This window comes from Diceros bicornis, chromosome 5 (genome assembly GCF_020826845.1).
Source record: "Diceros bicornis minor isolate mBicDic1 chromosome 5, mDicBic1.mat.cur, whole genome shotgun sequence".
Classification (NCBI taxonomy): Eukaryota; Metazoa; Chordata; class Mammalia; order Perissodactyla; family Rhinocerotidae; genus Diceros; species Diceros bicornis.
Window position 1 is genome coordinate 1,513,722 of NC_080744.1, and position 101,325 is coordinate 1,615,046.

The 101,325-nt window shown below is 38.3% G+C and overlaps 2 protein-coding genes across 3 annotated transcripts; one reads left to right on the top strand and one right to left on the bottom strand.

Annotated features, from left to right (window-relative positions):
- The first annotated feature begins 395 nt into the window (after positions 1-395).
- SAV1 (salvador family WW domain containing protein 1) lies at positions 396-24,857 on the top strand. 2 transcript variants are annotated; one of them, XM_058540596.1, is made up of 5 exons: positions 396-690; positions 2,534-2,977; positions 13,961-14,231; positions 17,381-17,524; positions 23,463-24,857. In XM_058540596.1, exons 1-5 carry the CDS (start codon positions 597-599, stop codon positions 23,662-23,664), a joined length of 1,155 nt encoding a protein of 384 aa, XP_058396579.1. In that variant the 5' UTR covers positions 396-596; the 3' UTR covers positions 23,665-24,857. The 2 variants fall into 2 exon arrangements, with proteins under 2 accessions (XP_058396579.1, XP_058396580.1); XM_058540597.1 differs by lacking the exon at positions 396-690 and adding an exon at positions 1,396-1,458.
- Positions 24,858-25,697: 840 nt separating this feature from the next.
- On the bottom strand, positions 25,698-91,967 carry ATL1 (atlastin GTPase 1). Its single transcript, XM_058540599.1, has 14 exons — positions 91,919-91,967; positions 64,705-64,952; positions 63,098-63,232; positions 62,539-62,643; positions 60,333-60,383; positions 58,228-58,284; positions 39,831-39,923; positions 38,322-38,460; positions 33,441-33,568; positions 32,092-32,148; positions 30,936-31,007; positions 29,360-29,791; positions 28,120-28,134; positions 25,698-26,292 (listed from the first exon to the last, which is right to left on the bottom strand). Exons 1-14 carry the CDS (start codon positions 91,950-91,952, stop codon positions 26,182-26,184), a joined length of 1,677 nt encoding a protein of 558 aa, XP_058396582.1. The 5' UTR covers positions 91,953-91,967; the 3' UTR covers positions 25,698-26,181.
- Between the last annotated feature and the right edge of the window lie 9,358 nt (positions 91,968-101,325).

Consider the following 101,325-nt stretch of genomic DNA (forward strand, 5'->3'; position numbering starts at 1 on the left):
ACCCTGCGCGCACTCCGCGTCGTCGGCGCCGAGCGTCTCCGGGAGGGCCCCCCGAGTCCTGAGGGATCCCGTGGGCGCTGGGCTCCGCCTCCCGCGCTCGGTCCCTGGTCCTCCGCCGTCCGCGGGCCGCTTCTTGCTGAGGAGGCTGCGGGCGGCCGCCGCTGCTCCGGGGACTCGGTGGGCAGCCCGTTAGCTGAGGGCGCGGCCCGCGGCCCGGCGCTGGGGTGTGTGAGGGGAGGGTAAGGGGGCCGGGGAGGACAAGGGGGCGAGGGCACGGGCGTGAGCGGAGGGTAGCAGCGCCGGAGCGAGGGGAGGGCGGGGGGGCGGCGGCGCTCGCGCGGCGTCGAGGTTCCCAGAATTCCCGGCGGCGGCGGCGAGGCGGCCATGGGCCCGGCCGGGCGTGCCGGGGCTGCGGGCCCGGAGTCCTCGGGCCGCGTCGCGGGGCGGGCAGACTTCCGGGCAGGAACTGACAGGCGACGGAGCGGCGGCCGGCGCGCGTAGCGCCGCGACCATGCGGCAGGCCCTGCGGGGGCCCCGGGCGGCGAGGCGGCGGCGGCGCTCGGGCGGGCGGGGCCGGCCGGGCCTCGCGGGCGAGGATGCTGTCCCGAAAGAAGACCAAGGGCGAGGCGCGCAAGCCGGCCGAGGTGCAGGGGAAGTACGTGAAGAAGGAGACGTCGCCCCTGCTGCGGAGTGAGTGTGGGCGGGGAGGGCGCCCTCAGGGGTGCCGGCGCGGCGGCCGGGCGTGAACGCGGGGAACGACGGGAACTCAGGGGACCCCGGGGCCCCGAGGCCTGGGCGCCCCTCGGCTGCAGCTGTGCCGCCAGAGTGGCAGTGTGGACCGGGCCGGCGCGTGTTTGCGCACGCTGCGGGGGCGTGGGCGCGGTCCCGGGGGGGGTCTTTGGCTGTGCGGGGGCGACAGCCGCCCCCGGGGCCGTCCTCAGACCTCGGCGTGGACCGCCAGAATGCTGTGCGCGAGACTTCCTCACGCTCGACCCCCGGCGACCCCGAGAGGCCAGGTCCTCAGAGTCCCTGTGTCGTGTCGGCGGGAGACTCCCGGGAAGTTTTCCCGCACTTTCCCGGCCGTGCCTCGCTCCCCCGGCCCGCACCGCCCGGGGACGCTGCTCTTCCAGCCGAGCCTAGACTCGGGGCCTCTCGCCCGCGCGCCGGGCCTTTGTGTGCTTTTCTCCTGGGAGGCCGAAGGGGCCTGTGACTTCAGCATTACCTCATGCTGTCGCTGGAACGCTGCTCAGGCTCCTGGAGTGCGCCCAGCGCCACCCGGGCGGAGAGCGTGTCCGCGGTGCCCGCGGCGCCCGCCTTCCGCGGCGGTCCTTGTTCGCGGTGCTCTGCTGTAGAACGGCCGAGTAGGGCAGGTGGCCACGTCGGTAACCTCAAATCTGGCTTTTAAGCCTTTTTTTTGAAGAGTTTATGTTTCAGTTACACGTTCTCTTTGGTTTTTGGGTAAGTTTATGATAGCTTGCAGTTTGCTGCAAATAAAGTTCATTAAACATTGCTTGAAATCATGAAATATGTTTGCCACACCTTTGAGCAAGTAAGTTTGGTACAGTATTTAGTTTTTTAGTTTCACCAAGTCTTGAGCCTTGTTTATTCCGATATTAATTTCTGTCTAGGGTTAGCTTCTGAAGCTTATCGATGGGAGTGCTCTCTAACGTTGTTTACTTAATGAACTAATAAAACAGTCTCCAAATCCAGTTGTCCTCAATTTTTAAAGGTATTTGCTCTCTGACCAGGAATGTCTAAGCTGTTTAATTTTTCTATTCAGAAGCACTATATCTTGAAAGCCATTGTTCTGTTATCTTCTGTTTTGAATTATAATTACTTGTCCTTAGAGGAGCCATAGTTTCAGGCTTGGCGTTTTTGAACTGATTGAACATTTCTGTGCCTCTATGAAATGAGATCTTTTTATTTTTCAATTTTTGTAGCTAAATTTTTGGCTTTCCAGCTTTTGATGACTGTATTAGTGCTAGGTAATGCCAAGAGTAGGAAGACCAGGTTAATAACTTTAAAATCTTTTTAAAGGAATTCACCTTTACATCTGTGGCAGTAGCATTATGTTCTGTTTCATTTTTGAAATTGTGTTTGCTTGAAGAAGGATTTTTGGGAATTTTGAAAATAAAGTGAAATCAACAAAACAAACTATAATATTAAATTACGCTGATAACTGTGTATTCGTTTCCTCTTTTTACACATTTATTCGTATTTCATTAATATGTATTTCATAGTTAAGCTTATTGACATTTCATTGTATTATGTGTGGTAGTATGCAGAATACATTGCATTCTCGCTCAGCTTACACATAACACATTCATACAAATTATAAATTCAGTTGAGTGAGAAAATATTAATCAGCCTCAATTTTAAAATATCCGAATACTATCTTATATCAGAATTTTAAATTGTGTTTTCTTAAGTCCATTGAAATTTTGCATGTGGGGATGATACATGAAAATGAACAACTTTTGAAAGGTGTATTTATTACTTATTGAAATGGTCATTTTACTCTGTTTTCTTATAGATCTCATGCCTTCGTTCATCCGGCACGGTCCAACAATTCCAAGACGAACTGATATCTGTCTTCCAGATTCAAGCCCTAATGCCTTTTCAGCTTCTGGAGATGGAATGGTTTCAAGAAACCAGAGTTTCCTTAGAACTCCAATTCAAAGAACACCTCATGAAATAATGAGAAGAGAAAGCAATAGATTATCTGCACCTTCTTATCTTGCCAGGAGTCTAGCAGATGTCCCTAGGGAATATGGCTCTTCTCAGTCATTTTTAACAGAAGTTAATTTTGCTGTTGAAAATGGAGACTCTGGTTCCCGATATTATTATTCAGATAATTATTTTGATGGTCAGAGAAGGCGCCCACTTGGAGATCGTGCACAGGAAGACTACAGATATTATGAATACAACCACGATCTCTTCCAAAGAATGCCACAGAATCAAGGGAGGCACGCTTCAGGTAACTTAAAATTATGAATACTACATTAGTTTATATTTAGACTTATTAATGCTTAATTAAAAGGTGCTCTCTCTGGATTTTCTTGGGAAGCCAACAGATACTCCTAGAGAAATACTTCCCAATTTTGCCAGTCTTGCTAAGCCACTTTGTAAATAATTATTAACCTATGCTGAGTGAAAGAATTTTGTGTCCATTTATTTTGTTAACTCATGTTATAAAATGTTGGTACTTATCTGAGGACTATCTGGACTATTACTGCTCTGGACCTTGAAAACCTAGAGAATTTAATGTCTACAGCTGGATTGAATCTAAGACTTGGGAGAATGGCAAGGTGAGGGTTTCAGAGAAACTGGACTTAGACCTGGAAAGAAAAGTTAGGGAGACATGGGTATGGTGGGTGATAACCATGGGCAACTGCATCATTACTTAGCTAGAACCTGGACTGATTCTCTTAATAAAACTGTTTTCACAGTTCAATAATTATTTCTTCAGTTGGTCAAAAAGACTTATTATCAGACGGTTAGTAGTTTGTTAAGGATGTCTTTTGTTGTTGTTCTTTTTGGAATGGGCAAAAATATTAATCATATAATTTTTTAAAATCTGTTTTTCGTATTTGCTGACTTGTGGATACGGGGGCAAGGAGCAGAAGAGATAGGAGAAATGCATAGTTATACTTTATTCCTAAAGTACTGGACTGTGCTAGATAAACTGATGCAAGCTGCAAGTTAAACTTTCTCATCTGATTGTTTTTTCCCTATTTAGTTGTAGACTTTAAATTTTGGCAGGATAAAAACAAAAAATACAAGAGACATTTACTTTTTTAGCCCACAAAACTTCAAATAAAGTGACTTAAAAACGGTTTAGCACATGAGTATTTTGAGTGTAGAAAACATTCTATTCATTTAGTATTAATTATTTATGTGTCTAGCATTTTCCCTGACCTTCTTGATGTCTGCTCTCTGGTGCCTCATTGGGGGGAATAAAACCAGTAATCACGGAACAGTTAGTTATGCTTTGTGGTACTGACTGAGTGTGATAGGCAGTCAGGAGAGAGAGAGATCAGGGTAGGCTGGATACTAAGAGAGTGCTTCATGGAAGAGGTAGGACGTGATCTGTGCTTCGAGCTTGGATTTTAGATTAACAGTGACAGAGGAAAGGCATTTTAGGTGAAAAACTGGGAATAGCCCAGTGAAAACAGATGTAAATCCAAGGAACTGTAGTTATGCCTAGTTGGAAGAAATAAGATGGAGTGGAGATTTGTGGTTCAACAACAGGCTGTAGGATTTAAACTTGAGTCAAGCAGAAGACATTGCAGATTTCAAAAAGACAAGTAATTTTGTGAAAGCAGTGTTTAACAGTTAATTTACTAGTTGTACTCAGGATAGATTCATGGAGAAAAGGGGACTGCAGGTACCAGTGGTATTGGAGAGGAAGGGGCAAATCTATGATGCCTTTGAAGGAAAAATGAGACTTAATTATGGGTTTGGGAGAAAATAAATCACTAAAGTTTTGAAAATTGAGGAATAGTGTGGAATAGGTGGTAAGAGCAGCTTATTTTGTGAAAGCTGACGTTGGAGTCTCATTGGGACATTGAAGAGGAGAGGTTTTCTAGGCATGTAGAAATACTGTAATGAGCATGGGTGAGTGCCTTTTTGTTTTTAAAGAACTTCTAGCTTAAAGGATTAGACAGTTGCATACTTCAGTGTTTATTTTGGCTATTCCTAATGTGTGGTTTTAAACCTCAGAAATAATTTGTTATCCAACCAAAATAGTGAGTTTTTAAAATTAAGCTCATTTATATTTTCTTTTGGAGTACTATCTAGTTATAGGAAATTTGCACAATGCAGGAAAGTAAAGCATCACAGCAGAGATTGTTAGTATTTTAGTTATTTCCTTCATCTTTTTCCAGGACATCCTTTTTTACATTGATATGATTATACTCTGTACAGTTTCATCTCCCTGCCTTTTGCTTGAATGAATTTCTTAATGTTACACACTATGAGTAGTTTCAGTGACTTCATAATCTTCCATTTGGTGCATATTAGGTGGTTAATATTTTAAATGTTACTGAGGACCTGACCTAGGCTGGGGACATTTGGAAAGGGGAGAAGTGGGACACATCTGAGTTGATGGGACTTTTATGGGGCTTGAGGGATAAAGGAAAGAGAAGAGACAGATAGGATTAGCACAGCATCTGGCTACACAGCAGGTGAAACATTGCTCCAGAAATGAATGGTTGAAAAAGTGAATGAATCCAGAGATTTCAAGTCTGGAGTCTGAGGACAGTTTTGGTAACTGAAGGATAGCAAAATAATAGCTTATAACAGTCTGTTTGTCGTTAATACAGATTGTTGTTCTTTGCACTCACTTTTCCCATGTATATTTATATTGCAAACATCACTGATAGCTCAGAGCACTTTTCTGCTCGAATGTAAGTATGAAGAGTTAATAATACCAACTTAAAATCTTGTTTTAAAATTCTGATTTGCAAAATATCGTTGAGCAAATACTGTAAGAACTGAATTTCTACTGATCTTCTCTTAGAAGCAGTCTGGCACAGTTTTTGTAAGTTTTAAAGACAGACTTTAAAACAACTTGCCAATCATGATTTAGAAATAAATAAAATACAATTAATTGGATACTTTTTCAAATTAAAGAATGTCATTTTTAAAAAAGATTTGTGTTTATTACAGCAGTGATATATGCTTGAGAAATATTACTTAACATTATATCAGGGCAATACGATTTAATGTTTTACCTTTTAGGAAAAAACAGTACTTGTTTGAAGGAGTCTCTTAAGTGGCAGGGAAGGCTTAATAACCAATTATTAACCAAACAGAAAGGCCTAACAACTGTCTTTCCAGAAGGAAAAAATCTGAGTGTGAGACAATAGCTGGAAGTTTCTTGAATTCATCTTGAAAAGACTTGAAACTTATGTTTTCAAGATTTGTGCTGGAGACAGTTCAAGGAATTTGAATGAATGGAAAGGAGAAAGTAAGTTTGTGGGAGGGTAAGAATGTGCTATAGACAGATTTATTTTCACAAGCTTTAAATTTTTATTACTGTTAATAATGTAATAAGCATAAAAAAGGTCTGGAAGAAAATAGTTTTGACATGACTTGGTGACAGTGGTGATTCCTGCCAATTAGTTATTGCTTCAACCTTTAGGAAGCACCTTATCTCAAGGGTTAACTTCATCTTAATGTATTTAGCAGAAGCACAAAAACAAGTTGTATATTATCTTAAACAGTTTTAGGGCCTAGCAAGTTCTACATTTAACTGTGAAATTTGACCTTTAACATATTGGACAACGTACCAGTCAGGCACTTACTGTCTGTGCCAAAGGAAGCAATCCTGCTGTTAACAGGAAGTCTTTAGTTGGGATACTAAAGGCAGATCAAATTCCTTTGTTTTGCACTTAAATAATTTAGTTCTGTACAGTTTTAAATAACAATCTTTAAAAATTTTATTTTTAAAGATGACTAAAGAAATCAAGTTATAGAAATCAAACTGCAAAGTGTCAGGCTTTACAAAAAAATACTGAGTTGTGTTTACTCCAGGAAATGCATAAATATTTAGTTAACCAGAATCATCTTTTGAGGAGGGGTTAATATAATTTTAGGAACGCAGCTTTATTTGTAATCGTTTTGCAGAGGAGGAGAAAAGGCAGTTGACTTGGTTCAGTAATACTTAGATCTCTTTATCGGCATCTTGATTATAACATGGGCTATAATGTTTACTATCTGTTTACCCTGGAGCTTGTAGACCTTCTTTAGAGTTCCAGATTCCAATGTATACTCTGTAGCCACTACAATTAGAAAACTAGAATTTTTGAGCTTTGTCTGTAAGGGCAGATCTTAGATATCTCATCAATATGGTGTGTTTAGTTATTGACGTTTCAACTTTTGGTGGAGATCTGGTGTGTTAGAGCTTGATATAGCTTTTTTTTTTTGTCTGCTAGACCTATTTTATTACTAGTAATGTTTTATGTTTTAGATCAGTGGTTTCCAATCTTTTTGTATTGTACGTTCATCTCTCAATAGGTTTTATAAAATTATCCAAATATTAGTTTGAGAAAAGTTCAGTGCACATGGCACTTTCAGAAAGTACAGGTGGAGTGTGTCATGAAACTAATTAAACTATTTATAGATATCTCTAGAAAGGTTAGGAATCATGGTTTTATATGGCATTGGTAAAGCTGATGTGCCTTTTTGGAACTTTTTGGACTTCATGACTCCCTTATCAAATTGTCATGGTTTAGTTCTGAAAATGAGAGATTTTATAGAGAGGTCTTTGTGTTTCCTCTCAATATAAATTTCAAGTTTATGATGGTTTAAATCTGATGTTTGGTACTTAATATTGTTTAAACGTAAAAGTACATGTGTTTCTAGATTTAGGCAAGTTCAGTGTATGAAAATTTGGATTTTTCTAAGCAGGTGAATGAAATTGTCACAAACTTTAAACTCTCTAAGCCTGTGTAGTTTTTAATTACTATAATAGTTTTTGTTTTTAATAATGTTGTGTTTAGAAATCTATTTATATATTTCCAGGGTGACCTCTGTCAGGCCACAATGTTATGGTTCTTATAAATAACTCAATATGAGTACACTGAATTGACTGTAACTTCTTTTTTAATTGCTGTTCTTGGCTGTGGCTAGTAGTACAACATATTTAGTGATGAAAGTATGAGAAAGTGTGAAGGCCATTGCATGCCTACACAATGTGATTTTAAAGTTATTTGCTGTGTGCGTCTCATTAGTACATTGGGTTATTTCTTTTCTCTTTAAATATTTTCTCTTTACTGAAATTGCTTAAACTATGCTTATTAAATAAACCTTCACTTGCAGTTTTGGCAGAAGCCAAGGTCCGTTTCACCAAAAGCCTTGTTAGCTTTGTTTTGTTCTATAGTTACGTTCTGTTTTAGAAATATGTATCTTTTTTCCTAAAGGTACTGAGCAAGAGTGATTTTATGTGTTTTCTTTCTTGCATTTTCTTTTTTGCCAGAATACCTCATAGGCAGTGTTATGTACATTCTGTGCCTCAGTTCCGGAGACACATAATGATTGATTTCTCCTTTTGTGATGTTAGAATTGATTGTGGGATCAGATGTCAGCCCAGTTCATCCATCATGAAGTTCTCCATCAGCCTTTTCCTCTTGGTTTGGCAGCCACTCATGATCCTTGGCTAGATCCAGTATTTCATTAGGTGTTGCCAGTGGTGATATTTAATTCTGTCATTTTTTCTCTGTTTATTAGGTGGACTTCTATAATGAAGAACTTTCTCTTATCAATAATTTGGTTGCTGTTCATATAAGAAAGACAGGATAAATGCTAGATCTTTCCCTTTATTTACTATTTTTCAGAATAATGAATTGGTACCCTAGCCACCTCCAAAGGTAACCAATGAGTTTTTATTTTTAGTATCTTTATGAACTCACAGGTTTTTTTTTTTTTTTTAATTAAACTCCAAGCTCTATTTGGATTTCACCAGTTTTTTCATTAATGTCCATTTTCTGTTCCAGAATCCAATCCAGAGTAACGCATTGCATTTGGTTGTCATAACTCTTTAGTGTTCTTTGGTCTATGGCAATTTCTTAGTCTTTTTCTGTTTTTCATGACTTTGACAGTTTTGAAGAATACTTGTCAGATATTTTGTAGACCCTCCCTCAATTTGGATTTTGTCTAATGTTTTTCTCATGATTAGTCTGGGCTTACTGGTTTTTGGAAAGAATATCACAGAGGTGGAGTGTCCACATCATATCATGTATAGGGAGACACGTGATATCTGTATGACATTATTGGTGATGTCGACCTTCATCACTTAGTTGAGATTTGCCGGGTTTCTCCACCGTAGCCAGCACTGCGTGTTTGTTCTTCCAGGTTTTGTCTTCATCTTTCTTTCTTTCCTGAGTGCACCTGTTATCTCTATTGTCTTACCATCTTGATGTCTTTTGGATTCTTGGTTTTCTTCTTTGGGTCTTCCTTCAGAGAATTGATTGCTTCATTCTTTTTTCTCTTTTAATTTACGGTAGGCTATTTTGTTGCATTTTTTCTCGGCTTTGGGACAACATTTTTTTGAATGTTTTTTAAATAAATTTTGTACCTTTTTGCCTCTTTAATTTTTCTTATAGAATTGAGGTTGTGCTGTTCTTATTACACATTATTGAATAAATTAGTTTTCTTGTGCCAGTCATTTGAAATCATGTCTTGTGGTTGCCAGAGAGGTGGGGATTGTGGAGGAAAAAGGAAAAATTACTGGCATAGTGTTTGGACTAGCTAGTTTTTCACAGTGCTCTGTTCTTAATCTCCTCTTCTTTCTTTACTGTTCTAGCTCAGCTGCTTTGGGCTGTTCTTAAAAGCACATTGGGTCTAGAGATTATACCGCCTTCCTCTTTTTAATAGTAAGTTTTTATCGAGATAATTGTAGATTCATGTGCAGTTGTAAGAAATAATGCAGAGAGATTCCCTGGACACTTTACCCAGTTCCCTCCATTGGTAACACTTTGCAAAACTATAGTGTAACATCACAACCAGGATATTGACGTTGATACGGTGTTCTCCCAGTTTTACCTGAACTCATTTAGGTGTGTGTGTTTTTAGTTTTATACTTTATCACATGTAGGTTGTGAGTGCACCACCACAGTTAAGATACTGAGCAGTTCCATCACCGCAAGGATCCTTTCTGTTTGCCCTTTCAAGACCACACCCACCTCCTTTCCCAATCTTGGCAAACAACCGCTAATCTGTTCTCCATTTCTAAAACTGTGTCATTTCAAAAATGTATATAAATGGAATCATACAGGATGTAACCTTTTCACAGAGATTGGCCTTTTTTTTTTTTTAAATATCCATTTATTTTTTTTTTCCCCCCCCAAAGCCCCAGTAGATAGTTGTATGTCATAGCTGCACATCCTTCTAGTTGCTGTATGTGGGATGTGGCCTCATCATGGCCGGGATCCGAACCCAGGCCGCCAGCAGCGGAGCACGCGCTTAACCGCTAAGCCACGGGGCCAGCCCCTGAGATTGGCCTTTTTCACTCAGAGGAATTCCCTGGAGAGTCATACAAGTTGCTATATGTATTAGTAGTTCCTCTCTTTCTATTGCTGAGCAGTATTCCATGGTATGTATGTGCCACAGTTTGTTTAACCCATTCATTTGTTGAAGGATCTGGGCTGTTTCCAGTTTTGACTATTGTGAATAAAGCTGCTATGGACATTTGTGTGTGTACATGTTTTTGTGTGAACATGTTTTCATTTCTCTGGGAAAAATGCCTCAGAGTGCAGTTGCTGGGTTGTATGGTAATTGCGTGTTCACTTTTATAAGAAACTGCCAAACTGTTTTCCAGCATGATTGTCCCATTTTACTTTCCTAACAGCGGTGTATGAGTGATGCAGTTTCTCCACATCCTCACTAGCATTTGGTATCACCCCTGGTTTTTATTTTGGCCATTCTGTTATGTGTGTAGGGATATTTCATTGTGGTTTTCATTTGCTTTTTCCTGGTGGCGAGTGATGTTAAGTGTCTTTTCATATGCTTATTTGCCATCTCGTCTGTATATCCTCGTAGGTGAAATGTCTATGTCTTATACCCATTTTCTAATTGGCTTGTGTTTTCATTGTTGAGTTTTAAATGTTCTTATATATTTTAGATACTACTCCTTTGTTGGATATGTAGTTTGCAGATATTTTCTCCCAGTCTGTAGGTTTTCTTTTCATCCTCTTCACATGGACTTTCACAGAGCAAAAGTGTTTGATTTTGGTGAAATACAGTTGATAAATTTTTCCTTTTATGGATTGTGCTCTTGGTGTCAAGTTTAAGCACCTAGGCCCTAGATCCTGAAGATTTTCTCCTGTATATTTTTTCTAACAGTTTTTTAGTTTTATGTTTTATATCAAAGTGTGATCCATTTGAGTTAATTCTAGCATAAGGTGTGAAGTTTAGGTCAAGGTTTTCTTTTGCCTATGGATGTCCAGTTGCACCAGCAGCATTTGTTGAAAAGGCTATCTTTCCTCCACTGAATTACTTTTGTAACTTGGTCTAAGATCAGTTGGGCATATTTGTATGAGTCTGTTTCTGGGTTCTCTGTGCGTTCGTTGATCGCCACATCTCTCCTCCACTAATGCACACTGTCCTCATAGTGTCGCCTGTTTGTTGGACACTTAGTATGTGCTCTGTCCTGCAGACACTCTTCTAGAGGTCCATGAGCAAAACAAAGACTGCCCTGTGTGTATCTCCCATTCGTGTGGGATGAGAAAGATGCTAAGCAAACAAAAATTATGTTTGAAGCTTAAAATGACATCAGAAAAAGTAGAACGGGGGAGTGAAATCTGGGGAAAGGTAGACTGCAGTAGGTAGTGAGAGGAAGTTTCACTGAAAGATTTGAGAAGGGACTTGAAGAGGGCGAGGCAGTGAGCCAAGTAGATGTCTGAGAGAGGCATGTTCTAGGGAGAATGAACAGCCAGTGCCCACTGTGTTAGAGAACAACGAGGAGGCCAGCATAGCTGGAGCAGAGACGTCTAGGGGTAGAAAAGGAGCAGAATGGGTCAGAGCTGAATGGAGATTAATCATCATGGGGCCTCACATCAGTTATCTTGATACAGCAGCAAGGACAGCTCAGCCTGTATCATTAACCAAAGACTGTAAACTAAATGAATCTTGATTTAAGCTGTTGAGTTTTGGGGTGATTGGTTATACGCTGTTTCTCTTCTTGTGGGAGAATAAAACTACACAACCAGGTTATTCTTGTTTTATTTTCCAAATAACATACAGTCAACTTAATTTTTTTTTAAGGTACAGAGTTCTGTGAGTTTTAGTGTATGTATAGATGCACATAATGCCAGCACAATCAGTTTGTAGAATTTTTCCATCACCCCTCAAAATTCCCTCATTGCTGCCACTTCATAGTCGACTCCTAACCCCACCCCTGCTTTCTGGCAACCCCGGTTTTCTGTCCTAGTAGTTTTGCCTTTGCAATAATTTCATATTAATGGAATCATACAATTTATAGCCATTTGAGACTAGCTCCCTTCACTCAGGCGAATGCCTTTGAGATTCACCATGTTGTTGCACGTATCAATAATTAGTTCCTTTTTACTCCTGACCAGTATGGTTGCACTATAGTTTATCCATTCTCTTGAAGGACGTGTGGATTGTTTCCACTTTGGGGCAGTTAGGAATACAGCCGCTATAAACATCTACGTTACAGGTTTTTGTGTGAAGATGAATTTTCATTTCTCTAGGTTAAATATTTGGGAATAGAATTGCTGTGTCATATGGAGAGCATATGTTTAGCTTTATACAACATTGCTGAACTGTGTTCAGAGTGGTTGTAGCATTGGCATTCCTACCAGCAATGTATGAGAGTTCCAGTTGCTCCACATCCTCATCAGAACTTGTATTGTCAGGGTTTTTTGGCCATTCTCATAGATGTGTATTGATTGTCATCTCATTGTGGTTTTAATTTGCGTTTCCCTGAGGACTAATATGATACAGAGCATTTTTTCTGTGCTCATTTACCATCTGTCTTCTTTTGTGAAGTGCCTGTTCAAATCTTTTGCCCATTTTTTAAAAATCAGTTGTTTTCTTAATGTTGAGTTTTAAGAGTTCTTTGTGTATTCTAGATTGAAGTCCCTTGTCTAATATGTGATTTGCAAATATTTTCTTCCAGTCTCTAATTTGACTTTCTTTCTCTTAACCATGTCTGTCATGGAGTGAATGCTTTAACTCGGATGCAGTCCAGGTTATCAGGGTCATCTGTTACAGGTTGCACTTTCAGCATCGTGTGAAGACTCTTTGCCTAACGAAAGGTCGCAAAAGTTTATCCTACTTTTTCTTTTAAAAGTTTTATAGTTTTATGTTTTACATTTAGATATATGATCCATCTTGAATTTATTTTTGTATAAGTGGGAAGTATAAGTTGTGATTAATTTTTTTGCACGTGGATGTCTTGTTGTTCCAACACCATTTGTTGAAAAAACTATCCTTTCTCCATTCAATTGCCTTTTCACCTTAGTCAAAAATCAGTTGACCGTGTGTGTGGGTATAGTTCTAGATTCTCTGTTCCACGGATCTGTTTGTCCTTTTGATAATGCCACACTGTCTTGATTACTATATCTTTATAGTAAGTCTTAAAAATCAGGTAGCGTGAGTCCTCCAACTTTATTCTTCCTTTTTAAAATTATTTTGGCTTCTCTAGTTCTTGCCTTTCCATTGTACGTTTTAGAGTCTGCTTGTCTATATCTGTCTGTATCTACAAAAACTCCTGTGGGAATTTTGATTGGAATTACCTTAAACCTAGGTCATTTCAGGAAGAATTGACATCTTAACCATGTTGAGTCTTCAGTCCATTAACATGATAGGTCTTCTTTTATTTCTTTCATTAGTGTTTTGCAGTTTTCAGCATACAGATCCTGCACACATTTTGTTGGATTTAAATGTAAATATTTAGTTTTTGGAGCTATTATAAGTGGTATGATTTATGTTTCCAATTGTTATTAGTATATAGATGTTTAATTGATGTTTGTATGTTGACCTTATACCCTGCTACCTTGATAAATTTACTTAATAGTTCTAGGGTACAGCCAGATTATTTTTAAGAAATTATAAACTGGGAATAGCTTTACAAGTTCATTTTTGCTGTTTTAGATGAAATGTCAAATCTTAAATCTTGAATGAGGTGAAATTTTCTTTTCCTCTCTTTTCCTTTAGCAGTGTACATACTCAAGTAGCTTTGCTAGTAGTTAAATGTTTGTATGGTCTGCTGATGGAGGCATCAACCAAAAAAAACCTAATTTCAGAGAGGGAGTCTAGTTCCTCCCTTTTTTTGTAGTTAAATAATAGTAATACTGGCTTATTATCATGCATGCATTTAAAATTTTGTTAAAATCATGCATTTTAACAGGAGTTAATTTTGTAACTGTTTCTCAGATGGCATACTTTCTGGCTGTGAATACTTGTTCTATTTCTTCTTTCTTCTTTTCCTCAGGTATTGGGAGAGTTGCTGCTACATCTTTAGGAAATTTAACTAACCATGGTTCTGAAGACCTACCCCTTCCTCCCGGCTGGTCTGTGGACTGGACAATGAGAGGGAGAAAGTATTACATAGATCATAACACAAATACAACTCATTGGAGCCATCCTCTTGAGCGAGAAGGACTGCCCCCAGGATGGGAGCGAGTTGAGTCATCAGAGTTTGGAACCTATTATGTGGACCACACGAATAAGAAGGCTCAGTATAGGCATCCCTGTGCTCCCAGGTAGAGTACCCATTTCATTGTCACTTCTTGTTTTGAGATTGTCTCATGTTAGATTTAGAAACTCATATTTTCATCAAAGAGAAAGGCATCCTGAAGTTTAATATTTGAAAACTTTATTTTTCAGAGTTTATAACATTTTTCCCTGGACTTATATTTAGTAATGAATAACTTTAAAAAATAAAGGAAAGGTTTTCTCTTTAAACAAAACCTCAAAACAAGATCAGTAGTCTTATGATCAGATTCTGCCTTAATATGCCAGAATGTTTGGTTTTAGATACCCAGAATTTGAAATAAATAAATAAAACATCTGTCTCTTTACATATAAATTCCCATAAATAATACAGACTTGACTAATCTGTCAAAATATACTTTTGAATTATAACATCTTGCTGTTTTATTCCATTTCAGATATTTTATGTTCTGTTTCTTATGGTTGCCAGGCAAGAAGCAAAAATTGGAACTGCACAAAACATCCCAGATCTGTTTACTAAATGTAGCCTGTGATCCTTTGGGCTATTTTGATTGATGCTGGGCTTATTAGTAGATCTCCTTTATGGCCAGACTTCTAGCCCTGGGAATACTATAGCCAGTTGTCACATGTGGCTGTTGAAATGGGATTAATCCAAATTGAGGTGTGCTGTAAATGTGAAATACACATTGGATTTCAGAGTACACAAAAAGCTAGTATTAGTTTAGTAATGAAGTTGCACTATTTCCAATGAACTACATTTGAGCTTTCAGGATTAAAAATGGGTAGAATACCATGGGCATGTTGATAGATGTTGTTTCATACCCTCAAGCATAATACAGATCTTTGGTTATAGCAGACTTTTGCATTTTTTTAGAACCATTAAAATCATTATGAAAATACATTTTAATATTATTAACTAGAAAACTGAGCTTTTATCATTATTGTGTGGGTTTAATCATTTTACATCTTTGGATTTATTAATTCAACTTTGAAAAGCAGTTTTATCCTGTGATTCCATTTAGTGGCACTCAGTCAGTATTTACTGAACGACTGAGGTTGTGATCCCTTCAGAAGAACCAGAGCAATCCCCTGCCTGTGTCGGGCTCTGGCCCCTTCCCCTACTCTCTGAACCATCTCACACAAGCTGCTGCCCTCCCTGGCCTCCATTTTCAGGCCTGTGACATGGAGGGTAATTCGGAGCCCCCCTCCCACCTGATCGTGATCCCCACCCAAGGGCAAGGGTGAGTCCCACTGATTCCTGCTGTGTCCCCAACACCCAACACAGAGATGGGCACATAGTGGGAGCCCAGCTGCCTCCTGTGAATGAGTAAATGATGGGGGGAAAAAGAGAATCAAACACGTGGTTATAGTTTGCTGTCACCAGGCAGCAGAGGACTTTGTGGTCCAGACAGCCAGATTGAGAGTATATTGAGCTTACTTTTCTGTCCATCATTGATTAACCTTACATTATTACAGAATTTTATAGTTTACAAAGCATTTTCACAATTAGTTAATTTGCTTCTCTCAGCAGCTTTGTAGACATTAAATAGGAGAGAATGAACACCTTCCTTAAACTCACATAGGTAGTATTAATAACTATTTGATTGTCCATATTATGCTAATCCTTATACAGAACTGTTATACAGTTGGCCCTCTGTATCCTTGGGTTCAACCAACCGTGAATCGAAAGGCCTACAATGGTTGCATGTGTACTGAATGTGTAGACTTTTTTTCCTTATCATTATTTCCTAAACAATATAGTGGAACAACTATTTATATAGTGTTTACACTGTATTAGGTATTATAAGTAATCTAGAGATGATTTAAAGTATACGGGAGGACGTGCATAGGTTATATACAAATACTGCGCCATTTTATATAAGGGACTTGTATATAGGGAGTGTCCATGGATTTTGGTATCCGGGGGGTCCTGTAACCAATTGCCTGCGGACACTGAGGGACAACTGTATTACCTCATTTAATCCTGAGAACAGTCATCTTTGTTATAAATTTATTCCAGATTTACAAATAAGGAGGCAGTGGCTTAGAGAAGTGCATTATTTTTGCCTGCATTCATACTACTCATAAGTGGCCAGACTGAGAGTAACCCCCCAGGCCTGTGTGAGTGCAAAGCCTCAGGTCTTCCTCACTTCTCAGTGGTGCTATCAAGGAATATTTCACTTTGCACCTACTTAGGTAAGATGAGTTTCAGATAAAATTAAAAGTTTTAATGAAGAGTTAAAGATAAAATTTAGTGCCATTTGCACATTGATCTTTAAGTTGTTAACCACAGTCCAAGCTAACACTTACTGTAACCCCAGAGTAGTGTTGCAGTGAGCTTTTCTGATGGACACATAAATCTGTAAAACATACAGATCTTCCAGCTTTGTCTCCAAGTTTGGAAGAGACCATTTTGGCCTCCCAGAATTCAGTCTTTGACCTTCAGGTGGTTCAATGCCTTCCTTAGCATTTTCTCATAATAGCCCCCTCCCCCAACACATATGGGCCATTAGAACTAATTAAAAGCATGGTCTTTTTTTTTTTTAAGTCTCTCTAATTTGAAATAGGTTCTAATGAATTCTGACTCCCATGTGCTCTCTCAAGGTGGTAGAAGCAGGAAGGAGATGGTAGTTACTGTGGATATTTGAGCACAGTGCTCACTCCAGCTGTACCGCATACTCCAAAGCCCCTTTGAGCCTGAAGGAGGAAGAAAATGTCCATTCTCATTTTGAGAGAAACTGTCAACCTTTCCAGTATAAATTTACAGCTTATTACTAGTTACTACGGAAATTTGTGATTTCAGTTTTAAGCCTGTATATAAAGGTTATAACTTAGCTCCATCTTTTTTATAGCCTCCTTCGAAGTTGTCCTTGAAAATAATAAATACTAGCGAGAAGAAGTCTCAAAAATATGTAAACATTTAGCTGAGGTTCATATCCATCACAACAGTAGCAAGCTACTAGTTTCCTATAGAAGGTGGATTGTATCGTATGGTATATACTCTATAGTATGGTTAAAAAAAAAAAAAAAGCCAGACCTTTATGTTTTTTAAGTGGTAGAAGGAACTCAGTTTCAGCAAGAGGCACATTGAAAAACATTTAAATATTATTTGTTCTTTATAATTTCTTGTTTAGATTTAGGGCCTTCATCCTCACGAATGTCAGTTCTTTCTTCTTAGTGTACCTCGGTATGATCAGCCTCCTCCTGTCACATACCAGCCTCAGCAAACTGAAAGAAACCAGTCACTTCTGGTACCTGCAAATCCGTATCACACTGCGGAAATTCCTGACTGGCTTCAGGTCTATGCTCGAGCCCCCGTGAAGTAAGTGAACTTGTTGAGGGGTGAGTGGAGGGCCAAAGGGAGTCTGGGCTGTTAGCCCACGCAGCACCATGTTTTTTCTCTTAATAATATGTGGCTTCTAAATAATATTTTATTTCAAGAAAGGATATCACGTGGGGCTGGCCTGGTGGCGTAGCTATTAAGTTTGCGAGTTCCACTTCAGCCGCCAGGGGTTCGCTGGTTCAGATCCTGGGTGTGGACCTACTCATGGCTCATCAAGCCATGCTGAGGCAGCATCCCACATAGAAGAGCTACAACTTTACAACTAGGATACACAACTGTGTACTGGGGCTTTGGAGAGAACAAAGAAAAAGAGGACGATTGGCAACAGATGTTAGCACAGGGCTAGTCTTCCTCAAAAAAAAAAAAAAAGATATCACAGCTTATACAGTTGGAAGATCATTGAGTAGAAATATAAGGTCTGCAAACATTTATTGAATCTTCACTTTCTTTGTGTGCAGACCTGTGCTATAATAGGGATACAGTAAAAAGCTTACATGCCTATAGGAGGAGATTACCTTGTAAATGAGTGATGCTCTACCTTGTGATAAACATAAGGACCCAGGTATGTCCTAGGTGCACGGGTGAAATAAAGCAGGACACAGGGGGATTGAGGAAGTAGCATGTGTAGTGGCCACAGGTTCTGGGATGAGATGATCTGAGTTTACTGATGCTTTTTAGCTGTGTAATCCTGGACAGGGTGCTTAACTTAGTTTGTCTTCTGGAAATTGGGGATAGTAATAGTACCTACTTTAAGGTGATTAAGAATTCAGTAAAACAATGCATCTGAAGTATTTATCACAGTGCCTTGCACATTGAGAGAGCTTAGGAAAGGATTATTGTAATTATTGGGGGTAGAGGTATATAGAATAGTGGTTAAGATCGCTCAGGAAGGAAACTGAGGGTGATTTCTGGCTCCATCTGCTACTTACTAAATGACCTTGGGCAAGTTACTGAACTTAGATGTCAGCATTTTTTCCTCTACTGAAACATGGGGATAATAATCTGATCTATCTCACTCGGTGTGCTGAGGCTTAAAAGTGATCACACATTTTAGAGCACGTGGCATGGTGGCTGCCTCCTGCAAGCCCTTAGTAACATTTTCTTGGTATTAATCGTGAGTGGAGCAAGGAAAGCTGCACTGAAGAGGAAAATCCACGGGCTGGTTTTTAAGGATGCCTGTGAGTCTGCCAGGCTCATTGAGGGTATTCTTGAGTGCCATAGTAAGCACTGTTCTTGGAATATCATCATGAGTAAATGAAATCTTTGCTTCAATGAGCTTCTCTTTTCCGGGAAAACAGAAGTAGGTACCTAGATCAGTAACCCCACGTGAGAAGGCTTTGGGAACAATGGTACATGTACCAAGTGCAGTGATTTCAGGAAAGGGGAGGTTTGAAAGTAAATACTTACTGATTATCCAGTGCTTCGTGTGTCCTGACTGTGCTCAACTTGTAGGTATGTTATCTCATATAATCTTCCCAAAACCCATTTCACAGGTGAAAAAAACAGAGGCATTATCGCTGCTAAGATCATACAGCTATTAAATTCTAGCTATTAAATCCCTGGTACATAATAATTGCATGTACTTTTAACAACTGTATCAGGTAACATTCAGTTACTGATTTTTGTAGTTTTACTGTTTATTTCCCTTTTGTATTTCAGAAACCAAAATTATGAGCATAAAATAGCCCAAAGAAGAGTTTTAGAGAGTTTGAGATGATTGGACAATGAATTTGAAATAAAATAATTAAATCTTTGATATTCAAATAAAAGGAATGTAAAACCTTTCATATATACTTTTTTGTGAAGTGGTGACTTCTATAATTTTAAAGGATGATCATTGAAATAAAATTTCCAGGAGGTTAAGCCAACTCTGATCTAAATTTTTACCATCTTCTTATGTATTTATCAGTCCTTTACATGTGGGTGGGTGAGTGGGTGGGTGTTTGTGTGTGCCTTCAGCCTAGAGATTTTAAAAATTATTTTTTGGTGATTAGAGCCATTTATTCTTATTAGCTTTTTTTCAGGCTTTTACTTTGAATAGTTGGTAGGTTGTCTAAAGGATATGTCTCTTATTTGACCATGATTGTGCTCATTTAGGCTAGTTTAACATTCTCATAAAGTTATTGACCATTTAGTAGGGATTATGTATTAATTTTTGGCAAACATAAACATTCCCTTACAGTCCCTCCGTTCTTCTCAGTCTTTAAATTCACAGCTATTGATCTGTGGCCTGATGGAGAGAGACAAGATGATCTTCTAGGGTTGTAGTCTAAAAGCATCCTTTTTTTCCCCCCTCTTAAGTCAAATGTAAGCCTTGGCAATGTAATTTTTAAAAAGGTTTTAATTATAGACATTATTCTGCAAGGTATAAACAATGCTTGTCAAAGGTCTAGGTTTAGTTTATTTGAAATTAGGTACACATTTATCCATAGAAGTTGAGCATGGTTTGGCATCTGGGCTAATCTACAGACGCCTCCTTACCTGATAATGTCTGTATGGTATAGGAATGGGATAAGGAATGACGGCAGATGGACTTCTCTTCTCTTTTCCCGCTCTTCGTTCACTCTTGATACCACTTGACCTATTGCTGTGTATAGCCTTTGTTCATATGCTGATCCTGAGTCATATATAATATGTGTATGTATTTATATTTTCCTTAAGTCTGAAAGAATATGTGCCCAACTGTTAACTGTTGTTATTTCTGGGAGTTGATGAGATTGAAGAAGGTTATTCTTTCTACTCTGTTATTTCTACTCTAGTCATTGTTAAACAGAAATAACATAAAAAGCCTTTCTTTGGGGGAGAAAAGATAGTACTTAAATGGAATTCCTTTCTTCTGATGAAAAGAAACAGACTCTCAAAGGTTATAGTCCCTTTCAGCTCTGGTTCTATGAGCCAGCCATAAAACTTGAGGAAACTAGCAACTTAGTTTTTTCAAATCAGTCAGAACTCTCCCAGAATGGGCCATACTGATAAAAGAGAGCAAATACTTCTTGACTGCTTAAAAACTTAAACAAGAGGTCTAGAACCCTGTTGCTTTTTAGTTGATCCTAAATTTTTGTCTCTAAAGAGGATGGAAATGGTTAACATTGTTCTGTCAACAAAGGGTAAGCTGTTATTCCATGAATTAGGTAATGGAGAATCAATTACTTATCTCATCAAAAAGAGAATCCTTAGCCAAAAAACTAGCCTGTTTCTTCCTTTTGTTTAACAAACAATTGACAATCTTCTAACTTTCTAAAAATTTTTAATTCTATCTAATAGTAACTTACCAAAACAATTTTGAATATACTTCCATAATTTGACTTAGAAACATTATGTTCTAAATTTTTATTAATTTTAGTAAAGTTATGTTTCTAAGTCTGCTCACAGAAGTCTGTAATGCATCAGATAACTAATCAAGCTGAACTGTAGGATAAAATTATAAGATTCAATCTTTAACAAGTAAAAGACCGTCAGGAACATATTTACTTTCCATTATTCCTCACACACACCCCAGCACCAGTCCTCAACAGCAGTGTGACAGGGACTGTTTTATTCCTGTGGCTTGATGATCCTGCACTGTCACCACTGACCCAGCTCTGGGTGTCGGTGGAAAAGAAGAGTGGGCACACTGTCACAGGGGCGGGCACAGGGATGTAGGCTACATTATGATACTGGAGCTGGGAATAGCAGTGCTTTTGGCTCCCGCGGGCAGCATCCACTGGATTGGGAACAGGGCTTTTTGTAGCATTGTTGCTGTTTGCACATATGGCTTATTTACAAGTAGTGTCTGACCAGGATGCTGCCTTTTCTTAAGATGCAGAGAGATGCTGTACATAGGCTACTGAAGTGGTTTACAGCCCATAATTCTGAATGATTTACCTATATATTTAGAGTATAAAACAGTTAAACTTGGGGAAGCAGATTATTTGGCTAGTTGACAAGGAAAGAATGGGAATTATATAGTTTTCTTAAAAAAAAAAAAAGCAGGCATAGTGAGATGTATTATAGGCAGAAGGGAAGTAACTATAGAAAGCACAGGGCAAGAACTTGGAATGGAAATCGGCGCATCACGTACTTTTCTCTTCTGTGTTCTTCCTTAGAGGGCCTTTTCTTCTTCTCAAAGGATTTTCTCTATTCTGATTTTGTTGCTTCTGCCCATAATCCTATTCTTGTTGCTAAATGCTATGATTGGGGAGTCAGAAAATTGTCTGAACCTTCTTTTCTTTGTCTTTTTTTTAAAACTTGAATGCCTATATAGAATGATATTCGTCTTAAAAACGAGTATAATATTTACCAATTTATTCTTCTTCCTTCTTTTCCCTTGCTAGAAAGTATACAGATGATAAATGAGCTTTAACTTTCTTATAGTTCACCTGGCATAAATTTAAGCATCTTGAATCAGCAGACATTACTATAATGCCCCTTAGCTGTGGAATTTAGACTCTGAAAGATTAAAAGTTTTTTTGTTAGGAAAATTTCTTGGAGTGTCTCTCCAGTGTATGTTGGCAAGTAGTTGGAGTTTGCCATTAAAGAAAATATAAAGCTTTCTACCAAGTGTATCTATTACTAAATTTGCAGTGCTCATGAAGTACATGAGTAAACTTGGTATCCAACAAAATATGTTCACCTTGTGGTTTTGCATGTTGTGCTCCTAGTATTCCTGGTCCATGTACCCAAGTTGTACAGAAATGGATGTCAACACGCCAAAGTATGTGGCTCATACTGGCTGCTCGTATTTGTTTACTGTTTCCCTTTATAAAAACCTTTTCTTAAAAATATTAGACACATGATCCTTTTGGAATAAGATGGTAAATGAATTACCAAACAAAGGACTATTGAGTAGGAAATACTATAAATGATTATTAAGAATAACTTTACTAGAATTTATAATCAGGTCTTCCTATTGGGTCTGCTCTGCAATATGACTTGAGAAGTATTACTTCAGTGTCATCATAGGTATATGCCTTGCTCTACTTCAAGTTCTTTCTCGAGTCTTATAGGTATTAACATTCAAAACTATTACTCTCAAGCATCTTGGTCCATAGTTCTCTGCCATTCTGAACTTTTAGTCACTAAACAATTTTGCAAGAGATATATAGCTTTAGGTTTCAGTTTTTTCATCTGTAAAATGAGAAAATTGAATTAGAGTGCTGTCTTCGGGTCTCTTTCAATTCAAAGTGCAAATTACTGCTTTAGGAGTTTCTTGCCTACTTTCATCTTGGTATGTGATCTCCTGACCGTTGAAGAAGGAATAATGGCTTTCTGAGCAATACATAAATACAGTCTTACGTGAGTCCTTCCCCACACTGTGCAGTCTTGTACAGTCTACTTATTCTCTCATTTTGAAGAGAGCTTATTCTTTCCTTTCTGCTTGAGTTTTTCTTTTTTTTTTTTTTAAATGATATACTCAATGTCAGGAAAACTCAGCCCATGAATGGTGGTTCCTCTTCATTCCTCTTTCTGTTCAGTCCCTTGTTTGCTGTAGTGAACAGCATTCCTCAAAAAGCTCTATCAATGCTAATGGGCAAGGACCTTGCCCATTTTTGTATATTATTGTTTGCAGGCACAGTATGGTCTAAAGTATTTTTAAGTTCCTGACACTTAACTTTGGATGCACTTATGAATAGCATAGCATGTGCTTTGAAATCTGTGTTCATTGTTGTCTAGTGTTAATATTAGAATAACTGATACTTAAGATTAAAAGAAATGGGTATTTTTTTAACTTAAATTGAAATAAAATAATCTTAGCAGTTTTCTCCTCTCCCTAAAAATAATGTAGTTAAATAGCAGTGAATAATTCAGTTGTTTTTAATTAAAGCTTATGGTTTGTTTAGTTATAATAAAGTTGATATTTACAAAAATAGACCAGTTTGCTATAAACACGTATTTATGTATATATTGTGAACATACGTATGACTGTGTTTTAAAACAGGTATGACCACATTCTGAAATGGGAACTCTTCCAGCTGGCTGACCTGGATACCTACCAGGGAATGCTAAAGTTGCTTTTCATGAAAGAACTGGAACAGATTGTTAAAATGTATGAAGCCTACAGACAGGCTCTTCTCACCGAGTTGGAAAACCGCAAGCAGAGACAGCAGTGGTATGCCCAGCAACATGGCAAGAATTTTTAAGTTAATTTTTTAAAAATAAAATTTAAGTTTCATAAGGGCTTTAAAATATTTTCACAGATTAAAAAAAAGAAACTGCAGACAAGTACTTTGGTTAATAAAGGCAGCTTACTTTTTGGAAATTATAAAATTCTAATTTTACATATATTTTGTTATTAAAAATATTCTTTTATTGAGCAAAAAAAAATGAGTTTGTCATTTTAAGAGCCAAGATGGCAAACACTTCTAAATGCTGTATATTAAGAAACTGCTTTGGACATTCTCGATGTGGACAAACGCAGCAGGAAATGTCATCATAACAGACGCTAACTAGGCAGTGATCATTTGGCAAACGCTCACAGAAGCAGCACCTTCCTTTAACACACACAGAGAACCTCTGCAGTATTTACAAAGATGTTTAATGCTTTAGTGTGGTTACTGTCTGGAGTCGGAGGATTTACGTATTTCCATTGTGTAATTCAAAACATGCAAGGGGATTTGGGACCTTTATTGTGATAAATTTTTAGATGTAATGTGTGGGGTGCCCCTCCCCACCAAATGTAAAGAACCCCTTTAAAACGTGTTGAGAAAGTATTTTTTGGTATGGGAGGAGGAAGGGCCTGTAATCTTTCAGGAATAAACGCAGGCATTGGCCTCTACCTGTGTGGGAAAGGTGTGTGAGCAAGCACTCCACCTGGCAGCGTCACTTCCGGATGTTCCTACGGCACTTAGAGCTTGGCTCTGAGGAGACAGTGAGAGTGCTGCCCTCATAACAGACTGCGTTGAGCTGCCAAAAACAACAGTCAGGGATTCAATAAGAAATCTGGGTCATTAAATTGATTTTACATATCTTTTGTCTTCTAAGTGTTTGGCATAGAACTTTAAAATCCAATATTTCCCTCCCCATTTTTTTTCCCTTTTGGTTTAATAGTTAAGACATTGTTTATAATTAGCACAGTACATTTGATCGTAGATAAATTTATGGCACTTCTAGCCTATAAATCTCTAAAATTTTGTGAATTTCAACATTAAAGTAGCTCTTCAGTTACATTTACATGTATTGTAAATATGTAAATATATTTTTAGTTCAGGTAATCTTCCAAAATACAAAGCACTCCCAGTTAGATATCTGTGAGTTTGAATTATTGATAAAATGTTGAAAATGTTAAATGTTTGATTTTATATAACCTATTAAATATATTTTTGTGGAAACTAAATGTGTTTGAGTCCATATTGAATACATTGTGCTGTAACTGTTTGATTTTTCCATTCACAAGGCCCACAGGCAAAGGAAACAGTACAGTGAAAGGGGTACTGAAAAATGAGGATAAGCTAGTGGAATTTTGTCAGTGGGAAAAATTATTTTGCAGGGCATGTGATCAAATTTTTCTAAGATGGAAGCTTATATATCTTAGGAACTCGCACACAGTCTTCGTCTTCATCCTTTCCTGTTACTCCTTACTTTCTTTTACCGTTTAATTAAGGCTTTGCCATTTCTAAGAAAGTTAGAAATTACCCTGTTTTAGAGCTCTCAGAGAAGAGGCATTACTTTATTACCACACTTTTTTTCTCTAAAAGGTATGCTCAATGAAATTCCACCAAAGATTTTAGTAATCAGAAATACAATATAGAATCACTGGTTTAAAAGAACTGGAAGGTACCTAAAAGGGATTAGCATGTGTTTCTTAAAATGGAAACCTAAATTTGTAATGGTGTCAACATCAAAGAAAATACATTTTGATTTTAAAAAGAGAGATAAAGCTTCATCATGCTGTATCAGCACCTCCCAAACATTTCCAAATTCAGTAAGCATGTTTTTAATCTTGAGAACCAGAGTAAACTTTAATAATAGTTCACATGTTAAAAGAATAAACCTATGAAGAATACATTTCTTTGTGTACCAAATGAAAAAATATACAATGCAGTGAAACTCAGTTACATATACAAAGTGATTTTTTGTGCATTTTTGATCAAGAAGGCTATATATTAAATCATAATATAAAAGAAGCAATATATAGTTTTTGATAAAGCAACTGAAAAGCTCTCTTAAATGTCTTTAAAAATAAGAGCTCATGGTGTATGTAAGATGATATAGATTGAATCAAGCCTGTTGAGTTATGATGCTGTGCTTTACCAGAAGACTGTGAAGTAATTAAAAAATTCTTCTGTAGAAATTAAATGAGGCATATCCAAACGTGGAGTGGTATTACTACATGGTTTAATTATAACCCAGTAGTCGAATTTAGTAAATTCAAGCAGAACACATGTACTGTCATCATAAATAGACAAATACTTTAAATTATAACAGCATATCTGAAGACAAAATCCAGGAACTGTACATGTTAACCAAACAGTATACCCATGCATATGCACATCTGCTTAGGAAACACTGACGGGAAAGCGCTGTCCCACTGTGCAGTCCTCAGAGGGCTCGGTATTTTACTCAGTTCTGATGGAAGCACTTGGAATGTTTGCGTGGAGACAAAAAACTGAATATTTAACTGACAATTGGTCATGCGCCTGTATTTTTAAAAATTTGGGTTAAATTTTCTTCTTTTCTGATTGTTCAGTAGATTCTGACTTTGGTGCAGGAAAAGCTTGATGATACAGGTGTCTGTGGGTTGCTGCTGCACTGTAAAGCTTGTATAAAGCCTAGAAATACAAGAGTCAAGATTATAAAACATTTTATTGAACACAACTATAAAATTTTTCCTTTTTAACATGCTAAATTTGGAATCTTTATACCATTAATCTATATAAGATCTAAATTAATAACTAATATGCTGGAACTCAGAAGCGTTTTTGACTTTCCAGCGTGTGTACGTGACTACCTTTGTGGACTGATCTCTGTGGCAATGTTGCATCCTCCGACCGCATTTCCTTCTACCTTGCACACCTCTTGGAGCAGAGCTTCCCAACCACATGCCCCAGGGCTGTGTTCAGAACGCACCTGGTGACTATTAGCAGTTTTAGAGGAAGTGTAGGAGCCCATGACTTCTGACTGCCAATGGCTACTTTATTACACTTAGCAAGACCACTGCTATAGGGGCTGCCTTATAGGTTTTTCAGAATGGGACCACTTTTATTCTCCATTATTTCCTGATACGGTCATGCAAATAAGTACACATTGCCCCTCTTCCTGCCACACTGGGATCCCTCACCTGAGCAGGCTCTCTTGCCTTGTTTCCATTAATTAGTTCACATCTTACAAAACCTTATTCGCAAACATTAGCAAAAAGCCTTTCCTCATTAAACTACCTCTGTGATTGTTCTTTGTGTTTGAATCAGGAATTTTTACATACTGCTTTATGTAAGTGTCCATAAATATTTTTATGTTCTTCCCCCGACCCCCAGTTAGTGTCTAAGATTCGTTCCCTTCTCTAACTTTCATATAATGAACACTCAGTTAACACTAACTTATATTTTTAAAAACTGGATATTCTTTAAATAGTAGTCAATGCTCAGGTAATTCCATCAATTTTTATCTTTTTGAATCTGTGTGGCTATTAAGTCTGAATGGTACCACTAATGAACGTGTGTTGGTGCAACACAGTACTGCCCTAGTTCTGTTATATTGCAATTCCAATACATTCAATTTAATCCCTGTTCTCTTAAAAAGCTTACATTTTTTTCTTAAGGTTTGATTTACAAAGTTGAAAATTGTTTTTACTTTTTTTAGTGAATTTGTTTTACTGAATTTTACATAAAATAATTCCTTATTGATTTGTGATATTAAATGTATCATTGGTATTTGATTAGAGGACACAGTCCAGTTACATGTGACAGCAGAAACTGAGGAAAAGACTTATGTGCTGTCTCTGTAGCTGCTGGAGATCAGTTTTGCTTCCTGAAGATAATGACCTAAAGGACTCCAGAGATAATTTTTCCTATGTAACAAGTGATCCCTTCCTGGAGGCTCAGACTCTTTCCTCAGATACGGAGTTTTGCACACGTGCTTGTGGGAGATGTGAACACCATTTACGGGTCAGGGCTGAGGTATGCCAAGAAAGTCACACTGTGCACAGGCCAGGAACCTACCCCAAGTGCTGTCACTCAAAAGCCAAAGTTGAAAACAGCTTTTAAAGGGGGTAGCTCCATTTAAATACTCTCGAGTAGTCAAGTTTCCTCAAGATTCATAACTGCTCCTTCCACTCTGCAGTAGAGCAGAATGCACAATGTCGGAGCTTAAGAATTTTGAGATTTTCTACACATTCAGAAAACAAAACAGATAAAATAGTCATGATGTTTATGATAATTCTTGTGTCTCATATGCAGATCAAATCATATGATGTCTGGAATAAAAATTATTTTAAAACCACGTTAAGAATTCACAATTAAAACTAAATGCTCGAAGAGCACAGGAGCCGTCGTCACCAAAGATTTTCTAATCCACACTGAGACATCCTTTAATGGCTCGTCAGTTTATAAAATAAAAATATTTACCAATATATAGCTCTTAATTTAAAAAATTTAACTTACCTCATTTGTACTTCCCTGTGGCAAAGGCAGTTTAAAAGGGAGAAAAGAAGTATATATCCAGCTTCATTAATAGCATTATGATAGTCAACTTTGTTTACAGTATTTATTTGTGAACATTTAGGAACAAATACTCCTGCAGATTTTTCAGTTTAGATTACATATTTTATGTGACTCTTCTGAAAAACCCAGTTCTACGTTCCTCATGGGTTTCAGCATCACGCTCTGGGAGGGCTTTGGGATTTACCTCAGACTGCCCCTCTTAAGTCTTTTGATGTTGAGGGGCTGAGACAGTGGCTCAGAGGGTCCAGTTTTTAATTCATTGTTTTCCCATAGTGCTACCATTTGTTTATCTCAACTGGATTCTTCAAAGCACACGATAAATCCATTAGTTACAATTCTGTCTTAAAGAGTAGCATCTACTCGTGACGCTGGGAGAATTGTAGTTGTTACTTGCTACCTGCAGACCATGAATGTTCAAAAGTCTTAACTCCAAAATTTTATGAAGAATCTCAACTTTAGCTTCACTCAATTCCCCTAAATTTTCATGAGGTAACTGAAAACACTTCCAGAATGACATAGTTAATTGATTATTGTGCTAGGTGTGTTTATAATTGTTTCCCCTGTCCATAATCAATTATTTGAACAAAGGACCGTGGTGACGCTGACTCCCTAGGTTGTTAATTGGACCATAAAGGGCAACTGACCCATGAGCAGCTGGTCCAGACGTTGACCTGGACTCATGAAATGGCCTGGTGCAAATGTCTAGTTCAAATAGAGACACTCTGAAGTCATCAGATACTGCCTTTAGGAGTTTATACTAAAAGAGACAGTCATACGACGACTTAACGATAGTGACTCTTAACCAAGCCAATGCTGGTCAGACGATAGGTTCTGAGTATGAAGTAATGTTAACACACAGTCGAGTCATAATGAGCTAAATAAAAACTTTTGTCACATTTCTTTTAACAGCTTTAACTTTTAAGATAAGAAAAAGTAAAAACACTGCCTAATCCATGTATGAAAAATAATTGAAACATTAACTGGAAAACAGTTGTGTAGGACTTCAAATACTGTATTCTACTTAGTTGTTTGTATCTGGCCATCTTGACAGAGTCTAAAGTTCTTGAAGACTGGGGCCCACATCACGTTCGTCTGTGTATTTCCAGTATCTAACCTAGTGTCGGGCACAGAGATGGCATTCACACTTGTGCTGCACTGAGTTGGAAACAAAGTGTCCTACCTGGTCCCACAAGGCTGCAGCCACCTGGTCTATCACGGCTCCCAGCTCCCGGTACTCCCCAGAGTACCGGATGTACGCCCAGGTGCACAGGGTGATGAGGGTCAGTCCCATGATCATGTTGCACAGGCTGGCTATGATGTCCAAACCGATGAATCCAGTCACTCCGGCAAGCACATACGTGATGAAGATGACAACAAACAGTGTGGCTGGGGTGCGTGCCGCATGGAAGATGTTTTTGCTGTCGTTGTGCTTGATGTACTGAATGTAGAGTTCATCGATTTCACTCTCCAACTGCTGCAGGTAACGCCGGCTAAACTCCTCCCCGCCCATCTTCTTCACACCCCGGAAAAGCTTCACAGACTCTTCCTTGAGCTCCAGATGTTTGCTCTGCAGGTCGTTAGGGGCCAGAAACGGTTTGTCACCACCGCAGATCTGTACCAGACAGAGGAGCACTGTTTACAATGCAGGGTAAAATCAGCCATGTGTCGACGTTTTTCACTTAGCTGGTTGAATTTGTTAGAGCACAACAACCAGAAGGAGCCTGCACAGACGTTTCCTCAGCCCACGTCGTCCCACCCTCATATCCACCAGGCGTAGATGTCCATGTCTGTCACACTCCCCTCCAAGTGGACTGGTCCTTTGTATCAACCGCTTACGTCCAAGTTCCTCTAGGAAGTTTATTCTAACTACACTGGAGTAGTTTTGACCAATGAAGTTTAATTTAAAACAATGAGCAATGCTGTAAAGCTCTCAACATTGTGAAAAACATTTTCTTTGGCAATTGCACTGATTTTTGTTTGAGCGGAGCCCATTCAGTATTTTCTTCAAGAGACGAAATGGAAGCATAGTAGATGTTCTCGGACTACATTTTTAATTTTTTCAAAAGTTACAAGGGAAATCTCAGTTACCCATACCATTCACTTTGGTTATTTGAGATTTAACTATATAAAGGATCCTCTCATTCTAATTACCCTTTAGTTATGTTGTAAACACCATTCCATATTCCATATTTCCCTTGATTCTAAGACTCCATCAATTTTGAATGTAATTTTGATTTTCTGACATTTTCAGGGGGAAAAACACCCTGTCGTATTAGTAGATGTACACGATAATTATTAGAGGCATCCTAATTCAGAATGTTAAAACAAAAAGAGGAAATACAGTATGTAGTAATATTGGTTTAATTTAAATAGGTTTAATTTCTTTTTTTTCCTAACAGGTTTTTATATTTAAGATAGAAATCCTGGAACTGTGGAATGTAGAGAGGTGTAGTGGAGAGGGTAGCATATGTTATTTTAGCCACTAGATTTTAAAAATAGTGGGAAGATCTAGCCAAAAAAAAAAAAGTGAATAAAAAATGTGTCTAATTATTATACAGATAACTCTTTTAAAATATGTCTCAAACTGTGCACACCGTCCGTGTCTTGGTTTTAGATGTTTTAGGAAGACAACAAATAGAATAAGTCGAAGCTACCTCTTCGCTGTGTAAAGCGTAACTTTAAGAAAAAAGAATGAGCTCGTGAAAGAAATACTGGTTTTATTTAAAACATCATTTAAAATATTATTTCATTCTTACCTCTTCCATTTTTCTGTTGTATGTATCCTTGGCAGTTGCCACGGCTGCTAAATTGTTAGCTTCTGCTGTGGCCTTTGGACAAAGTACAAAATACGATGTGAAAAGGAATTCGTATTTATTAAACTTCTACAGGCAGTTCCCACTTGTGAGGATCATGTGCAAGAACCCAAGGTTATCAAATAATTTGAAAGTGTTGAAATATTCCCACTACATTTTTAAAAATTAGTAAAATTAAAATTTCAAAATACATAAAACATACAAGTTTACTCAATAAACCATAGTTCTAAAATGAATTTTCATTTGGAAGATTTTTTCCTCTTAAAAAATATTTTTAAGCCTCTCACCAAATGTAGGGGGAAAAAAAAAATCTATAAATCCAAATGCATGAGAAATAATATATAGTACCTTTTATGTATACTAATATATATAAAAATAGATCTTAAGTTTAAGGACTAATACTGATGCAACAATGTATCACTGTAACAAAGAGGAACTATTAAGAACTTAAAGATGGCCGGCCCCGTGGCTTAGCAGTTAAGTGCGTGTGCTCCGCTGCTGGCGGCCCGGGTTTGGATCCCGGGTGCGCACCGACTCACCACTTCTGCGGCCATGCTGAGGCCGCGTCCCACATACAGCAACTAGAAGGATGTGCAGCTATGACATACAACTATCTACTGGGGCTTTGTTGGGGGGGGATAAATAAATAAAATCTCTAAAAAAAAAAAAAGAACTTAAAGAAATTTTAAAAGTAAATAAGGAAAAAGCAAGTTTCTCCTTTTTAAAATATTTATTTGTGGAGACCACTGGTTTAAAACCTGAACCTGCTCTCCTACTTCTCGTTACATGTGTGAATCTAAACCACAGAATGAGTCTATTCTCTAAACACATTTAGCACAAAGAGAATGAAAACTCTTGGGTATGAAGTGTTGGCATCCTAGCACGAGTGACGCGGCTCTATGTGTGTGAAAATGCTTATTTAGATGAACACAAACGGGGAGTTATTAGGGAAACAGTCTTCCAATAAATCATTCTATCCACTATTTTATTTGGTCATTTCTGACAGCCAGATTGGACCTTAGCACAGCACAAAGCCAAGGAGAGCTGAACTTCAGTGCCGGTGTGCTCTAAAACGTCAGGCCTCCTGAGGAGTCAATACCTGTAACATGGATTTGGGATGTGGTAATTCTTCACCTTGATAGATCTTTATATAAGCCTAAAAGAAAGAAAGAAAGAAAGAAAGAAAAAGACTGACGTTCAACTAATTCCATTCAATATTTCTCTAATTCTGTTAAATTGCATTCTACGGTCTAATGTCTTGACAGTTTCAGGAACTATTATCTCTTTCTCATACTTTAATTCTATTTTTCTTAGTTCCTTTTCTTTAATTCCCTTTTCCTGAAATGCCCTTTCCACACATCTCCACTTGCCAATTCCACTCTTCTTCAAGGCTTTCCTCTCACTGCCACCTCCTTTAAAGCTTCCTCAGATACCTCTGCTAGGGATGCCTCTAGCCTCTTTTTCAGTTACCCACAGGAATATGTTCCTGTTGATGTCACAGGCTCTACGGAGCAAACTTGTGTAAGTGTCCTGAGCCTCCTACTGAATTCTACACTCCTCCACAGTATTTCACACAGTAAGAATTCAAATTTTAGATAAATAACATGTCATTTATTGCTGAGAGTGATGAAGGTTAGGTAATCACATAGGAGGTATATGACTGCATTTTAAACGACAAAACATAAATTTTAAAAATTGATATTTTAGGGGCTGGCCCCGTGGTCTAATGGTTAAGTTTGGTGCACGCAGCTTTGACGGCCCAGGTTTGGTTCCCAGGCGTGGACCTACACCACTCATTGGTGGCCATATGCTGACCCACATGCAAAACAGAGGAAGACTGGCACAGATGCTAGCTCAGGGCCAATCTTCCTCAGCAAAAAAAAAATAAATAAATAAAAATTGATATTTTAGTCCTTGGAGCATCAATTCACAAATTAGATCAGTAATTGAAATTCTCTACTATATATGTGGGTTCGTAAAAAAGAGTGAGGTAAACAGGTAAATGCAAATTTAAAATAATTCCACTTCAAATTGGCTCTTGGTGCAGAGAGCAGAAAATGTGGAAGAATTTTCTCCAGTAGGAAGGTGAAGCATAGCCCCTTTGGGAAAATCTTCAAAATGATAACTGAGGACTACATAGCATGGAAACACCTCTTCCTCCCCTCCAAAAATAGACTTTTCCAACCCTTAGACACATTCATATTTCAAAATATATTTCCCTCAAGATAAAAGGGGACAGTAAAGTTACCTCAAAGAGCTTTCTCAAAAAATAATTTCAGAAAGCAAGCTCTTCTTGGGAGTCTAATAATTTTTTATCATTTTTATCGATTCCTCCTACCTTTGCCCCCATATTACAGAGTCTACAATTTTTGTGTGTCAAGTAGGAACTGCCTTCCAAAGCATGTCAAATCTCCATACTCACAAAGGCTCTAGAAACGAGAGTGATACCTTGAAGTACTCCACCAGACCTCGGCAGGTGATTTTGTTCCCATTGATCTCTTTAATATCTAGGTTCTCAGGACTAAGTAGCCAAGGAATGAGTATTTTCAAGTTTTTGATGAATTCATCATCTATTTCTACAAGTAAAAGCAAATTCATCATTATTTTAAATATCCTATCCAGTCCTCCATGCCATACAATAAAACATCCTTTGACTTCTCCATTTCTTCCCCAGTGGTAAAGCCATCACTCACTTTCCCAGCATCTAAACAACTCCTGAAACCCACTTTTCTCAGGGTGAATGATCCTCCTTGCCCAAACTGCTGCTGCTGGTCTGTCTTATCTCCTTCCAATTACACCTTTATCTTGTCTTCTACCTTTCTTGATATTGAACGTTATACAAATATTTCACACCCCATTCACATAACCATTCCACGTATTCTGATGCCTATAGGTTGTGTGTGGTTTTATATATATAGGCTCATAAATGGGGAAAAGGCAAGATATTTACTGGCTTATAAGATGTATTCTCTCCATAAAATGTATCCAAAAATTGCTCCATGTGTAGTGTGCCCACCTTATGAAAAGTGTATAGAACTGAGTGAGGTGTGGTATCTAGGACTCAAGTTCAAAAAGACAGTGACGACGATGCCACCTCTAGTGGTGAAACAGCAACACAAAGTAACATGGCAAGAAAAGGTCATGCCGGCCTCAGAGCTGGTGGATCAGTGGTAATCTGAGTTATTTACCTACCACGTTTGGTGCAATGGATTACACATAACCCGTGTTATAGCATTAGGTTCAAGCTTGACATTACAGATTTAGAAAAGTAGCACAGAAAATAGATCTTCAGAGAAGTCTTTTGAACACAGTGATAATTTCTTAAATCATTATTTCAAAACATATAGAAAAATACACATAATATATTTAAAAAGCAAGACATGTCGGAGACTTGGTATCTAAGGAAATGCAGTAATTGCCTACAATTTTTAAAAATCTGGATTTCAGAAGTCATTGAGTTTTCAGGCTTTGTGACCGGTGATTTCCAAGGTCTGAAGGATAAAGATTCAAACCTTATGACTGTGTTTACATTTCCCCTGCTTGTTATTAGAGCCCCAATATACACTAAAATACCAGTTAACGTAAGAATTCCTGTTTCTCTTCTCTTGTTTGCTGCTTTACGACACGTGTGAGCACAATGTTGGAGATCCTTCAGACTTATTTTGCTTCACGTTTTGTACAGCTTTGAAATTTCAGTGTCTAGGTTTTATGAGTACTTATATAGAAGTTTACTCAAATTTTATTCAAATTATTTTTCTGTTTGCATTGTACCAATTTTTACTAACTGCTTTGTATTATATATAGATTTATTCAAGTGTGTTTATTATTGTGGTTTGCTTTTTAGTTAAGGATCCACTGAGACACAACGCTGGTGTTTGTACTATGTCACCACCCTCCTGGGTTGTGTTGTTGTCTGCCATGTATCTGTGTTCACGGATGCCCAATACGTTTCTTTTTTACTATAGGATTTCATGCTTTTTTCAGCATTAGTAGGATATTACTACATATCTAGAATATATTAATTCTTCCTGAATTTCTGTATAAAACAAAAAGCTTTCTTCTTATAAAATCATTTTAAAATCACTTTCAAAACACGTACTTAACCTCCACCCCTGCCAAATTTCCTTATAAAACTGGAACGGAATAAGATACACCTGTGTATCTAATGCACCAGCAAGTGTGGTAATTATCATTAAAGTCACCAGCATCTAAGCACACATTTAGATCAAAAATGTGTTCTGAGGATGGCATTAGCCATAGTCTAACTTTGTTCTCACTGAGACCAATGCCAGGTATTCAGTTTTGGATTCAGAAAATATGAACACCATATTCATAACGTCACAAATGGTGAGCTAACAATGTCAGTTGAACACAATAAATACAGGATCCAGAGCACCTGCTGACCAGTTCTGATCAAGTATACCAGTGCAGAGGTATACCAGTCAGCTCTGGCAACTGTGCGTGTTCGACGAATATGTGTGGATGGATGGTCATTCAGGGGGCTGTGCTGTTTTTATCATTTCCTCAACAATTTTTTTCACAAGAGTAAAACTTTGCCAGGAATTCAGGAGCCAGGCCAAAGTGGTTATCTGTCACAATAATCGAGGACATGATCGTGCTTTATAAGAACTCCACAGGGCAGCTGCACCGGTGTGGCGCTGCTGTGAAAATTAACCAAGGAAGATATTTTCCCAGGATCACCTGCTCTGACAAGTCATTAGAAACACCTTTTTAAAAATAATTGCCTTGCAGTGGTGGGTGGCTATGCTTTCTGAAGTCTAACTGGAGCTGTTCTTTCCATAAACCACAACTACAATGAGGTTACCCGGCCTCTTCCTGCGGTCCTACAACACGGAACCACCCTCACAGAAAGGGAACTCCCAGTTCATCAGAAGACTGGATTTGCTATGCCGGGCAGGTATTCAGTAGGCACTTGGTAAGAAGTGATTGAACGTAGCATGAATGAATGTGATTCAGCACTTTTGATCCTTTGATTTCCCATCTGGGAAGCTATTAAACTAACAGCAATTAAATTTAATCATAGTATTGTAAGTTTTAAATAACAATGGAAATAGTAAGATAATTTTGGTACGGTGAGGGACCATGAACAAATAGTGATTATTACAATTATTACTATTGATAACGAGCTAGAAAGTTATTTCTACAAGTGTGTAAAAGAGCATGTGAGAAACTATCATCCAAAAGCAATTTTTGCACAATCGTTTCTTCAGAGACATTTCTTTCCCAGAGGCAACCACTCAGATGCCAGCACCCGGAGAACAGCACGGCCAGCGGACAAGACATCCGGGATAGAAATCACACCAAATTATAAGAATTGAGATGGGAGGGAAAAATAATGCAGACAGCAGACTTTCAAAACTGCCCAAGGAAACACTGAGGCAAAGGGGAACATGTTGGTGCACAGAGGGACTTAGCAGCAATCCTGTAAGCCCCGTTAAAATGGACTCTTGACGGGCAACTGAAGCTGCCGTCCTTTCTCTTTCTCTCAGGCTAACCACTCTGGTAAACTCCTAACATACAGGTAACTGTGAACCATTTGTGTGGGACAGTATCTGTTTGGACATGTGAGTAAAATTTGATGGAGAACAAATCTGTTAAAACGTTGGAGTCTATTTCTGCGCGATTTGTCTTAAACTCTCTCCCTGAGCTCTTTCATTGCAAAAATGTATGAGTTAATTTAAGAACTGAAGCTGTGTGCCACAGGAATGGAACAAGGCAGAGGACTTGCTTGCCCCCATAAAGGACTGTTGTTAAGGCCTGCCCCTCCTCTGCCTGTTTACAGCTCCCCAACTCCAGAGAAGAAAGAGAGGCCTGTGGAAGCCCTCTCTTTATGTGATGGATTCAAACACCCTGAAGCCATTGGGTGATTACACCGTATCCAGAGGTCTGTGTGCTCACTGGTGGGTGGGAATTCCTAAGTGACAGTGAAATTATAGGATCCTGGAACCCATGCCTTAATATGTGCCTACTGCTATCTGTTCTGTTGTTTAAAGGAAAGATAATTTAAAACATGCATAAAAATAATGCTGATTGGGCCGGCCCCGTGGCTTAGCGGTTAAGTGCGCGCGCTCCGCTACTGGCGGCCCGGGGTTCGGATCCCGGGAGTGCACCGGCGCACTGCTTCTCTGGCCATGCTGAGGCCGCGTCCCACATACAGCAACTAGAAGGATGTGCAGCTATGACATACAACTATCTACTGGGGCTTTGGGGGAAAAATAAATAAATAAATAAAAATTAAAAAAATAATAAAAATGCTGATTGATGATTGAGAAATTTGGGATTCTATTTATGATACTAAACTGCCATAGTTAAAATAAGGTATCTGGGAGTAAGCACCATGGAGACAGGGGGAAAAACAGGTTTGCTTTTCAAAAAAAGTTCCATAAAACTGGATACAAGTTATGCTGTCTTTTTTTAAAAGTAATTTTAAAGCCCTTTGAGAACAACTGTGCACAGAAGCTTGTTATGTCCCTCTCAGCAGCCCTGGCACAATGCAGAGAGGCCACAGGAAATGAGCGAGTGTCTGAAGGCAGTGTGCACTCCCTTCGAGGCTCACGAGTAACAGTCAGAACCGTCTCTGTGTTACCTTGTACTAATCACTGAGCCAACATCTAAAGACCTGGTGATCATCTGTTAGGGAAGATGAACTTCTATTCCCCAGACTCCTACCTCCAAGCCCCTCCCTTTTGTTTTAACAAGTTGAGCTGCTTTGGAATCTTAAACATCAGTCATGCCTCTGTTTAAGAGATAATTGCATACTATTAGGACATACCATTTGAAAAGCACACTAGTGCTTTTGGTTTTCTTAGAAACTGGTCCTCATCCAGAAGACGATTTCATTTTTAGTGAAGTTTTTAATAGTTTAAATTCTTTAGTAGCAGTTTTAAAGAACTTGAATTCAGTACTATGCAATATTTCTTTCAATCTCTAATTATATAACTTAACACAGCATTCCAGTAACAGAGACATCTATTTTTCCCCTTTAATGTAAATAAGGAAGATATTGAGGAGTATTTCTCAATGCACCGAGGTGAGCAGGAGCCCTGTGAGGGTGAGTGTACTGCCACCTGGTGACTGCAGGACTTAGCCTCCTGCCTCCGTTGCTCAGTCAGCACCCACAGAACCCCACAGTTCTCCAAGGAGCCACTGCAGCACCAGCCTGGGATTCCCAATTCTCCCTACAATTTCCAATCATCAGTCTCACATCAGGGGAGAAACGGAACTAGCAGCCATAAGCCCAGTGGATAAAATGACATTTTTATAATCAGACTAAGTGATGTAAACATATTCATTAAAAGACAGACAAACCTTTCAGTTTTCCATCAAAGTTTGGATTGGTAGCTACTTTTAAGCCAGGATGAGGTAGCAGAAAACAGGAAATTTTGGTGAAACAGGAATGGATGTGTTTTCGAACATTCTGTAGTTCTTCATGCTGGTTCCCTGAGACCTGCAGGAAATCACTCTGAAGTTTAAACTACTTTCAACATCAACTGAACTCCAAAAGAACTCTGTGGCATCTTATATTTGCTATGTCAGTGTGGTCCCACAATGATAAAAACAACACGACAGGGCTGACACTAAAGGAAGGATAAAGCCCTGGGTGAATGTGCCACACAGCCATATCTCAGTGCCAAGCACACATACAGCGTTACTATTGCAATTAACAAATACCCACTCTATGCTAACTCAGATGGGCCTTCCCACTTTCTAGTACAAATTAGTGGGGTTTTACTCTAGCCAGTTCCTACAAATTCAAATTTTAATTCAAAGTACTTACAGGAGACATGAATAGATATAAGATATTCGTACTTTCTTTTCAGGAGATACTCAAGACAGCCTCTTGCCATCTGGTAGGTTTACATTTAAATTCTAGAAAGGCATTTGAACAGCTGGGTGCTTATTTATGAGCTAAATCGCCCCTTTTGTCCCACACGTATTTGACAGTTAATAGTAATAGACAAACTACCCTAAAAGTAACTAGAAGCCTAAAAAGGTCAGCTCAGAAATCCTGATTATCAAGAAACTTTTTCTAATCTTGATTTTTTTTCTGATTCTCAATAGGTATTTTTGTGATAGCTGTTCAATGTAAACAATTCATTCAATATTGAACTATCATGACACAGAAAATGGAAAGTCTCTTAATTTCAACTTTTTGTGAACTACTAGCAAAATGTTTTAATAATGACTTTGGGGATTTCAAAATTAGACAGTTCTGGGGGCTGTCCTGGTGGCGCAGCGGTTAAGTGCATGCATTCCACTTCGGCGGCCCAGGGTTCCCAGGTTCGGATCCCAGGTGCACACCGACGCGCCGCTTGTCAAGCCATGCTGTGGCGGTGGCCCACATAAAGTAGAGGAAGATGGGCATGGATGTTAGCCCAGGGCCAATCTTCCTCAGCAACAAGAGGAGGATTGGCATCAGATGTTAGGTCAGGGCTGGTCTTCCTCACACACACAAAAAAATAAGACATTTCTGTTACATTGACTTTTAAACTTCTACTAAAACATGAATGCAGATATTTGCACTGTCAGCCTTCAACTGATTTAATTCTTCAAACTAAAAGTTTTATCTTTAGGAGTAAATCATTGTTTTATAGATATCTACAAAAGAACTCTATCTGTATCATAATTATTGATAATATTTAAAATTGTAACTCTGACAGCATTTTAGTAAATACCAATCTTAGTTTGTTCATAGAGATACTGTGAGAGTCGAAAGAGATCGTGGCTACTGAGCATCTATTCAGCAAATAATTCAACAAATATAATTCTAGATTACTAATATTGGTGAAATTTCATGCACCTAAATATCTAACAAACCTTGAGGCGTTTTTCCAAAAATTTGGAGCCACCGTCAGCTCCATATGAAAATTCATATGGGAAACTCCAGTCTCGAACAAGAAATATCAGACTCTGAGAAACAATAAGAAGAAAGGATTGATAAGGGGCCTCTAAATTGCCTCCCTCTGCTTTTTATTGAAACCAATTAAATGATGTTATTGTCACGTGAACAGCGTTCTTTACATCATGGAATTAAAAAGCAAGGGTAAAACCTTTGAAAGTTTCTGAGCAGTCTCTCTCCTGTGAGGTCATCCTACCTGTTTCCACTAAGTGTGAAAACCGATTCTAGTTACATAGTGCCATTCGGCCAGTTTGAGGGCATCTCTGGCTCTCATCACTTGGTGAGGTGCAGTCATTTGGCAGTTTTCACATTTTATTTGGGGAAAGTTTTCTTCTATCATCTCGTTAAATATTTTTCCTCTATTACATTTGTCCCATTCTCTTCTTCAGGGACTCTCCTTATGTGTCCCAGGTATGCAGAGGGGGAGGGATCCAGGTTTCGTGGGGCCTAAAGCTTATACAATCTGTAAGGGGGAGGGCTCGATAAGAAAAAGAATACAAAACTGGGCTTGAAAGTGAACATTTATGTAGAATTAGAAAAATAATAAATTACAAATTCAAAAAAGCTGACAAATATCACCAACACAAATCCAGAAATATAACTAACTAACTTTTGTAATACTTGTTTTTCCTAGTTTTTGACTGTAAATGCTTTGATCACTTCTTCCTATGACGATTTTGAAATATTGTCTGTTAGAAAGCAAATTCAGTCTTTCCTCTAGCAAAGCCAATGTTTTATTATAAAATTTTTTTACTAATACTTTTGAAATGTTTCAGCTTCACCACTTGTTTTGTGTCATGTCATGTCGATCTTCAGTCTCCTCGTCTGTCGGAGGGGATGACAGGGAGCCGCCTCACGGGACCACCAGCTGAGATGATAAACATAAGGCCTCCAGAACACCCCCTGGCACAGTTAGTGCCATGTTAGCTGTGTGACTGTGACTTGATGGCCACACAACATTTTAGTGCGTGGACAGACCGTGCTTTATTCTGCCACTCTCCTGCACGTTTTCACATTTTTCTACTATTCTAAGAAATGCACTGATAACCATCCTTGAAGCTGAATATTTGTTCACACCCAGGATTTTATCAGGAACTGTGTTTCCCAGGTTAGAGCAATCATTAGAATCATTTAGGAAGTTTTTAAAAGTACAGGATTCTTGGGCCCCACCTCAGACCTATTAACACCAAAGTAATGGTAGCTTTCATTTATTGAGTGCTTACTGTATGCCAACCACAATACCAGGAACCGTACACAGGATATTCCATGCATTCCTGCAACACCCCCAAGAGATAGGTTATAACTTATTATTCTTTTCAGAAGACATACACAAAATCACCTCCCCCCCACCTGACATTAAGTAACTTGCCCAAAGTCACACGGCCAGAGACGGAAGAGCTAGCATTTAAACTTGGGTCTGACTTCAAAATCCCTGCTGCACTGCCTAAAATGAAGCATAAAACAAGAGGTTTACTATCTGAGGGCTGATTAAAGCATGTTTTTATAAGTTAGATTAAGAGATACTTCAAATTTTAGTTTCTGAAAAAATGTAGGAAATTGAGAACAAACCAGAATGATTTTTATGAAATTAGCTATCTTTAAAGGATCTTTCTAAAAGTTTGTATCTTCTGAGTTTCTAAGTGAATCTTTATTTTAGTCCTGCCCATTAAAATCTGTTGCTATGTCTTTTCACCCTCTTTTAATCCACAGGTTCCTCCTCTATCCTTTTTAGTTGATTTGTTGAAGAACCTAGGAACTTGACCTGGTTTCCCACAACCCAGACCTTGCTGACTGCATATTCACGGGGCAGTTCACATGTTCCTCTGTCCTCTGGATTTCCTGCAGATTGGCAGCTGGATACAGAGACTTGATCTGACTCAGGGTTTATTTCTCTGGCAAGACTACAGCAGGCAGAGTGTTCTCTCATCGGGAGGCACACAGGATACGATTCTCTCTCCTTTGGTGAAGTTACGTCCTCTTTGCTGGTCTGAAGCTCATTCTTCAGCAGATTTCTCACTAAAGGCACATGGGACAATGTTCTTTGCATTCTTACATGATGATAACTTTGTACTCTTTATACTCGAAAGTCAGTCTTGCTGGATATCAATCCTTGGCTCACATCCTCTTTCCTTAAACAGGGACACTTAGTCTGCATTATGGATATTTCTTGTTTCACTAAGGTGGAGCCTCTCCTCTCTCTCTTTCTGTTTTGTGGACTGTTATGGGGAGAGGAGAGATTCTTGTGAAGACGAGAATTTAAAAATACCCATATCCACTACCTTTAAATAGTCCACTACCTTTAAATAGATGCCCATTTTTGTCAAAATAAAATATAATTTGTATTCAGAAAATTCTACCTAAAACACGTATTTTGAAAATAGAGCTAGGATGCAACTTTTGCAAAATAGAGGTTCATGAACCAGGATAAACGAAACCAAGTATGTGGATTTGGCTATCTTTTGCATTTTTCTTGGGAGGCTTTAGTCTTATTTCTTGGTCTTTTTCACTGGGCATCTTCCCAAGTCGACATAATGAGGACCATGTGTAGAGCAGGATCAAAAACAAAGTATTATTTTTTCAAATTAGCAATCTACACTCTCTCCATGTCTTAATAGTGTCAAATTCCCAACTTCTCTGCCTAACACTCCTATCCAGTAGTGTGCTGGTAAACTGGCTCTCCCACAACAACAACAAAATGCCTTCATTTGTAGCATTTGACAATTTCTGTGGTGTAAATATGCCCACCATGGCTGATTTCAAGCTACTAACAGTTTAATAATTGGCTTGTATAATTCCTGAACATTTACTAATTAGCTCTCTGAGCTGGCATGAGCCAGCCACAGGCCCCATCCCCTCCCAAGATAATTTGTATGCTTTCCATTTATCACGTATGGAATTCTATGAATCTCAGTCTTTATTTCAAAAGCCATAAGTTTTTCCACACTGCTGAATCTTGATATCTTCATACATACAGATAGAGATAGAAATCAAGAATACAAATTATCCTAATTTGTTGAGATAAAAATATTTGAAGTCATAAATACCTTTTTTAATGAATTAAATCCAGTCAGGCACTAGGGGAAATGATGGGCCTATGCTGTGCATATCCTAAAAATGATCATATTTTTTTTAAATCATGAAAAACATGATAACCTTTGTGAACTTCCCTTTGGAGACTACATCCTTTAAGAAATTATTCAAAAGGAGTGTTATAGCACTACTGTGAGTAATAACGAAAAACCGAAAAAAAAATCCCAATGCTCAACACCTGGAAATGGCATATTCATATGGTATCCCAATGCTCAACACCTGGAAATGGCATATTCATATGGTAATACACTACATAGCTATTAATATTACAAATATGTGGAATACATCAATACATGTGTTGATTATTTCAGCATAAAAAGCTTATATGAAATAATGTTATTTGAAATATAATGCTAAATTTATGTGCACATCCATTATAAATATGTGAAAATCCTCCCAGATTCCCAGGAAAAGACTAACTGTTCTAGAGCTATGTAGCCAGTAAATACCCAAACTGCTTTTTAACCTGTTTAATCAATCAATTTCAGTTCTAATTTCAGTTTCAGGTAACAAGTAAACACTAGAACTTGTTTTAAACTCATCTAAGTAACAACACACTTCAATTAACAGCCCACTGGAAGCCAACCAATCGGTGACAGCCTCAGACTTTAAAGTCCGTCAAGTGGTGGAAGACTCACACCAGAAAATTCACTGAGGTCGATGTCAACCCACTTCCACTTCTATAACCAACACAAAACACGCCTCTGTATTCAACCAAAACAATGTTCTAAAACTGACGCCAACCCATCCTTGCCTCTGTAAACCACGCAGCTCCAAAGCACACAAACCCCCAAACCCCACGTATAGTCATTAATTTGTTTTGCTCAGTGAGACTTTGCCTCACCAGCACAGCTCTTTTACTTAATTTTTTTACTTAATACATTCAGCTTTGGCTTTTGTATCAGATTTTGAGTGGTGGCCTCATCCTCTGACAGTTCTGGAAGTCCCACTGAGATCATTTTGAACACCCTCACTTGGCAGCATTCCCTGTGACCCTCAGACTAACAGGGGCATTCTCCTTGTCCCTCATTCCCAAATTCCATCTTTCAAATTTACTTCCAGGTGAATCTTCTCAACAATGATCTGATTTGAGTTCCAACTCGTTTCATTGAGCTCTTGTTGCTGATTAATTTGTTATCTTAGGATTTTTATTATAAAGACCCAATTGGTCTTACATAAGGTCAGTAGTTCTAAGTCTTTCTACAGGCTAATTCAACTTTTGATTTGGAAGTGCACTCATTTGATAAATCATTAGACCTAATTTTTATATAAGATTATTAGAACTTTTGGTTTGGAGGTGCATCATTCAGTAAATATTTTTGCCATTAATCTGTTTAGGCTTTTGCAGCTTGCTTTGCCTTCTTTTGTTTGACAATTGGTACAGAGTCTTGTGTCACATATTTTTGCTTTGTCTTGAATTGTCTTGTGTTGCTGAATGTACAGGGAAGTGCTCCATAAACAACAGATAGAGGCATAGGCCTAAGAAGTCCCCAGATCAATCAAGATGCCCCAAAGACTAAGGGTTGGAGGTCTGTTAAACTGGCAATCAATTTATGCAAAAGTAATTAGTCAAACTTTGCCTTGGGTGCCCTACAAAACTTTTAAGAGGACATTCTCGGTCTTGTCAATTTGCAAGTCGCTTTGTTTAGTCCTTACTACAGGATCAGTGATTGTCAGGTTACTGACTGTCCAGCACCGTCCTAACCTCTGCTTGCCTGAGGAACCAACACGCTCTCATGAGCACACACTTTCGACCAACTTTTTTGTTACAAGTTTGTATACATCAAAGCTGCAACCGCCTCCTGGAAGCATTTCTGCTTCCTATTTGTCTTGCACTATAATCCTAATTTTGCACTTAAGATAATAAATGACCCTTTTAAAAAAACACTTAGAATAACAGTGGCCATTATGGTGAACTTTGGACATGTAAAAATAAATAATTAACACAGTTAAGAGGAGCTTAACCATAAAAATTAAGAGAGAAAATATCAAACACTCATTAGTTACCTTAATTAGTAAACTGAGACCTCAAAACAAAACAATGCCCCTCCACTTGACTCTGACCTTCTCAAGCTTTCCCTCCTGTGTCTCGCTGAACTCAGTTTATCTTCACCTCTCACTGCACTCCTCCAATTCCTCTGCTCCTTCCCCTGGCCTCCTAAACAATTTCCTCAGAGATTTTTGCAGAAAAGGAGTGGTCACATTGCCCCAAACTACTTAAAATTGCTAGACCAGACGGCTGCTCTGTAGAAGCTGAATTTGAACTCTCATCTAGAACTGAGTTTTAAGGAATTTCTTTTAACCCAGGAAGATAGAAATTTGCTGCGGAATTCAGGATTTTCTTAGAAACTTACTGTCCTGAACCATCAGTTCTGTTCCAACTAGTTCACTTAATTGTTAGTCCCTCAGGTGGGGAAAAAAGTGGTTAAAAGCAGAAGGATAAGAAAAACCAGGAGAACATTTAAATAACCCAGCTCTTCATTAAAAAAATAATAATAATAAATTGTAAAATTTTAATAGACTTTAGAGGGCAAGAAAAATAGGCAAAACTCCACATAAGGCCATTTCAGAAGACTTTCTCTTAGAGATGAATTGGACAAAGATTCAAAATTGTAAACAAAATAAAGATGAATCAATTAGGAAACCTTAAAAATAGACTTCAGGAAATTTTCAAACAATACTCTGGGTACCTAAATAGCCCAAGTAAAGGGAACCTTATCTTCTCTTTTTAAAATGGGCTCAGACATAAAATATAGGAATCAGAAGAAAAAAACTTGAATGAGAAATTGTCAATTTAGAAATTTCCTATATATGGCTGACTTTTCAGAGGGGCTTGGATAGTTAACGAGGTAGAAATCAAAACAAATTTGTGGCCCTCCAGAAAAAAACAAGACCAAAATATCTCTGTTCTCTAAGAATCAGGAGCCTATCAATAGGGGCACCTCCAGATATTGTGAACAGAAAATCCACTGGAAGAAACAATGTCCCATATTAGCTAAAAATCCTACAACTGTGTATGATTCAAAAAGAAACTGAAGACTCTCTTTGAGCAGAGGTTTCCAAGGACTTAGGCAAAAAAATCAGAGAAGAATCTATGAGTCCAGATTAACCCCTTCCAAGTTATCATACGTCTTTCTTTTTTGTGTATATAAAAAGATTAGGCCATAGCAGGTATTAATCAACAACATGTATACACCAAAGACTCACTGCCTTCTATGGCCTATCCTTTGATCCATAGCCAAGGCTTATCCTCCTTGCCTCAGAGCGATGCAGCCTGTCTAATTACTTGAAGCATCTACAGACTGTGTACTAGGATCACCTTTAAATCTGATGGTCCCACATAACAATCATTGCTAACTGAAAACACCTGTTTCTGTTAGTCTTCACTAATGAAATGTTATTTTATTCTTTTTGTGTTACCACCCATCAATATAATACTTTCCATTCAGAAACTCGACTACTCTTACCCATCGAAAGAGAATTTCATGATTGTGTTTCTAGAGTTCAACAAGGTGCCATGCCCATTACAAATATTGTGAACACTCTCACACCAATTTATGACCTAATATTATTTGTTCATGGGTCTTCTCTTAAAAACACAAAGAGGTAATACTAGGCTGGATATGTATTAGCTACACCAGACCTTGAATCCAGGTCTTCCATTTTGAGTCCAATGGGTTTACTTATAGGCAAACTATACACAATCCCAAATACGTATATAACACCACAATTAGCAAACTTTAATTGAACATCTGCTGTATAAAAAGTATGTGCTATAGACTAAAAAAAGTAAACTACAGAGCTCCTGCTTTGAAGGTATTTATAATTTAGTCAGTGAGATGGGATGTGCACATTTCAATATAAGACCACAAGATACAGCTCAATGCGTGCCTATGACTAGGAGGAGGAGGAAAGGCCCTACAGGATGGTGGTGAGGCGCAAGGGCTTTGAGCTGCGGCCTAGGTTGGAGACCAGCTCTGCAATGCACAGACATATGCGACTGGGGACAAGTGTCATAACTACTCTAAGCCTCAGTGTTTCCTCATCAGCTAAAAAAGAGAAAGATAAGAATAAAGAAGGAGTAACAGGGGCTGGCCCCATGGCTTGGCGGTTAAGTGCACGCGCTCTGCTACTGGCGGCCCAGGTTCGGATCCCGGACGCGCACTGACGCACCGCTGGTCCGGGCATGCTGAGTTGGTGTCCCACATACAGCAACTAGAGGGATGTGCAACTATGACGTACAACTATCTACTGGGACTTTGGGGAGAAAAGGGGGTGAAAAAAAGGAGGATTGGCAATAGATGTTAGCTCAGGGCCGGTCTTCCCCAGCAAAAAGAGGAGGATTGGCATGGATGTTAGCTCAGGGCTGATCTTCCTCACAAAAAAAAAAAAAAGGAGTAACAACATTGCTTATTTTATATAACTATAATGAACATTACATTTACTTGAATAACGTAAGAACATACTTAGCACAGTGTCTGGCACAAAACAAGTGCTCAATGAATTGTTCTTGGTATGTAGGCCTTCTACACATTTCTGTCCCTCCAAGCAGACAGTGGGAGAGTCCTGGTCTATCCACAGACCTCCTTCTATGTAGGCAGAGGAACACTCACTGTAATTCACACAGCTCTCAGACCACACGGCTCTCTGGACAGAACAGGTGGTAAGAGAGCTTTCCCAGACAGCTGTCCTTCCCTTTGATTTACAGCTCAAGCAGGCAAACAACAGCCTCCCTCCTCTCAGTGAAGTCACGGATTTCTCTGCTATGACTTGGCAGTTGGAGTCGTCATAGATATTTGACCAAAGGATGTTGTGTTTTAAAGTAGCCGAAATCACTATCAAAGAATTTATTCTGTAGATGAACATTCTTAAATCATGGGAATAAAAGGTCCTTAAATATAACTAAGTAAACTAGAGTAAAATAATTCCTAATTTTCCATAAGTAGGACCAATTTGAATGAGAAATTGTGAGAAATAGAAGGTTTACGATACTACATTATGACATGCTTCCTCTACTGTTATTTTTCCAGTAATCTTCAGTTTAACCTCAAAACTGGCACGGATTGATCTGCTCACTAATAATTACATCTCCACCAAAAGGAACACGAAGAATTGAGTTTCACTTTTATCTCACAAAGAGGATTCAAATCTTTTATTCCCCAGCTTTATTGAGATATAATTGACATATAACATTGGGTAAGTTTAAGGTCTACAGTGTGATGATTTGATACATGTATACATTGTGAAATGATTAAAACAACAAGGTCAGTTAGCACACCCATCACCTCACGTAGTTACCGTGTGTGTGTGTGTGTGTGTGTTTTGTGAGGAAGATCAGCCCTGAGCTAACATCCATGCTAATCCTCCTCTTTTTGCTGAGGAAAACCGGCTCTGAGCTAACATCTATTGCCAATCCTCCTCCTTTTTTTTTTTTCCCCCCCAAAGCCCCAGTAAATAGTTGTATGTCATGGTTGCACATCCTTCTAGTTGCTGTATGTGGGACGCGGCCTCAGCATGGCCGGACAAGTGGCGGGTTGGTGGGCGCCCAGGATCCAAACCCCGGCCGCCAGTAGCGGAGCACGCGCACTTAACCGCTAAGCCACGGGGCCAGCCCTGTGTGTGTGTTTTGAGTCAAATCTATTTCTAAGGCCTAGGGTGTTGGTGGGCCTTTAAGTGTATGAAAATAGTTAGTGAAAATGCTGTGGGAGAAAACTGATATGAATTAACTAATCCAGAAGGTGGAGTACTTAATAGTGAGGAAATTAAAGAGAAGAGAATAAATGTAAATAGTCCTAAAACACATGCTCAAGAATGAAATAAAGCTTCTAAGGGAAGGGAATTCAGGCTTGTGTGCAGGAAAGTGTTCTAGGGTCTATCCTTCTTATTTTCCTATTACAGGCAGACCTTAATTTACCAACCTCCTGTCCACAGAAATGGCACCCCATCTCTTTGCTACCAGAACCTCCCCTACCACACATGCCCTCTGCCAGGGTGTGCCTAGTTGCTAATTTAGTCCTCAAATGCTTAAGAATGACCTGGAGAGTACCAATTCCCTGGTCACAGCACAGGAATTCCACTCAATAAAACTGGAGTATGGCTCCGAAATACAAACTAATAGGCTCCCCAGTAGTTTTACCTCAGGCGCTGAGAAAACCTTGCTCTGTGTCCATCACCAAGGCTGCAGATCTCAGGAAAACCCGTCTCTTCTCTGTCAGCCGCACAGCCTAAACACTGCCGGCACCCCCATCTACCTGTCTCAGGGCTCCACGCCTCAGAGAGGCCCAGGAATAACTGGATAAATCAAAGCTCTGGCCTAAAGGGACCAGGGTTCAGGAATATCGTGGCTAGTATTCAAGTTTGCTATAGATTAAATAGGCTTTTGTAGACTAGCCTATAAACGTACCCATCATGTAGGAACGCAACTGGGAAATGTTTGAGCCCTAAGAAGTTGGCTTGAGTCAATCATGAGGCTATACTTTAGTAAACGGGGAACGTTTTCATTTCTGTGTAGTCCATATAATTAGAGGACATGAAATGGTTAAACAGTAAACTCCTGGGCTGCCAGAGCCAAAGGGCACACTTCACGGCATAACACAGAGGCTTCTTAGAGTCCACTTCCTGGCAAACGGGGAATCAGACCCAACAGTAAACTCACTGCTATCACCACCTCATAGAACAAGTGAAACCCTCTCCACCACCACAGCCCAGCAGAACCGAGAGGAAATAAGTGACAAGAACACAGAGAAAGCCGCAGAGTCACACAATGGCAACGGAGCCTTTCCTGGGGCAACAAGTAGCTAGTGGCTGACTGTTCAGCAGAGAGCATCAGAGGAAGACAGTCTTGCTTGGCATTGAAATATAGTCTGTAAATGAAAGAGTTCATTTAAAGTGAACTTCAAATAATGTCTAACTATCCGAAAAATTCCCACACTTAGTAATAAGGATCCTGACCCAGGGATGTAATCATCTCAGTGCAGAGCAATGTGGGGCCAGGTGTGGCTTATCCAAGTCCAAATGACCAAGGAAGAAAAATTCGTAGACCCAAATAGAGACAAGTCTCCTACCACATCTGACAAGATATTTTCACCAGGTTCTTAGAGCAAATTGGCAATTACTACCCACAGTCCTTGTAAAATATGCGTAGGTATTACATACAATCATGTTTAAATTAATGGAAATGTACTAAGTCATTCTCAACCATACCTTTTGAAGTTCTAAGGTAGAGAAACTAAAGAAATTAGTTATTTTTATAGAAAATTATATTGATGAGGTAGCTCCTGCTGGATTATTATACTTAAGATTCAGGAGCAAAACAAGTGAGAAAATAAGAAATGTCATGTAGAGAACGCTTTATTATGTTTTAACATAGATTATACTTCCTGAGTGTGTTAAGTAGTTTAGAACTAGCTCTTATAGGCTTGCAAGGAGCAGTTGTTAAAATCTGAGGAATTTTACAAGTCAGTTGACATCATGTTGGTAGCTTGAAATCAGCCATGGTAAAAGTATTCACACAACAGAATTCAGCAAATGCTCCAGATCAGACCCTCCTCCGCCCTCCTCCCCAGCCAGCTGTAAAGAGTTACCAGCATACCATTGGCTAAACTTTACTTTTGCTTTTAAACTGAATTCACTTAGCTTTTAGTTCTCTTTTTAAAAACAATGACAGATATTTTGTTTGCTTGATATAAATTGACTTAAGAATCAAATTAACCTGTTAATTCAGCTACTCATTTCATTGGCTACATGTTCTCACTTTTGCTGCCTCAGAAAGACCTTGTTTATTATTTATAATTTCACTCAGTTTCAGAGTTAAGAATTCTTCCATTTTAAATTTGTTAAATTTAGTTTAGAACAAATTATTATTTTTTAAATTTCATTACCCCTCACCTTACTTTCTCAGGCAATGTTTAAAATTTCTCCACAAGTTTATCCAAGTACATAAAGCTGCTATCTTCTCAGACAGAGGAAGAGGATAGCAGTGGTGAACTGCTAAAAAAAGCTTGCTGAATTAATTGAACTTTTTTTAAAGTTATTTTATTTTGGAATCTGTTCTCTCTATGCTTTTTCTAATTTAAATGTGAATTACTTTGCTCATATCTTAAATGTTCTGAGATTTGAATATACATTTGCATGTTATCTTTTAATTTCATGATGTGTAGTATTTTTTGTTTTGAATTTGGTAGCTTTAATTTTAAACATTATTAAATAGCTTTGGAAGCCAATTTGCTACTTACTGAGTTTCTCATTTCAATTTCAGATACTTAGATTTACAAGTCCAAACCTATTTAGGAGTCACTGTTGACTCATTCAGTAAACTTTTTCTTTTCTCTGGCATTTCACACCAACACGTGATGATCTCAAAGTTTTTTTCTATTGTTTGTTTTCAGTTCACTGGTATTTTTTTACCGAAGGCAGTAACTCACCCACCCTATCGATCTATCTACCTATCTATCCATCTACCTATTGATCTATTGATCTATGTATGTATCAGAGCACTGGTTGACCTCTTTTGGTTTTACTAGACCTGGCAAAGTGTAAGAAGCAGTGACACCTGCTGGTAAGACTTAAAATTCCTCTCCAGAATTTACAGCGGAGTTCCCTAGTCTATGCCAACGGGTCCTGAGTAACAAGTTCAGAAAAGAGAAAAATCAAAGCAAATAGCCTAATTACCATACAACACTTCAACTATCAACCTGACAAGTAATTAAAAAAAAAAAGACAGAGTCTAGTAGGTATTGCAAACCATACAGAAGATTGTAAACAGGGACTGGTTATTCCACCTTGCCTCCTCTCCCACCACCTTCCCCAGACCTCAGGGAGAGATCATGCTCCTGCACTCACAGCATACCATCATCTCGCCATGCAAAGGCCTCTTTCTTGTTTTACTTTATCATATTTTTCCCAGATCCCCACTCCCATTCCTCAACTGTCTGCTTTCAACCATACCCACTCTAAGGTATATTATTTTGTGTATGTAGAAGGCTTTAAATAATCATAAATAGTATCGTGTTATAGATCTCAAACTTTTTTCCTGCTTAATTCAGCATGAATTTTAACACTCTACTCATGCTCCTCTATTCATGCTGCCTTTGGATGTTGCAAAACATTCCAGAGTATGCTTTTTACCATATTTTCTATACCCCTCTTCCAGTGATGGGCACCTAAGCTGCCTCCAACTTCCTGCCACTACCACTCAGTCAATGCTACAGTGAAGATGCTGGAACGTTTCCCCAGCTCCACAGAATGGCTGCTCCAATCTGCACTTTCACCAGCAGGGCCTGAGAGCCCCCATCTACCCAAATCCCAGCTCTCACTTGGTATTATCCTCATGTTGTAATTTTTGCCTATCTAATGAGTGTAAAGTGATATCTCATTGTTTTAATTTTTATCTGGTTATCAGTGAGACTTGACATCCCTTCAAAAATGTGTTAGCCATTCAGGTTTCCTGTCTGTGAATCGTCTATATAGTCAGGTGCTGCATAACAATGTTTCGGTCAACGACAGACCGCATATATGACAGTGGTCCCATAAGACTGGTACCATACAGACTAGGTGTGTAGTAGGCTATACCATTTAGGTTTGTGTAAGTACACCCTATGATGTTTGCACAACGAGGAAATTGCCTAATGACACATTTCTCAGAATGTATCCCCGTCGTTAAGTGACACGTGACTGTATATCCTTTGCCTATTTTTTTAATTAAGTTCAGTTTATCATTTTTGAATGGTTTGGTTTTTTTTTTATAGACTAGATTTTTAGAGCAGTTTTAGGTTTACAATAAAATTGAGATAAAGGTACAGAGACTTGCCATATACCACCTGCCCCTACACATAGTTCCCCCATTATCAACATCACTCACCAGAATGGTACATTTTTTACCAAGAATGAATCTACAATGACTCATCATAATCACTCAAAGTCCATAGTTCGCCTTAGGATTCACTCTTAGTGTCATACATTCTATGGGTTTGGACCAATGTATAACAACATATATAATGACATATGTCCATCATTATAGTATCATACAGAGTATTTTCACTGCCCTAAAAATCCTCTGTGCTCTGTCTATTCATTTTTCTGCCCCTTGCTGCCCCCATCACCTCCCACAACCACAGATCTTGCACTGGTCCCCAGAGTTTTGCCTTTTCCAGAACGTCATATAGTTGGAATCATACAGTATGTAGTATCTTCAGATTGGCTTCTTTCACTTAGTGATATGCATTTGAGCTTCCTCCATGTCCTTTCATGACTTGATAGCTCATTTCCTGCTGAATAATATTCCATTGTCTGAATGTACCAGTTTATTTATCCATTCACCTACTGAAGGACATCTTGGTTGCCTCCAAGTTTTGGCAATTATGAATACAGCTGCTATAAACTTCCATGTGCAGGTTTTTGTGAACATAAGTTCTCAACTCCTTTAGGTAAATACCAAGGAGCTCGATCACTGGATCATATGGTAAGAGTAGGTTTAGTTTTGTAAGAAAGTGTCACACTGTCTTCCAGAGGGGCTGCACGATCTGTATCCCCACCAGCGCCTGAGAGCTCCTGCTGCTCCACATCCTCACTTGTGGGGCCTGTGGTGTTGCCAGTGCTCTGCACCTGTCCATCCCAGTAGGTGTGCAGCGGCTCCTTTGCCGATTGTTGACTGGTGTCCATGTCTCATTTGCAAAACTTCCTTGTATATTCTACATATTAACCCCTTGTTGACTTTTGACATTGTCAATATCTTCTACCAACCAGCTCACTTTGTTTATAGAGTCCTCTGATAAGTAGAAATACTCTATTTTGATGTAGCAAGACGCACCAATTTTTCACTCCATGGTTTATTTTGAGGAGTCTTAGTAAATAAATGTTTCTTGACCCCAGTTCAGAAGGAAATTCTCTAGTATTGTCTTCTATTAACTTTATAGTTTTAACTTTCATACTTAGTTCTTTAATCCAACTGGAGCTTACTTCTAGATGCAGTGTTTAGTAAAAATCTAACTTTTTCTTCAAATAGTGACTTAGTTTTTCCAAACCCCAGCTATTAATCCATCCATTTCCTACTGGTTTATGACATCACCTTTATTGAAGACCAGGTTTCCATGTATACAGGGATATATTTGAACTCTGTTTAGCTCCATTGGGCTTTCTTCTTGTATCTGTAGAACCACGCCACTTTCATTACTTTGGTTTTCTAGTTTGTATTCAGTCCTCCAATTTGGATTTTCTTTAAAAAACTGACAAATCAAAATAGAACTTAATTATTTCATATAAGTTTTAGAAAAATGTTTTAGATTTCTCAAAAAATCCTGTTGTACTTTTAATTGGAATTGCACTGAGTTTATTGATTAATGGGGAGAACTAAATTCTCTACAACATTAAATCATCCCATCTGGAATCATATTTTATCTCTCTGTTTTATACAAATTTTCCTTTATGATCTTTAATAGAGCTTTGAATTTGTCTCCATAAATTTGTCTCTTATATTTTGGTATTTAATTACCAAAGCTTTTTTTTTTGCTATTGTGAATGGTATACTTTTTTAAAAACTTATATTTGCTGGTTGGTAATTGCTGGTTTTGAGACATACTACTGATTTTTTTTTAAGATTTAAAAATTTTATGACATGACACCTGCAAAATAATATATGTAACATATAAATACGTTACTAAGCACGTTAATAAAATGAACCCCTGTGAATCCACAAACCCACTTAAGTAACTGAACAAACCATAACACTGAAGCTTCCTATGTCCTTCCCTGACGCATCCCCATTTCTCCTCTCCAGTGGTAACCACTGTCCTAAATTTTACCTTCAATATAGTTTATCACATATGTATACATATTCTTAAAAAATATGCTGTTTAGTTCACTTCAGCTCATTTCTGAACTATAAAAAAATGCCATCGTCCTATACATAGTCTTTCAAAGGCAACTAGCTTTTTCACTCCACATTGTTTCTAAGATTGATCCATCTTGAAGCATGTAGCTCTTATGTAAGTTCTTTCTTTTATTTTCTTTATAGTTCTTCTGTTGTTTTTTCCTCTTAATTTGTCTTACATCACTAATTTTCTGCCTTTCTTCTTTTCTAATATAAACTTTTAGGGCTATATTTTTTTCCTCCAAGTACATTTTCAGTATAGCATTTAATTTTCAACATGCATGATTTTTTAAAAGCATTCACTTCTCAGTATTTTCAAATTTTTATTATATTTTGACTTGACCCATAAATTATTTTTGATATGTGCATCTAAATTTCCAAAATGTGTTTTTTTTTAAAGATTTTATTTATTTATTTATTTTTCCCCTCAAAGCCCCAGTAGATAGTTGTATGTCATAGCTGCACATCCTTCTAGTTGCTGTATGTGGGACGCGGCCTCGGCATGGCCGGAGAAGCAGTGCGTTGGTGCGTGCCTGGGATCCGAACCCCGGGCCGCCAGCAGCAGAGCGCACACACTTAACCGCTAAGCCGCGGGGCCGGCCCCCAAAATATGCTTTTTTAAATGGGCACTTTCTTACTAACTTTTAAGTAAATTATCCAATTCAATCCTTTGAAATTTGTGAAGACCTGCTTTGTGGCTTAGTATATGGTAAATTTTTGTAAATGCACCCTGTATGCTGAAGAGCAACGTGCATTCTGTTTGTTAGGTACACATGTCCAATAAAGCAAGTGTGTCAGCCCTGTGATCCATATCTTCTCTATCTTTACCAATTTTCTGTTTGTTTGACCTATCAATAGTTAGGAGAGCTATGTTTGAATGAATTTACCCATTTCCTCGTATAGTTCTATCAATTTTTACTTTATATATTTTGGGGCTATTTGACATACAAATTTAGAATTCTTACATCTTCCTAGTAAAGTGAACTTTTTACCGTTAACTTCTCTATTCTAACTAATGCTTACTGACCTGGCCAACTCTCACATTATATAGCTCCCCAAGCTTTCTTTCACTTAGTATATGCCTGCTGTATCTTTTTCCTCACTCTTGTTTTCAAATGAACACATTCTGATGTTTTCATATGTTTCTTATAAATAACTTATAGCTGGGGCTTTCATGTTTACAGACACTGATCGCCCCTAACTGGTGATGTCAATCTGTTTACACTTATTCAAGTCGTGGTGCACTCACACATCTGTGGACCTCTCGGCTTTGTGCTTTCTTTTTGTCCCTCTTCTGCTCGCTTCTCTTTTCTTCTTTCTTCTCCTCTTTGGAGTGATCACAGTATTTACTTGTTTTATTTGTTTGTTTTTTCTGATACCATCTTCCCCTCTGCTGCCCTGGATGTAATATACTCGAGTCCTATTACTCTTGTGGTAACCCTTGAACTTTTAACTATCACATAAAAGTTTTTAAAGTCTAGGTAATTTTAACTCCTCCCAAAATGTACCTGCTATTTTGTCTAGTATTTTGGTTCTTAACTCCCATCAATTAGAAATTTTTATTTCATATATAGACAATGTTTGTTTACATTTGCTTACATATTGACTAATTTGTTTACTCTTAACTCTTTCTTGTATTATTAAGAACTACCCTTTTTATCTCTAGTAATGCTTTTTTCTTAAAGTTTACTTCATTTGATGTAAGTGTAGCCAAATTAGCTTTCTTCTGATTGGCATTTACATAATAATACCTATCCCCTCACAGCCTCCATCTTCCCTTGGAGCTCAACACTTTTTTACTACCTTGTTAATACTCATTCATTCAGACAAATTTTTAATTTTCTGTTGAGTTTTTGTGATTGTTGTCAGGAAGAAGGTTAATCCAAACTACCTAATCTTCTATTACTGGAAGCATGAGCCATCCATCCCTTATTTCTTTAAGAATATTTGATATGCACGTATGGTCAGTACGGCCGTCTGCCTCTGAGAAGGCTCCCAAGCTCCTGCTTCCTGGAAACCCCTCCTCTGTTTAGTGCCCCCCCACGTCATGCCAGGGTTGGGGTACGACCACCGACAGAATCTGGCAGAACTGATGGTGTCTTCTCTTCCAAGATCAGGTTATAAAGACTGCAGCTCCTCTCCTGGTTGCTCTCTGGCAATGGCAGCATTTGCTCTGGGGGAGCCTGTTGCCAGCAGCCCTATGGAAGTGTCCATGTGGGGAGGAACTGAAGCCTCCCACCAGCAGCCATGTGAGTCAGCCTGGGAGCAGACCTTCCCGTCAAGTCTTAGAGAACATCTCCCTGGCAACGTCTTGAGCACAGGTCCACGAGAGACTCAGACGCAGCCCCTCCAGAGCTGTGTGAGAGAATACATCTTATGGTTCTGAGATGACTGGTTGTGCAGCAACAGATCACTAACATAGCACATTTTAAACTCCTTGCCACTTGAGCCATTAATTCTCTCTGTCCTTTATCAGCTGTTCAGTTTCCTTGCGTGCTTACATTCCCCTTGGGTAGGATCCACCTTGGCTGGTGATGTGTGTCTGCAGGGAGGGGCTAAATTCTAAGGCAGCTTGAGCCCCCCGAAAGCCTAGGCTGAAGCCAGTATGCTTCAGGTGGACAGTCTTCAGTGTTTAAACTGTACCTCCTCCAGGCACTGTCTTCAAGGGCTGTTTGACTTTGTTGTAATCTCCTGGTTCTTGGTCTGTAAGAGGGCGGGGTGGGGGGCGGGGTGGAGGGAGCACCGAGGGGCTAGGTAGTCTGCTTATTCCACCCAACCCAAGCTCAGCTACTGCCCTGATGCTACCTGCCCTCTCCAGCAGAGGCTGAGCTGGTCGCTGTTCCGATAGCTACTCAGTGCAGTGGAGTAGGTAACGGTTTACGCAGGTCACTGTGCAAGAAAGAAACGGGCACTTCCAAAAACCTCGGCTCCCCAACAGCCTGTCTCTGGTGCTCAGCCAGCTTTTGCTGTGGCTTGCAACCACCTTCTGTTGTCCCAGGAGTCTTGTTTGTTTGTTTTTAGCTTTTATGTGTGACAAATTCATCAATTTTCTTTTGGTTTCTGTGACATCTCTAGGGTTGGGTTCAGGGGAGAAAAGCTGGTATTCTTGTAGGAACCAAAATATCTAATTCATCTTTTTATTTTCCCATTTCTTTTTTTTTAATAATTTGTTAAATTTTTATTTCCCCATTTCTATCTCCTCCTTGCATCAAATAGCATTAAATAGGTATTCAAAAGTGCTTCTTGAATGAAATAAAGAAAAAGAGAAAGAAACATGGCCCTCTCAATTAATTAATATACCTGGTTATGATCTTCAGGAGAATCTAATATGAATTTATCATCATTTTACCCCCACTCACCTGAAATGGCTTCAGGAATGTTTCCTCCATTGCCAGTCTGCCATACTCAGTGAAAAGCTGGAAGGAAAATCACACACACGTGCGCACACACACACACACGCGCACAGAAAACTTCAGTATCTGCAAAGTTTTACTTCTTGGCTTTCTTCCATTCATTTTTTTGTCCTAGCTGAAACACAATACTACGTTATTAACATTACAATAATCATTTTAAGGAACTAAGTATTAGACAAAGCAGAGCTACAGTAATTGGATATTTAACAATTAAGGACATAAAGTACATTTTAAAAATAAAGTTTTCACTTTAAAGCTAACACCTTTTATATCTAGAATGTAGGACAATTTTTTTAAGGGAGGATGAGGGAGAAAGAAACATGTTAAACCATCTTTCAAAGCAGAACTTGCAGAGAGCCATAAACTATGTAGGATATATTTACAAAAGTTGCTGCCTGAGGAAATTTAATGGCACAGTGGCCTGGATTATTACAAAGCAATGTAGGCATTTGTCTTAAAAAGTGGAGAAACAAATACACTGCCTTCTCTTATTTTTTATTGCTCCCAGTTGAGAGGCACCATATCAGTTTTTGTGTTGCCAGAAATGTAAGGTTTTGGGAACACAGACGTGAGGGGGTGGCTGTGATTGGGCCTTGGTGAGAAGGTTTCCCCCGTGTACACAGGAAATGTCACTTCATACACAGGACCAACAAGCCACAGTGGCTTCTCAGAGCTGGGGAAGAGTGCTGACACAGAGGAGTCCCCTCCCTGCCCCCTCAGGATAGCGTCCACAGCACTGCACCGCTTCTCCTGCGGGAGCTACAGGAATCTAGGAAGCAAAGGGGAATTACTAGGCATCTGATGAGAGTGATTAAATGAAAGTCTGGAATATCACACCTGAAAGGCAGCTGGTCCGGGCATTAGACATTCGTTAGAATCATCTATTAACATAATTTGAATTCACAATCTTTATGATGAGGGCTGAGGTGTTGTCATTTAGCGAAAAATTTTAAATGATCTCAAAAAAAGATTACTTACTCAATATCAAAATCCAAAATCAGTCCTTTTTTAGAACACCCTAAACTGGCATTGAAGGGTGCCATGTCATTAACTTGGAAAGTAATTGGCTAGTTTGTGACACACGCCTGAAGAAGTAATTGTATTTATTACGCAAAACACCTAACAATCATCTGGCGTATTGCCTATTTGCCATTAATGGTCAGTGTGATGTACTAGAAATATACTTGGGAGTAATGCTGGATGTGGACTCCAAATGATTTCCAACATCACAGATTACCCTGCTCTATCATCCTTTGTTATCTGTTAAATTTACATGTGGTTCTTATTGCCAAGATACAATAACATATTGAAAAGCAAAATTTTCTAGAAAATATGCAGAGGAAAACTATCAGAGAAACAATAGGTTTTGCCATGTAACCAAGAATAACATGAACTGAAAGAAAGCAGGGAGCGTCGCAGAGAAGTGAACTATCTTTGGGAACTATCTGATCTCTTACTTATTTGAGATTTAAATGCTGAGAGTGGAAGGGAGATGACCAGATCTCCGTTCCCACTCTACCACTAAGTAATCACATGAGCTTAGGGAAATTTTCCTCATCTATAAAATATGAAGGATAAGTTAGGTGTCACTGAGGTCTCTTCCAGATCTAAAACAGAATCCCATAGGTATCATCAGGCAGCCTCTCACAGTTCTCAGGTAGAAAGTGGTCCACAGGAAACAAGTCTGGCATACAACTGATCTCACACTAACAGTCATTAAGCTCCTGACCCTAAGACTTCTACCACACATTTTGGGTCATTTTTAAACCAAAAATTCTTTCTCCACTCTAACTTGCCATATATTTTCACATATACAGGGCCAACAGCACTAACTCTATAGAAACAAAGGAATTGGAAAACTGAATTAGAAAGCACGTAACCATATAAGATTGGAACAAGAAACCTGGAAATAGGACAATCTCCATTTGTTGTTTCTAAATCTTTCTGAATTAAGTTTTCCAAGTAGAAGAAGGCCCAACAAAATCCTGAAGTTCTGCTCTACATGCTCAAAATATTACCAGATATACCAAAAAAAGTATAAATATCGTTACCTGGAGGTGCTGGAGATCATCCTCCTGGACATTTTGGGATAAGTTATATACCTTGATGAAGAAATAAGGTCAAAATGAGAAAATAACTTACATCATCTTAAGCACTTACTTTGTCATTCTCTATTTTTCTAAATCTCAGTTATCACAAAATCAAAATCTCTCACATATATTCCTATATAATGATATTTATAAGACCTTGAGAGAGGAGTAGAGAGAGCTTGAGAGACAATAAACAATGTACAATGGTCATAAAATTGTTCCAGAAGTACAACAGGCACCTGCCCTAGAGACAGAACATTAAAATTATTTTATGAACCTAATCTAGCAATTAGTCAATAAAATAATCATTCTTACAAGCACACCAAAACAATAGCTATCTAGATCTGAATAACACATCTATAAAATGTTGTCTTGAAAAATTATGTTGACTTCTTCAGAATTGATTATTTTAGTTCAATCTATAAAGAGTTCCACCCATGGAAGTTAGGTCTAAATATAACTCATTATCATACACATCCTCATACATACGCATCACTGCTTCACGAACAGATCACAGCATTAAGATGATGTTCTCTTTCTTTCTTTTTTTTGAGGGGGATAAATATCAGTAACTTCAAAGAAAAGTTAAGGATGCTTATATGTTTATGTACTGATACAAACAGTATACTTTGTGTACTTATTTAAATAACAGATCATTTCTCAGATAATAATAAAAAATAGTCATTACTGAGGACTTGGCAGAATTTTCAGTGAAACTATTCAACATCTTCAGGTAAAATATAAATAGTAATAAATATTAAAAGGTAAAGTCACTCTTGTTTTAATCGGCTTGTGTAAATGGCTTATACAGTTGATTATAAAGAAATTAAATATTAAATCAGTATTTTAAAGGCTCATTCATTTAAAAAGTATATATACACATATATTTTTTGTGTGTGAGGAAGACTATCCCTGAGCTAACATCCGATGCCAATCCTCCTCTTTTTGCTGAGGAAGATTGGCCCTGAGCTAACAGCTGTGCCCATCTTCCTCTACTTTATGTGGGACTCCTGCCACAGCATGGCTTGATGAGCAGTGCATAGGTCCACGCACGGGATCCGAACTTGCGAACCCCGGGCTGCCCCAAGAAGTATATTTTTAAAAGCTACTAAATCATAGGTTATAATCATGACTTTTATTTTAAAGTCCTTTATAAAATTTTAATCAGCCTTCCTTCTAGCCACCCTCTCGTCGCCCTAACCACAAAGATGCCCGGGTTGCTGGTTCACCAGCTCCATTTTCTCCACTCGCTGCAACGTCAGCCTTGACCTCCTCATCCTAGCCGCTCTGCCTTTCCTCCCTCTTCTACCTTTCTTTAATGGTCTGCTTCTTGGCCACTATCTCTTCCTGTTTTTTCCAGTGAATAGAAAATACCTAAAAATTGTCTTAAAATCTTTTATGCTATGTGTTCTATGGTTATGGCAAAACACTCCAAGGACTCTCGGCAAGTTATAACGCCTACAATAACCTCAAAAACAATACTTAAAAAAAGGCAGAGCAAGAAAAAAGGAAAGGAAGATAAAAATTTTTATAAGACATTTAATTTCCTAAATGTATTTAAAAGTGTTCTAAAAAGCTATGAACACATAGAAGTGTTTTTATATTTAGAAATGTTTCTACTGGCTGTGTAAAACAAAATTTTGCATTTATAAATCTTGTTTCATTAAATATAACTTATAATAGGGGCCGGCCCGGTGGCGCAAGCGGTTAAGTGCGCGCGCTCCGCTGCGGCGGCCCGGGGTTCGCTGGTTCGGATCCCGGGCGCGCACCGACGCACTGCTTGGTAAGCCATGCTGTGGCGGCGTCCCATATAAAGTGGAGGAAGATAGGCACAGATGTTAGCCCAGGGCCGTCTTCCTCAGCAAAAAAAGAGGAGGATTGGCGGATGTTAGCTCAGGGCTGATCTCCTCACAAAAAAAAAAAAAAAAAAAAAAAAATATAACTTATAATAGGTGGTCGCAATGTATCTGCATACATTGTAAGATTTAGTACTATTGAGTTTATTGTAGGCTTTAAACCGCAAAAATTATCAATAAGATAACCTCTTCTGACTAAAGTAGGCAAGTGAAAACTGATAAGAAATTAGATTGCAGTATGTAGAAATACATATATTCATAATTTGTAGTTAAAGGAACCTCCATCGAAATGGATTTATTTTATTCCATACCTGTATTGAGCTGATCATTGTGCTAAGGGCAAACACTGTGGCCGAATCTCTCAGAGTTGACTGACTATCAAAGGTCCCCTGAGTATCCATCAAGAGCACTGCAACCTACAGACAAGTAGAGCCCATTACCATCATGTTCCAGAACACACAGGGGATTGGGTCACCACACGGTCAACACCATAAGAACTAAAGCAAACCATTAACAGGGAATACTTAATAGGTAATTCTTTACATGTGCCATGAATGCCATAGAAAATAAAACTAATAATTAGTTACTGAATACAGTAATGAGTAATTTTCACTGGGAATCCAACATAACAGAATCAGCACTGAAACAAAGTATAGATGTTAGCTTCCTGATCTGCTGTTCTGTTGTCCCTACAATTTCACCTACGCTGATTTCCAGAAAGGGGACCAGGGAACATGCAATAGGATGCTACCCACTTCTCTTTCAATCTTCATGTCAAATGAGTTTTCAAAAGAGCATTTTCAAGGATCCCAAAAAACTGTAATGATTGCAAGTGAAAACTCAGTTTTCTTTAAGAAGTTCGCATCATACCTTTTTACCATCAGGTTTATTGATAAGGAAGACTTCACTCCATATTTGGATTCCCGTAGTCTCTCGTTCAGATCCACCTCTCCAAGAAAAACCAGTCAACGGTTCATTGTAATCTCCAATCCAATCAACTGATTCCTATAAATTAAGAAAGTCTGATATGGAATTGGATATGTGGTACTGTTTTTTCCATTCATCAATTCCGATTTTTATCCCTCTCCAGCTCCAGTCAAAAAGAAACAACATATGCACACCTATTGTACTGATACAATTACTTTATTCATCCAAAAAACAATTACAGAGGAGCAACCATCTGCCACATTTTATGCCAGGTCCTGGAGATACAAAGATATCATTCCAGATAAGAGGAAGCTCACAGCCTAAGAGGGAGACAGACGTGCTAACAAACCATTATGATGCAGTATATGCATCACAAAATGGGAGTGTGTATTAGGCATAAACGGAAGCATAGGAAAAGAAATAACTAACTCTTGGTCAGGTAAGACTTCATAGGAGAGGTGCTGTTTGGCCTAAGACTTGAAGGATGTTTAGGAATTTTCCAGGTGAGTAAACTTGGGGAGGGCATTCCAGGAACAAAGAAATAAAGGTATGAGAGAGCATATTCTGTCAGGATATACACAATAATAATATACACAAATGCTTTGGTATTGGAGGAGGAGGAAGTGAACAGCAGGAGAGGCACCCACTGGTAGGTGCAGAGAAACAAAAACAAAACAAATCTGTTATACTTTAATCTGAGCAAATGCTATTTAACACAAGCAACAGGACAAGTGTCATTGAGTGTTTCATTCTAATGTTTTCACAGTTAAAACTATGAATATGCCTAAAACTGTATAACCCCAAAGAATGGAAAGTGTACTAATTTTGTTCATCCAATTTTGCCACCTGTGTTAAGTAGCCTACTAATGTTGGTGTGCTAGAAGTAGAGAATGGTAAGAGTTTTGTTTGCTTTCAAAACCTGAAGAATTTTGGTGGTTCTATTCTTGATTTGTTTGAACTGAGGCTAGAGATAGAAGATGTTAGTTAACATTACAAAATTGTTCAAAAATACCCAAACTATAAAAAAATCAATCCAAAATTGATAATTATGGTTTAAATACATAATACAAATACATAATACAAAGTTTCTTCAGGTAGTGTGTCTATTCTGCCTCAGTATCCATATTTGCATCAGAATTGCTATGGGTAGAAGGGTAGGAAAAAATACTGGTATGCTCTCCATTCCCAATCTTCTCCTCCCCAGCTCTAATCTCCTATTGATCCTCCTGCTTTTGGTTTATCCTAGGTCTCTGAAAGTCTCATTTCTGTGCCACACTGTTGTCTCAAATGAGAACTCAGAGAGTACTTTCTGAGATAATGGCAAGATGTACTCGATAGGATTTAGGGCAAAAGTGGCTTCAGACAAAAGTGGCCTATGTAGTTTGGTGCCCAAAGCACCAAAGTTGGAATGGTTACACCACAGCATTTTTTAACTAGCTCATATTTAGGGTACATAATAATGGAAATGGAAATATTGGACACTACTAGATAAAAACACAAGTAACAGAAGCATAGAAACAAGAAAACTTTTTCAAGCACCTCTTACATACCTGGTTGTACATGTATCTCAACATGAAGTCCATCAGGAACGACTTTCCTTTTCTAAATGCTCCAGCAACAGATACAGCAACGACCTCCTTGTCCCTGACTGCCTCCGAGAGAAGGATCCGGTTTAGCGCGCTTTCATCTAACTCAAAGGAATGGTCATCTTTGACAACGAGGACTTGGACTGGTCCTGCCTTTTTCACCGGCTCCTCCTCTTCTGAGCTCCATTCATATGTCTTTTCTGAAAACCCACCTATTGAATAAAACAGCCATTTGTTCAGCTAATCACCTCAAAATGCCAAGAAATGCATATGTACCTCTCAACTCTCAAACATCTGAAACAGGAGCACAGTGGAATCAGAAATGCTCACTTTAAAGACATATGTTAATGTCATTCACACATTTCAGAAAGACTTACATCTAGTCTTTCTGATCATGTGACCAAATCAAACAGAACTTTGTTTTAAGAAAGCTCTAAGTAGTGCAGAGATCTCTGTCTGCTGAACAAGAAGGAAAAGCAAAGCAAAGCAAAGGACTCTGCTTTTGGAGCAGAGGAAGAAAACGGCCTTAGTTAACACTTTCTTCAAGCCCTAGAAATAAGTTTAGTTACTCACATGAAGGATCCTTGAAACACTTTCTAAAGCTGAACATATATAGGAGGAAATACCTAGAGGGACTCAAAATCACATACAGTCATGCACTGCATAATGACATTTCAGTCACCGACGACTGCATATACAACAGTGGTCCCATAAGATTAGTACCACAGAGCCTAGGTGTGTAGTAGGCTGTACCACTAGCCTGCGTAAGTACGCTCTGTGATGTTCACACAATGATGAAATCACCTAACGACGCATTTCTCAGAACCTATCCCTGTCGTTAAGTGACACGTGACTATATTCTCGAAATTGAAATAAATCTCTAAAGCACCTTGTTCAGTTCCCTCCAATACATGCATCCCATCTACAAAATCCTAGACTCTTAATTGTCTAAAATTATACCTTGTAGCAATGGAGGTTACAGATGATCAAACTGGGTAGGTCCAGATTACAAAGGACCTTCAAATCCATGGCAAGAAAGGTCTGGACATTAATTCAGTAAAAAAAATAAGAAACTTTTAAAAGTTACTTTGTGTAGAGATCTTACAAAAAAAGCTGCATGACCCTGGGAAATTATTAAACCTCCCAGTTTCTTCACCTGTCAAATGGAAACTACTAATAGTACCTCTTTACTAGGGGTGTTGTAGAAATGAAGGGAGTCACTGCACGTAAAGTGCTGCGAACAGCTTGGCACATTGTGAGCTCATAAAGGTTAGCTAGGTGGTCATCACCGCCATCTACCTGGGGATCACAGGCAGAACTGAGTGTTCCCAGAAGAAGTTTCTGACTATTTTCTATAAATTTGTGTGTGTATGAGTGTGCACACGTGTGTGTGTTTTCCCAGTTTTCTATTTAATTGTCAGAAATGCTGTGTGTGTGTGTGTGTGTGTGTGTGTGTGTGTGTAAGTGTGTGTGAGGAAGATCAGCCCTGAGCTAACATCCTATGCCAATGTTCCTCTTTTTTGCTGAGGAAGATTGGCCCTGGGGTAACATCCGTGCCCATCTTCCTCCACTTTATATGGGACGCCGCCACCGCATGGCTTGACAAGCGGTGCATCAGTGCGTGCCTGGGATCCGAACCTGCGAACCCCCGGGCCGCCGAAGTGGAGCACGTGCACGTAACCGCTACATCACCCAGCGGCCCCAGAAACGCTATTTTTGACAGAGGTCAACTTTTAGAACCCATCCCTAACACACAAGGACTTTAGAGCCCAAGCTCTTGGCATTTGTGGTATATTACAAAACAACTCTAATGCGTCAGTGACACATTCTCACGTCCACTACCTTTGTAACAGAACTTTGTAATGTCCTCCCACTTTGACTCCGGGGTCAGCCATGTGATTTGCTTTAGCAGACATGACACAGCACAGGCTTGAAAAGCACTTGTGCGTCTCCATTTTGCTCTTTTGCCTGTGCCATTCACCACGAGGATCTTCCCAGACTAGCCTGCTGCAGGAGGCAAACTGCCCAGTTGCAGCCAAGCCCCACAGCAAGCCGACCCCCAGCCACATGAGGGAGCCCAGCCGAGATCCACAGAGTTGTCTAACAATGATTTCAACACGTGATCAATAAATGCTTATTGTTCTACGCCCCTGAGGTTCTGCAAGTGTTTATCAGGCAGCCTAACAGTCAATAAATGACTGATACAGCCTATAACCCCTTCCTTTAGAAAGGCAGTACAATGTAGGGTTGAAAAACAGGCTCTGGAACCCGACTGCCGAGGTTTGAATCCAGGCTTGCCCATCTTTCAGCTGAGTTTCCTGAGGCAAGCTGTTTAACCACTCTGTGTCTGCCTCATAAGGTTGTGGTGAGTTAACATATGCATGTAACACACACAGAACAGTGGCTGGTACATGGTAAATGCTATTGGTATTATTACAGACTTAGAAAACTAAAGCCAAAGACGTAACTGACCTTGCCCAAGAAAAGGAAATGTAATTTCTATATCAGGCAATCTACCATGGATGTTTTCTTGTGTTAATTGTTTATTTCTTTTAATATTACAGCAAGGTATTTATTATTATCTGTATTTTTGACACATGAGAAATTAAGAATTGGATTAAGTAACTTTCCCAAGAACCCACTCACTAGGAAGTGATATATCCAAGTTCACATAGTAACTGTCAATTAGGGATTAGATCCCAGGTACCTAAACTTTCATCTCAGACCTTTCTGCTATAATATTCTGCTTCTTTAGTGGAAATCAACTCATGAACACCACATAAATGAGCTCATCTGCTTTGTATCAAAAGAACAGAAAGTCAAAACACATACCAATTAATTCCTCGGATCAGATATATGACCTAGCCTTAAACCAACCCTTAATAACATTAACTTTAAGACAAACTGGCCTCTTAAATAACCTTTCATCTAAATTTTTGAAAATATATTTAAACAGACATTCTTCATTATGTCTATTTGATAAGAAGTCTTATAACAAGAGAAAAACAAGGCAATCATATCTCTTGGCATAATTTTAAATGAGTCTTCAGATCACATACTATACCTATAAATATATTGCTGTTCATCTATAAGGTAGTGCTATTGAAATATTGCAAATCTAACATATAATTTTAGTTTTTCATTAATGGAGACAGACATACATCAATACTTTCTGAATAATAGCACAAAGCATCTGGAGACACAGAACCATTGCTTATGGTCATGAATCAGAGTTGTTCTCTCTGCAAAGTTAAGAAAAATTGATTTTATATCCAAAAGATAATAGCTTCTATATTACTATATTCCAGATGCTGGAGTCAGAGTCTTTGTTTAAATCCCATTTCACAACTTAAATATTTGTTTATGAAGTTGTGGAAAAAGGAGATTAAAAATGGTGCCCACATCAGAGAGGCTTTGTGACAATGAAATGAAGTAATGTCATTAAACGAAGACCAAAGAGCTTGATGGTGTGTGCTAAATGATGGTGACTACTATTAATATTGCTACTATTTGTTACTACTATTCATATTTGATACCAGTACTGCCTGCCCACCTAATTTCAGCCTCAACAGAGGCCTTTTTGAGGATGACAAGCATACATTTTCTTTGATGAAGCTCCTGCCTCTGGTGTAGTTATGATCTGAGTACACAACTGAGGCGAATCAGGGACCCTGGCTAGACATAATATTTAGATAGAAAAACATCACTGGAGCTGAAAACTAGATCACAACTTTCTACAGACTGAAATAATTCTTTAAAATTGTAGCAAACTACATATATGGAAGAGGTACTCCGAAGAGAATTCCTGGGTTGTAATTTTTTCAAATATTCAACTTTACAACATGATGCAAAAATTTTTTTCTAAGTGGCTATATCAATTTTTCACTCCTTATCCACTTGCAGCAATTTATTAGACGTCCTATTGATCTGTATCCTTTCCAACACTTGGTTTTGTCTGACTTAATTTTTGTCAATTGCATAGGTATAAAATGGTCTCTCACTGGGGTCTTGATACACATTTCTCTAAATGCTAATGAGGTGGGCACTGCCTTCTGCTTATTTTTCTATTAGGTTGTCTTTTTCTTCCTGATTTATAGTCTTCTTTGTATATTTTGAATGCTAGTCCTTTGTTAGTTATGTGTATGGCAAAAATCTTCTGGTTTAGAGCTTGCTTTTTCATTTTCCTTAAGCTATTATTGATGAACAGTAACTCTTAATTTTAATGTAATAGATCCTATGATTTATTTTATGATTAGCATTTTGTATGTCATGTTTAAGAAATTATTCCTTACATTAAATGTGAAAGACATTCACATATATTCTTCTGGTTTTTAAGTTTTGCTTTTACTGTTTAAGTTCTTAATCCATCAGCAGGAGCTATTTGTACAAGACGTGAGATAGAAATCCAATTTGACTTTTTCTGTATAAGTAACAAAATTTCTATTTATCAAAGCCCCTTCTTCCAAGTGGTCTGCCATGTGATCTTTGTCATAAATAAGAGTTATACACACAAGTATATACACATTTGTTGTCGTTAGTGACGCTGTGGACAGCAGACAAAAAAGTCCTTAGCTCGGACTTTTTTGTGCCATCCTCTCACCTTCCGGCACTCTATGAGACAATGCTCTGCTGCTGTTCATAGCATTTTCATTGCCAATTTTTGCAGAAGTGGGTGGCCAGGTCCTTCTTCCTAGTCTGTCAAAAAAGTCTGGAAGCTCTGCTGAAACCTGTCCACCATGGGTGACCCTGCTGATATCTGAAATCCCAGTGGCAAAGCTTTCAGCGTCACTGCAACACGCAGCCACCATAGTATGACAACCCACAGACGGGTGGTGTGGTGTGGAAACGAACCCGGGCTGCATGGTAAGAACTCCAAATCTTAACCACTAGATCACCAGGGCTGGCTCTTATACACATATACATAGTCACATATATTTTATATATATATATTCATGTTTTATATATATACACATGATATATATAATGACTTTGTTTCTGAGCTCTCAGTTCTAATCCATTCACAAATTTGTCTATACCAGCACCAATAGTATACTATCTTAATCAAAACAGCTTTATAAAAAGTTATTATATACAGTATGGCCAGATTCTCTTATTCTCATTATTATTGGTCTTGGCTATTTTGAGCCTTTCCATATAAATATTAGAATCAATATGTTAGTTGAATTTTTTGAAGTTACATTAAATATTTAAAGATCAATTTGGAAGGAATCAATACTGTTATAGTATGGTCTTCCAATTCATAGACATAAGATATCTCTCCATCTATATCTGGTCTTTAATCCCCTTCAATAAAGTTTTTATAATTTGGGGTGGTGGGGAGAGGAGGTTTGTTACATTTATTGCTAGTACCTTAGTTTTTGTTACTAACTATAACTGGTTTCTTTGTTGTTGTTTTAATTATGTTTTATAGTTGTTGCTTGGATAAAGAAATGTAATTGACTTTAATATATTAATCTCATATTGAAACATTTGTTAAAATATTATTTCCTATAAACTTTGTGTAGATATTCTTTAATGCAGAAATAGAAATAATTTTTACAAATAATGACAGTTTTATTTCCACCTTTTTAATCCTTATGTATTTCTTTTCTTTTTCTTGTATTATTGGACATTCAATGCAACGTTGAATGGAAGTAATAGTGGACATAACTTCTGATTTTAGTGGGAATAACTTCCTGATGGGAGTGTTTCCAATATTTGACAGCATATTTTTTATAGTTTGGTTTGGTTTGGTAGATACACTTTATCCTATCAGATTAAGGAAGTTCTCCTCTACTTTTAGTTTATGAGAGCTTTTAAAAATCATAAATAGAAAACAAGTTTTATCAAATGTCTTTTCTGCTTCTGCTGAGATGATCATATGGTTTTTCACCTCTAATCTGTTAATGTAGTGAGTAATACATCTTTGCATTTTTGTGTGAACCTAATATTTTCAGGGTACAGTATCTTATTTATATACTCTTGGATTCAGTTTGCTAAAATTTTGTTTAGGAATTGTGCATCTACACTCATAAATGAGTTGAGTCTGTGATTTTCCTTTCTCCTTTTGTCTTTGGCTGGTTTTATTAGCAAGGTTACATTGCTTTATAAAATGAATTAGCAAATTCTTCCTTTTCTACCTTCAGAAAGAGTTTGTAATAAAAGATTAGAGTGAATAGTTATTCGAAATTTTGATAGAACTTGCCTGTAAAACTCTGCGCCTGGTGTTTTCTCTGTGACATTATTTTTAACTGCTACCTCAATTTCATTAATTCTTATGAGGCTATAGTTACATTAGTACTAATAAAGTTTTGTATTTCTTCTTGAGAAACTTTTAGCACATTATATCTTTCTACGAATTTTTCTCCATTTCCTAAAATTTCAGACAAAAAGTCATAAAGATATAGATTTGAACAGTATCATTAGCCAACCTGACTGATCTGACATCTAATAATTGCAGAACCACACATTCTTTTAAAGTTTATATGGGACATTTACCAAAGAGACCATGTACTGGTTCATAAATTAGATCTCAGCAAACTTCAAAGTATTAAAATAATGTAAAATATGTTCCCTGACAATACAGAAATTAAACTAGAAATCAATAACAGGAAGATATTTAGAAAATACCTAAGTGTTTGTAAATTAAGTAGTAAATTTCTTAATAACCTATGGATAAAAAAAGAAATCAGAATGGAAATTAGAAAATGTTGTAAACTAAATGATCTAATGAATGTTCTAATCCAGTCATCTATCTACAAATTGATGCAGCAATACTACACGATCTTAATCAAAATAGCTTTATGAAAAGTCATTATATATAGCAGGGCAAGCCCCTCTTATCTTCTAATTATTATTGGTTGTGGCTATTTTGACCCTTTTCATATAAATATCAGAATCAATATGTTAGACTATAGTATCTTATTTATACAGAAATAGTGAAAATATGACATATCAGAAACTTGCTTAGAGGAAATTTACACCTTGAAATGCAATTATTAGAAAAGACATTTGAAAAACCATAATCTAATATCCATTTTAAGAAGTGAGAAAAAGAATAGCAAATTAAATGCAAAGAAAGGAAAAGGTAGGAAATAATAAAGATAACATCAGAAATCAATGAACTAGAAATAGAGAAGACCAACAAGGTTAATTTAATAATCTAAGATTAATCAAAGAAAATGAAAGAGAAAAAAACACATATTACCAATATTAGATATGAAAAAGGGATATCACTGTAGATCCCACAGATATTTAAAAGATAATATAAGGGTATTATGAATAATTTTATGCCAATAAATTTTATAACTGATGAAATGGACAAACTCAAAGAAAAACACCATTTATAAAAAAACACACAAGAATAAATAGAAAATACAAATAATCTTATATCTGTAAAATAAGTTAAATTCATACTTTAAAGCGTTTATGGAAAAAACAAACACAAAAGCACTTCCAGGTTCAGTTGCCTTCCCTGGTGAATTCTTCCAAATATTTAGAGAAAAAAATAATAGCCATCTTACACAAACTCCTCTAGAGAACAGAAAATGAGGGACCCGTCTCAACTTATTTTATGATATCAGAATAACTCTGATGCCAAAAACTGACAAGGACACTTAAAAAAGGAAAATTATAGGGCCAGCCCCAGTGGCCTAGCAGTTAAGTTCGGTGCACTCCACTTCAGTAGCCCAGGTTTGGATCCTAGGCGCAGACCTACACCACTGGTCGGTGGCCAGGCTGTGGTGGTGACCCAAATACAAAATAGGGGAAGCTTCGCAACAGATGTTAGCTCAGGGCGATCTTCCTCAAGCAAAAAGAGGAGGATTGGCAACAGATGTTAGCTCAGGGCGAATCTTCCTCAGCAAAAAAAAAAAAGGGAAAATTCTAGGCCAGTGTCTCTCATGGAAGATAAACTCAAAAGTTCTAAACAAAATCCAGAGATGATAAAAAATATACTATATCACAACTACGCAGTGTTTATTATAGGAATTCAAGGTTAGTTTAACATTCAAAAGTCAATTAATGTAATTGACTATGTTAAATAAAAGAGAAAACCATATGATAATTTCAGTAGATGCATAAAAGCAGGTATGAAAATGCAAAACTCATTTCTGATTAAAAAAACTCTCAGCAAATTAGGAATAAAGGGAAAATTCCTTAATTTGATAAACGGTATCTATAAATATAGCTAATCTTATACTTATTGTTGAAATGCTGAAATTTTTCCCTGAAATCAGGAATCTGACATGGATGTCAACTATCACTACTTATAATCAGTATTATACTGGAAGTCTTAGCAAGGGTAATAAGGCAAGAAAAATAAAAAGTAAAACTACTGGAGAACAAGAAAGCAAATATCATTATCCACAGATGACATGATTGCGTACGTAGAAAATCCAAAAGAATACACAGATAACTATTCATGAGTGAATTTAGCAAAGTTTCTGGATATGAGGTTGATTTTTAAAGTAAATTTTATTTTTGTATTCTTGCAACAAACAATTACAAACTGAAATTTAAAAAAACAATCACAAATATATAGTCAATTGATTTTTTCTCAGTCAACTGATTTTTTGGTAATAGTTTAATTGGGATATAATTCACCCATTTAAAGTCAAAAAACCATTTGATGTATTTTAGTATATTCACAGAGTTGTGCAACAAACTCTTTGCAATTAATCACCATGATTAATTTTATAACATTTTGATCACCCCCAAAAATATCCATACCCTTTAGCAGTCATCCCTCTTCTCCCTTACCCACCTCTAGCCCTAGGCAACCACTAGTTTACTAGAGGTTTGCCTATTCTGGACATTTCATATAAATGGAATCATACAACGTGTGGTCTTTTGTGACTGTCTTCTTTCACTTAGCATAATGTTTTCAAGGTTCATCCATGTTGTAGTATGTATCAGTACTTCATTCCTCATATGGCCAAATAATATTCCATTTTAAGGATATATCATATTTTGTTTATCTGTTCATCAGTTGACAGGCATTTGGGTTGTTTCCACTTTTTGGCTCCAATACCACTGAAATCTAAGGAACAATATTTAAGACCTCTACAGAAAAACACAAAACACTACTGAAAGAAGTATATTCATGTTCTCAGATTAGAAGACTATATAGATTTGTCAATACTTTCCATTGATCCATAGATTGGTTATAATACCAATCAAATTCTCAGCAATCTTTCTTTCTTTTTTTTTTTTTAAACAGTTTCTTTCTCTCTCTTTCTCTCTCTCTTTCTTTCTTTCTTTTGTGAGGAAGATCAGCCCTGAGCTAACATCCATGCTAATCTTCATCTTTTTGCTGAGGAAGAACGACTCTGAGCTAACATCTATTGTCAATCCTCCTCCTTTTTAATTTTTTTCCCCAAAGCTAGATAGTTGTATGTCATAGTTGCACATCCTTCTAGCTGCTGTATGTGGGACGTGGCCTCAGCATGGCCAGAGAAGCGGTGCCTCGGTGCGCGCCCGGGATCCGAACCCGGGCCGCCAGTAGCGGAGCGTGCACACTTAACCGCTAAGCCACGGAGCCGGCCCGTCAGCAATCTTTCTTATATAAATTAACAAGTTTATTTCTATCTTGTAATAATGCTCTTTATACAGATGAACAAGCTCACATGGAAAGGCAAAGAGCCAAGAATAATAAAGACAATCTTGAAGAACAGAGTTGGAGGATTTACACTAAGAGACACCAATAGATATTTAAAATCTACAGTAATTAAGACAGGTGATAATTGTCACAAGCATAGACAAGTAGACAAAGACTAGAGATTTCAGAAACAGACCCACCAATCATCTGACTTACAACAAAGGTGCCACTGCAATAAATGAAGAAAGGATGATCTTTTCGATAAATGATGCTAAGTCAATTGGCTATTCATATGGGGAAAAACATGAACCTTCACCCCCAGCTCTCACCATAAACAAAAACTGATTCCAAATAAATCTTAGACCTAAATGTGAAATAGGAAAAGTGGGCAAAGGATACAAACAAGCAATTGACAAAAAACACAGTATCAAATGGTTCCACATATATGAAAAGATATTCATTCTCATGCAAATAAAAAATGAAAAAATATACTGATACCTTGTTTATATATGAAATTTACAAAGATCATAAGTGTGATGATTCCTTTCATTGGTTGGGATATGAATCTGTACCCTCAGTCACTGCAGGTGGGAGTTAAAATTGATAAAGCTTCTTTGGGCAGCAATTTGACAAATAATTACCAAAAATACAAATGCACATACTTCCTGACCCAGCAATGCTATCTCAAATAATTCATCCTGCAGATACTCTCACACACATGCAAAATGCCAGAAGCAATGTAAATGCCCATCAACAGGGACAGATTAATAAACTATGGTTCATCAATCTATGAAAGATAAAATAGTTGTAAAGAATAGGGAAGCTCATTTGGAACAACTGCCAAAACATATTACGAAAAATAACTCAAGGTATAAAACAGTGTGTATAGTATGCTATCATTGGGGAAAAAGTGTGAAGGAGAGTATATATGGCATGTTTGAGGAACACCAAGGAGAACAGTATGGATGGAGCAGGTAGGGAAGGTTATGAGGGGCCAGATCAGGCAGAGGAACACACATACAGATCTGAAAGGATTGGGACAGAGTGGATATCAGGGGTGACAGGAGGAGGAAAGACTTCAGTGGGTGTTTGTATATGATTACATACTCTGCCTTTGTATACAGGTGTGGATGAGATAGATAACTTTGAACTTTTAGTTTATGTGTTTAAGGCCTGAGTTACATATGGTCTTAATGAAGAGGAGGGAGATTATATATAAAGTGTGACATAAGTATGCTGTAAAATAACAAGTATCTGAGTCATGACTATAAAACGATGAGATGGTCTAGGGGAAGAAGTCTCATTACAATGTAGGCAAAATACCATATTAAATATTCCTTTTTGGTAAGGAAACTTGTAAAACCACAGAAATAATTTGTTATTAAATAGTATAATAAATGATAGAATAGAATGAATCTGTGGAATACTTATAAATTTATAGTTATTAGTTTGTATCTCATCTAAAGTTAAGAAAGGCTTCCTATCTGAAACCTGTCATTACTATCAATCTATACATACATTTATGGTTATCAATATTTACATATAAAACTATTTAGATAAGCTACAACCCAGATATCTATCAACTGATAAATAGATAAACAAAATGTGGTACACCATACAATGAAATATTATTTATCAATAAAAAGAAATGCAGAACCCTGCTACAACATGGATGAACCTTGAAAACACAATGTTAAATGAAAGAAGCCAGTCACAAAGGACCACATACTATATGACTCCATTTATATGAAATAGGCAAATCTATAGAGACAAAAAGTAGAGTAGTGGTTGCCTAGGACTGGGGAGTGGGAGAGGATTAGGGGGTGATGGCTAAGAGGCACAAGTTTTCTTTTTGGGGCTAATGAAATGTTCTAAAATTGTGGTAAGGAATGCACATTCTGAATACACAAAAAGCCATTGAATTGTACACTTTAAATGGGTGAATTGTATGGTATATGAATTATATCTCAATAAAGCTCTTAAAAAAACTGCTTAGAAAAACTTCAGTTTCTGTAAAAAAAAAAAGGTCAAAATTGAAAACACAGGCTAAAAATATCTGGAGAGCAGAGATTTTGTTACTTACGTTTATATTTCTTGAAAACTTAAAAGCTCACACGGTAGGTACTCAATAAATATTTACATGAATTTAATAGAAAATAACTCTGAAAAAGTAGTGGAATGCTATTAAGAACAAATGTTATATGCCTGATTCATTATTCATAACTATATTCTATCCAAGCAATAAATACTATCCTTGTTATAAAAGAATCCAAAAATCCTTTGGAATGCATGCCAAGTTTCTTTAGCACCAGATTTCTACCTTCTTAACTATGTTTTGCTAAACTAAACTTAGTTTCAATTCCCTGAGCACTATGCAAATCTTTAAAAAGAGGAAGAGGCAGGAAACAGGTCAGAAGCAAACCAGAGCGGAATTAGCATTTTACTATGGATGATACAAACGTCTGGCTCACAAGGAGAGAACCAAAAAATGTATATCATTTCGCCTTTTTATATACTCAAGCTCGTATTCAGTTAAGGAGGCTTTGCGGCCTCTTCCATTCTATGTGGTGTTCTAAGTCACTGGAAGCTGCACTCAGCTACTGAATTTAGATATATGCCAAAAGGGAATCTTCAAACATTTAAAATGTGGAGAAGAATCAATTTAATATACTGGAAATGCTGTGGGCAGGTATTTCTAATTTTCTTAATTGTGAAGTTTGTATAAAACCTATACTTTATCTTTCCAGCAAAACATTAAACCCCACAAGATGACGAACTCTGAGTACACTGGAGCCATTACAGAGAAAAGACATAGCACCTAAGAAACTGTCTCTCAGCAACTGAAATTAAAAGGAAATATTATTTTTTCTTAAACTATTATGTCTCTTTCTAACAGTAGAACTTGAAGAATGACAGAGAAAACATTTATCTGAATGAGCAAAAAACTGAGACTGATTTCCAAAATAACAGCAAACTGGACTTTAAACAGAAAGGGACAAATGGAGTTGAGGAAACAAAAACAAAATATTAATTCATGAAAATGAACCTTAAGAATGTTTGAGCAAGAGCAGAGAGATGAGTTACAATGAGATGGTTACACATAATAGGCCTCAAAACACTACCACACAGACTCAAATCGTTCTACAGTTAACAAAACCCTTGAGGAAGAGGGTAGAAGGAATAATGCAGGTCCTGCAACTTCAGAGCCTTGGGAGTAGTAAGCATATCATTTAACAGGCTGTTTATTTATATTGAATACAAGAGCATTCCATAAACTATTCAATGGATGCCTCTAGAAGAACAACACCATCACGATTAAGGCACTATGTGTGTATACACACAAACATAAATAAATATATATATATATTCATATATATATGAAAAGACATCAATAGAAAGATAAGTAACCAATAAAAAAAAGCAATACTAATGGTTAGTAGACATGGGGGAAAAGTTCAGTCTTACTAGTAATTAAAGAAATGCTAATTAAAAGGATTTTTGGCTATTACAACTTGCAAAGATTAAAAAATATATATACTGAGAGTTGGAAACATTGAAAAACACTAAAAAATATACATACCCTTTAATGAAACAATTCCATTTCCAGGAATTTATCCTAAGGAAATTATCAGGACTGTGCATATGTATTTATCTACATAAAGGTTCATTACAGCATTATTTATATAGTGACAAATTGGAAACAATCTAAATGCCTAACTGTAGGATACTGTAAATAAGTTATGTCACAGCTATACTATGTAAAATATGGAGCCATTTGAAATCATGTCACAGAAAAATACCTAATCATAAGAAAATATGTTCTCATATTTTAAGGAAAAAAGCAGATGGAAAGTGTAATTCCCATTAAGGAAAATAAACAAACATACGCATTTATAGTCACTGAAAAAAGTCAAGTTAGAAGTTTTTGGTTTCTAAGGAATTGTCTGATCCTTTAATCATCTTTGAGTCAGCTATTTGGAAAATGGGTGATTACTCTTTCTGCTGAATTTATGTCATGCTCAGATCTACCTCCACCATTCTAAGCTCTTCTCTAGACTGCAGAGACTGGAAGTGTGCAAACTACAGTACTACACTTTGTATAATCCCTTCTTAGCAGAGTTCCGGTTTAGATTTTGCCCATGAAAGGCACTCACGACATTCGGGAGAGAGAGCGAAGGAAAAACCTTTATTGTCTTCTAACAGAATAGATAGACACAGGAGCAGATAGCACCCATGAGGCTTGCAGCACATGCTAAAGGTAGGGAACTGTGCCAATTCACAGACAGTAGCTAACATTTTGGCCAGATAGTCAGGTACTTTGAAGAATTATGTGCCTGGACCTTAGGAATGGGCACAGAGTGTAAGTATATTTGGTCCCATATGAATTCTCACGAAGGGCATTCACTGCAGAGGAGGCTCTCAAAAATCAGACGGACAAGATGACTCATTTTGTGGTTATCATCAGCCTCCTACTCTAGTCACTCCTGCTCAGTAGGCCCACAGACTAAATCAGCATAAGAAATATGAAGCATCATACTAATATCAGACAAAATAGACTTTGGGGCAAAAAGCATTTCTCCAGATAAAGAGACTCACTACATAAAAGTAAAAGGCTCAGTTCATCAGGAAAATGTAACAAGTCTACACTTGTGTGCACGTAACCAACAACACAGCTCTGAAGGCCATAAACAAAGCTTGACAGAAGATCACAGGGAAACTGACAAATCCACTGTCATGTTTTAAAATATATCTCAGAATTTTAATCTGGTAGATTAACCAGTCAGAAATCAGACGATGGAAGATATGAACTGTACATTTAATAAGCTTGAGCTAATGAACATATATAGCACACTGCAGCAAAAATTGGAAAATAGAAAATGCTTTTCAAGCTTAAAAGGAATATTTATAAAAATTAAACATGTACTAGGACATAAAGAAACCTTCAACAAAGGTCACAGCATGGGTATTCTATGAACATGAACTACTCAATATTGTAGCCACTAGTCACATGTGGCTGTTTAATTAAAATTAAATAAAATTAAGTATTTGGTCCTCATTCTCACTAGCCATAATTCAAGTGCTCAAAAGACACACATGGCTAGCGGCTACCATATTGGACAGTACAGATACAGAACATTTCCATCACCATAGAAAGCGGTGCTGCTATACAACATATACTCTGAGTAAAATAAAACTAAATATGAAATCAATAACAAAAACATAATTTAGAAACTATGGATTAATTAATCCATACTTACTAAAGATTATTCGGTAGAGGAAGAAATCATTGTGGACATTTAAAATACTTAAACCTGAATGAGAATGAATCTACTACATATCAACATATATAGGATACAGCAAAATTGATATTTAGAGAAAACCTATAGCCCTAAATGCATATATTAGTAAAACAAGATAAGCTGAAAACTAACAAGCTCAGTATCCAACTTCTTAAGCTAAAAAGAGAATATAGAATGAAAGCAAAGAAAGGACAAGAAGGAAATAATAGAGATGCACAGAAATTAAGTAAATATAAAAGAAAGAAAAAAGGAGAGATTAAACAAAAGAAGATATAATAAGGAAGACACAAACAAAATTGAGCAGATAAAGTAGAAAATTAAGAACAACCTTATGCCAAGCTGATGAAATGGACAGATTCCAAGAAAAATATAAATTACTAAAACTGACTCAAGAAGAAATAGAAAGTTTTAATTGTTTTATAACCTATATAGAAGTTGAATCAATAGTTCAAAGTCTTACTATAAAGAAAACAGCAGATCCAAATGGTTTAATTGACTAGTTTTCCCAAACTGGATCATTCTAATCTTATATAAACTCTTCCAGAGAATAGAAAATAAAAGAAAAAAAATAAATATCCTCCATTCATTTTATAAAGTTACTATAACCTTGATACCAAAGTCAGACAATGAAAGTATAAAAAGGGAAAATTAGTTGTAAACATGCTTGTAAATATCTTTAAAACATTAGCAAATCCAGCAATGTATTAAGAAATGTTGTACGGTAGGCCTAGCCTGGGTTTATTCTGGGAATGCAAGATCACTTCAACATGGAAGATCTTTTAATGTAATTAAACATTTTAACAAATTAAAGAATAAAAACCATATGACTATTTCAATAAATACAGAAAAAGCCTTCATTATAATTGAATATCCAGTGATAATTTTTTAAAAACTATTATTTAGGAATAAAGGGGAACAGTCTTAGTCTGATTAAGACAAGAAAAAGACATAAAAGATAAAGATTAAAATGGAATAAATACAGGAGCCATTATTATACGGGATATGTTTCTTTATGTACAAAATCCTAAGGCAATTTATTAGAATTAACAAGAGATGGGCTGGCCCTGTGGCTTAGCGGTTAAGTGCATGCGCTCGGCTGCTGGCGGCCTGGGTTCAGATCCCAGGTGTGCACCGATGCACCGCTTCTCCGGCCATGCTGAGGCGGCATCCCACATACAAACTAGAAGGATGTGCAACTATGACATACCACTATCTACTGGGGCTTTGGGGGAAAAATAAATAAATAAAATTAAAAAAAAAAAGAATAAGAGAGCTTAGCAAAATTGCTAAATAGAAGATAAATATGTAAAAGTTGATTGAATTTCTATATACTATTAATAGCCAATAAAAAATATAATAGAGAAAAATGATAGCAACAAAAAATATAAGAAAACTAACAATAGGCAGGCCCTTCAAGGAGTTTTTAAACTACTGAAAGACATCAAGAAACAAAACCTAAATAAGCGAACCATGTACTAGGATAGGAATACCCAGTATAATAAAAATTTTGATTCTATCAAATTAATCTACACATTGGATGCAGTTTTAATTTTAAAAATCCCAACTGAACTTTGCAAAGAACTTGACAATCTGATTCTAAAATTTTATACAAGAGCAAAAAGCCAAGAATAAAGAATAGTTCAAAACACCCCTAAATAAGAACACAATGGAACAATCTGCTCTACCATATATGAAGACATTATGAAACTAAAGCAATTAAAACAGTGTGATATTGACACAGGGACAGACAAATAGCACTGCAACAGAATAAGAAGCCCAGAATCAGATCCACACATATTCAGGAATAATATCTGACAGTACAATTTGGAAATTGATGGGGAAAGGGTGGATTATTCAACATTGGGTCTGGGATGCTTGGTTATCCATGAGGAAAAAAAACTCAAAGGGATTTCTACATCATATTATCCATAAAAATAAAATCCAAATGCTTCTAGAATTTTTTTTTCTTTTTTGGTGAGGAAGATTAGCCCGGAGCTAACATCTATTACCAGTCCTCCTCTTTTTGCTGAGGAAGACTGGCCTGGGGCTAACATTTGTGCCCATCTTCCTCCACTTTATATGGGATGCCTGCCACAGCATGGCTTGATAAGCGGTGCATAGGTCCGCACCCAGGATCTGAACCCACAAACCCCAGGCTGCCGAAATGGAGCACGCGAACTTAACCACCACACCCCCAGGCCGGCCTCCACATGGTTCTAGAATTTAAAATGAAGTGGGGGAGAGATTCGGGGAAGATTGCACAGTAGGAAGTACCAGGAATCTGTCTCCCTACCTAAACAACAATTGCACTGGCAGAATCGCTCTGATACAACTATTGGAACTCTGGAGGCTATTGAAGGCTTGCAACTTTCAGAGGAAGGCTTGGACAGTAAATTGTGGTTAATTTCAGTCAATTCCAGCTCTTAGCTCAGCAGCAGCTACTGATCTCCCACCTCTCAGCCCTATGGCAGGCAGCTATGCATGTGATCCTGGAGCAGCTTGCACACAGCCTGCAGGAGCCATGGTGGGCAATAAGGACCTTGTCCTCCAAAAATTAAGGATCTGTGTTCCTACTGCTGATTGCTGCTTCTGATCATGGAGGTGCAGACATAGAGGTGGACAGTCACTGCTGCACATCTCCCCCATTGCTGAATGCCCTCCCCTCTGGCTGAAGTGACTTGCAGGAGATTTAAAAAGCCAGTAGCTTTCTCCCTGCTTCATTTTTCTCTCTTTCTCCTTTTGGGAGTCAGAGATTAAAGACTAGGATATTCAAAAGCAACTGCATATACAGGGGAAATTAGAAACTCACCACACATGCCCACGGAAAGGCACAAGCTCAGAAAAGACCTGAGAAGACCTTAAGTTTATACCTCAGGCTGATCCTCATCATGAAGACAGCCTACAACTATAAAAAACAAAGCAAAACAAAAAAAACCCAAAACTAGCAAACCCTGGGGAAGGAGGAGAATCTGACTTTCAGAGATATCACATTATTAGATTCAAATGTCCAGCTTTCAACAACAACAAAAAAATCACAAAGAAACAGGAAAGTATGGCCCATTCAAAGGAAAGAAATAAACGAATAGAAACTGTCCCAGAGAAAGATCAGATGGCAGACCTACTAGACAAAGACTTTAAAACAACTGTCTTAAAGATGCTCAAAGAACTAAAGGGAAATGTGGATAAAGTCAAGAAAACAACGTATAAACAAAATGGAAATATCAATAAAGAGACAGGAGACCTAAAAAGAAACCAAAAAGAAATTCTACAGCTGAAAAGTACAATAATTGAATTGAAAAATTTACTAGAGGGATTCAAAGGAATACTGGAGCAGACAGAAGAAGGAACCAGTGAAGTTAAAGATAGGGCAACTGAAATTATCAAGTCTGAGGAAAAGAAAGAAAAAAGATTGAAGAAAAATGAACAAAGCCTAAGAGACCTGTGGGACATCATCAAGCACTCCAACACACACATTGCAGGAGTCCCAGAAGGAGAAGAGAGAAAAAGGGGCAGAGAGATTATTTAAAGAAACGATAGCCAAAAATTTCCCAAATTTGATGAAAGACATGAATGTAAACATCCAAAGGCTTAACTAAGTCCAAGAAGGATAAATTCAAAGAGACCTACACTGAGACACATTATAATCAAATTGTTGAAAGACAAAGAGAGAATTGTGAAAGCAGTGAGAGAGAATCCTCAATAAGATTATCAGCAGATTTCTTATCAGAAACTTTGGAGGCCAGAAAGCAGTGGGCTGATATATTCAAAGTGCAAAAAGAAAAAAAATGTCAACCAAGAATCCTATACTGGAAAAACTGTCCTTCAAAAGTAAGGGAGAAATTAAGACAGTCCCAGATAAGCAAAAGCTGAGCAAGTTCATTACCACTAGACCTACCCAGCAAGCAATGCTAAAAGGAGTCCTCTAGATTGAAATGAAAGACACTGGACAGTAAGTCAAAGCTGTATGAAGAAATAAAGATTTCACTAAAGGTATATACATGGGCAACTATAAAAGCTACTATCATTAGAACAACAATTTGTAACTCCTTTGTTTTCTACATGATTTTAGAGACCAAGACATTAAAAAAAACAATTATTAGTCTAAAAACTGTATTATTATAACTTTTGTTTGTAACTCCACATTTTGTTTTTTACACAATTTAAGGGACTAATGCATTTTTAACAACAACTATCAGCTATGTTTTTGGACACACAATGTATAAAGATGTAATTTTGTGACATCAATAACTTTCACCTCTTATGGAAGAGGTGAGATGGGGCTATAAAGGAGCAGAGATTCTGTGTGTTATTGAAGTTAAACTGATATAATTTCAAATTAGAGTGTTATAACTTTAGGATGTTAAATGTAATCCCCATGGTAACCATAAAGAAAGTACTTATAAAATGTCTTAGTCAGTTCAAGCTGTTATAAGAAAATACTACAGACTAGGTAGCTTATAAACAACAGAAATCTAGTTCTCATAGTTCTGGAGGCTGCGAGTCCGAGAACAGGGTGCCAGCACGGTTGGGTGAGGACCTTCTTCCAAGTTGCAGACTTGTTGTTGCATCCTCACATGGTACAAGGGGCTAGAGAGCTCTGTGGGGTCTCTAATTTTAAAAGAACATTAATCCCATTCATGAGGGCTCCACTCTCCATGACCTAGGCACCTCCCAAAGGCCCCGCCTCCTAATACTATCACGTTGGGCTTTAGGATTTCAACATATAAATTTTCAGAGGACTCCAACTTCACACCATAGTATAGACTACACACAAAAAAGAAATGATAAGGGAATTAAAATGTTACACTACAGAAAATCAACTAAACACATAAGAAGACAAAAATACAAGAAATGAGGGACAAAAAAGGCACATAGAAAACAAATAGTGGGGCTGGCTCCATGGCGTAGTGGTTAAGTCTGGCACACTCCACTTCGGTGGCCCAGGTTTGCAGATTCAGATTCCGAGCACGGACCTACACCACTTGTCAAGCTGTGCTGTGGTGGCGACCCACATATAAAATAGAGGAAGATTGGCACAGATGTTAGCTCAGGGCTAATCTTCCTCAAGCAAAAAAAAAAGAGAAAGATTGGCAATAGATGTTAGCTCAGAGTGAATCTTCCTCACCAAAAAAAAGAAAAGAAAACAAATAGCAAAATGACAGAAGTAAATCTCTCCTTATTAGTAATTACATTAAATGCAAATGGATTAAACTCTCCAATCAAAAGACAGAGACTGGCAGAATGGATTAAAAAAATGATCCAACTACATGCTGTCTACAAGAGATTCACTTTATTTATTTATTTATTTTTTTTGTGAGGAAGATCAGCCCTGAGCTAACATCCGTGCTAATCCTCCTCTTTTTGCTGAGGAAGACCAGCTCTGAGTTAACATCTATTGCCAATCCTCCTCCTTTTTTTTCCCCCAAAGCCCCAGTAGATAGTTGTATATCATAGTTGCAGATCCTTCTAGTTGCTGTATGTGGGATGTGGCCTCAGCATGGCTGGAGAAGCGGTGCGTCGGTGTGCGCCAGGGATCCGAACCCGGGCCGCCAGTGGCAGAGCGCACACACTTAACCGCTAAGCCACGGGCCGACTTGAGATTCACTTTAGATTCAAAGACATAAGCAGGATGAAAGTGAAAGGACAGAAAAAGATATTCAATGCAAATGGTAACCAAAAGAGAACAGGGGTGGCTACACTAATATCAGACAAAATAGACTTTAAATTAAAAAGGTTATAAGAAACAAAGAAGGACATTATATATTAATAAAAGGCTCAACACAACAAGAAGATATAAGAATAATAAACATTTATATACCTAAGAACAGGCCATCAAAATATGTAAAGCAAAAGTTGGAGACTACAATACCCCATACTCAATAATGGATAGAACAAACAGACAGAAGATAAGCAAGGAAAAAGAAGACTTCAACATAATAAACCAACTAGATCTAACAGACATATACAGAACACTCTACCCAACAACAATAGAATATACATTCTTCTCAAGTGCATATGGGACATTCTCCAAGGCAGACCATATGTTAGGCCACAAATTAAGTCTTAATAGATTTTTAAAAGATACATATAGTATAAAATATCTTCTCCAACCACAATGGGATGAAGTTAGAAATCAGTAACAGAAGTAAAACTGGAAAATTCACAAATCTGTAAAAATTAAACAACCAATATGTCAAAGGAGAAATCACAAGAGAAATTAGGAAATGAAATTAAAACCAAAACCACAATAAGACACCACCTCACACCCATTAGGATGGCTAGTATAAAAAAATAAAATAAAATAAAACCAAGGATGCAGAGAAATTGCAACCCTTGTGCACTGTTGGTGGGAATATAAAATGGTACAGCTACTGTGGAATACAGTATGGAGGTTCCTCAAAAACTTAAAAATAGAATTACCATATGATTCAGCAATTCCAATGAATACAAAGAGTACAAACCAAAGGAAAATATTAAATTGACTACTTTTAAATATAAAACTTTATTAGAATATACCATCAAGAAAGCAAAGTCATATCACAAAGTGGCAAAAGATATACGTAAGACAAATAACCAAAAAATGACTTATATCAACATATTTAAAGAGTTTGTATAAAGCAAGAAGAAAAAGATAACCTAATAAAAAATCTGCAAAGGGCCAACAGACACAGAGTAGGAAATGTGAATGGCTAATAAATATATGAAAATATGCTCGCATCTCATTGGTAAGCAGTAAAACACAGATTTAAACCACAATGAGACATCATTCCACACTTATTATAATACCAAGTGTGGGTGAGGATGTGGAGGGAACAAAATACTTTGGAAAAATGCATACCCAAGATTCCATTTATGTTAGGTTCTTACAAATGTAAAACTAAACAGTATATTTTATATATAATATTAAATATACACATATTTTATATATATATAAATGATCAGAAAATGAGAAACACCAAATTTATGAAACCAAAGTTTATCTTTGGCAAGGGTTAAGGAGAGGTTGCCATTAAGGAGAGGCACACAAGCAGTGTCAAAATATTGATAAGGTTATCTTTCTTAGGCTGGGGAGGAGGATACAGGTGCTCATTATTATTCTTTTTAAAACTGAACATCTATGTTTTATAGGTTCTTTTGTATATGGATATTTTTCATAAAAATTTTTATGTAAAAGAGGAAGAAGTCCAAATTTTAAAATAAACCCAATTTTCTAATGACTAAAAGTATCTCACAGTAAATCATTTTCCTGATGATCACAGGTTCCACTTATAGTCATCACCAATTCCAATGATATTAAAGTCTGCAGAGTTTGAAATGGAGCAAAGATATAATCTAGGAGTCATCAAGACAAGGTATAAGCAGATATGAAGTATAAAAATATATATCTATAGGAAAAATGTATTTGAAAAAAGATATAGAGAAGGCAAATTAAATTAGAAAAATGGGGAAGGGAGTCTGTAGGAGAAGTACATGTATGACCGAGTAGTAATTTTATTTTGTTTCAGGAAGAATAGAAATATAGAAAATGAGGCAAGTAAAAAGGGACAAATAGTCTCATTTCAAGAAAAATAGAGTACAGCCAACTGGAAAAGAAAGATCAGGAGGTAACTCTACTATACTCAAGATTGTTTTTACATATCTCCAAAGAAGATATATGAATGACCAACAAGTACATAAAAAGGTGCTTAACATCCCTAATTATCAGGGAAATGCAAATCAAAACCATAATGAGATATCACCTCACACCTGTTAGAATGGCCATCATCAAAAAGACAAGAAATAACTCGGATGGTGTGAATGTGGAGAAAAGGGGACCCCCGTGCACTGTTGGTTGGAGTGTAAATTGGTGCAGCCACTACGGAAAAAGGTATGGAGGATCCTCAAAAAACTAAAAATAGAACTAGTTAAAAACACGATCCAGCAATTCTACTTCTGGGAATTTATCCAAAGGAAACGAAAATACTAACTTGAAAAGATATCTGCACCCCCATGTTCACAACAGCATTATTTACAATAGTCAAGACATGAAAACCACTTAAGTGTCTATCGATGGATGGATGAATGGATGAAGAAAATGTGGTATATTGTATATACAATGAAACACAATTCAGCCATAAAAAAACAAGGAAATCCTACCATTTTCAACAACATGGATAGACCTTGAAGCATTATGCTAAGTGAAATAAGCCAGACAGAGAAAGACAAATACTGTATGATCTCACTTACATGTGGAATCTAACAAACACACACCAAATACATAGAAAAAGAGATCAGATTTGTGGTTACCAGAGATGGAGGGTGGAGGGAGGGGGAGTTGGAGGAAAGTGGGCAAAAGGTACAAACTTACAGTTATAATAAGTACTGGGGATGTAATGTACAACGTGGTGACTATAGCTAACACTGCTGTATGGTATATAAGAAAGTTGTTAAGAGAATAAATCCTAAGAGCTCTCATCACAAGGAGAAATTTCTTTCCTTTTTTCTTTTCTTCTTTCTTTTTATTGTATCTAGTGGATGATGGATGTTAGCTGAACCTATTGTGGTAATCATTTCACAATATAATTAAATCAAACCATCATTCTATACACCTTAAACTTATATAGCAATGTATGTCAATTATTTCTCAATAAAACTGGGGGAAAAAAGATCATTTTTAATCTTTCCTCAAAAAACAAAAACAGAAACCTAAAAATTAATTTTCAGCAAATAGACATTTTCCTACACTAACTGTGAGGCTGATAGTTTTTTTTTTATCTCACCACATCCATCAAAGATAGTTTTTTTAAAAAAAAAAAAAAGAGTAGGAACAGCTGATTCTTTAGCACAAATATTATTTTTCTACAACAATATTGCACTGACAGTTTCTGTTACATTGTAGAAAACTCAAATTCCCATGTGGTAACCCAAGTTTTTAAGCAACTGTAATTAACAAAACAAATAAACAAAAAAGGGTGCACTTCTGTTTGTTTCTGGTCCTACTTTAAGCTCTAAGCCCAACAGTGAAAGACTGCTTTCTGGGCTACTGTCTCTGATAGTCATCTGTCCCTTTATTTTCCACACTAGCACATTCTCTGCTGTCTTTTCTAGCCTAAGGCAATTAGGTTTATAGAGCACTGATTTCTTACACCAGCTGAAGCCTAGACAGGCTTGCTGCGGCACCTTTTGGCATACTAACCTTTTGGTTCCTTGTCCTCATCACATGGACTGGGGAAGCAACCCTAAATTGAAGTCCTAGCTCAATAACTTACAAATTATGGAACCTTGGGCAAGTTACTCACGCTCTCTGAGTCTCAGATTCCTTATATATTAACATAAGGATAATAACGCGTACCTTTGAAGAATTGACTTTTAAAGGCTTAAGTTTATTCAAACTTCTAGTTCAGTGTAGATTTAGGTAGAGGTGGTGGGATTCTCAGTTATCCTCATAGACCTGCATGCCCTTGTAGGACCTACCAGGTCTCTGACCACTCGGATAAAAATAATAACTGTTATACAGTCCTGTAGGGTCCTTGTCTGAATTTTAGGTCTCCTGCATAGATTTTCATAGATTTTACAAATATCTCTCTTGCCTTTTTCTTGGAAATCACTATATTTTGCAATTCTGGATAGTTTATCTTTGCCCTCTGCCCTTTGCTTTCTAACTTGTCTGAAAAATATTTATTTAGCTAGATTATAATGTCAGTTCACTGTCTTCTTTCATAAGCTATCACCTGAGTTTTTTCTCATCAGAGACCTCTGGCTTCTACGAGGGCCTGTTTTCTCTATTACCTTCATACCATGCCTCAATGTCTTATAAAAACATTCCACAGCATCATGTTATAGAAAATAACTTAGAAGACAACCCTAGGTTCTAATCTTAGTCCTCTAACTTACTAAATACGTGACTTTCGCCAAGTTATTTAACCTACCCAAGACCCAGTTTTGTCATTTGCAAAATAGGGAATATATCCTTCCATCTTAAGAGGTTAAAGATCAAATGCAATAATGCAGGTGAATGTGCCTTTAAAAGGGTCATTCTCTGCGATGCAGAAGGTCTTATCCACTCAACAAAGGGGCAGTATTGCACAGCGGTGAAGGTGAAGGAGTCTGAGGTCAAGCTGCCAGAGCTGGAATCCTGGCTCTATCACTTACCTTTTAATATGTAAAATGTGGATTCTAGTACCTACCTCATATGATATTAGCTCAATGATGTTAGCAACTATGGTTATCATGAAATGCCTACTATGCATTAGGCATTGTACTAGGCGCCGGTAATAAAATGGAATCAAGACAGACAGGACTAACATCTTTGCCCAAAACCTCCATCTCCTACTCCATATGCTACATTTTCTAAGTCATTTATGTCACATATACTTTACAGCATAGAAAAATCTGAGCAGTAAAGCATTTCCATAGAGCATCAAGATAAGACTCCATGCTTCCACTATTTTTTTTCTGTGAAGATTTCCAGTGAACACATAGTGACTCCAGTATTTCTTTTCCTAATTCATCACTTGAACTGAAACTTTCTTCATGACTTCTGGGTAAACTATCTGGGATACACTTCTATCAAATACAAATAATCTAAGATACTGTTTCTGAAAGTAACATCCAAAGACCACCAGCTAGCTTCTCAATCATCTAAAATGCTAATTAAAAGGCAGATTCCTAGATCCCATTTCAGGCCTATTGATGCAAAAGCTCTGGCTGGAAGATGAGGGAATCTGCATTTCTAATAAGTTCCCACTGTGATTTTTATGCAAATCTCATTTGAGAACCACATTCCCAAGAGAGAAAAAACTTCCACTACATAAGAAATCTGTAACCAAAGGAAACAATGAAGAATAATGATCCAAAGCTTCACGAAGGAGAAAAATTTTAATCCTTCAGAATAAATTTTCACATGCCTATCTCTTAACAGGGTGGAGTCAACAATGCACAGAACACGCACCCTCTTGCGAGTGTTCAAGAAATCCCTATTCTAGAGGCCAAGGGAAAGGATGGAAAGGGGACACTCCGAAAGAGCACACCCTATTTCAGAAGAAGCATAGAAAACGGTGTTATTGCAATGGTCACACCTACTAAAATTGGGGTTTGCTGATCTCAGAAATGGAACCGCTTTCTCTTAAATTCAGACAACGAAAGACAGACCTCCTGCTCCAGCTCCCCACATCTACCACGAACCTTGGATCATCTCTCAAACGTAAACCTCGCCTACTGGAGTTAACTTGGTCCTGCGACCAATCAGAAGCAAGGAGAAATATGGTCCTTTGGTAAAAATAAACCGAAATGACGAATTAAAATTTAAATTTATACCTCTTAGTCTGATGGACAGTTATAGAAGAGATGTCACTGAGACACGGAAGAGAATCGAGGAGCTCCGAACTCCTAATGGACGTAAACTTTCCAAATAATAACAATTCAAAGCTAATGAATAAAATAGTTCTCTACCCACCAAGCCACAGTGGCCTGTGTCAGCTCTTGCTCGGATAATGAAACGCCCTAAAATGCTTTAGTTCCTAAGATGGTAGTGAGTCTGGCACCGTGACTGGAAGAAACGGGGAGCCAGGGCGGACACAGACGCCCACCCGCCGAGCCGGCGGCGGTGGTTCTGGAGCAGCAGGCCGGGCGGCTCCCCTGCAGCGCGGCGCCGGGTCCCCGGCGCTCCGCTCTTCGCCTGCGCGAGCGCCGCCCACCCACTCCCCGCGTGAACCCCGGGCCTGGCCTCCCCTCCCCCGCCCTCGGCCTGGTGCTGAATCACGAGCCCAGCATCTCCAAAAGGTAACATCAGAGAACAATGCCACCCTTGGGGCTGGCCCGGATGGGTACCAGGTGGGGTGGGGCGGAGGCTGGAAACCCCCACGTTCCTTCCTTCTTCCCCGATTCCCACCCAACCCCTAAATTAAAACGAAAGCTGCAGCGCTGGGGTCTCCCGGGCGGGCACCCTTCCCCGGGCTGCTCGGCTCTGCAGGCTACCTCCGGCCGCGCCGCCTCATTGTTCCAACGCAGCCGCCCGCGCCCTCGGTCAGCGGGATGGGAGCCCCAGCCCTCGCCCCCGCCCACCCTCGCGCCGTGGGTGCTGTCCAAATGCTGGGGGCAGGAGGACGGGGCGGGAAGGGCAGCCCGGCCGCAGCGATCCGGCTCCCGGGGCCGCCGGCCGACAGGGCGCAGCTCGGCCGGCCCGTCCCCCGCCCCGGACGCCGTGGACGCTGGCGCGAGCAGCCCTCGGCCCTCCTCGTCTGCACAGGCAGAAAGCGGAGGGCCGGTCCGGGCAGCTGCAGGAGTGACCTGTGCTACTCACCCCAGCTGTTCCTGTCCCTGCGGTTCTTGGCCATGGTGGTCGGGCGGGGGCGGAGAGGCGCGGCCACTGCGCTCGCTCGTCCCTGCCCGGGCGCAGGTGCCGGCGGAGGGGCTGTGCCCGCGCTGGGCGCGCTCCGCTCCGCTCGGAGGAGGTTGCTGTGGCGCGGGAGGAAGGCGTGGGGAGGAGAAGGGAGGAGAAAGCGGATGAGCCAAGCTCAGCATCACCAGCCTGAGTTCACACAGATAGAGCGTCACACCCTCCTTGCCTTAGCCCACCCCCAGGGCGTGAACACAGTGACAGACGATGTACTGCGACGTTTTCAGTGGAAACACACACACACGCTCAAAGAATTGAACAGCACTATCCAGTCACAAATACACCAACCAATATACTGCATTATTCTGGATGGTCAAATATCTGTCTCCTAGAACAGTCACACATTAGTACAAACATGCTAGCAGTATTTATACAGCCAAAGAAGTTAAAATAATCTGCATTTAATCTACCAGGCACCATTTTCTCCCATTTTAAAAGCAAAGTCATGTTAGTAAAGAGGGTATAATGCATTTTTGTACCTGTATACTGAACAGGCCACAGGCCTGTCTTTTAAAATTAGGATAGCAAAATTTAGATCAAGAAGCTCCAGATAAATGAAAGCTGGAGAGTCATCATAATGTGTAACTAATTCAATGTCTACTGGGCAAAATTTCCCACTAGATTTGCAGAGATAAAGTCTGGAGTTATATTGGCAAATATATATATATATATTTTTTGTGAGGAAGATTAGCCCTGAGCTAACATCCATGCTAATCCTCCTCTTTTTGCTGAGGAAGACTGGCTCTGAGCTAACATCTATTGCCAATCCTCCTCCTTTTTTCTCTCCAAAGCCCCAGTAGATAGTTGTATGTCATAGTTGCACATCCTTCTAGTTGCTGTATGTGGGGCGTGGCCTCAACATGGCTGGAGAAGCTGTGCGTTGGTGAACCCCTGGGGATCTGAACCGGGCTGCCAGTAGCGGAGCTCGGGTACTTAAACTTAATCGCTAAGCCACGGGGCTGGCCCCAGGCAAATATTTTAAGTAAAGTCATACTTCAGTCTGGGTGAGCCTTGGCAGCCACAAAGGCTGCAGACAATTTTGAATGGAAAGCAAAAGGCAATAAATACTTTTTAAAGATATCCTCAATCTCTCCCTTTTCACTGGTTTCTTCTCCACCTACAAACTTAGTTTTCAGTATCCTAGAAACACTGTCCCTTCATGCTACTTGACGCTCAAGACAGCATCATCCCATTCCTCACCTCCTCACAGTGTTTCCCCTGTTTTTGGTTGTTGCCCACACTGAACAGATGCGGTCTGCCTGGGAGATTACTGCTAGCCTCTTAATTACCAGATCCTGGTCTTCGCTTATTCCTCATCCTAAGCAACTCCTCACTCTGCATTCCCTCAATGAAATTTACTATGGTCGCTTTAGACAGGACCTCCATGCCGATGATTCCCAAATCTATACTTCTAGTCTTAGGATCTCTTAAGGAGAGAAAGTCATCATACTAGAGCTGTATTTATAACTGCCTGAGGTCATCTTCACTTTCTTTTCCTACTGACACTTCAAAATCAACATGACCAAAACCAAACACTCCCACCCACCACTGCCAAATTTTATGCATTCTACATTTCAGTTAATGGTCCTAGTGACCTCAGAGGTGTGAATGCTGTCAACCAAGTGTACATTATGGTTTTAAAGGGGACTGTGTTCAGTGGAGTTGCATTCCCCAAACACTAATGAAACAACAGAGGAAGACAGAAATTATCTCACCCTATACCTCCAAACCAAATTCACAGAACAAAAAGAAGTGTGTTCTGCTCTTCTTGTATTTCTTTACTATAATTCTCAGCTCACATTCCAGCCTGATAATCCCTTTCAAGTGAATCCCATTAAATAAGAGTACAATAGGTTCCACCAAAAAAAAACTGTTATAGAATTCAATATCTATTCCTAATTGAAAAAGAAATTTATTTTTAAAAAGCCCTGTTCCTTGGTAATTAATCTGTGGGATAATACTTGAGACTGTGTGAAGATCGTGGCCAAGAACTTTTCCTCCGATGGTTTTTAGCACCCATTGCTACCCTTGCCTGAATCGACTTTACATTAGTGATTTTAAAATGGTGATTTTTAAACAATCATATCATTTCCTACATTTTACATTTAGTAGCTGGCATTCCCTCTCCTACCTTTGTTTGTTGAGTACCACTATGGTTTCATGAAATCTAAAAAAAAAAACTTTTTTATTATGTTATTTGCCATCATTATTCTTCCTAATGCTCAAATTGCCCTAAATTTGGCCAATGGGAGCCTCTTAAGTTAACACTCATGTCCTTTTAACATGTCCTATTGGTCTTGGATCTCTTCCTTGTTTTCTGTCACAAGAAAACCTTTCAAGTTTCCCTTGTATTTTCCATGCCTCAGACTAGAATTAACCACTTCTCCAAGAAGCTCTGGCTCCTTTTAATGAGAAAAGGAATTTTTAGAAACCAAGATGTGGGTGCTAGTCATGCTCATTGTTGGCTGGAGTTTCACTGTTTCTAGACTCTTTCAGTGAACATTGTTAGAATGTGTTTTTTAAAACCATAAGTTTAATCTATTCTAGAGAAATACCTCCAACAGTATGAAAATACACATATACAGGGTTATTTGTTGCAGTATTGTTTGTAATTGCAAAATACTGGAAACAATATAAATGCTCATATATAGGAGAAAGGGTGAATACACTATAATACATCTACACAGTGGAATACTATGCAGCTGTGAAAAAGAACACAGAAGATTTTTATGAACTGATACAGATACAAACTGATTTCCAGAATACACTGTTAAATGGAAAAAAAATCAAAGTGCAAATACTTTACCCATCCTATAAAAAAGAAAAGGATATGAAAAAATAAACATCTGCTCATCCATGCAAAAGAAATACAGGAAAGATAAACCAGAAACCAATGAGATCAGTTACCTATGGGAGATAGGTGGGGAGCAATGGGAGAATGGGAGCAGTGTAGTAGGGATGAGAAGGACTGATACTTCCCTAAGTGTAGCCTTTTTATATAGCTCTGACTCTTAGAACCATGGCAATGTTTCTCATTCTCCAGAATAAATAAATACTAATTAAAATCAACCAGGATATGAGGTGGGAGAGGGGGACTCAAAATGGAATTACAAACAGTTAAAAAAAAAATGTGAACCTAACTGTATTACAGGTGAATAACATAACTACACTGACAAGTGCAGGAAGAAAAGAACCAACCTGAGGAACTCTAGAAAACAGTATTTTGACTGAATGCCCTAAGACTAAAGACAAAAGCTGTACACAAGTACTGCATCTAGTTCATCATTTTTTTTCTCCCAGGACATACAGGGGTTAGAAATTCTGAAATTACTTTATGTAGGCACTAGGATTGAACAAACGTATGGTGCATGTTCAGAGCTGATTTCTCGCTGCTAGAGATAAAGTTACAATAAGGAAAGGGGGAAGGACAGAATGAACCCTGTGGTGCTGAACTGAAATCTGAGATATCAGTATGATACAGTAAAAATACAAATAACTCAATTCTTTTAAATGGGCAAAGGGTCTAAATAGACATTTTTCCATAGAAGATATACAAATGGCCAAGAAACACATGAAAAGATGATTAACCTCTTTAGTCACTAGGGAAATGCAAATCAAAACCACAAGATACCACTCCATACCAACTAGGATGACTATAATCAACAAGATAGACAATAGGGGCGGGCCTGGTGGCGTAGTGGTTAAGTTCACGCTCTCCGCTTCATTGGCCCAGGGTTCACAGGTTTGGATCCTGGGTGTGGACCTACACACCACTCATCAAGCCACGCTGTGGTGGCGTCCCACATACAAAATAGAGGAAGATGAGCAAGATGTTAGCTCATGGCCAATCTTCCTCAGCAAAAAGAGGAAGATTAGCAACAGATTTTAGCTCAGGGCCAATCTTCCTCACACACACACACACAAAGACAATAAAAAGTGTTGGTGAGAGAAACTGGCATGCTCATGCACTGCTGGTGGAAATATAAAATGGTGCAGCCACTTTGGCAGCATCTCAAAAAGTTAAACATGGAGTTATCGTATGGCCCAGGAATTCCACTCATAGATATATACCCAAAAGAAATGAAAACATATGTTCATGCAAAAAACTTGTACAGGAATGTTCATAACAGCATTATTCATAGTAGCCAAAAGGTGGAAACAACCTAAATGCCAAATAATTGATGAATGGATAAACAAAATGTGGTATATCCATACAATGAAATATTATTTGGCCATAGAAAGGAATGAAGTACTGATATATGCTACACCATGGATGGACCTTGAAAACATTATGCTAACTGAAAGAGGCCAATCACAAAGACCACATATGTATGATTCCATTTATACAAAATGTCCAGAATTGGCAAATCTATAGACACAGAAAGTAGATTAATGGTTGCCCAGGGCTGGGGGTGGTGGGTGGGAGGTTGGGGAGAAATTGGAGAGTAACTGATATTGAGTCTGAGGTTTGTTTTTGGAGTGATTTAAAGTGTTTTAAAATTGTGAAATAAATTCTGTACAACTCTGTGAATATACTAAAAATCACTGAATTATACAATTTAAATTGCTGAATTATATGGTATATGAATTATATCTCGATAAGGCTGTTATTAAAAAGTCAAGGTCAGGGGCCAGCCCAGTGGCATAGCAGTAAAGTTCGCACACTCCACTTCAGCAGCTCAGGGTTCCCAGGTTCAGATCCTGGGCACAGACCTATGCATGGCTTATCAAAGTTGAGGAAGATGGGCATGGATGTTAGCTCAGGGCCAATCTTCCTCAGCAAAAAAGAGGAGGATTGGCAACAGATGTTAGCTCAGGGCCAATCTTCCTCAAAAAAAAAAAAAAGTCAAGATCAATTTTATTTTAAATCAGAAAAAAGAAGAAAAGGTATTTGTACTTTAGTACTCTAGATCTTCTCTCTTCTTGACTCCTCTGGGATGTTACTCCATAAATTATTCCCTTCCTCCTGGATACTCGTGTATCCTAAATTATTTTTTCTTCCATTGGTTCCTTCACCATGCTCATTTCCTCTATCATAAGAAAAGGGCTCTCTCAATCAGGAGTTTCTCAGTAGTTGATGCTCCAACTTACTCCTTCCCTCTATAACGGGTTATCTTGGAAAAATATTTATATCAGTTTTCGGCTGTAACTCAAAATGGTTTAAACAAAAAGGACATTTACTGTCACATAATTTTTTTTGAAGTAGGTTGGTTCCATGGCAGTTAATTCAGCAGCTCAACATCATCATGGACTATATTGGTTAGGATATCGATTTGGCTGCTGTAAAAAATTACAGTGGCTTAAGACATATATTTACTTCTCTCTCAAGAAATAATCTGAGCATAAACCACCCAGGGCTAATATGGTGGCTTCAAAATATCAAGGAACCCAAGCTCTTTATACTTTGTTCCACCCTTAACTTGGGACTTCCATCGTATAATCCAAGATGGCTGCTTGGGCATTCACATCCTCCTTCTAGCCAGATAGAAGGGAAGAAAGGGAACAAGTGGATATATCCATTCTAAGGGTATAACCCAGAAGTTGCACATTTCACCTCTACTCAAATATCATTGACCAGTACATGTCCCACCTACTTGATAAATATACCATGTGTCCACCTAAAATTTAGGGTCTCTAATACTAATGAAAGAAAGGAAACAGGGCAGGCCCTGTGGTGTAGCAGTTAAGTGTGCGTGCTCTGCTGCAGTGGCCCGGAGTTGGGATCCCGGGCGCTCACTGACGCACCGCTTGTCAAGCCATGCTGTGGCGGCGTCCCATATAAAGCGGAGGAAGATGGGCAGGATGTTAGCCCAGGGCCAGTCCTCCTCAGCAAAAAGAGGAGGATTGGTATGGATGTTAGCTCAAGGCTGATCTTCCTCACACACACACACACAAAAAGTTGTAGAGACAAAAATTCTTCAAGTAAGTTATTAGGAACAATAGAAGAGCCAGCCCCTATCTCCACCCTTTGGTTCCTGGGCCCATGCATTCTGAATATGGGGTAGATGGCAACCATATATTGGCTACTGGGTTAAGTCTTGTATCATACCCTCACAGGGGTTATCTGTCAGCCAGCACCACAACTGATCCTTCAGCAGACCTCTCCTCCATTCATTAAACTAGCTGCTTCCAAGTGATAGGTTTGCGGTAAGATCACATAATTCCATGGGCATGACTCCATTGCCTTACTTCCCTCATAGTAAAATGTGTTTCTTGCTCAAATTTAATGTTCTTTGTGATGCAGGGTGATGAAATAAGGGACTCTATAAGTCCATGAATTGTGTGTGGTACTAGTAGAAGCTTTCCAGGCAGGGAAGGTAAACCTGTGTCTGGAATATGTATCTATTCCCATTAGGACAAATAACTCTTCCCTCCATAATAGAAGGGATCTAGTGTAAATAAATTGCTGCCAGGTGGTTGACTGGTCTGTCTAGGGAATAGTGCCATACTGAGGTCTCTGCAATGGCCTCTGCTATAAGCAGGTTAAACACCCCATAGTGGCAGTAAGTATTATCCTTGGCAAGTGGATGTCCATGCTGTTGAATCCATGTTTAGCCTCCATTGCTATTGCCACATGGGCCTGCTGAACTAGCACCAGGGTGAGTGGGTGGAGGCTGACTGACATCCGTAGGACAGATCATCTTGTATACCTGATTACAGTCACGCAGCGCTTCACGACAGGTATACGTTCTGAGAAATGCGCCATTAGGGAATTCTGTCATTGTGCGAATGTCATAGAATGTACTTACACAAACCTAGATGGTACAGCCCACTACACATCTAGGCTATATGATACTAATCTTATGGACCGCCATCATATATGCTGTCCATAGTTGACCGAAACAACGTCATACAGCATGTGACTGTTTTGGGATAGATGGGCAGTTATGCGGTTCATAGATATTTTCACATCCTGGGCCAATTTTGAGAATCCATCCGTGACTTCCTTATCTCAGATTTTCTTCTTTCCAAGTTATTGGCCAACCTATTAGCCACTGTGCATAAATCAGTATAGATCCATACCTCAGGCCACCTCTCCTTCATTAACAAAGAGAATAACCAGTGTTCTATTCAAGGTTATGCCCACTGGGAGAATTTCTCTTCATCACTATTTTTCAGGACCACCTCATTATGGAGTGGGGCCATAATTCAGTGGCTATACGCTTCCAGTTGGTGCAGTATATCATGCAGACCATTAATAAACCAGACCCAAGCTTTTTGTTCTTCTGCTAAATGACCATGAGCCCAAAGGTATGGATCAAAAAAAAGGTGGCAAAGAAGTAGAGGCAGGTACAATGGAAGTTTATCCATGTAATTAACTTGTGCCTTCCAGATTAGCTCAGGCCACCCCAGTATCTACCTTTCCATTTGACAATGGAATGTGGCTGCCCTATGTTCAATTTATCATTCAGTAAATTAGATAACATGCAGTTCCTCAAGAACAGGTCACATCACATAGTTACTCAGTATCCCGTGGTCAGGTGTTTAGTCTCTGCCAAGGCCTGGGGGCAATCTAAGAGCTGCCTTTCAAATGGAGAACAGTTGTCCACAGATGAGGGCATGTTCTTATTCCAAAACCCTAGGGCTCTGCACTGGGATTCTCCTATTGGGCAGGCAAGAAACCCCATATAGTATCCTCATTTACCACTGGGTCTGCTGAATCCTAAAGCCTAAGTATCAGTGCAGCTTGTGCCATAATCCGGACCTTCTATAGGGCATTCTGTTTTTCCAAGTCATATGAAAAACTGGCAGTCATACAGGTTACATGGTAAATGGGTCAGAGAGCAGCAAATGCAGAATGATGGCTCCAAAATCCAAACAGGCCAACCAAGCACTGTGCATCTTTCTTTGAGGAGGAGGATGCAAGGCGGAATACCATAACTCCACTGGACTGCTAGAAATTTCACGAGTGTGCAGGTCTCTAAACTGGGTTTATTTCCTATCCTCTGATACAAGGGTCTTTTAAAGGTATCTAGGGTGGTTGCTACTTCCTGCTCACCAATCCAATTTGCACAATGTCATCAAGATAATAGACCAGCGTGATGTTCTACTGGATATCAAGGAAACAAAGGTCCCTCTGGACCGATACCATATTAGAATAGAAATGCTTAAATAACCCTGAAGTAAGACGGTGACAGTGCTGTCCCAGTCATGTGAAGGGAAACTGCTTCTGATTACTTCTGTTGATGGGAATTGAAGAGAAAGCTACATTCTAGGTTTCAAATCAATAGCTACATTCTCAGTGCCAAGGGCTGTGTTGATTTGCTCTAGTAAAGATTCCACATGTAGAACTACAATGATGATTGACATTAACATCTGATTAAATTTTTAATACTCCATAGACATTCTCTAAAACTAATTTGGTTATCGCATGAGCCAAATGGATGAGTTAAAAGAGAAAGACTTCTATCTTTCAGATCTTTAACAGTGGCACTAATTTTGGTAATTCCCCCATTATTAAAGTTTAATTTCGATTTTCTACTCGGGCACAGTGGAGGGGTTAGCTGGAGGGTTTCACTTGGCCCTTCTAATCATAATAGCCCTTACTCCACATAAACCTAATGTAGGGATTCTGCTACTTGATAAAGCTATTCCCACATACCTTTTGGGGCTGGAATATAACCCCACATGGGTCTTCAGACCCGCTGTACTTACTGTGAAAAGGACCTGAACCAAGACTACACTTGACTTTCTTAAATCTCCACTCTGATCACTGGAATTTTGGCATTTTGAGACTGCAGGAATTAGTACTCAGGGCCAATATCTATTACTCTCTAGAAGATGTGGGAATTTCCCATTCCTCAGTTCACAATCATCCTGGTAAAAGTCCACAAGTCCCTCTGGGAGTTGCCTCAGGGAATATTCACTGTTTATACCTGGCTGTACTGCAGGATCCTTCCTCAAAGGAACCTGACTTCTCCCTCAATTAAGAGATTCCAGGTTTGTGAACTGGTTTTAGTCTAGGAATTGGGTGATCTCCTTGAGTTAGGTTTCTGCTCATCCGACCTAGAATTCTTCTGCTTACATATGTCAAGAAGCACTTAAGTAGGCTGCTGGTTTCATTCATTCCTAGAGACTTGGTGATCATAGGCCACCACCAAAGATCCTTGCACTCAAACACCCTGATTGTCACTTCTTCCTGAGGGTTATCATTGTAATTTGTGCTGAACATGTCTTTGATAGTTAAGAATCTCCCACGTGGCTTCTACCAGGATGGATCTCAATATTCCCACTGAAATCACAGATCCTGATTTCACTGTGGCATTTCCATCATCATCTCCAACCAATTGAGGACAGCCACCAAAGAGTTT

What these genes read in the sequence shown, in the direction of transcription:
- ATL1 (XM_058540599.1), bottom strand. Translation starts at nt 91,952, where the DNA reads ATGGCCAAGAACCGCAGGGACAGGAACAGCTGGG. An exon ending in TGAGATACATGTACAACCAG is followed by an intron (nt 63,233 to 64,704) that starts GTATGTAAGAGG and finishes CTTAATTTATAG; the next exon opens with GAATCAGTTGATTGGATTGG. An exon ending in ATAAACCTGATGGTAAAAAG is followed by an intron (nt 62,644 to 63,097) that starts GTATGATGCGAA and finishes ACTTGTCTGTAG; the next exon opens with GTTGCAGTGCTCTTGATGGA.
- SAV1 (XM_058540596.1), top strand. Translation starts at nt 597, where the DNA reads ATGCTGTCCCGAAAGAAGACCAAGGGCGAGGCGCGCAAGCCGGCCGAG. An exon ending in AGGCATCCCTGTGCTCCCAG is followed by an intron (nt 14,232 to 17,380) that starts GTAGAGTACCCA and finishes CTTTCTTCTTAG; the next exon opens with TGTACCTCGGTATGATCAGC. An exon ending in TATGCTCGAGCCCCCGTGAA is followed by an intron (nt 17,525 to 23,462) that starts GTAAGTGAACTT and finishes GTTTTAAAACAG; the next exon opens with GTATGACCACATTCTGAAAT.